We start from the raw sequence: 144,179 nt of genomic DNA on the forward strand, positions 1-144,179 counted from the left end.
TGATTGTTTCCTCGTGGTATCATTCCACTTCTGTCAACTCCTGTATTTCTTGTAATTTGAGAGTTAGACCTAGAGATCTGAATGACAGGCTCAGGTTCAATTTTAAGGTCAAGAATCCTTCCTATGAGGTGCTGTGGACTTCTTTTGGCATCGCATCATGCGGTACATAATGGTTCATTGTCCCACTGTCACAAAGGCCAGATTGATCGGTATCTACCTCGTGTGTCAGACCGATGCCTCCATTATGAAGTTTCCCGCCAACATTTCATCTAATGGTTTTGGTCTTCATCAAAGAAAGACCATTTTATGCTCAGACTATGAGGATGAGTGGGGCCAGTATTTTTGACACAGGGCAGCCTCAAGAAGTTATAAAGATGGCTATCGAAACATTCTTGGCTCAGGCATAGGCAATATCCTTTTCTCCATGGCTCCGTTCATTCTGCCTGGAGGGATGTATGCTCGTCAGAGAAGGCCACTTGCCTGTGAGCGTATAACGAAGTTATTCCAGTGTAAGGCCTCCCCACAGGTTTTATATGATTTTAAATAAGGACAATAGGGGAGTACATGTGTGTCACACTTGTGTGTGTACAGGTAAAATCAGGAAATACTATCCTTTAGCTTGAAATAGTTCTTCCACTGTTTTGAGGGCTAAATGTTCTTTATTTGATGAATTTATGTTTACTGCCAGTGATAACTGGCCAAAGACAAACTTTGCAACTTTATTCTCCTGGTCTGTAAAATCGAAAAGCCTCAGATAACAGGTTCAGATGATTCTCAGCCTAAGAGGTATATGAGAACTTCAGGGGATCACGAGCTTTCAATATTTTTCCAAGTGGAGCAGAGGCTGGGAAAGAAAAGATTGAGGAACGCTAGTTTAAGAGACAATGGAATCAGCACAGGGAACATAAACTGTAGCACATGACAAAGGTGGCCATAATAGGTAAAGTCTCCTTTTCGACCTACGGTGGTCCACTTACTTTCGGCAGCTCACTCGAAATAGTCACGATCAGATACCATCTCACACCCATTGGGATGGCAGGAATGAAAAAGAAATCGTGAGGAACGTTGGCCAAGATACAGAGAAACTGAAGCCCTCAGACAGCTGCTGGTGGGAACGCAACATGGCGCAGCCACTGCGGAAAATAGTCTGGTGGCTGCTCAAAAGGTGAACATAAAGTTACCATGTGACCCAAGGTTTCAGTTACCCAAGGTCAAGAGCGGTCTGGAAGCACACGATCGTCTCTCTGACCGAGCGCCAGGAGGTGAATACTATCCTAATGCCAGGTCACGCCTACGTCACTCACCTCTCGTCATTTTGTCACGCAAGCATTTTACCGCCTCACATCATCACAAGAAAAAGAAGGGTGAGTACAGAATAATAAGATAGTTTGAGGTGCAAGAGACATAACTTTCATGGCAGTATATTGCTATAATTGTTCTAAGCTATTATTAGTTATTAATCTCTAACTGTGCCAAATTTATAAATTAAACTTTATCATAGGTATGTGTATATAGGGAAAAAGATAGTATAGATAGTGTTTGGCATTATCCGTGGTTTCAGGTGTCCACTGGGGGTCTTGGAACGAATCTCAGGTGGGTAAGGGGGGGATGACACCCAAGAGAACTGAAAGCGTGTGTTCGCACAAAATCTTGTACACAAACGTTCAAAACAGCATTATAATAATGGCCAAAACGTTTTTCCTTTCTTAAGTGTATTTATTTTTGAGAGTGTGTGTGTGTGCGTGTGTGTGTGTGTGTGTGAGTGTGTGTGCATGTGTGAACAGGAGTGGGGACAGAGGATCCAAAGCAGGCTCTGTGCTGACAACAGAGAGCCTGACGCGGGGCTCAAACTCACAAACCGTGAGATCATGACCTGAGCTAAAGTCAGATGCTTAACCGACTGAGCCACCCAGGCACCCCATAGCCAAAAAGTTTTAACAACCCAATGTCTACCGATTGGTGAATGGGTTAATAAAATGTGGTACAAGGGAATGCTATTCAGGAATAAAAAGAAATAAAGTACTGACACATGCTATGACATGAGTGAACCTTGAAAACATTATGCTCAGTAAAAGAAGTCAGTCACAAAGGATCACATATCATATGATTCTATTTAAGTGAAACATCCAGAATAGTCAAATCCATTGAGACACAAAGTAGATTGGTGCCTAGAGCTATGTGCGTGCATGTGGCGGGGTGGGTGCTAGTGGATGGGGAATAGGGAATGATGGCTAATGTATATCGGGTTCCTTTGGGGATGAAATGTTCCAAAACTATTTAGTGATGGTTGCACAACTCTGTGCATGTGTGAAAAACCACTGAATCGTACACTTTAAGTGGGTGAATTACACAGCTTTGCAACATATTTTTATTATTATAAAAAACAAATAGTAAGGCGCCTGGTGGCTCAGTCGGTTAAGCCTCTGACTTCAGTTCATGACTTTGTCATGAACTCACGGTTCGTGGGTTCAAGCCCCGCGTCAGGCTCTGCAGTGACAGCGGAGAGCCTGAAGCCTGCTTCGGATTCTGTGTCTCCCTCCCTCTCTCTGCCCTTCCTCCACTCGTGCTCTCTAGCCCTCTTAAAAATAAATAAAGAAATTTAAAATCCATACATTAAAAAATGAAAATAAAAAACAAATAACAACCAGCTTTTTGAATAAGGGCCGCTTTGAAGACATGAAACATTCCACCCACCTCCCTTATAGAATCTTAGGGAATTAGAGAATGCCAAAGTTAGAATTGAGTTTTCACTTGTCTGGTCTTTTAATCTTGGTATTGTCTTTCCTGTCGTCTTTTCCATTTCCTAAATTTTAATTAAATTGACAGGAGTGCCCCGTTATTAACTAACAATGATGAATACCAGGTATGAATAGAGCCACCAAAAAGATCAAATCAGATGAGAAGGTTGTTTAATGAATAAAGATTTAGAATAAATGATGTTAGATCAACCCGTCTCCTGAATTAAGAATAGAGAGCATAGGGGCACCTGGGTGGTTCAGTTCGTCAGGCGTCGCCCGACCCTTGATTTCATCTCGGGTCATGGTTCTCATGGTCCTCAGATTCATCGAGCCCCGAGTCGGGCTCAGTGCTGAGCATGGAACCTGTCTGGGATTCTCTCTCCCTCTGTCTCTGCCCCTCCCCTGTTTATGTGCAGGTATGCATACGCCCCCCCCCCAAAATAAATAAATAAATAAACACTAAAACAAAAAAAGAATGGAGAACATAAAATCTCTTAGGGCATAGAACAATGAGTTAGATTTTTCATTTTATGACCAGTTTCTTTTTTTTTTTTTTTTTTTTTTTAAAGAGAAGACGAGAAGGTGAGCTGGGGACAGGAGCGGCCAGATAGACCCAGAAAAGCCTAGTGTCCGTTTTGAATCCTGGAGACACAGTGTTCCTCGGGCCCGAGAACACCCCTTAAAATATAATCAAGTCAGGGTGGAAGGAACATAAATCTGTGAAACACACCTCTCTTGAATTTTTAGTCAGAGTTAGCATATAAAGAGAGGAGACTGTCCCCCTACATGACACGATCTAGTGATTGATACCATACGACCATACGACCATAAGCATTTTAAACTACAGAAAGTGAGAATTCAAAATATGGAACGTCAAATACTAAGACCTAAGACATGGATGCCAAATGCAGAGGGATTGCATGGACAAAAACAGATCTCAGGTTATTATTCAAAACACCAGGTGATTCAGAGGGAAAGATAGGTAGAAGGTTCTGCACAGGCCCTTTCTGATTTAGGCTGAGTTAGTGTTCCTTTGACTCTCGAGTGTCATGAGGGAAGGCAGGGCAGCAGAATGAGATACAAAGTCACTCTAGAGAGAGAACAGGAGTCCTCCCAAAAGTGAACCAAATACATGGGGCACCTGGGTGGCTCAGCTGTCTAAGCATCGGACTTCGGCTCAGGTCATGATCTCATGGTTTGTGGGTTCGAGCCCCGCGTTGGACTCTGTGCTGACAGCTCGGAGCCTGGAGCCTGCTTCGGGTTCTGTCTCCTTCTCTCTCTGCCCCTCCCCCACTCGTGTTCTGTCTCTCTCTCTCTCAAAAATAAACATTAAAAAAAAAAAGTGAACCATAAACAAACAAACAAAAAGACCAGACAATGTTGGCTTTTAACTGATCTTGAATGGCTCATCACCTGGAAGGCTCACGTCCCGTTGACCCAGGATCCAGAGGCAAACAGTGCTCAGAAAATGGAGATTCCTGAAAGATGGTTGAAGCTCCAGTTATTTCAAGAAGGAGTTTCAGATGCTGCAATTTCCATTAGAGAAACACGAGGAAAAACAGGAGTGATCAAGACGGACATTCACTGGCAGTATTCATTTTTTTGTTTACAGTGTTATTACAGCAGCATTGACTATGTTCCCTGTCATAACTTTCATCCCCGTGCCTTATTCATTCCATCTCGGGAAGCCTGGACCCACCACCCCCCTGCACTCACTAGCCGTATTCTTAATTTGTGACCTTTTAAGATTATGCTCAAAAGATTTTTTTTTTTATTTTTTTTTCAACGTTTTTTATTTATTTTTGGGACAGAGAGAGACAGAGCATGAACGGGGGAGGGGCAGAGAGAGAGGGAGGCACAGAATCGGAAACAGGCTCCAGGCTCCGAGCCGTCAGCCCAGAGCCCGACGCGGGGCTCGAACTCACGGACCGTGAGATCGTGACCTGAGCTGAAGTCGGACGCTTAACCGACTGCGCCACCCAGGCGCCCCTTGCTCAAAAGATTTAAAAGCCCCATTGTGGTTTCATAAGTAAAGGCATATAATGCCTTTGTACAGGTCCTAAAGGCTTAAATGAAGTCAAATTCCGCCCCCAAATTCCCACCAGCTTTTTATGGACTCCATGAACTAATTTGTTCAAATCCCTTCCCTTGTTTTGGCCGAAGGCATGTGTTGGAGAACCTCTTCCATCTTTCCCGCAAGCAGGCAGGAGAGACCATGTTGTACAGCCTCTCGAAGGCCTCGGTCAAGTCACTGGAGACTCCATTTAAATTTCACACGCTGCGATCAATTCTGCTAAAAGATTGTGCCTGACAGTTTAAACAGTGTTATGTAAGAAGGTGGCATTCAATTTGGTGTTGTATCAATTTACAGTCGAGTTAGCGTATTTTCACATGTGCCATAAATCTTGGGGATCTGCCAGCTTTCAGCTGGATTTCTAAGCCTGTTTCCAGGCACACGCCCCCCCGACCCCCACCCCCACCCCCACCCCCAGGCTTCACCTTTCCCCAGTGCTGGAACAGCCCTCTTTAGACCCTTGCTTCAGAATCTGACGACACATCAGGGAAGAGCCGTAGTAAAGTTACAGAGCAGGAGAAGCATGAGAACCGGGCTATTTATAACCTTGCCCTTCTTAATTGTCACGTTCGGTATTAGGAGCATGGTCTTAACCCAAAGTTATTGGTCTAAATGGCCCAGTTCTGACGTGAGACTGTTCTAATTTTTAGAGTTACATTATAATTTATAAGAAGCCATTAATACTTTAGAACCCAAATACGAAAAATTTTTATATCTTTTTTGACAGGATTCACACATCATACAATCCATTCATTTAAAGCCTATGATTTGGGGCGCCTGGGTGGCTCAGTCGGTTCAGCAGCCGACTTCCGCTCAGGTCACGATCTCGCGGTCCGTGAGTTCGAGCCCCGCGTCGGGCTCTGGGCTGACCGCTCAGAGCCTGGAGCCTGTTTCGGATTCTGTGTCTCCCTCTCTCTCTGCCCCTCCCCTGCTCATGCTCTGTTTCTCTCTCTCTCAAAAATAAATAAACGTTAAAAAAAATTAAAAAAAAATAAATAAAGCCTATGATTCAATGGTTTTTTTTCGTATGTTCACTGGGTTGTTCAACCATCATCACACTCTGATTTTAGAATGTTTTTGTCCTTTCTAAAACGAAGATTGTTCTCATTAGATGTTGCTTCCTTACCCCCCAACCTCACTCCCACCCCCCCCACCAACTCAAGCCCCCAGCAACCATAAATGTACTTTCTGCCTATATACATTTGCCCATCTGTACGTTTCATAGAAATGGAATCATACAATATGTGATCTATTGTGACTGACTTCTGTCACTGAACATCATGATTTCAAGGTTCATCCACCTTGCAGCATGAATAACCATATTTCTTTTATTTTTACTGTCAAATGAATGGCATTCCATTGTGTGAATATACACATCAGATTTATCCATTCATCGTCTGGTGAACGCTCAATACAAAGAGCTTATATAAGAAAAAAACAGGGGCTCGGATATACCCATGGGAGTTTATCTCAGATGTCTGGTACACATGTTCTGCAAGAATTTCTAAATTCTAGTTGAAGTGTAATTTCCCGGGAAGGCTGGCTCTGAGTTATTGACACAGAGAATGAATTATAGAATGTGTAGCGTTTTATTCAGACCTTTCTGGATTAGGAGAGCCTTTCCTCTGACGTTTGGACACCACACTCCCAACAATCTCTGGTCCTACTTTACTATAGCGGAGGAGCATGTTCGAAAGAGCACTGCCATGGTCTTGACAAGCCTGTTAGTGATGCTTCAGCTAAGTCTGTGCGGTTTTTGCCTGGTGAGGTTTCAACCTGGATGTCCTAAATTGCCAGGAACTTCCGGACGATCCCAGACTAAACCCATTCTCTGGAGTCCGGCCATTTGCCAATTTGTGCAGAGCCGTGTAGCTTACCTGCCAATGATCATTTTCAAAAGTGATGCTCTCTCATTGCCTGAAGACGAGTACTTACAACGCTGGCTACAGCAGCAACGAGAGCAGATGAATCGCCACCATTATAACCGCCAGGTGAACGTTGTCAACCGCTGCATGAAAGAAATGGCGCCCTCGAAGCAGTTAGAGGCTGATTGGACTAATTGGAAGGACTTACAAATAAAATATAATAGCCTGGGATATGGAGGTGAGGGTGGGGGCTGCACAGCGCCGCTCAGACACAAGCAACGAATGCCCTGGAAACTCAAGCGTTCCGTTTTTATGCTTGCTCCGCTAACGACATGGTGACGCCAAGCTGTCACGTCTGTTTACTCCCCTGTAAATGCAGATGGTGTCATGATTGTCAGAATGGTGACCTGAAATAATGTATGTAAAAGTGCCTGAAATCTGGCAGCGTTCTACAAACCATTAACTGCATCTGACAAGAGCTACATCAGTCCAATTTGGCTTATGCTGAATGCCGGTACAGCTTCTCTATTTTATAGAAATGAGTTCTAGGTCCTGATGATTGCAGTGGTCTTCAACAGAAAAAAATGTCTGTACAACATCATCGTTTAGAGAGACCCGTGAATGTCACTAGATGTTGATATGTATGGAACAGCCAGTTCAACTCAGTGGCACCCTGAGGATACAGAGTAAACAGTGCAGGACACAACTCCTGTTCTCAAGAAGCTTCTGGTCTCATGGAGTCAGGGTTACCCCTACTGTGCATGAGCTCTGGGCAAATATTTCTTGCAAGTCCCTTGTCTGTATAAACAATCTGACTGAAAGAATGTACTACAAAATGTATGGACCCATCTGAGATATAGTGATTTACAATTTAGAATAATAGAGAAGAGGTATTAAAGTATTTGTTTATTGTGTGATCAGGGCATGTAAAGATTCTTCTTTTAAAAAAACATTTTTTTTAACATTTATTTCTTTTTGAGAGAGAGTGTGAGTGGGGGAGGGTCAGAGAGAGAGGGAGACACAGAATCCGAAGGAGGTTCCAGGCTCTGAGCTGTTAGCACGGAGCTCAACACGGGGCTCGAACTCATAAACCGTGAGATTATCACCTGAGCCGAAATCTGACGCTCAACCGACTGAGCCACCCAGGTGCCCCTGTAAAGATTCTTCTTGGTGTTCAAGCACCACCTCTTTTGTTCATGTCCGGGAATCATCTTTCTGTGTTCGCTATTGCCAGACGCCCCACTCTTGATTACATTTACATCTCCCGTCACAAGACGTACTCGCACTATTAACACTTGCAATATCATTCGTGGCTCTTCAGAACTTGTATGTATTGAAACAACAGAGATCTTCTCGTCTCTGCAGTTCCCCACCCTGTTTATTTCACACCAATGGCATTCTTATTCATGATGCTGTATCATTTGCTGGGTTGCCTGTGAACGCTAGCTTCTGATGACTCAACGTTACTGTGCTTTGTGGGCAGTGACCACAAAGGCAAGCCTTACGTGGAATATGCAGGAAAATGGGAACAATAATTTGTTCTCTGGTCAGGTAAGCTCTTCTATTTGGACTGTTATGACTTCATCACACATCATCCAAATATGTCTTCTCTTTCTTCTTTAGACTCTAATCCCTACATTGTTAAAATGGGACCTCTGTGGTCTGCACCCCTCCCTTCCAGACACTGCCACCAGCAGGGATGCTGGAGGGGCATGGGTAGGAAGAGAAGAGAGGTCCAATTTGTATAAGGAATGTCAGTCCTTTACCTGGCAAAACGGGCCACATATTGATTGGAAACAGGAGAGGACATTGAACAGAAGGGTCCATTGCATTGGAAGGGCCCATTGGCATTGTGGAGTAATGGTTCTGAAAGCCCATGGCGAAGATAGGCACAGCCACTTCTAGAGGGGGGACTTGTGACATGTGTCAGGCAGAAGCCTATGGAGAAGATGGGATGACTGCCCTGAGCGACAACCTGGGTGAGGAGGGTGGGGAGGCACACTGGGTGATGGATGCCTGTACCACCCCCGTGGCCCTCAGGTCCTATTTTTTTTAATGTTTATTTATTTTTGAGAGAGAGAGAGAGTGAGCTGGGGAGGGGCAGAGAGAGGGGGTCACAGAATCCGAAGAAAGCTCCAGGCTCTGAGCGGTCAGCACAGAGCCCCACGCGGGGCTCGAACTCACGGACCGCGAGATCATGACCTGAGCTGAAGTCGGACGCTCAACCGAGCCACCCAGCGCCCCCGTCAGGCGCTATTGATGGCAGTTGGCACCACACTGGGAAACAGGCAAGTGAAAGCCGGGACTGGATTCCTGAGCTTGTGAGTTGATTTCATATAAATGAAACCACATGACAAGCGGTCTTTCATGACTGGCTTCTGTCATGTAGAGTGAGTGGGTTAATTTTCTTCTGTTTCTATCTTAAAATTCTTTTTTTTTTTTCCTGTGTAATTATCTTAAAATTCTTGCTAATTTTATCTGTGGGCATGGCTGCATGGCTCAGTCACTGGCTGAGCATCTGACTTTTGATTTTAGCTCAGGTCACGATCTCACGGTTCATGGGATGGAGCCCTGTGTCCGGCTCTGCTCTGAGCATGGAGTCTGCTTGGGATTCTCTTCTCCTCACTCTCTGCCCCTCCTGGGCTCGTGTGCATGCTTCCCCCCCCAAAAAAAATAAATAAATAAGATTAATAATAATAATAAATAATAATAATTTTGTCTATGAATTTACGTTTTGTAAGTGAAGTCCTATGGAACAACGGAGTATGCATGCGAGCAGCAGAAATACGCCAGGGCCAGCCACTGACTATTGGCTTGATGGCCAGGCACACGTGTGTGTAGGAATGCCTTGAGGACAGTTGGGGCACCATGAGGGTCTCTGAGGGGGCCAGGCCAGGCCCTGGGCCCCGATCGGTGGTGATGACAGCTGCAGTCACAGGAGAAAAGTGGCTCCATGGTGGGGAGGGGGTGTGTGCCAGGACCCGGGTGGGAGGCAGCTTGACCCTCCATCTCCAGAGCCCGTCCCTGCAATGTCTGCACAAATATTAACTCTCCAGCCTGAGCACCAGGACAGGAACCTCAGGTGCCCAGGCAGTAAAGTATGTCGGTAAACTACTACAAAAGAAAAGCATAAACATGGGAATTGCCATAAAGCATATCAGGAAGTTATTAGAATTCACAGAGAGTTTCCGATCTCCAGTTTTTTAGACTGCTGAAACACTGCAAAGCAAAGCAAATATCCACGGGCTTGGAAATTAAATTTAAAGGTCATTGCTCTCAACTGAAAAGAACACTGCTTTCATAAGAAGCTTCAAATGAACCAATTATTAATGAGGAAGAAAATTTTTAAATTAAATTTTCCTTGTAATTGAAGATACGATTATAGAATGCATAAATAAGTGTTTTAAGTTGTGTAAAAATCATGAAGCCAATTTCAAACACCTCCACGAGTTAGAGGACGTGCCAGAGAAAAACCTTTAAATGCCAGTGTGTAAATTTAATATTTAAAATAGAATTCAGATTTGTACGAGATTGATTTGTAGGAAGAGTTAAGTCTTTTTTAGAAAAAAAATACTCTGTGAGAATCACCTCTAGATGTGCTAAACTTTACATTTCAAAGTAATTTAGCAGAAATTGATCCCAACATCGTCACAGGCCAGAAATGCTCTTAAAGGAACTCCAGAAGTAGTTCAACCTTCTCAAAATTGTTTGTGATCTTGCATTTGCCAAGAGGGGCTGATACTGCTTTTGATTATATCGATCGAAAATGAAATTGCTGTAAGTATAACTTCTGGTGGTCTAATCAGTGGATATACAGAAAAGGAAGCGAGAAAAATCTTACGTTAAGTCAAGAGTTAGCGTACCATGTAAAATTATGTCAGACAATGGGATGTTATTCAGCACTGAAAATAAATGAGCCATTAAGCCATGAAAAGACGTAGAGGAAACTTACATGCATATTTACAAAGTGGAAGAGGCTGATCTGAAAGGCTGTATATATCCTGTGAGTCTGAAACTGCCTAAAAAATAAAGTCTCTTTAAAAAAAGAGGGGCGGGGGGCGCCTGGGTGGCTCAGTCGGTTAAGCGGCCGACTTCAGCTCAGGTCACGATCTCGCGGTCCGTGGGTTCGAGCCGCGCGTCGGGCTCTGGGCTGATGGCTCAGAGCCTGGAGCCTGCTTCCGATTCTGTGTCTCCCTCTCTCTCTGCCCCTCCTCCGTCCATGCTCTGTCTCTCTCTGTCTCAAAAATAAGTAAAAACTTAAAAAAAAATTTTTTTTAAAAAGAGGGGCGGGGCACCTGGGTAGCTCAGTCGTTGAGCTTCTGACTTTGGCTTAGGTCATGACCTCACTGCTTGTGAGTTCAAGCCCTGCATTGGATTCACTGCGGTCAATGCAGAGCCTACTTCAGATTCTTTGTCTCCCTCTCTCCCTGCCCCTCCCCCACTCATGCTCCGTCTCTGTCTCTCTCTCAAAATAAATAAACATTAAAAAAAAAAAAAAAGAGTTGGACGCTTAACTGACTGAGCCACCCAGGCGCCCCTGGGACAGTCTGTCTTTAAGGGACTGAAACAAATAGTTAAAAAGCCAAAATGATCTCTTAGTAGCTTTAATTAATTTTGTTTCATTAGTTCTGCACTCCTCATGCTCCTTCCTGTCGCATAATTATTTGTAAATTATAGTCATAACTGCTTCTTAATTTGTAGTAATTTTATCACTCAGAGGGTAATTGTTAATTATTTTCCCTATGATTATCATGGAAGAAAAACAAGACTTCTAAAAACTGTGAAATTAAATCGGAAGAGAATTTCAAACAGGCACAATCCCCTTTGCTCTGACATCCCAGATGGTGTCTGTGGTTTATATGCATAGTTATGCAAAATGACAGATGTCAGGAGCAAATATTTTCAGCATATTAATAAGAGCCATGCACCGGCCCCTTCTGTATTAGCAGGTATGACACTGATAAACGCTGGGAACTCTCAGATACAGCAGGGAAAAAAGGCTCATGCACTGTCTTCAATTTGTTTAGGATCTGGATCTGTAAATGGACAATCAAAAAATTGAAGCAGTGCCCTCTCCTTCCCCAGAGACTTCCTGTGTGACTCTGGCTACGTTCCTTTTGGAATGAGTGAGGGTTTGAATTAATAAGTGCGCTCTTGAGTCTGATAATAGTAACAGCTTGTGCATTCGGCATAATAATCAGGGAATGAGATGGTACACACAATTTTCCAAGTATCTCAAGTATTTCTTCAAGCTCTGAAATGTTGATTGTATCAATTTGTAAGGAAATCCTGGGAAGCCTTATGGTGCAGATAAAGTCTGAAGGCGGTTTGCTGGATAATTCTCTCTTACCTGGAAGGAAGAGGGATGATCTTTTTGTTCTGTCTGGGGCTTCAACTGATTGGATGAGGCCCACCCACATTGTGGAGGGCAATCTGCTTTACTCTAATGTTACTCTCTAATGAGAGTAATAGAACAATATTCTGGAACGTTGGGTGTTCCAGAAACACCCAGAATAATGTTTGACCAAATATCTGGGTACCCCATGGCCCAGTCCAGTTGACACATAAAATTAACCATCACAAAAATATATGAAACAGATGGAACGAATAGAAAAGTAGATTTAAACCCAAATACATCGGTAATTACATTACCCATATATGGACTATGTATTGTAGTGAAAGGAGATCCACAGTGGCCCAGAACTCCCTTCCTAACTTGACCACTTCCAAGGAGGCCTCCATCTGTTGGAGGAGCATCCATTCATGCTAGAGAAGCCTCCAGCCCCACTTCTCTCCCATAGGGGTGAGATTACGTATGAATCTTGCTCCTTAAAGTCCCTTCTGGAATGTGCTGCTGGATGAGATAGGCTTTCTCAACACATGAAAGCAATGCTTCAGCTCCAGCACCTTTTTTTTTTTTTTGAGAGAGAGAGAGAAAGAAGCAAGGGTGAGTGGGGGAGGAGCAGAGGGAGAGGGAGAGAGAGAGAATCCCAAGCAGACTCCACACTGTCAGCGAGACGCCCGATGTGGGGCTCGAACTCACGAACCATGAGATCATAACCTGAGCCGAAATCAAGTCGGATGCTTGACCGACTGAGCCGCCCAGGTGCCCCCTCCAGCACCTTGTTTTAACTAGTGTGACTGTGCCCTGTTCCCTGTTTCTAATGGGAGGGAAAACTAACAGGACTGGTTTTCAAATATGTTGTGCCTTGGAAGCATCAGACAATAGCAGCGACCTCTGTTCATTCATTTGAGCTCCCTCTACTGTTCCAGCAACATAGATCATTAAAAAAAAACCCAAAACAACAACAACAACAACAACAACAACAACAACAAAAGAAACCCACAATAACAAAAAAATCATACCACACACACACACACACACACACACACACACATGTAAAACCTAAGAACTCTTACGAAGAGGAGAGGGACAGAAAATGATTTGGGGATTGCTATGGTCTGAATGTGCCTTCCCCTCACATTCAGATGTTTAGATCCTAACCCCCAAGGTGATGATGTGTGGAGTGAGCAGGTCATGCTGGCAGGTGAACTGTGTCCTCACGATGGGATTAGCGCCTTTATAAAAAAGGCCCAAGAGAGACCCTTCACCCTTTCCACCATGTGAAGACATAGAGGCTTTCTCTGTCACCAGACACCCAGTCTGCCAGGACCATGATCTTGGACTTCCAGACTCCAGAACTATGAGAAGTAAATATCTGTTGTCTATAAGCCCCTCAGCCTATGGTATTTTTTTTTTTTTATATATAGCCATCTGGACAGAGAAGGAATGGTAAGGAATATCCCTTAGATTTAGATTTTTTTTTAAATTTTTTTTTAATGTTTATTTATTTTTGAGACAGAGAGAGACAGAGCATGAACGGGGGAGGGTCAGAGAGAGGGAGACACAGAATCTGAAACAGGCTCCAGGCTCTGAGCCGTCAGCACAGAGCCCGACGCGGGGCTCGAACTCACGGACCTCGAGGTCATGACCGGAGCCGAAGTCGGCCGCTTAACCGACCGAGCCACCCAGGCGCCCCTAGACTTAGATTTTAAAAAGAAGCAATCTTCATGTGAAAGACTAAACAAGAAGTACGGGATGTGCTTTTTAAAAATAGCTACTTTTGGGGCGCCTGGGTGGCGCAGTCGGTTAAGCGTCCGACTTCAGCCAGGTCACGATCTCGCGGTCCGTGAGTTCGAGCCCCGCGTCAGGCTCTGGGCCGATGGCTCGGAGCCTGGAGCCTGTTTCCGATTCTGTGTCTCCCTCTCTCTCTGCCCCTCCCCCGTTCATGCTCTGTCTCTCTCTGTCCCAAAAATAAAAATTAAAAACGTTGAAAAAAAAAAAAAATTTAAAAATAGCTACTTTTTTCTTCCACTATTTCTTCCTTCTCATCATAACCAAACATCATGTGAGCAGCAATCAATATTTTCAATGCGATCATCGTAATTCATGGCTTGGGGTTATTTATTCTTCAACAAATATTACTGGAATTCCCATCATGCACGTGGTGCTGGCTGCTGAGGCTACAGCAGTGAGGAAGAGAGTTGTTTTTATAATGGCCTTTTATCTTATAAATCTTCAAGTCTTTGTTCTTAATACCTCCCACTGTCATACCCATTCCCTGCCTAATATAGAAAATCATTAATGAATATTAATGTCATTTGCTCTGGGTTTCGCTTTAAAAATAAGGCCCTCTAAAAGTCTTGTCTCCATGTGATCTTCAAACCCATCGTTATGGCCAGTAGTGAGAGCAGCTTAAGAGCACGGATTTGGGCAGAGGGCTTGAACTTTATGTGCCTCAGTTTCCCCACAGTATCATTGCGATGATGATAAGAATATCACTACTTCAAATAGGACTGTTGGAAATAATAAGTGAGTTCATACATGTGAAGTGCTTAGGAATAGTGCCTGACATATAGAAAACACAAAATAGATGCGAGCCATTAGTTTCGTTTGTAGACGAAGTAACTGAGCACCTACCATGGGTTTGCTCTCCCTCTAAGCAAACAGAGAAACAAAGATTTTATACTTTGCTCATACCTTGTTGTTTCCATACCGTAGGAGTGCTAACAATACTGACTCCATCTTTGGCCCGCCATCTTGTTCATGTCTGTGAGATGATGTCCCCCATTAATGCGTGCCCTGACGGGAATTCGGGAATTTGAGGATGTGGGAAGGCTTGTTCCGAACTTCCCTGAAGTTGTTTAGATAATAACTTTAGATCACTTGAGAGTAGAAATAACTAGTAGAGATAACTCTACTTTAGAGTAGAGATAACAGTTTCTTCCCACTCCCTCTGGTGCATAGATGGCGCCATGAGGTCTGTTAAGTATTAGACCCTTTGTCCTCCCGCAGTGACCTCTGCTCATCCCCTCGCTCTATAAAATCTGTGGACTAAGGTCCAGACTTTGCAGACAAAGGCTGTGCAGTTCTGGATTGTCGCACACCTGATCCCTGCCCCACTCGCCATCAGTAAATTACCCTGAATAAAACTGTGTAAACTGTATGAAGTCACCTGCTTCATTTTTTTGGTCTCAAAGTGCCTTTTCAGTTTGGGCGATACTTTACTGCTGCCTCCCTTCTACCTTAAAACACTCTACCCCTTTCTCATTCTTTTCACCAGCAAACTGTTTGAAAGACAAGCCTTCCCATCGCTGCTGTCTCTGTTTCCTCACTGTTGGCCACCCCCGAATTCTCTGCCCTGTGGATCCTGACTCTGGTTCTCTTCAGGACTTGTATTTCTGAGTCACTAATATCCCCAACGTTCAGTACAAAGTTCCCATGGAGCTTCTCCTTCTTGAAGTCTTGGAGGCATTTGGCCCTTGATGTGTATTGATTGTTCTTGCTTTTCTGACCCTGTGTTTCGGAGTTCTCCAATCTTTTTGGCCTTTTCCCTGTTTCTCTTGCTCTTTGTTGACTTCCAAGTACAAAGATCTGTACCCAACTTCAAAGTTCTGTACCCAACTAACTTCTCTTTTTCTTTCTCTGCAAGGCATGGGGGCGGGGAACCCAGAGTTTCTGGGCCGCCTTGGATGCACCACCCTCCCAGCACCAACTAGGAAGTGTAGCAAGTCTTGTTATTTAGGAGTTTTTCTAGAGCTTCATCCCTAGCCTCCCTTCCCCTCCCAGAGGCTGGCAGGTGGGGCCAAAAGTTCCAGCTCTCTAATGGCTTGGTCCTTCTGGTGATCAGCCCCACCTGAGCCTGTGTAGGGGCTCTACCCTAAGTCCCCTCAGTAGCACAAGCTCAGATGTGGTCAAAAGGGGCCCATCATGAGTCAAAAAAGACATCCCTGTCACTCAGGAAATTCCAAGGGTTTCAGGAGCTCTGTGCCAGGAACCAGGGACAAAGGCCAAATATATTTCCTATTACACCACATCTATAGGGCCAGACTGCCTGGATTGAACCCAGGCAGGGTCATTTGTGAGCCGTGTGATTTGGATGCATTAAGTAATCTCCATGTACTCCTGTTTCTTTGTCTGTTCGATGGTAATAATAATAAAAGAACCTACCTAATAGGTTTGTTGTGAGGTTTAAATGAATTAACAAAAGCACTTAGAATGGTAGCTGATGCCCAGTAAGCAATCTGAAAATATTTAACCACTATTCACTCCCAGGCTCACCCGATGGTAACTCTTCTGTTATCTGCAGATTAAATTTCAAACAGCATTCAAGGCTACCTCTTTTGTAAAAACATCAAATCTGTATTATTCACAGTACATAGTTTTAATAAGTGTTAGACGGCGGTGAGTTTGGTTAGATGTGTCTTTTATTCTAAATGGGGACCTTGGGGAGTGTTGGCTGTGTGTGTGTGTGTGTGTGTGTGTGTGTGTGTACAAGTGCATGAGTGACATTTCGAGAACTCTACTCCCTGGAGTGCAAATATTTAGAAAAAGAACATTTAGGTTTTGAGTTATAACTATTGGATAAGTTTCAAACCGCTGCCCTTGATAAGAATGAAGACAAAAAAATCACTCCAAATCAGAAGTTGAGGAGTAATTTTTTGGTTAAGATATTTTTTTAAATTATTGAGCACCTGGGTGGCTCAGTCGGGTAAGCATCTGACTTCAGCTCAGGTCATGATCTCACCGTTTGTGAGTTTGAGCCCTGTGTCGGGCTCTGTGCTCACAGCTCAGAGCCTGAAGCCTGCTTTGGATACTGTGTCTTCCTCTCTCTCGGCCCCTTTCCCACTCATGCTCTGTCTCGCAATAATAACTAACTGTTAAAAAAATTAAAATTATGGCAGAATGTCAGTTATTTCCATTATAATATGTTAATTCAAATCCAGATACTATAGGGTAGGGTTCACTGTGTGGCCCTATAACCTTTGAATTCAAGGATGCATGTGCCCTGATTCCTCTCAGGGTATTACACAATTTTCGTTGAAACAGGGATGAGGGGCGCCTGGGTGGCTCGGTCTGTTAGGCGTCCGACTTCGGCTCAGGTCATGATCTCACAGTCTGTGAGTTCGAGCCCCGCGTCGGGCTCTGTGCTGACAGCTCAGAGCCTGGAGCCTGTTTCAGATTCTGTGTCTCCTTTTCTCTCTCTGACCCTCCCCTGTTCATGCTCTGTCTCTCTCTGTCTCAAAAATAAATAAACGTTAAAAAAAAAAATTAAAAAAAAAAAAAAAAGAAACAGGGATGAAATTGGTTGATTCACTACATGGATCATGAAATGAGAGCATGTAATAAATTCACAGACAAATCCATATAGGAAAAGTCGGTTTGCAAATCCAACTCATACACCCAAGTATTTTTCCTTTGCAGCTATTTTTGGGTGTATCTAAGAAGGCTCATAGAATCTTTATTTTTTTTAAGTTTATTTATATATTTTGAGAGAGAGAGAGAGAGAGCACAAGTGGGGTAGGGGCAGAGAGAGAGAGAGAGAGAGAGAGAGAGAGAGAATCTCAATCAGGCTCTGCACTGTCAGCACAGAGCCCGATGTGGGGCTCGAACCCACAAAACCATGAGATCATAACCTGAGCCGAAACTAAGAGTTGTACATTCAACCGACTGAGCCACCCAGGTGCCCCGAGGACTCATAGAATCTTTAAAAATCTGCTTGGAATTCACTCCTTCGGCCGAAAGAGTCTTATGCTCCCCCCAGGACACACTTTAAGTCACACCTACGATGCATCTTGTCCAAAAACTTTAGTTAGCACTACCCCACTATTCCTACTGGCTTGTCATCATAATCACCCAATGACTTTTGGGGGGAGCAGACATCTCAGGCCATATTTGTTGAAATTCCCATTAGGCAGATTTGGGGTAGGATCCCGCAAACTACAATTGTGTAAGTTTCCTCGGGATTATGCTTATCAGACAAAATTAGAAGCCAGTGGTCTATCTCAGTGACCTGTTACTTGATATAAGCGCAGTAGATGAGGTTTGGAAATATCCAGGCTCCCTGAGACCCGCCCCCCAGCATTCCCTTTTCTGAGAGCTTTCCCGCTATCCACAAGGGGTGGGTCCTGACAGGGCCCGACTTTCTCCCATGCCACCGTGATTTGATCAAGGGAAGTCATCTGGCATCAACTGGGCCAGATTTTTTTTTTTTCTCCGCCTTATTTCAATTGAGAGACACGGTCTGGCACAGAGGAGCTGCAGGACACAGAGGAGCGTCATACCGAAGGTCCACATGCCGGCCGCCAGGTCCCTGGGGCTACCCTAGTTCCCCCCTTTCCTCGGGCCCACTGTGTCCATTCAACTTGTTGAATTCTGCAGGACTCTCTGTTGGTTTCCTAGGACTGCCGTGATGAACGACTGCCCAACGGGGGGCTTCGAACGATGCGAATCTATTCTCTGGCAGTTCTGCCATCCAGAAGTGGAAAATCAGGTGTCAGTCAGGTTCGTGCCTTCTGCCGGCTCTGAGGGAGAAACCATCCCTGCGTCTCCTCACTCCTGGTGGCTGCTGGTAGGCGATCCTTGGTGTTTCCTCGTGTGTCCGTGCGTCCCTCCAAGGTCTGCCTCTTCTCTGTGTCTCTGTGTCCTCTTCTCTTCCTTTTCGGACACCGGTTACTGGATGTAGGGCCCACCCTAAATCCAGGAGGATTGCATCTCAAGATTTTTAACCAATGTTACCTGCAAAGACCCTATTTCCAATTAAGGTTGCATGCTGAGGTTGTGGGTGCACATGAAGCTGGGGGGCGGGGGACGCTCTTCGACTCACAACACACACATTTGCTAAGAAACCAAAGACAAAATGCTCACAGTCACAAAGAAGAGAAGACCTCTCTTCCTCAGAGCTGACATCAGGGCCACAGAGAAGGTCCGGAGTCAGTTTAGGTCACATGACCTCTCCTGGACCAGTCACTGGGGCAAGGGAGGTGGGTGTTCTGATTGGCCAGCCCGGGCCACTCACTTGCCTGCACTGGAGAAAAGGGATCCATGTGACTGATAGCCTCTCACTCCAGTGCAGTCCAGGCGCTCAGAACGGAAGGAAAGGTCCCAACAGGGGGTCCATCTGCTGTGTTCCTCCAGCAACTCAGCATCACTGCTGTTCTTTCTGGCTCCACATCTGAAACAAAAATAAACACTGAAATCAACACTTCCAGAGTTCATAAAATCGATCGCCGGGGATCTGCCAATGCCATCTCTGTACAGGGCGTTAGCAAGTGTTAGAGTCCCCACTGCCTGTGAGTTAAAGATTAAAATGATCAGGTAGGTGACCTTAGTTCTCCAATTTCAGTATTATTTTGTTCCTAGAAACAGCTGTCTCTGTCCAAAGAAATGATAGTTATTCACGTTTACGTGGCCCTTGGCACATTTATGTATATTATCAAAATTAAGCACAGTAACTCTGGGAGGGAGGCGTGGATTATTATCTCCATCTTAAAGATCTGGAAAACTGAGGGAGAGAACACTGAAGCGATTTGCCTGAGGTCACGTGATCAGTTAGCAGCAGCATCAGAATTAGAATCCGGGTGCACGTGATTCCTGATCTAGGGGTTTCTGCACTTGTTGTAACGGCCCATTTCGGGTATTCCCCCTTAACGCTAGGACAGCACTGGGACGAACCTCACACCTTCCCTTCAACCAGCCTCTCCAGGACACATAATTACTTTTCTGCCGGGACGCTCTCTATTGCAAACATCTGAGCTCACAAATAAATTTTTTCTTCCCCAGAGGCATAGATTTTCATGCGAAAGAAATGTAAAACTCAGAGGTTTTGGAGAGATCAACCTGCGCTCTCTCCTGGGAAAGTGGAAAAATGGCGAGCTTTGATATTTTCTTTTCTCCTTGTGATAAGAACAACAACAAAATGAAGAATGGCCCTTCCTCCTCTGGAAGTTTGAGAACCAAGGCTTGAGGGTGACGGGCTTCAATCATGACAGGAGGGATCTGTCAGGAATCCGAACAGCATCTGCGTGTAGACTGGGCACATTCATGGTGTATGGCATCAGGTAATAATGTCAAATTTTTCACAACATGATCACTTCCCGGTGTTCGTTCTTTTTTTTGTTTTTAATTTTTTTTTAACGTTTATTTATTATTGAGAGACAGAGAGACACAGAGCGTGAGCAGGGGAGGGGTAGACAGAAGGGAAGACACAGAATCTGAAGTAGGTTCCAGGCTCCGAGCTGTCAGCAAAGAGCCCGACGTGGGGCTCGAACTCACGAAACATGAGATCATGACCTGAGCCGAAGTCAGTCGCCTAACCAACTGAGCCACCCAGGCACCCCCCCAGTGTTCGTTCTAATGCAGGTTTTCCTCAGACCCAGGCGACAGTGACAGAAACCAAATGGCATTTCTTCACTGCCTTTGAAACAGCCGGAAATCCAGCCCTCCCCATCATCCCAGACCTCCTGACCAGTTGAGGGAGAACCCAGGAGAAAGGTGTGTATGAGGGTTAGTTTTATGTGTCACCTTGGCTAGGCCATGGTATCCAGATATTCGTTTAAACACCAGTCTAGATGGTGCTGTGTGGGTATTTTTAGATCGTATCAACATTTAATTCAGTAGATTTTGAGTAAAGGACATTAATCTCCATGATGTGGTGGGCCTTGTCCAATCAGTTGAAGGCTCTAAGAGTAAACAGACTGAGGTCCTGTGAAGAAGAAGGAATTCTGCCAGCCGACTACCTCTGGACTTGAACTGCAACATCAACTCTACTCTGGGTCTCCAGACTGCTAGCCTACCCTGCAGGCTTTGGACTTGCCAGCCTCCCACAATTGGGTGGATCAATTCCTTGAAACAAATCTCTTTGTATATATCTCCATGCACATCCCATTGGTTCTGTGTCTCTGGAGAGCCTGACGAACGCAGTGAGCCCTGGGCGGCCTCGGTGTCCTACCGCAGGCATTTGCACGTGCTCTTCCGGCTGTGACGTGACAGCTACCCAACCCCGTTTCTTGTGGCTGCTTTTGTTTCCCCTGCCGTCCCATATGTGTGCAGCCTGCGGGCTGGTCCTGCGGGATGGACAGATCATTCTCACATGTGCTGCTGTTCTCTCTCGTGTCTCTCTGTCCCCTGCTCTGACACGCTCCACGCCTGGGCCCGCCTCCCTTGTCCCCAACACCATCAAGCTGTGCTGACTTACCCGGGGCTATAAGGGACATTGATGTCACAGCTCCTGCAGGATTCCCGTCTCCTCTTCCAGGGCTTTGGGACACATTTCTAAGGGAAACCATTGTGTCTAATTACTTTCAGAGGTATCGTAAAGCCCTTATTATTGGAAAAATGACTACATTTTTATGTTCAAATAAATTCTCTAAGACACAGATATAAAGGCTCCATGGTGTAAATTCTCCTCATCGAGTTATTTCCTGAACTCCTGAACAGACTTTCAGTCATGTGCCTTAGTTTTAATTTTTGACATTCTAATCCCGATGTCAAATTCAACATCATTTGCAAATTTAAGCATTGAATCCTCTATCAGCAGCCCAGGGATGTTCACATTTAATTAAAAACGACTGGGGAAGACATTTTTTTAAATAACTTATTAGTCTATTATTAGTCACTTGAACATATGGGGACTCTAGCCTTTAGGAATTAAATGACTTTTATCTTCATCTTTTCTGAAAAATCCACAAATTTTCATTAGCTCTTCTTGGTATTTGAACTACTTTTCCTTTGGGGAATGGGGGCAGGGGCAACATTCTATTCTTTTACTACTCTACTGGAAAGCTTATCCTTGACAATGACCCCAGAGACCAGTGGGAAATGCAGAAGGAGCTTCTTCCACAGACGACATAGTCACTATCGTCTTGATCTCCCCTCCCTGTGTCCTAAAATTCGATTAAAATGATACACAATATAGGCGCGCCTGTCGGTTAAGCGTCCAACTTCAGCTCAGGTCATGATCTCAGGGCTCATGGGTTCAAGCCCCGTGTTAGGCTCTGAGCTGTCAGCACAGAGAAGAGCCTGCTTCTGATTCTGTGCCTCCCTCGCTCTCTGCCCCTCCCCCGCTCCCGCTCTGTCTCTGTCTATCAAAAAGAAATAAACATAAAAAAATGATACACAATATGTTTCTTAAAAGAACAAATCCATAACTGAGCTGGAAAAGAAGAAAGGGCGTTACCCATGAATCAGAATTTTTAGGGGGGATTCTGGAATATTGAAAGCAAACAGCATCAGATTTATGAAGAAGGCAGAGGCAGGCTCCACTCAACACAGAGGGGTGAGAGGACCATTAGCGAAGAAGCCATTCTCCAGAGGGAGCCCCAGAGAAACTCCAAGTTTAGGATACACTGTAGCAAAGGCGGACATTAGCCTAAAGACTGCTTGCAGGGTAGAAAGACTGTTGGCAGACTGTCCCGCCTCCTCTTTGTCGCTTAACACATATAAGCCTCCTGCACATCACCAGGAAGAGGATAAAAATCGAGCAGAAATATATGCAAAGGATACTAATAGCCAAAAGAAATACAAATGGCCTTCAACTTCAAGTACATGAAGGGGTGCTCAAAGTCGCTGGGGGGGGTCTGGTAAATGCAGATGAGAACGACAACAACACAGCATACTTTACTCATCTAAAAGCTGACACTATTCTGCTTATGTGAGCGCATGGGTGAACGGGCTCTGAATTCTGTCGGAAGGAAGACTTTGAAGGTCTGGTTTATCAGCATCTAGCAAAATGTCCCATCACCCGTGGCCTCTGGTACAGCAACTCCTCTTCCAGGATTCTCCTACAGAAATGTTGACACACGTGGGAAGATGTACTATGAGAATATACCAGGCAGGATCACTTGAAATGTCTGATGATTAGAAACAGTCAGTAGGGGAGTGGATAGATTGTGGTTTCTTCATGCTCTGAAATACTGTGCTTACCAGAACTGACACGGAAACCCTTAAGACATATTGTTAAATAAAACATTAAAGGGGCGCCTGGGTGGCTCAGTGGAGTAAGCGTCCGACTTTGGCTCAGGCCATGATCTCGTGGGTTGTGGGATCGAGCCCCGCATTGGGCTCCACGCTGACAGTGCAGAGCCTGCTTGGGGTTCTCTCTCTCCCTCTCTCTGCCCCTGCCCTGATTGTGCTCTCTCTCTCTTTCTCAAAATAAACATTAAAAAAAAAAAAAGGCAAGCAAGCAAGCAAGCAAAAGCTTTCCACAAGTCCTCAGCTTCTATCTTTTTGCCCAGAACCGAGCTCCCCTCTGCAAACGAGTCTGGGCTACAATACAGGTCTCCACTCTAAACACCCCCAGGGTTCTGCTGGGAAGGAAGAGAGGGAAACAAACACGAGGTGAGGGGGTGCACAAACGTGTCTCCTGCGGAAAGAAAATATTAAGTGTGTCCCCAGGGAGAGTGTTATCTCTGGGGAAGGGGGTACATTTCCCTCTTATTTGACATACTTCTTTTGTTGTTGATTTTAAAATAATTCTGAACATATGGAAAACTTTCAAGAATAGTAGAAGAAACTTTCCTGAACCATTGGAGAAGAAGTTGCTGATATAATGCTCTGTCATCCCTGAATGTTTTAGTTTGTAATTCTTTTTTTTTAAAATTTTTTTTTTTTTCAACATTTTTTATTTATTTTTTGGGACAGAGAGAGACAGAGCATGAACGGGGGAGGGGCAGAGAGAGAGGGAGACACAGAATCGGAAACAGGCTCCAGGCTCCGAGCCATCAGCCCAGAGCCTGACGCGGGGCTCGAACTCACGGACCGCGAGATCGTGACCTGGCTGAAGTCGGACGCTTAACCGACTGCGCCACCCAGGCGCCCCTTAGTTTGTAATTCTTAAAAACAAGGACACTCTCCTCCCTAAGCGAAACGAGCACCATCAAAATCAGGACATTAACAATGAAATTCTTCTTACCATTTAATCCACAGATCTCAAAGGGCATTCTTTTCTTTAGGGCAATATATTGAGTTCCCGTTGATGATTTTCCTCGATGTCAGCTAGTTGGGAGTAAATATGGATTGTTTTGATTAAAACTGTGTCCCTCGAAGGGCTCGAGCACACAATGGTGAGAGTCTTTCAGCAATAGGCTGGAACTCAAGAGCAGAGGTTGAACAGGTGCACGGTGTCTGATCTCAGCACTCTGTGGACGAGCACTCGGGCCGCGGTGGCTGGGACTCATGTGGATCTAGACTCCAAGGGGACTCAAGTCCCCCACCCCCCACTCAGTTGCTTTCCCATTTTAGAGAGTAAGCATGAGAGTGGCCTTGCCAACCGGGACATAGTGTCTGCTTGGGCATCGGGCAGTCTGAGGTTTAGGTGGCAGCTGTTGAGGGAGTTAGATGCCTGGAGCGCCTGTCACCAGCACCTGTTGGCCTGGCAGGAAGTCCTATTTGGGCACAGCCCCTCCTGCTGGGAGAGGGAGGCTCTGTTCTCACTCGGAGTGTTGCCCGGCAACCTCAGTCTTCAGGGTCAGACCCTCCTGTTTGTCTTTCCACAAAGTATATAAACAAGTCATAAATAAAATACACTGAAGTAAAATTTAGATTGTTGAAGTAACAGAAAATAAGATTTTTTTTGTTGCCTCCCTCCTTTCGTCACTGCCCCCAGATATTACTGATTTGAAATAACTTTTTGATGATGTGTGTACATGGTCCCTAAATGAAAGGAAACAGGGATAAATATAGATGTCCCATAAGCTGATGCTTTGATGATGTGCCACAAATTAGGAGTCGCCTGGGTGGAGCATAGGGATTTTATAAGCTGCTATGTAAATAATGCCTAAATACAGCTATTCTTATGGTCTGAGTTGAATACCTCCACCAAATTCTTTCATTGTTAACTCACTTAGGGCTGTGTTTGATCACTTCTCCTCTAGTATATTTAAATCTATTCTCTAGACCTGTGTGTCCAATATGGTAGCCAGCAGCCACGTGTGGTTACACAAATTAAAATTACAACGAACTGATTTAAATGAAGAATTAGGTTCTCCGTCACCCTAGCCATACTTCAGGCACTCCACAGCCACACATGGCTAGTGGCTGCCTTATTGGATAAGGTGCACATAGAACATGCCCATCATTGCAGAAAGTTATATTGGACGATGCTATTGACCTTCGCCAGGAAACAAAATGTGGGATTGTCTGATGTCCAAATCTTATCAAAAGCTGGTTTAGAAGACGCAGTGTTTATTGGAGATTGGTGGAAGACTGCCCATTCCGATGGTTTCTTTGAGTTTTAGCCTTGAATCAAGCAAGACCAGCTACAGTGTTTTTGGATCACAGCATCTTGGCTGTCTATAGAACTGCTTTCATTGAGCCACATTTTGGGGTTTTGTCCAAGAACTCATTAAGAAATAACCTCGTGAATATTGCTGGGCCAGAAAATAAAGACTTGCTGGAGTCTAATGGGGATCTGTCAAAAGGATATGGGTGCCAATTTGGTGGGGTGTTTGCTGGCCAAATCTGAGAGTAATTGAGCAGCACAGTAAATAACGATAAAATGGATTACAGAATAAATCCAGCGTGGAAATGTGTCCGTGCTGATATAAGTTCATGTGTGGAGGAGAATGCCGGACCATAGAATGCCAACAAATAAATGCAGAAGGCCTGATGGCACTTGAACATCACCCCTTGGCCCTCTCCAGAGTCATAGTTGTTTCAAGCAAGAATCAACAGTAGAAACTATGGGTAAAGGCTGGATATGGAACAAAACACTTTCATAATAGGAAAGTATCTCCTTACAAAATACTTGTTGATTATAAAGGTAAAAACTAGTAACTTCACAGTGGAGGCACCAGGCAGACCCTACCTTCGTTGAGTGGTCAAAGTTGATGTCACCAGGCATGGGAAGAGTGGCTATCATGTGCCTCCTGACTGCACACGCTGAGGACACAATATTATAACTTCTGAGATACTCTTGCCGAAAAATACATGACGGGCGGGCACCTGGGTGGCTCAGTCGGTTAAGTATCTGACTCTTGATCTCGGCTCAGGTCATGATCTCACGGTTTTGGAGTTCAAGCCCCATGTCAGGCGTCGCGCTGACTGTGCAGAGCTTGCTTGGGATCCTCCCCCTCTCCCTCTCTCTTTGCCCCTCCCCCCCACGCACTGCCCCCCCCCCCCGCGCAAGAATAAATAAATAAACATTTAAAAAAAGAACAAATAAATGAAATTTTTAAAAAGTTAAAAAAAAAAACTTGACCTGAATCTAAATCATAAGGAAACACTGGACAACCTCAAATTGTGGGACGTTGTACAACTATCTGGCCCATACTGTTAAAAAATGTCAAGGTCTTGTGAGACAAAGAAAGACTACACATGTGTTCTAGATCAAAGAGCAAAGAGACATGATAACAAAGTGCAAGTGTGATTCTAGGCCGGATCCTGGAAGAGAAAAAAAAAAATTTTTTTTTTTGTTTTGTTGCTAGAAAGGACATTTGAGAAAAATGATAAAATCTGAAAGGGGATCAATACAGAAATATATTATATGCATATAGAAATGTATATGCATATGTATGTAAACATATATACATGTAAACATATAAACATATATATGTTTACATATATATACATATATATGTAAACATATAAACATATATATATGCATATGGAAATATACAATAAGAGAGAATTTTAATTTTCTCAACATAAAGTCTATTTCCCCTGAAATTTTTATATAAATCGTTCAAGCCAATTAGAGTCATTGATGATGTTTTCATGAGTATAATGTTGGAGAAGAACTGGGTCAGGCTAGAAAAAAATCGCTAGAGAGTCACAAACATGGCGACAGATGTCATGGTGGTAGAATGGGTGGTCTGAAATGTTTCCCCCTTGTTGCTGGTTGGGGAAATAGAGAATGATTCCTTAAAACCATCTATCCGTCAGGAGAGAGGCTAAGTAGAGACATGTGATGTGTGGGCCAACCATTGGTAGCTACCAATGAAAACTGAAAAAGCAGATATATTTACTAGCCCCAGGCTAGCCTACAGAGGAGGCTGTCTTCCGAGAGCAAGGATGGGTGGGCTGCCCCAATGCACCTGTTCTCTCTTCCCAGAATGCACTTTCCCCATTGCCTCTCACCAAACAAGGGCGGGTCGCCCCTCTGTCGATCTCGTAAAACCCTGGTTTTTCCCTTCATGAGATTTACTGTAAGTTGTGAAAGTACTCTCATGTAACTCTCAACAGAAGAGCCGCACAGATGTAAACAGAACTATGCTCAGAACACCCCGGACCGAGGCCGGGCACAGTCCCATAGAGGGCGACCGACACGTAAATCTTCTGGTTTGATCACTGAAAGTCCCGTGGCTCAGAAGCTCTGCTGGTGCATACAGGCGCTTGGCGCAAATTAGGAAACAGGCGCCCTTCCTTTCGACAGACTAAGCAGGAAACGGATTTCCTTCTTCTCGCTGAGGTTGTCTCAAACTTGGGCATGTAGCTTGGCAATTAGCGGGTGACACGGCTTGGAGTCTACACCTGAGGCCCTTGTGCAAGGCACAAACTCATGACCCAGGGGCCTACTCCACGGCTAGGTTTATTTGGCTCATTTAAAGACTATTTTTGGGGCGCCTGGGTGGCTCAGTCGATTAGGTGTCCGACTTAGGCTCAGATCACCACCTTGCAGGTCGTGAGTTCGAGCCCTGTCTCCGGCTCTCTGCTGTCAGCGTGGAGCCTGCTTTGGATCCTCTGCGCCCCTCTCTCTGCCCCTCCGGGCGCACACGCGCCCGCCCTCTCTCTCAAAATTAACATAGACGTTTAAAAGAAATAAATAAAAAATAAGTAACAGTATTGTTTAATTGCCAGTGTTTTAAATTCAGGGAAGCCTGCATAAAGATACGGACCTCTGGCTTTTCTTTAAAGCTAACATGCCGCCTTCCTTCCTCCATGGCAACGACAGGAGGCAGTCGGCGGCGGTGCTAACTTTGTGCTCTGCAGACCTCGCGCTCCCGGTCACCCCAATTATCCTGGACTCGGAGGCTGAGGAGAAACTTGCCCTTCCTTCATGCCCCGTGTTGTTTTTCCTAAACCCAACCCGCTTTACTCTACTGGCTTTTTGTGATCGCCTCGCGCCTGGAGGCTTTTAAGCATTCAGTCCCCGCTACAGTCTGACTCTCCTTTGACACCGCACCACGCGAAACCCAGCAGCCTGTTGGCTTTAAGCAGAAAGGCCAGAGCATCTCTCCCAGTCTTGCCGAAGCTCCCTGCCCACGACTGTCTCTTAGAAGGGCGGGCCACACCTCGCAGCCCGTGAACGCTGCATTTCTGGGCTTTGCATCTGTTTGCAAGCTCGCACTTTCCATGCCCGTGTGGTTATGGTGGGTTGCAGGAAAGACAATGGATTTCTGTTGCGTTTAGATTGGGGGGAGGGTAAGGCTTGTGGGAAGGCATGTACTTTGGGGAAGGTGGAGGAACCCCAGCAGCTGGATAGATGCTGCAGATTGAGGGGGCTGGAGGAGGGAGAACAAACAGCACACAGGGGGAGGAAGAAGGAGCCGCCTGCACTCTTTAGGACTCTCCTGGCGAGGTCTTTCTCCCCCTTTCTATAGAAGCTGATGCTATTTGTGATGTGAATCTTTGATACGCTGTCAGCCAGAAACGCTTGCTGGAAGGAAGGCCATCTGTCCTGGAGGCTGAATGCCAAGTTGTGGGGATCTCCCGAGGAATGTAAAGCCAAAAAAAAAAAAAAAAAAAAAAAAGGAACTTATTGCAGAGAAGGAAGATCTGACTTTGACAGGTAGGGGCTGTAGGGGCTTTGACACCCCTTGGCCTTCAGTGAACTTCCAGAAGCCAGGGAGGGCAGGGTTCCTCCACGGTATTCCAACGTTCCCAGCAGAGGAGAGCTGTCTAGTCAGTACAGGCCCTACTGTGTATGTTGATGTGTCTCTTCTGCAGCAAAGAAGCCACCTGCTTGTCAGCCCCGTGCAGCGAGCACCCGGTGAAGTGAGACAGTAGGTGTTCAGAGGGACCCGGTGCCACCAGTTTGTAATGCCCGGCAGACACCCCGGCCTGGGCAAGTGAGAGGCAACTTGGAGAACTAGAACCACTGCAGAGGGGGAGGCTAGGGGTTTCTACCCTCCGTGGAGAGGGACTGGGCTGGCACTTACCCAGCACTCAACAAAGCTCAGTTATTGAGGAGAAGCTGGGGTGTGCAGGTAAGGAGACAGAATGGACAGTAAGTGGAGCGGGTGGGAGGTTTTTCCTCCCGTTTGACAGGAGACACTGGAGCATGTTGGGCGGCTGAAGGGAATGATCTAGTAGATAGCAACTGATGATGCAAGAGAGCAAGGGGTAATGTCAGAGTCCTTGCGACCAGGGGAGGCAATGGGGCTCGGAGCTCAAGGGGAGAGATGGGCGGAGCCAATGGGGTTTAGAGCCCAAGGGGGGAGGTGGTTAGAGCCACTGGGGCTTAAAACAACTCCTCCTCCCATCAGTGCAGCTAGCACCCTGGCTGCAGACACATTCATGTCACTGCTTTTGCTGGATGCACTGAGTACCCTCTTCGCACCCAGGCCCACCTCTCCCCTTGGGCTCTGAGCCCCAATGGCTCTAACCACCTCTCCCCTTCAGTGCAAGTAGTATTCCTTCAGTGCAAAAGAGAGGCATTTAAGCAGAGGCATTAATATGAGTTTTCATGGCAGAGAGGGGACATGGAACTTGGGATATGACTGAGGGGCCACTGGTAAGAGGATGGGCCAGGAAGTGGCAGCTTCAGGGTTTCACGACAGCATGTGGACTCGGTGTCTGTGGAATGGGAGAGCGGAGAAAGGGAAAGGGGAACACCGGAAGAGAGCGGGTTCTTACTCTTCTGTAGTCTTACTTGGGCTGTAAAAAAAAAAAAAAAAAAAAAAAGCGTCGTGCTCCAAAGAAGACATCCAGATGGCCCACAGGTACACCAAAAGGTGCTCAACATCACTAATTATCAGGGAAATGCAAGTTAAAGCCACGAGGAGATAGCACCTCCCCTATGTTAGCATGGTTATTATCAAGAAGACGAGAGAGAAGAGTCATCAGGGACGCGGAGAAGAGTGCCCAGACCCACCTTGGGCGCTGTTGGTGAGAATGGAAATTGGTGGAGCCGCTCTGGAAAACCGTACAAGGAAACATGAAAAATGAAATATTACAACTACCACGGGATCCGGCACTCTCACCTCCGGGTATCCATCCAAAGGAAATTTTTTTTTTTTTTTTTTTTTTTTTTTAAATTTTTTTTTTTTCAACATTTTTTTTTATTTTTGGGACAGAGAGAGACAGAGCATGAACGGGGGAGGGGCAGAGAGAGAGGGAGACACAGAATCGGAAACAGGCTCCAGGCTCCGAGCCATCAGCCCAGAGCCTGACGCGGGGCTCGAACTCACGGACCGCGAGATCGTGACCTGGCTGAAGTCGGACGCTTAACCGACTGCGCCACCCAGGCGCCCCCATCCAAAGGAAATTAAAACAAGATCTCAAAAATACGATCCCTGCACTCCCATGCCTACTGTAGCCATCTTCACAATAGCCAAGCTCTGCAAACCATGTAAGCGTCTGTCGGTGGCTGAGCAGATAAGGAAAATGGTGTCATTATTCAGCCGTGGGAAGGAGGGAGGTCCTGCCATTTGCGACAACATGGATGGCTACTGAGGACATTGCGCGTAGTGAGATAAGCCAGACAGAGAAAAACAAATACTGTACGATATTATTTACATGTGGGGTCTAAAAAAAGCCAAGCTTGTAGACACGGAGAGTAGAACAGTACTTCCCAGGGGCAGCGTGGGGACGCGGGGAGATACACACAAACTTGCAACTAGAAAATGACGACGTTTTAGAAATCTTTTTTTTTTTTTTTTTTAATGTTTTTATTTATTTTTGAAGGAGAGAGAGACAGAGCATGAGCCAGGGAGGAGCAGAGAGAGAGGGAGACACAGAATGCGAAGCAGGCTCCAGGCTCTGAGCTGCCAGCACAGAGCCCGACGCGGGGCTCGAACTCATGAACTGTGAGATCGTGACCTGAGCCGAAGTCGGAAGCTCAACCGACTGAGCCACCCAGGCGCCCCTAGAAATCTAACACCCAGTACAGTGACTCAGTCAACAGTACTGCATTACATACTTCAACTGCTAAGAGACTAGATCTTACTGGTTCTCACTACAAAAAAGAAACGATCATCGTATGGCATGATGGAGGTGTTAGCAAACACTAGGGGGGTAATCATATTCCAATATATAAATATCAAATCAACACTTTATTTTTAAAAAAAATTTTAATGTTTGTTTCTTTTTGAGAGCGAAAGAGAGAGAGTGTGCACAAGCAGGGGAGGTGCAGAGGTGGGGGAGCGGGGCAGACACAGAATCTGAAAGCAGGTTCCAGGCTCTGAGCTGTCAGCGTCCCACGTGGGGCTCGAACCCACGAACCGAGAGATCACGACCTGAGCCGAAGTCTGACGCTCAACCGACTGAGCCACCCAGGCGCCCCTCAAGTCAACACTTTAAAACCTACCCACTAGGTCAATGATATCTCAGTAAAAAAATTTTAAAGCTCTAGTAATCTTTTAAAAAGAAAAAAAAAAAAAAAAAGTAGAGTACGCACCAGAGAGCAAAGTAAAGAAGCTGTTCGGGGGAGCTGCCTTGGCCTGTTGGCCTGAGGAAGAGGGGCGGGAGTCCGTGGGGCCAGATGCGGACACAGGTTCTCACACAAAGTGCTCACTTTGCAGCCCTCGGCCCATTGTCTACGTGGAGATGCCTGACAGGTCTTTCCTACGAAAACCCTGTCACTCAGCATTTCTTTCAATACTAAATAAAATCACTGAATATGGAAAAGGGGAAAATCGTGTAAGGGTTAAGTGTAGGAAGATGGAGGAAGAAATTTGAAACTGATCGTCAGTCGCTCCAGAAGGACATTCTCCTTCTGCTTGAAGAATCACAAGGTGGGGGTCAAATTGGAGTATTTTTTTTGTTTTTAAGGACTGACTCAACACAGTAGTAAGTCGAATTCCTGCCATACAGCATGGTGTGTTAGAGTGACTCACAGGGACAGCTCAGGTGCCAAAACAAACGGGTTCTGCAGCTTACATTAAAAAAAAAAAAAAAAAAAATAGGAGGTTTGAAGAAAATGCATGATTCTGCTCTAAATGAGAAGAGAACTAAAATGTTAAAGCAAAAATCCACACGCTGCCAATAAAATCTGTAGAATTCGGTCCTTGCAGTCTCTCAAAGTGAACTCTGGAGGGTTCTGTGAGATGGCTTGGGGTCAGGGATAAAGCGTCCTTGACGCTGTCTGGCTGGCCGACTTTTAGAATTCACCCCCCTCTGACTTCCCGCCATCTTTGGTCCCATCTAACGACTGTTCTGGTTAAATCCAAGATCATTTGATGGGATCCTACTGAAACCCTCACAAATGTTCGAGGCAAGTGGCAAATTAGAATTTAGAAAAGGAGTTTTCAGTTGTCTCAGAAATAGAACACACAGTACCTTTTATACCTCGGCCAAGTGCATAAACACACTGGTTCTAACAAACAAGCTGAAAATGTTTCACAGAATGCTGTCTACTCTAGAATTTATATTGTATTCGGATCTTTTTTTATTCTACTCTGTTCATTTTTTTAAAATGCTGCTAAAAGCCCACTAAATTGAACGTATATCCGCTAACAGGTTATGCACCAGTATGAACAACACAGGTTTAGGAAATGCATTTTTCTCTATTTTAGTTACTTAGAGTGGAATGACAGATAGCTAAGATTATAAACTAAAAAAAGCTAAAAAGCACCTGATGTTGACATTCAGGGACATCTGATTTAAGGAACAGAGGGGACAAGGATATTTATTTACAAAAACAGTGGGGCACCTGGGTGGCTCAGTCAGTTGAGTGTCTGACTTCGGCTCGGGTCACGAACTCCGCAGTTGGAGAGTTCGAGCCCCACATTGGGCTCGCTGCTGTCAGTGCAAAGCCCGCTTCAGATCCTCTGAGCCCCTCTCTCTGCTCCTCTCTCTCTCTTAAAAATAAATAAACGTTTGGGGCGCCTGGGTGGCGCAGTCGGTTAAGACTCCGACTTCAGCCAGGTCACGATCTCGCGGTCCGTGAGTTCGAGCCCCGCGTCAGGCTCTGGGCTGATGGCTCGGAGCCTGGAGCCTGTTTCCGATTCTGTGTCTCCCTCTCTCTCTGCCCCTCTCCCGTTCATGCTTTGTCTCTCTCTGTCCCAAAAATAAATAAAAAACGTTGAAAAAAAAAATTTAAAAAAAAAAAATAAATAAATAAACGTTAAAAAAATTAAAAAAAAAAAAACCCAACGATCCAGTAGCTACCACTTACTTCCTGCTCTGTCCCCATTGCACCATCAGGCTCTTGGAGGACACTTTCTCTCATTTTCCCAACAACCTGGTAATTCAAGGTACTATTATTCTTGTCCAGGGAAGAGCCCCGGTCTCCTTATCGCTGAAGTAGAGGCCGGGAGAGGTCATTTCCTTGCATTCACACACATGGTGCGGAAGGCTGATTCCGGGACGGGTGCTCTTGTCACAGCCTCTGACTGACCCCGGATCCTCCCTGGTGCCTTTCAGTCGGGGTGCACCCGAAGATACCGATGCTGGTCAGGGGCAAGTAAGAGTACAGGCCGCTATCCGTGCACATGGATCGTCGTGCACACAGACAGGTGTGGAAGTGGGAACGATTTCTCGAAGTGGAATTTCTGGGCCAAAGGCTTTGGTGATTGTGACAGATGTTGCTGGGTTGTCTTTCATGAAGGTTGTATTGACTTACTCAGAAAGCTTTGCAAGAGAGAACCTGTCCCTCACACCTTTGAAAATGGTGTTACCAGACTTTTCAGTCTTTGCCAACCTCATAGAAGAAAAAGAGAATCTCACTGAAGTTTTGATAGCTCTTGTTCTAAGAGTTCACATCATTTCCCCAGTCGTTGATATCTCCTTTCCTCAAACTGTCACTTTCTGGGGCACCTGGGTGGCTCAGTCAGTTGAGCATCTGACTTTGGTTCAGGTCACGACTTCATGGTTCATGAGTTCAAGCCCCACATAGGGCTCACTGTTGTTTCAGCACAGAGCTCGATTTCAGATCCTCTGTCTCCCTCTGTCTCTGCCCCTCTCCCACTTCCACTTTCTCTCTCTCTCTCAAAAATGAAAATAAACATTAAAAAACCTGTCACAGGGGCGCCTGGGTTGAGCGTCTGACTTCGGCTCAGGTCAGGATCTCCCAGTTTGTGAGTTCGAGCCCTGCGTTGGGCTCTCTGATGACAGCTCGGAACCTGGAGCCTGTTTCGGATTCTGTGTCTCCCTCTCTCTCTGCCCTCCCCCACTTGTACTCTCTCTAAACAAAACAAAACAAAACAAAAAACAACAACAAAAAAAACCTGTCACATTCTTTGCTTCTTTTTCTATTATGTTTCTTCTTGATAACTTCTAAGAACTTTAGATACACATATATGCATATTGAAAGCAATTTTTCTTTCAAAAATAAATGTTTCTTTCAAAAGAAAGATAAAGCCAGTTATCTTCCTTATGGGAATTTTTCTATGTAGAATGTTTTCACTTTTACTTAGCATTTTCTTATGGCTTTAGATTTTTGTGTCTTATTTACAAAAGGCCATCTCATCCTGAAATGATGCATTTAAGAATCTTCAACCTGTTCTTTTTTCTTGATGTATCTAGAAGTTACTGAGATGTGAAATGTGAGATAGAAATGCTTTTCCCGGGGCATCTGGGTGGCTCAATCGGTTGGGTGTCCAACTTTGGCTCAGGTCATGATCTCACAGCTCATGAGTTCGAGCCCCACATCGGGCTTTGTGCTGACAGCTCGGAGCCTAGAGCCTGCTTCAGATTCTGTGTCTCCCTCTCTCTCTCTCTGTCCCTCCCCTGCTTGTGCTCTATCAAAGATAAATAAACATTAAAAAAAATTTTTTTTAAATGCTTTTCCCATGGGGCGCCTGGGTGGCTCAGTCAGTTAAGCGTCCGACTTCAGCTCAGGTCACGATCTCACGGTCCGTAGGTTCGAGCCTCCCATCGGGCTGTGTGCCGACAGCTCAGAGCCTGGAGCCTGCTTCAGAGTCTGTGTCTCCCTCTCTCTCTGCCTCTCCCCTGCTCATGCTCTGTCTCTCTCCCTCTCTCTCTCTTTCAAAAGTAAATACACACGTAAAAAAAGAAGAAGAAGAAGAAGGAGAAGGAGAAGAGATGCTTTTCCCTTTCTTCCCCGTAGGTGGCTGTCTAGTTGTCCTAATGCCATCTATTGGAGAAATCGTATTTTCTACAGACCTATCATACATTCAGTTCTTCTATGTGTGTAGGTCTATTTCTGGAGTCTGCTTCATGTCACTGACAGGAGCAGATGCCGCCTCCTTACTGATTTATTTCCTGTTGCTTGAAAGATGCTTAACTGGTAGAACCCTTCTTTTTCAATGTACCTTCTGGCCATTCTTGTACACTTGGCTTTCCGCAAGGACCTCAAAATAAGTTTGTTTCTTTCCTTAAGAAAGTCCAGTTGCAATATCACTGGGATCACCTGAAATTTATAGAATAATTTTAAAAGCATTAATATCTCTATCAGTTTTATTGATCGATGGGTTGATTGCACTTGCGCAGCTCAAAAACTTAGAGGGGTCATTTTTGATGCACGTCTGTCTCTCCCACAGCCTCCATCCCATCCAACGGCAAATCCTGGCAGTGGTTCCTTCAATATATATCCAGGAACTGACCACTGCTCACACACTTCCTGCCAGTTCATGCTGTCACCATTTTCCACCCACACTTCCGCCATAGTTTCCGAACCGGTCTTCCTGCCTTCCTTCCATCTCTTTTCTTTTTTTTTTTTTTTCGCTTTTTTTTAAATTTATTTTTGGGACAGAGAGAGACAGAGCATGAACGGGGGAGGGGCAGAGAGAGAGGGAGACACAGAATCGGAAACAGGCTCCAGGCTCCGAGCCGTCGGCCCAGAGCCCGACGCAGGGCTCGAACTCACGGACCGCAAGATCGTGACCTGGCTGAAGTCGGACGCTTCACCGACTGCGCCACCCAGGCGCCCCCTTCCATCTCTTTTCAACCCAGAAGCCAGAACAAACCATTCAAACCTAAGTCAGATCGCCCCACTCCTCTGTTCAAAACTCTCTGTGCAGCGGTGGAATACTACTTACCCACGAAAAAGGAAATCCTGTCATTTGTGACAACATGGATTGACCCGGACGGAGGACGTTCCATGAAGTGGGAGAAGTCAGACAGAGAAAAGCAAGGAGTGTGTGATCTCACTTGGAGGTGGAACCTAAAAGAGCCGACCTCACAGAAACAGAAAGTAGACTGGTGGTTACGGGGGTGGGGGTGGGGATGTGGGGGTGCTGGTCAGAGGGTACAAACTTCCAGCTAGAAGATGAGCAGGTTCCGGGGACCTGATGTCCAGCATGGTGACTGTGGTTAACGATACCGTATTAAATACTTGAAAGTTGCTGAGAGCGTAGATCCTGAATGTTCTTACCCCACACACAAAGATAATTATGTGTGTTGGTGGGGGTGTTGACTGGTCGTACTGTGGTTATCATTTTGCACCAGGTTAAGTGTATTAAATCATCATGTTGTACATTTAAAACTTCCACAATGTTACATGTCAATTATATCTCAATAAAGCTGGGGGTAAGACCCCTCTGGAAGCTTTTTGCCTCATTCAAAGCAAAAAAACAAACAAAAAAACAAAAACAAAACCAGACTTGCAGCACAGATCTGCAGGTGAATGAGTTCACCACGTGATTATTTGAGGGAAACAGTCCCAGGCACAGCCAAGAGCCGGAGCAAAGGCCCTAAGGCAGGAACGTGATGGAGAGTCTTGGAGCTGAGGTTATACAACAGCAGCAGATCACGGACCAGGGTCTTGTGGGCCAGTTTAAGTCACAAATTATTGAAAGCAGGTACTTACGTGGGGTGGGAACTGGGGTTGCGGGGGTGTGGCAGGGAAAGTTGACTTTTACATTAAACGCCTTGTGGAACAATTTGACTTCTCAAAATATACGTGTGACATTGATAAAAATAAAAAAAAATTAATAAAGGATTTTAAAACACTGACATACAACAGAAAAATATAGAAACGAAGGGAAAATCTTAACAGATGGCATTTGCCAGCACGTGGTGGGAGTTGAGCTTTTCTGTTAGCAGATGGATGGACATTCTTGTAGCCAAACTCCACAATTTCTCAGTCATCCTGATTTTAAATAACACCCATCGATTTACATTTTTATCTTTGAGCAGCCCCTGCAAGGTAAGGAATATTTAGTTAGTGTATTCAGCACTTAGCAAGTGACATGTCAAACCGACAAATTCTCTAGATTTTGTGATCTTCAGAGATACAGAAACAAAGGAGAGAAAGGTTTCAACCGTTTTTAATTTCTTTCACTTTCGTGTTAAAAAAATCATATTATTGGGTAGAGTTTGAAACAGGTGTGATTTCTTAAAAATGTTTTTAACGTTTATTTTTGAGAGACAGAGACAGAGTGTGAGTGGGGGAGGGTCAGAGAGAGAGAGAGAGAGAGAGAGAGAGAGAGACACAGAATCTGAAGAGGATCCAGGCTCTGAGCCGTCAGCACAGAGCCTGACGCGGGGCTCGAACTCACGGACCGCGAGATCGTGACCTGAGCCGAAGTCAGACACTTAACTGACTGAGCCACCCAGGCGTCCCAAAAGTCCCAGGTATGATTTTTAAGGGTACAAAACAGATGGTGAAAAGAACGTAGGAGCTGATAAAGTGACACCTGAGGGACTGACATTTCCCAGGGTCTGGGGTCCAAACCTAGTGTGTTCCTTCACAAACAAGGTGGGTAGTAAGTGACTCAGGACACCCATTGCCCTGTGGAAAAGCCCGGAGCCTCACCTCGCACCCCGGGCAGGAGACATGCAGTGCGGGAGCTCACGGGAGTGCGTGGTCAGACTTTTCCTGCAATTGCACAAGTTAAATCTCCTCACCTTTCTGTACTCCAAAAACTGTCATCATATGAGAATTTTCAAGGTTAGTTTCTAGCTGCTCAATAAGAAAAAAAAAATGTTTTCATTTGTGTTTTTTTCCTTGTGAAGTTTCCGTTATATATACATATATGTATGTTTTAATTAAAATATTTTTATTTATTTATTTTTTTAAATTTTTTTTTCAACGTTTTTTATTTATTTTTGGGACAGAGAGAGACAGAGCATGAACGGGGGAGGGGCAGAGAGAGAGGGAGACACAGAATCGGAAGCAGGCTCCAGGCTCTGAGCCATCAGCCCAGAGCCTGACGCGGGGCTCGAACTCACGGACCGCGAGATCGTGACCTGGCTGAAGTCGCACGCTTAACCGACTGCGCCACCCAGGCGCCCCTAATTAAAATATTTTTAATGTTTTATTTATTTTTGAGAGAGAGAGAGGGAGAGAGAGAGAGAGAAAGCGAGCACACAAGTCAGGGAGGGACCGAGAGAGAGAGGCAGAATCTGAAGCAGGTTCTAGATCATGGCACGGGGCTTGAACCCACGAACTGTGGGATCATGACCTGAGCTGAAGTTAGACGCTTAACTGACTGAGCCACCCAGGTGCCCCTATATGTAGATATTTTAAGCTTTACTTATTTATTTTGAGAGACAGGGAGGGAGTGGGGGAGGGGCAGAGAGAGAGAATCCCAGGCAGGCTCTGGGCTGTCAGAACAGAGCCGGACGCGGCACTTGAACTCACCAACTGTGACTTCATGACCTGAGCGGAAACCAAGAGTCAGACGCTTAACTGACTGAGGCCCCCAGGCACCCCAGAAGTTTCCTTTTATAAATTGCATTCTCCTTAATTAGCAAAAGGACAAAACTAGATACAGAGATTGCTTGTTACTTAAAATACCAAGAATAGTGTCCCAACAGGCCAAATCTTTGTGGAAGCCACAGAAAATGATAGCTCCAGAAGGCCGCAGAGAGGTACACAAGGTTACTTAGAACTTCTCAAGTGCCAGCAGCAACAACAGGGGAAAATGGGCGCTGGGGGTGGTGGGGAGGGGGATGTTTCCTGTCTGTGTTATCACCACCATCAGCCTATTACAACAATTTATTTTATTTTAAAAAATTTTTTTAATGTTTATTTATTTATTTTTGAGACAGAAAGAGAGAGATGGGGCGCCTGGGTGGCTCAGTCGGTTAAGTATCCGACTTCAGCTCAGGTCAAGATCTCATAGTCCGTGAGTTTGACCCCCACGTCGGGCTCTATGCAGACAGCTCGGAGCCTGAAGCCTGCATTGGGTTCTGTGTCTCCCTCTCTCTCTGCCCCTCCCCTACTCACGCTCTGTCTCTGTCTCTCAAAAAATGACTAAACGTTAAAACAAAAAGATTTTAAAAAAGAAAAAAAAAAAAAGAAAGAGAGAGAGAGGCAGAGAGAGAGGGAGACAGAGAATCCCAAGCAGGCTCTGCACTGTCAGCACAGAACCGGATGTAGGGCTCGAACTCACAAACCATGAGATCATGACCTGAGCCAAAACTAAGAGTTGGACACTCAACTGGCTGAGCCACCCAGGCGCCCCTACAACAATTTGTTTTAGAGACTAGATTTAGATGGGAAACCCAGGAAGAAAATGATTATTCCTCTAGAAATGGTGGGAAACATAGAACTAATTTCCTTATGTTTGGTTCTTATCAGTGAGAAATGAAAGCCGTTATTTACCCCCGATTCGGGCACTCGCTCTTACAGGTGCTCTTCAGCTCCTCATGCAAGTTCTTCAGCTCAAAAGTTGTCATGTCACCATCGCGCTGAGCCAGCTTCGCGGACAGTGTGGAATTACTAGGCGGTACCTCTGAAAATAACGCCACATTGCGTGTCAGCTAGACTCGAGTTTAAAAAACAAGTATTGAAAAGTTTTCAACAAGATTTCTGAATGAGAAAGAAAGAAAGAAAGAAAGAAAGAAAGAAAGAAAGAAGAAAGAAAGAAAAGAAAGAAAGAAAGAGAAAGAAAGAAAGAAAAGAAAAGAAAGAAAGAAAGAAAGAAAAGAAAGAAAAGAAAGAAAAGAAAGAAAAGGAAGAAAGAAAGAAAGAAAGAAAGAAAGAAAGAAAGAAAGAAAGAAAGAAAAGAAAGAAAGAAAAGAAAAGAAAAGAAAAGAAAGAAAGAAAGAAAGAAAGAAAGAAAGAAAGAAAGAAAGAAAGAAAGAAAGAAAGATGGAAGCATTAAGCCTATAAAAGACCAGGCCCTAGAACTCCCGACAGGGCAGCTCCTGGAATGGTCCCAGGGCTGGAGGGACTGGTGTGCACCACAGTAAATGTATTTTTGAATCTGAAACTGATTTTAGGTTTTTAAAAAATTTGCTAACATTATAGGCAAGTCCTGCATACTTCTCCCCCAGTTTGCTGTATGGTTAGCATCTTACTTTATTACCTGCTTACTTAATTATAAATCTTCATATAAAATCTGTCCCATGTTTTGTATGCGCTGATCAGTGACTTTCATACTTTTTTTTGCCATGACTCACTTTAAGAAATACATTTTACCTGGTACTCACACATATACACCCCAAACCCAAACAACTGTCACATGCACTCAAATACCCTTGTGTGTGTGTATATACATATATGTATATAGAAATATACATACATGTACATATATGTGGAATAGAAGAGAATGCGACAGAAAATACCAGTGTGTGTGTGTACATATATACATACATGTGTATGTACACACACACACTGGTATTTTCTGTCGCATTCTCTTCTATTCCATTAGGAAAATGGCGGGTAAAGACCCTCAATCAGTTTCTTCAGTAAATGGATTGCAAACTGCAGTCTGAAAAATACCTTAGGTCACAAAATTCCTTACTATTTTGTCACCTGACTGGAAACACTGAAATTTAGAGTTATGCATTACCAAGTAATCCCTACCGGATAATGCCTCTTTTCTGTTTGTACTCTGTGGAATATCTGATGACAAAACAAATCTGTTTTTACACAGCTTGATTTTTACATTTATTATTGTTGTTGTTGTTGTCGTTGTTGTTAATTTTTAAGCAGGCGTCGTGCCCAGCCCAGAGCTTAATGTGGGGCTCGAACTCATGACCCCAAGCTCAAGACCTGAGCGGATATCAAGAGTCAGATGCTTAACCGACTGAGCCACCCAGGCACCCCTAAATTTATTATTTTTAAAGCTATCGCTAATAGCCCTCTGGATACCCACTGACCAATTCCTTGTCAGAAGGACGAGGTCTTCTGAAACAAGATCCAGGGAGGCACAGGCGCGGTGTCAAGCTTCTGGAAAGCTCCAATCACCCAGCTAACCTAAAATGGGGCAGGGGAGGGGCTGTGAAGAAATGATGTGGAGACAGATTCTAATGTTGCGATCAAAACGAGACAAAACCCTTGGGGCGCCTGGGTGGCGCAGTCGGTTAAGCGTCCGACTTCAGCCAGGTCACGATCTCGCGGTCCGTGAGTTCGAGCCCCGCGTCAGGCTCTGGGCTGATGGCTCGGAGCCTGGAGCCTGCTTCCGATTCTGTGTCTCCCTCTCTCTCTGCCCCTCCCCCGTTCATGCTCTGTCTCTCTCTGTCCCAAAAATAAATAAAAAAAAAAAAAAAAACAAAAAAAAAACGAGACAAAACCCAACAACGCAACTGAGTACCGCTTTCGTTCCAAAGGATATTTATACTTCACATTTGCCGAAGCGCACTTTGCAAGCAGTACTAGTCTTCATCTGTAACTTTAATTCTGTTTTCACTTTTCGAGAAGCTCTATTTGGCTCTTTTTCAAATCTGTTTGACGAGCCTTAATAGTTTCTCAATCCTGATTTAATTCCTCTTAACATGTAAGAGTCTCTGTCTGATCAATACGTCCTCGAAGTCCTCATTCCCTCAAATTCCCTGCTGTCACAACATCCTGTTTCCGGGTACTGTGGCTTTTGACTACGCCTGTACATACTCTAGGTGTGCAGCTTCTTCAGAGGTCTCTGGACGGTGGGTTCTTTCAGGGCCGATCTGTGGTCATTTCTACCAGTTGCCCAGAGGCTCTACCCCATTGGTAACACTTTTTCCTTTTATTTCTAATGTTTATTTATTTTTGAAAGAGAGCGAGCGAGTGGGGGAGGGACAGAGAGACAGGGAAACACAGAATCCGAAGCAGGCCCCAGGCTCCCAGCTGTCAGCACAGAGCCCGACGCGGGGCTCGAACCCACGTACCCCAAGATCATGACCTGAACCGAAGTCGGACGCCTAACCAACTGAGGCACCCAGGCACCACTAATTCTGCTTTAAGATTTTATTTTTTTAAGCAATCGCTTCACCCAACGTGGGGCTCAAACTCACAACCTCAAGACCAAGAGTCACATGGTCTACTGACTAAGCCAGCTAGGCACCCCAGTTGATACCACTTCAAAATCCTGGGTTGAGGGATTTTTTTTTAGATTGCTCATACGGGGAAGAAGTTGGGCTGAAATCCAGGTGTGAGGTAACGTGTAAGTCATTAGGAGGGTACACGTTTACATTTCACCCTTCCACCTAGAAAGAACCAAATTTCAAGACGGGAACTTTCCCTCAGGGTCCCCACCTCAGGCATGCTGTGCATACGTGCGTGTGCCCCTTTTTACCCTGAGTTGACCGCAGACTTCATGTGTCTTCTGGGCCCCCCGACTCTGTAAAAACCAAAGCTGTTCTTAACCTCAAGCTTCCAATCTTCATTTATTGGACTCTGGGTACTCCCTACCTTCTTGTCAGCTCATTACAAAATGTCTTCTTAACCCAGCATTTTAAACAGTATCTGGTAGGAGGGCACATCTTACACCCTAAGTCTGTGCAAATCTGTAAAATCAACAATTCTCTCGCAATTGATCTGAAATAAAACACATAGAAAAATGAGCGTGTAGTTCAGGTTTTATTGCTTATCAATCATGTCATTCCATACAGTTTCAGGTGAACAGACTTTGAGAAAATATACTGGGGTGTCAAACAGATGATGGCAATACAGATGAGAAAGTTCAAGTGTTTCACAGAAGGTAGTTAGAGGCACCACTGCCACCATCCCCCCCCAAATTTGTACAGTTCATATAAAAAGAGTAAAAATAGTTCATTGGCATTTAACTAGCATTATTCTTTGTCATCTAGGAGCCACAATGTGAGCCTGAACGATGTCACGGTCTTCAGAGCAAAACACAGTTCGTCCCACTGGCGGATATAGCTGTTTCAGTTTCTTTAAAAACAAGCCAACAAATCATCTCAACCAAAACCACGCACGCAAGCCCCCCCCCCCCAAAAGATGGCATGTTCCAGTGGTCTTGCCAGTGGTCTCGAATTTTACTGTTTCCATTACGTAACTTCAAGATATGAAATGTGATTCAGCTTTTGAAAATCAGATTACACTCCTTCACCATGATTGCACAGTATTTACTTTGCAATTCAAACGATTGAACAGAGCCTAATATTAACCCGGGGAAAGCCGGGGATACAACTCAAACTGCTCTTATGCTGAAGACACATCTTTAAAAGTTAATTATTCGTTAAAAACTCAGACCCAAGCTGCCCGGGTATAACTTGAGGAACCGACAGTCTACCATTCCAGACAATACAGCAGCAGTTCTTAGGGTTTTAAAGCCGGGGAGCAAATGCAGTCACTGGAAATCACACACACACGCACACACGCGCGCACACACACACACGCACACACACACACACATCAGTAACTTCCTGCTTACGCTATACTAATAGTTTCCCTATTCGGGGTTTTGAAAACAATCAAGCATGAACTATGATACAGCATTTGAAAGACTTCTATGTCTCTTATGATAAAGTTGCTCAGGCCGAGAATTCCATGTAGATACTTGAAGGGAAACAAGACTTGAAATGTGGCTTTAAGACCACTTCGAAGACCTCAGTTACCAGACAACTAGAAACACACAGTCTCAGATAAATAGGAATTTATTAAAACCATGGTCTCCGACAATACAAAAATTAACTAGTAAGGCATTTTTACTTCCGTCCTGGCATATGCAGCAAAGAGAGACGTTTTAAATGGGCACCAGCACTTCTAGTCAAATGCTTTCGAGTGTATTTGGCAGATTTATTTTTATATTCTCCTATTCCACACACCACTGAGAACTCTCACGGTCAAACATCAGGACCCAAACCGAGAGAAAAGCGTAAGACAGATGCTCATTTACTAAAAGGAAGCAGTGCACCCTTGAAAACAAAGAAGAAACTACCAAGAATATTATGTGTAACGTTCAAATGCTAGTATTTCGGTTTCCCTGAAGCCATTTGTGCTTCAGTAACTAAGAGAAAGAAGAGATAAAGACACTGTTCAGACGAGAAGTCTACTGGTAAGGACCATGCTGGAGAAACACCGTGGACTCGGCATTCTGCCCCACTGGGCTGAGAGTTTCCAAGGGGCTGCCGCCTCCTCTAAAAAATATCACAGCCACTAGAATAAGATCATATAAATTCACCTTGATTGCTTATTTCCCATTTTGTCCGTTTACGAAGCTCAGCCACCTTTATAAGGTATACTAAACGGTAACATTTCACCTTTTATTAAGGCAAGTTTGTGAAAATAATTTCATACGACCAGATCTCTTCACGAACTTTCAGGTTAAAACATTTCTTCACGTAAGAAACATACAAAAAAAAAAAAAATTCCGTTTTTATAAAAAGCCACCTCAATACCAGAAAAGAGTAACGAACGATTTTGAACCCGAACCCAGTTTACTTTTTAAAGGACGCTCTTCCTTTGCCTCCAATTCCAAGCACTATTCATCATCTTTAGAGCCAGTTTTGCTTAACTGTAAAACAAGGTAAAAGACATAGTCAACAAGGTGAAGCTATCATGTTATCTGATTGTTCATTACTTCCACTTAACATCAGAAATACATATTTATAGTTGATAGAACACCACGCAACAAGATTCACGTAACTTACACCATCTACAGCTTTCACTGTTTAACTAGTTTTCATCTTAAGGCTCAGCTACTTTACACAGGATTCATTAAAAATATAACCTCAACAGATCAAGGGCGGCGGGGGTGGGGGTGGGGGGGGAATCCCTCAAAGTTTTCCAAGAAATAAATTGGAACCACAACAGGTGCCATTTACAAAATGAATATTCTCCTATTTTTGCTTTCTATCACAAAAAATAAGCTTTAAAAATTTTTAAAACTGCGGCAAAAAAAACCCAACAAAACCCACATAAATTAAGTACAGTTTTAAAAAAGTGATACAGGGGCGCCTGGGTGGCGCAGTCGGTTAAGCGTCCGACTTCAGCCAGGTCACGATCTCGCGGTCCGTGAGTTCGAGCCCCGCGTCGGGCTCTGGGCCGATGGCTCGGAGCCTGGAGCCCGTTTCCAATTCTGTGTCTCCCTCTCTCTCTGCCCCTCCCCCGTTCATGCTCTGTCTCTCTCTGTCCCAAAAATAAATTAAAAAAAAACGTTGAAAAAAAAATTAAAAAAAAAAAAAAAAAAAAAAGTGATACAAATCTTAAATTGCAAGTCTTTTCTATAACAATCCAAGGAAGTTAGCAAGCCGGGGGGTGGGGAGGGAGGGGGGATGTCCCCAAAGATTGGCACACACACAATTCTGACCAGAATAAAGACCCAGCCACCAAGAAATCCCCACTGAACTCAAAGCCCGAGGACCCCAGAGAATGTGAGAGGCTGTGAAAGGCAGAAACTGCTAAGAGTAGCAGTCCTCAAACATTCTGGCCCCAGCTCCTCTTTCCACTTTGAGGATCTTAAAAAGCTTGTTTTTAATGTAGGTTATACCTACTGCATTTGAAATTAAAACTGAGAAATTTAATTCATATAAAAAATAACAATCAACACATTGCATGATAACTGAATAACATTTCTTAAACGAAAAACTGCATTTTCTAAAACAAACTAATAAAACTTAATGTGAAGAATAGTGTTGTATTACATTTTTGTAAACTCCTTTATCATTGAGCCCAACAGAAGACAGCTGGGTTTTTGCGAAGCTGCTTCTACTGTACGGCAGGTACCATGGAAAACGGCTAACAAGAACACGGTACAAGTGTTAAGGACAAACTGACTTCATGTAAAAATGCACACACACACACACACACTTAGATTCTACACCTACTCACTACCTTAGAAAATTCTGGAAAACACAAGACTCTAAAATCGCACATTCTATTAGTGCTCTAACAGAAGAGTATTAGTGATGGCACCATCACACTCCCCGCAGCCTCCGGTAAACACCACCGTCCACTTGTGAGAGAATGCGGAAAAAGGACGAACAACACTTTAATGTTAAGATATAAATAGTTTTGACCTTGCAGACCCCCAGAGAGCCTCTATGACCTCTAGGGGTCCAAAGACCACACTTAGAAACAACTATTCTCCAGCACTTGGGCTAATGGCTTCTGAGTCCAACCCATGCCTCGGTGGGAACCTCCCTCTTAAGACGACTGGGTTATTTATATCTTCATTTCTTTTATGTTTCTTGAAATTCTAACTTATATTAATGAGGACTCTCTGAAAAACAAACAAAAAACGAAATTTCCGGAGCTAGGGAAGGAGGGGTACTATCCCCCCGTCTGGGACAATTTTGGATTAATCGGACAATTTCGTCTTCCCAGTTTCCAGGGAGATCTGCTGCCTGAAAAGAGGCACTTCTGTTCTGAGTTAGGAGACAGCTCGTTCTCAGGCATGAAGCATTCTGCAGAGGGAAACGACCGAGCTGGTGAGGTACCTACAAGCACACCTGGGACAACACGCAGTACCCAGCAGGCATCGGTGGAGGGGCCCGGGCAAGTGACAGGATGCTGGAGAAGCTGCTCCCATACAGGTGTCTTGTGTACGGTCAGTCTCTGGCCCCGGAAGGGGACAAGACACACCGCTTCTTTATTACAATGGCAGCTCATGGTTCCCTACTCCAAGGGACTATTTTTGTACTAGATTCTAGAAGCACAAAGCTTCTTTTCAACAGTTTCTATAGAAAAGGTATCCCACGGCCCAGAGGACTGACTTTCACAGAAACTTTAAGAATATACTGCTTATACATGACGTGTATTTGTAGGTGCTCACTAAAATCCTAACCTTTAACCACTCTTGAATCATATCAATTACTTCTCACAGCAGCAGTGGCACTAATTGTCATGCGAAACTCATTTCACGAAGTCCTACAGAGAGAATTAACTTACTGTGCTAAGTATCACTTTATTTAAAACTACGAATAACTCAAGAAAAACAATCAATGGAGAGAAGTTGGCAAAATACTTCAAGGTGAAAAGTGAACGATTTTAAACAAGAAAAACAGAAAATTCTTGTGGACAGTGATGGGAAACCCCATCTAGGGTTTGCTCTAAACAAACAAACAACAGACAAACCCTCCAAAACCCAAAAAACTCATTTCTATTAAGAAATCAAAGCATTCCTTTCAATGACTTGTTTCTTCAGCTTCCATACACGCTCCTGCTAGTTCAGAGCCACAGTGAGGCACATTCATTATTCAGAGGTAGTTACGTAAAGTCATACTTTAGCGTACTCATAACTTGGTTCTTCACATTTTCCATTATTTAAAAAAAGAAAATCTAAAGCTGAAGGTGTAGGAGAGAAAAGAATGCGAAGGATATTTCAAAAATACTTACATGCTGAAGTAAAAAAGGAAACAGCCATCCCAGTAAAATTCAAAGGTGGAGGGGGGAAAGAATGGAAGATATGAGTTTCATTATTTGATGGCATAATCGTAACAACTGTCTGAGGCTTAGATTATGCGCGTTACGTACCTTCACCACGTCAACCCAGTTCCATCCTCGGGGAAGCTGTCCTTTGTGATCTAGAAGAGAAAATAGGGACTTTACTTCCAAGACCAAGCAGTAATTTTTAAATTAATTACCATTTGAATAAATCAGCTTTTGCACACTATCCCATGCAACAAATTAAAATTTAAATCACATATTATGAAGTGGGAAGGCTAGTGTATCATCACTGGGAATTGGAAGCACGGCTCTGCCGGGTATACTGGCAAAGTAATTCGATGTACTCCCTTTTCACATTTACCCCATTTCATTCAAGACAAAACCTGATACTAAGGGGGAAAAAATATGGAGGTGAGCTGGAAAAGCCAGAAAGAGGAGCTAATCAATTTATTAGTTTCATGCACTTGTACGATTTTATTTGCTTTCTATAAGCTCACGGCTTATTTAAGGTAAGGAGTTGTGTTACTTTGCTGCTCCGGGCGTGTTTCACACTAGGGAGCCAGGCTCAAGACAAGAGACCTTGTAAACAAACGTTCAGCCCCAAGACTAAGAGGAGGCCCGGGCAACTTCTTTATTACCTTTTGTGGCCTGAGAAAATAGGACTTATTTCGTCTAACATTGTTTAATCTGACAGGCCTTTAATCTATTGGGAGCACTTGAAAACAAGCTCAAACTTTATGTAAGAGTTTATAGTTTACAACGCGATTTCGTTCTGGTGACGGAATATTTAAACTTGAAGAATCGTTTAATAAATACAATATAAGTGTTTTGATTTAACACGGCTTGATTTCCTGTATGCTCGATATATCTATATACATCTCATTTTATGGAATCTTCAAAATCTGCATTCAAAACCAGTACATTAATTTTACACAGGGAAGTAGACACTAACCTCATGATTCTTATAGGACAGAGGCAATATTAGTGGAGCTCAATTTTATTTTTTTTTTATTTTTTTTATTTTTTTAAATTTTTTTTTTTCAACGTTTTTTATTTATTTTTGGGACAGAGAGAGACAGAGCATGAACGGGGGAGGGGCAGAGAGAGAGGGAGACCCAGAATCGGAAACGGGCTCCAGGCTCCGAGCCATCAGCCCAGAGCCCGACGCGGGGCTCGAACTCACGGACCGCGAGATCGTGACCGGGCTGAAGTCGGACGCTTCACCGACTGCGCCACCCAGGTGCCCCGGAGCTCAATTTTAGATGCTAATACTTCTTTCCTCCTTCATGTCAGTAAGAATCTTATCCCACTGTTTACTGGTTATACGGGGCACGGGGCAGGGCACCAATGTGGGTAACTAAAACTTACCCGTAGCGCCATGACTGTCCTATTCAAGTTTTATTTAGAATCCAGGTCCCAAACTCCTATACCATAACTATAGAAAGATAATCCCTTTTAGGTGGACGTCACCAAAAAGATGGAGATAGGGAACTATTAATGAAAGGGAATGATCATAGGTCATTATGTATGAAAACAACAGGTGACGAACCGACAGAAATGCTACAGCTTAAAAGGATTAACTAAAATTCTAGAGAATAGATTACAACAGCTAACAATCCACTGCTTCGGTTGTTCATGCTTTAATTCTGCTCTGATATTAGGTATAATGGATTCCCTGATTTTTTATTTCACAAACCATTCAACTTCAAAAATGTATCTTGAGGGCCAGCACAGGGTCGTGATCTTTTCATTCTGTCACGCAGGATGTTAAACAAAGCATCAACAACCAAAAAACTGCCATCACTTTGTAAAAGAAAGGGCATTATTTTAAACTTCCTCACCAAAGTACAAGGGTCAGTTCCTCTCAATGAAGGGCGACTTGTAACCTTATATCAATAACACACACACACACACACACACACACACACACACACACAGACATATGTACACATGGACACACTTGTATGTATGTATTCAAATGGTTATATGCATCCACGGTAATGTCCTCATTGTTCTTGACCAGAAAAAAGTTTACGGACTGATACCAATTTGCAAACTTTCAGGTTAAATAAAGAGATCAAACATTATTGATGGTATGAGCTAGAATTTAGAACTCTCTTCTAAAGGTGCATACAAAATGACTCTGCTTTAGTAGACACAGGAATTCTGTTCTTAAATCTTACTGTAGTGGTAAAAAATGAATTGAGTACAGACAAAAGCATTAAACCATTTATTTGTGCAAAGACTGCATGGTATACCAAACTTCATTTCAAACGAAAGCTAGAGTTCAAAATAATCTGGAGTACTACACGTGTCTCCCATAGAGATAAGCAAATAGGAAAATCCCAACATGTGGCGAAGGGTACGAGTTGGACCCACTTTGCTATGCTATTCTGCTGTTTCTCAGTCTCAAGACTCATTTGTGGTTATTTTGCCGCTCAGCTACCTTCTCCTCACGTGGTGATGTCTGGTGGTGAATTAGTGGTAAATATTTTCAATATATATCCGTGACCCAAGACAGTGTCTGATCCAAATGTTCCAAGAATGAAGAGATGAGACCTTCTCTTCTAAACCTAGATATACTGATTAAACACTCATATCATATTAAAAAGCAACCTATTTATCTATGTTATTAAAAAAACAAAAACAAACACAAACCTGTTTTATCTGCCAGCTTACGTTTCTGAGCTTTTGAAAGTTGTTCTTTTTTGTCTTTTTTCTTACTTGATGGGGCTGTATTAGGAGTTTCAACGGAGATGATACTGCTTATGGGTATCTAGAAAAAAAAAATAATTCCTATACCAATGCCTTAAAACTTATCGAATTACACTAAATATGGCCACATCCACAAGTGAGTTGACAATTTTTAGATTTATGAAGTAAAAGAACCCTGTATTATAATATTCATTTATTAGGGCAGGTGTCATTAGCACATTGATGTCACTCTTCCAAAAGTTCACATAGAAGGGCTTACATAATATTAGCTCAATTATTATAACCAGGTCCCGAGAAAGAAGATCTGACACCAGTAACACACTGAAGCTCTAAAATACTAAGGTAATTTCACAATTCAATTGATTTGCTTTATTTGGAAATTTAAATAGGTCTTTAGGAAAATCGCATGTGCCTACCTAGAAAATCCTGATTCTCTGAAGAAATGAAGAAAAAGATTTCAATTTGGATTCATGCAGAGTGTGATCCACACAATTTAAAATGCTTCCTAGTTGCCAAGCATTGCTGTAAATGATGTACGTATAGTACTCATCTGATCCTTACTGAAATCTTACGAGGTAGATGCCGTTATGATCCCCGCTTTTACAAATGAATAAATCGAGCCTAGTGAGGTTAACACATCTGCCTCCTTCCTCCCACCGAGAGAAGTCACATCACATAGCAAGCGATGCAGGGAGGGTTTTCCAGGCCACGTGGTCTGGCCCGCAGGACATGAGCTTTGCTGCCCTGCCCGATGGCCTCTCTGGCTGCCCTCCGTGTTCTTCCGTGTTCTGTTAGGAAGGTGGAAGCCAGAATTGCTCATGTAGAAGACACGCAGCCTTTGCTGTCAAACAGCTTACAGTTTGGTTCACCAAACTCGACGGACCCCGACCGCTGAAATTCTTTAAGCACATGGCTTGGTGCAAAGGGGTCTAATACGTAGATGCCTAAGATCATGAAAGATGATTATTTCCTAAAATACTCTTAATGAAGTCTCTTTAAGCTTGCACCAACTTCAAAGTGAACTGTGGCAAGACTATCTACAACTAAATTTGCCTCATGAAGAAAGTAATTTCACATGTATCTTAGTGCTACATAAGAATCCTCTATAAGCTTTATGAAAACATTAAATAAATTAAAAAAAATACTTGGTTCAACAATGTCTCTCTTTTTTTTTATAACATTCCTTTTTTTTTTTTTTTTTTTTTAAGTTTATTTAGTTTTGCGAGAGACAGAGCAAGAGAGAGAATGCAGGAGGGGCAGGGGGAGAAGGAGACATAATCTCAAGCAGACTCTGCACTCTCAGGGCAGAGACTGATATGGGGCTCGAACTCACAAACCGCAAGACCATGACCTGCGCCAAAGTCAAGAGTCAGACGCTTAACCGACTGAGCCACCCGGGTGCCCCAACAGTATCTGTTTGGGCAGGCACATGAGGTATTCTAGCCTTATATGAAGGGTAAGATCTAGGGGATACAATTTCATTTTTGAAGTTAAATAAATACCAAGAAATCTAAAATTCATTATTCTTATTTAACTCAGATGTAACTCATTTTAAATCTAACACAAAATCGGGGCGCCTGGGTAGCTCAGTCGGTTAAGCAGCTGACTTTGGCACAGGTCGTGATCTCGCCGTTTGTGAGTTCGAGTCCCGTGTCGGGCCCTGTGCTGATAGCTCAGAGCCTGGAGCCTGCTTTGGGTTCTGTGTCTCCCTCCCTCTCTCTGCCCCTCCCCAGCTCGCACTGTGTCTCTGTCTGAAAAATAGATAAAACGTTTAACACAAAATTTCCTTCCAATTAAAAAAAAATAGTAACCAGTAAAGATTAATTAGTAGCAGAGTGAAACCAAAACAACAACAAAAAAACCTGACCCAAACTAATCACAAGCTCACCGTAGAATTAATGGGGTGGTGATTCTCCATGAACTGCTCTTTATTGTCCTTGGCATATTCAAACAATGTGTAGGTCATGGCGGTCCCGAGATGAATTTCCACTGCTTCCTGTAACTTGGCTAATATGCTCTGCTTTACAGCTGATGATCTACAACGCACAAGAAATATACTGCTGAGAAAAAAGTAAGGGGGAGTGTTACAAAAAAACAATGAGAACAAAACACTACTCACATGGTGTTGTTAAAAAAAGCGTTCATAGATATAATTGGAGGTGTTTGGGGATATGTTTCTGTCCAGGAAATCTCTATTAAGAAGGCTTTGGGATCGCCATTTTCACCTATCTGAAGAAAAGGGAAATCTTAGGCTTGTAAAAAGTGATACAAAGACAGAGTATTTACTATAACTTTTTAAATGATGAATTATTGCCAGTGCTCACGATCAGGTCAGAAACGTAGTATTTTGAAAAGTTCAGGAGTACGGGCTAAGACCCGTAGGAGTTGAGGGCCGTATGAATAGAGTCTGACTTTTGATGTTCACGGCCTGTCTCTCCAGGCAGCCCTTCAGCTTTTCCCAGTCCCGAGACTGTCTTACATAATTTTTGTCTCACCAAAACTTTTTGAAGGCAGACATCAACTGTGGGGGACAGGAAGGGAATGGACAAAGATAATAAACCAACCTGAAACCCTTCATCTTTGTCTGAAGTTTTCTAATTGCCAAATCATAAAAGGCATCGAGAACAAGTGAATTGCTACACATTAGCCCAATTCCAAGAGACCAGAAAATGAAATGTAAAATTTAGAGGAAAAAGGCAAAGAGATAAGGTTTAGGAATGCCTTAGGCTAGATGAGAACTTTCAAGATCTACTCTCTTACCAACCTTCAAATATATAACACAATACTATGAACTAGAGTCACCATGCCGAACGTTACGTTTCCCTTACTTACTTTTTTCTAACTGGAAGTCTGTAGCTTTTGACCCCCTTCACCTGAATAATTTAGAGACGACTTTTTTCTTTCTTTTGCTCGCCCCTACTTTTCACTTGGAAAAATGTTAATCTCGCAGAGAAACTAGAATAAGACAACGAGCGCTCATTGACATGTACCTTATTCACCAAATACCTCTGCTTCCATCCATTTCCCTTTCTTCCTTTCCACTACAGAACCGACCCCTGGCCCCAGGCGGGTGGCTTGTTTTCCTTTGTTTTTTTTGTTGAGCTCTTTGAAAGTAAGACATGGTAAAACGTCCTGAAATATTTATTGGGTAGACTATCCTAAAAACAAGGACGTTTTCCTTTATAACCACACTACCATTATCACACCCAAGAAGTTCAACATTGATACAGAAATATCATCTAATTCGTAATCCATCTAAAAAGTTCCCCAAGCATATCTAAAGTGTCTTTAATAAACCACCTCCTCAACCCGTAAATCTGTAATCCATTAAGGATCATGGATGACATTTGGCTGCCAAATTTCAAATCCTGCTTTAATTTAGAACAGTACCCAGCCACCCTGTCTGTCTTTTAAATATCTTTCATGACAAAAATAATCGAGGGCAGTTTTCCTGTATAATGTTCCCAGATCAGGACTGATTGTTTCCTCTATGCCAAGTCTGATTAAATATTTTGGTAAGGATACTGTGCAGGTGCTGTGGTATATTCCCATAGCATCAGATAAGGAGGCACATAAGATCTTCTGGAATCGTCACTGGTGATACTAAGCTTGATCACTTGGTTAAGGTGATATTCTCCAAATCTCTTCAATGTAAAGGTATCTTTTCCATTTTGTAATTAAGAAGTAATCTGTGGGGTGACACTACAAAACCATATGAATACATTGTCTCGCAACATCTTCTCACCCAAAGGTTTTAGCATCCATTAATGATCCTTGCCCGAAACCATCATTGTGCTGGCAGCAGCAAAATGGTGATTTTTAAAAATTAATTAACTTATTTATTTGAGAAAGAAAGAGAGCGAGCGAGCGCACACGTGCACAAGTCGGGGAGAGGGGCAGAGGGAGAGAGACAGAGAGAATCCCAAGCAGGCTCCAGGTTCAGCACAGAGCCCCACACACGGCTCGATCCCACGACCCTGGGATCATGACTTGAGCTGAAATCAAGAGTTGGACACTCAACCAACTAAGCCACCTAGGTGCCCCCAAATGGTGATTTTCTAATACAACTATGGAATAACTCACAAATCAGCATCTCCTTGCGCAAAGCTACGCTAATTTCCACCGTAATAGTTCTAGTACATATGTTGGGGGGTTTTTAATATTTATTTTTAGACAATAGCAACAGATTAAAAAAAATTTCATCCCAAATTGTTATTTGATTTACCTTTACTCTCTCTGACCACTACATTTTTATTCCCCTCATCCTCAATCACAAGACACAGCAATATAAGGTGAGGCTTAGAAATTATGTCAAACTTAGGGCTCTGTTGATATTCACCTATGTAAGTTGATTACATACTTGGTTTATGCTTGTGTTTCAAATGCAGAGATGATAAAAAAAAGTGATGAAAATTACTTGCTTTATGCACTGAGTCCTTTTTCAAGGTGCGTGTAAACAACGTGCCACATGGCTCTTGCAGTGCTAGGTATGGAAGATGCAGAGATAGAGACAAGACCATGCCTGTCTTCAAGGGGGGCAGATGTTTAGGTAATACACCAAACTGCATCATGATTCAACGTTCAAGGGGATGGAACAAAGTGTGAAGACACGGGGGATGGCCAGTTCGGCTTTAAAGTCAACGGCTAGGAGACATGGCCCAAATACATCACAGAGGAGCCTGAGATAGGGATTAAAGGAGAAGAAGGCTGGATGAGGGATGTGAGGTGAGGGGCAGAGCAAATGATGTGTCCATGGGCACGGTATTAAAAATGCAGGAGGAGCACCTGGGTGGCTCAGTCGGTTAAGCGTCCGACTTCAGCTCAGGTCACGATCTCATGATTCATGAGTTCCAGTCCCGCGTTGGGCTGTGTGCTGACAGCTCAGAGCCTGGAGCTTGCTTCGGATTCTGTGTGTGTCTCTCTCTCTGCCCCTCCCTCGCTCGCACTCTGTTTCTCTCTCTTTCTCAAGAATAAATAAACATTAAAAAATTTTTTTTTAATGCAGAGAAATGTTCCACAGGCTACTATGGCTAATGGACAGTGGTGGCTGGGAAAATCTGGAGAGGCAGTGTGGGGCAAACAGAAGGGACTTGAGTGTCAAGCTAAGGCATTTAATCCTTATTCTATAGGCAGGAGAAACCTTTTTATTTTTTTTATTTTTTTTTTTTTCAACGTTTTTTATTTATTTTTGGGACAGAGAGAGACAGAGCATGAACGGGGGAGGGGCAGAGAGAGAGGGAGACACAGAATCGGAAACAGGCTCCAGGCTCCGAGCCATCGGCCCAGAGCCTGACGCGGGGCTCGAACTCACGGACCGCGAGATCGTGACCTGGCTGAAGTCGGACGCTCAACCGACTGCGCCACCCAGGCGCCCCAGGAGAAACCTTTTTAAAAGAAGGGCTGGGGTAACTAATTACATGTCTCAGAGAGCTGACTAGTAGCCTGAGAAGGACTAGTGGGGAGGTGCTGAGGGAAGCTGAGGACAGAACCAGAAGGGAAGAACTGCTCAGCAGGCTACTAAACCAGTCTGCACAGGAACTGAGTGAGGGGTCTGACTATAACCCGGCCAGGACCGTGCCCTTGTCCTCCGACTGTCACAACAGACAAGGTTTCTGAACCTCACTTTTTATTCCCTTTAAATCCATCCTGTAGGACACACGCACGTCCTACTACATTCCGTACACTGTGCTCAACGAGTAGCTGCTGTTGTTAATACGGATATTTAGGAAAGGATGGGGCAATTCTCGGTCTCCCATTTGCTAAGGGGAGAGTGGCAGTTATTGGGGAAGTCTGGGCAGGCAGGTGGATTCAAACTGAAGGTCTAGGACTTAACTCCATTGTTAACCTTGGCTATTCAAAGTCTTTCGTCTTCCTATCCATGGAGTGGCCTAAGAATTACTGAGCTTGAAAGGGAATCAAGAGGAGTGGAGCAGAGGGGAGAATATCTAAAGAAAGTAATTGTAGATAATCTATTTCCTGTGATGTCTATAATTACGTATGTATCGTCTAACTTACTTTAGATGATGACATAAATAACCGTAAATCTTTTACAAAAAAAACTTTCTCATATTACTACCACTTATAATCATCTGGATAAGTGGTTTTTACATTATTTATTTACAAAATAAGATACTGGCACTGTTTCATGTTGAAAACAGTTATAAGCAAACTCCCTTTTAGAGAAAAATTGACGTAACACATAACGTAAAAAATATTCGCACATATTGATTATATGGAATTAGGAAAATATCAACTTTTCTTGACTATAACATAAGGTAGTAAAAATAATTCTAGATTTGGATTAGAGACCTCGATTTTAAATCTAGTATTTATCAGGATCAGCTTGGAAAGCTTAGGAAGCTATGACTGAGAAAAATTATCTTTAAGATTAGAAGGCAAAATTATATAATTTCCAAGGTTTCTTCCATTTCTAACATTTGATGATTCTGTCACAATAAAAACAAATTTATCTTGATTTTTAAAAGTTTCTGAATTGGGGCACCTGGTTCGCACAGTTGGTTAAGCCTCCAACTCTAGATTTTGGCTCAGGTCATGACCTCAGATTCGTGGATTTGAGCCCCTTGTGGGGCTCTGCGCTGACAGCATGGAGCTTGCTTGGGATTCTCTCTCTCTCTCTCTCTCTCTCTCTCTCTCTCTCTCTCTCTCTCTCTCTCTGCCCTCTCCCACTCATTCTCTCTCTCTCTCAAAATAAATAAACTTGAAAAAATAAAAAAATTTCAAAAATTCAGAAAAAGTTTCTGAATTGTTTCCAAAAGTTAGAAATAACTGATGTCATGGTGTAAAGCTTTCATTCAAATGCTTTGGAAAACCCAAAGATGTAATAAATTTAAACCACTAAATTCAAAATACAAAATCATTAAAAAAAAAAACCACACAGCATTTTTAGCAAGCTTCAATCTTTTATAAAAAAAAATTTTTTTTTTAATGTTTATTTATTTTTGAGAGACAAAGAGACAGAGTGTGAGCAGGGGAGGGGCAGAGAGAGAGGGAGACACAGAATCCGAAACAGGCTCCGGGCTCCGAGCTGCCAGCAGAGAGCCCGACGCGGGGCTGGAACTCACGAACTGCAAGATCATGACCTGAGCTGACGTGGGAAGCTTAACTGACTGAGACACCCAGGTGCCCTTAGCTTCATCCTTTTCTGGAACAGTCGCAAGGGCTCCTGTCTGTGCCGCGTCTTACCCTGTACTGGAACGAAACTGGACTCAATTCCCGGAAGCTTTCGTCTCCCTCATAAATAGAACGTAATGCTTCCAGTTCCATCTGAAAAAAAATGAATCAAGTGAGTTTTGCTTAATGGTGTAAATGGATCAGTTTCCATGCAAGACCACTCCACTGTGTAAAACTTAGCTACCTTTTTCGCCTTCCATGTTTATAACATTTGTATACAATGTATATAGTCCATGTGCAACATAGTAACACAGTATTAATGCTAATAGTTACTTTAATCCTTCCCCCAGAATGCCAAACTTGAAAAAACATTCATGGACAACAGAAAGAACTTAAAAAAAAAAAAGATGGTTAGAAACAGGTTGACAAGGATCTACCCAAGACGCAAAAGGGACTGCAAGAGAAAATGTCACTAATAATCCTTGCCTGGAAATATTTCTGAGAGCACTGTGGGCTGACGGATGAGGACTCCATCACACTTGTGATGACTGATGAACGCCCGAGAAGAGAAGCAAGGAAAGACATCACTTGGGTATGTATTTTACGTTTCAAAAAGATGCGGGTCATGAATTCTACAGACTAAGACAGACAAATCTGAGAACAGATTATTAAAGAAACGGTTCTTGGGGTCCCAGGGGAATAAAGAGTAGAAGTCCCTGAGCATTGGCAAGCGGACGAACAGCAAGATAAATGGAAGCACCCTTTCCTAGAGAGGGTGACTTGGCTGGCACATCAGGGAAAGGCCCACATGAGTTTCGGCAAGGCACCTCTTGCTACCTTCACAGGAAAACAAATACAGGAGTTCAAACTGGATTCAAGGGCAACTGAGATTAGATCAGAAACAACAACCTTATTTCAGATCTAGTACTCCTCCTCCTGCCCTTAATCCTTTCACATATTTTAACTAAGGAGTAGGACGGGAACAAAAATTGAAGGCAGGCTTAGCAAGTTTATGAATGACAATTTGGTGGGATAGTGAATCGCGCTGGTAGCCCAAGAATTCAGAATACCCTTGCAAAACCATCTAACCACATGAAATTTTACAGGGTGGGTGGAAGAATGTATCTCAGATACCTAAACAAACGAAAGGAGGATAAAAAACTAATTGCTTTGTACACGGCACTTAAAGGGTTGTAGTTGACAGGAACTACCCGTAGAAAACAGGACACAAATAAACGTAATCTGTGCACAGACACGATTCCAGGAGAGCGAAAGAACAAAAAGAATGGACATATGGAGAAAAGCTAAAAGGAACCACTGCGTATGAGGACAGGACATCGGAAAAACTGGGCAGAAAACTGTCTTCAAAGATGTGAAAGTCAGTCATGTGGAAGAAGCATGGAATTCTATTATTAAAATAGAGATCTCTGGGCTCCCCAGGAATTCCAGGTCGGTAAATTCCAGGCAAAGTACAGGCTTCCGTTTGTCTAACAACCACCCCAAAGGTTCTAAGCCTTGCTCCCTGGGCCAGACTTGGAGAAACATTACATTTTATGCTCCATGGTTCACAGTACCAACTTGTTCATGCCTCCGCTTAGAAACTCACCAGGCAAGAACGGTTTCGAAGGGATTCACATATCAATTAGCTTGTTGGACACTGGGGTCCTTTACAGGTAACTTCCAGTCCAGAGAGACTACCACATCTATCATGGAAAGTGCCACCTTTCAAGAAATATATTCTAAATGAAGAGTGAGTTACGTACCTGGGAGACTCGGATTCCAGTCCTGAGTCTACCCACAAGCTCACTGCGCAGCCCTGGGGCGTTCACTTTGCCCCCGCCAACTCTTTTCCATCTGTACACACGACACCGCTAGAGAAGGTTCCCCTTAGAGATGACCTGTGTTACTCCCTGATCATATGATTCAAAGTCAACGTGGCATTTCACGAGAGAATATCTGAGCACAAACCATACGATTCAGGTGGCACGTGTGTGCTCAAAATAGACTTCGTTTCCACTGGACAACCACCAGATGGATAAATGATGCCACCAAACAATAAGGCCAGAAACCAGTGTCATTATCTTCCTCCACCAGAAATTTAACTAACTCAGGGAAGCCTCTCCCCACCGGCCAATAGACTTGAAAGTTTAAAAGTGATCAGATGCCAAACAATGTAACTCAGTACACAAGCGCTACAACAAGAACCTTGAGAACTGAAGGTGAGCCGAGAGCACTGGGTCGCCAACCAAGGACACTCATCCTTGTTATTAAGGAGGCGTGGGGCCACCCCCCGGGCTTGCAAAACTGAGATGGGGTGGGGGGAGCGGAGGCAGAAGCTAACCCTTCCCCTTCCCGCGCGCCTGCACCCTCCCAACCCCCCCCCCACCAGGACACCGGTCAACTTGGGGCACCCCAGCCAGGCTCTGTGCGCTGCAGAGGGGCGAAGGCACGTGCGGGGGCGCTCGTCCCGGAACCGGGTCGCAGCCGGGCCTCGCGAGGTCAGTCGCCCTCCCTCGGAGCCGAGGCACCGCGCCAGCGCGGGGGAAAGGGGAACCCGGCCAGGGGGACTCACCTCCTGGTCCTCGTTGGCGCTCATCGCGCCGGTCACGGGACGCCTCCCGGGAGGACGTGCGCGACGACGAGAAAGCGAGAGCAGCGGCTCCCAGCCCCGGGCGTCCTCCCGCTTCCGCGCCCTGGGCTGCGGGAGGCACACCCCTCGCACTGCGGACGAGAGTCACGCGCGCCCCCGGCCTTCGGGCAGCGTGAAGCCGCCTGTGGGGGGGGGGGGGGGGGTGGGGGTCTGTGGGCGGGGAGCCCGAGGCCGCCGAGGGTGGGGCGCCGGGGAGACTGGGGAGCTGCTGCAGGGCGGTAGCGGCAGAAGCCCCGCCTCCTCCCCTCCTCGCTTCTCCTATTGGCTCCTTCTCTCCCCGCCCCTATTTCCTGCTCCCGTAGGAAAGGGAGCGTCTTCCTACGTTTCGTGGAGCAGCGTGAAGTTTCCGGACCGCCGTTGGTGTACGGCGCTGTCGCTCAGGTCCGGAAAGTGCTTCCTGTGCCTGCGAAGGCAGTACCGGGAAGTCTCGCTCGCGGGGACAGGCTCTGGGGCGGTGGCGGTAGGGACGGGCCCCGGCGTTCCGTGACACCCGGCCTGCTTCCCCTCGTCCACCCCCGGCCGGCGGCGACCGGCCACAGCTGCGGCGGGCCCGGGGCGTGCGGCCTGGGTGAGTCCGGCCCGGGAGACCTGCGGGGCCAGGCGAGACCGTCCAGGGAGAGAGCTAGCTCTTCACAATGCTAGTTGTGGGGGGCCTGCGTTTTCCTTCGGCGTCTGCGGGTGCAATCCTGGCATGTCCCTTCTAGCCCCTGAAGACCAGACGCACCTGTTCCTAGGGCCTCCAGGTTTAAAGGGGAGGGGGAGGAGACGGGGAAGACAGCCTCTGCCGTGAGGGCTGCAGCGTTATTTCTCCGCCTATCCTCTGGGTCTGCTGGGGCAGAATACTGAGAGCCTTGGGGATGGGAGCTTCTTAAGTCGGGTTGTTGCTTCACGTTTTCCACATCTGCCCCCGCCCCATCCTGGCCCCCAATTGTTATTCCTTTTAGGATCGTTTCGTAACTGGACTTCTCCGAATCTCGTCCTTACTAACCTTATGCACTACACCCCGAACCTCCGTAAATTAAAAAATAGTGACCACCTTGGGATATTTTTGTTTTGTTTTGTTTTACCTGCCACTTTGCTGAGGTCGCCTTTCTTTGCAGTATATCATCCTTTTCAAGGCTCTTCCTTATTATTTTCCACGCCAGCTTCCAGATTATTTCCCCTTGCGTTACATGGTCTCCCATCCAGAGTGTTCACATTATGACTTTTGCATCTCCTTCCATGTCACAGTTTATTAGTTGCTTCATTGGCTTCTTCCAGGAGATCTGGAAATTTCTACAAGCTGTCACTGAGATCCAGACAACCTCTGCACCTGCCCTTTGCCAGTGTTGTTCCCAGTCCCATCCCTGTGCTGTAGAATAAGCAGTACTGTCTCAAGTGCCAAAGGCTTTTAAGGTAGCAGGTGGCAAGAATTTCTGGCACGGTTTCCATACGGTAGTTTTTTTGGGACAGAATTACAACAACATAAGCTGGGCTGTCCATTATGATAGCCAGTAGCCATATGTGGCTTCTGAGCATTTGAAATAGGCTAGCCTGAACTCAGATGTGCTGTGAGTGTACAATACATTTCAGATAATGAAGACTTAGTTCAAAAAAGTGAAATACCTCATTAGCAATTTACATTAATGTTGAGGTGATAATATTTTGGACATATTGTTTAAATAGAATATTATTAAAATTAATTCCACCTGTTTCTTTTTGTTTTTTAATATGAGTAGAAAACTTAAAATTATTTATGTGGTTCATGTTCTATTTCTCTTGGACCCACACTGTGATTTAGAGCTTTCTAACTCATTTCTAGTTCCCCTTAATGCTCCATATTCAAAGACCACAGCCAATTCTCTTGAGCCTCTGGGGATGTTAAAGGAAATGGCCCTTTTAGGGTTCTAATCTAGATTGTTTGGTGTTAAAGCAAAGGCCTCCATATCTCCAGATAGTGTGTTTTGGCCGTCTCTTTATTTTTCACCTCCAAATTCCCTAGAACTAGTTTTTCTTTCTCTGAACTTGGCCCTCATCACTTAAATCCTATCTGGAAAATGTCTGTTTAAATAATTCTAAAACCTCTATCTCTTGTAGACATTTATCATTTTTGGTAACCTTTCCAAATCATCTATTCAATACCCCTTCTTCCTTCAGTACCTAAATTTGAGAAGCCTCATGATTTTTTTTTTTTAATTAACTTTTCAGTTAAAATTATTTGGTTATCAGGTGGTGACGGCTTCTCACTTTCCACAAAAATTGTGTTTGAGTTCTGTATGCTATACAGGTGAAGATTACCTCTTAAACTTTAGATACGTGATTTTGGAAATGAGAAATTATCTTTAAAATATAATGGCAATTTTGTTTGGAGTAAACGTGGTTTTTATATATTGGTTTTCTTTTTTTTTTTCTCTAGATTTAAAATTTTTTCTTTTAAAAAAATTTTTTAAATGTTTTATTTATTTTTGAGAGAGAGAGAGAGGCAGAGTGTGAGCAGGGGAAGGGACAGAGAGAGAGGGAGACACAGAATCTGAAGCTGAGCTGTCAGCTTGGAGCTCGATACCGGGCTTGAACTCATGAACCATGATCTGAGCTGAAGTCGGTTGCTTAACCTACTGATCCACCCAGGTGCCCCTAAATTTTTCATTTTAGAGAGAGCATACACGAGCAGGGAAGAGGGACAGAGGGAGAAAGACAGAGAGAGAGAGACAGAGAGAGACAGGGAATCCTAAGCAGGATCCGTGCTCAGTACAGGGCCCAATGTGGGGCTCAATCCCACAACTCTGGGATCATGACCTGAGCTGAAATCAAGAGTCAGGTGTTTAGCCAACTGAGCCACCCAGGCGCCCCTATATAATTGCTTTTCTAAAGTTAGTGCGTATTAGGATTCATAGACTGATTCTCAGCTGAAAGATGCAGTAGAAACGTGCCCTCCTAGAGGTTTTCACTCATTGTTTTTCCCTTCTAGATATTCCTTGTGGAAGAGTGTGAAAGCATAGCTATTTATATAACTGGCATATTATTTTAATAATTTCCCAGGAATTCAGAAATTAGATGTTAGCAGTTACAGAGAAATTAGAGTTGTATTTATCGTATATGTAAGTCAGCGGTTATTTTTCTTCATGTCAAAAATTGCTCATGAAACTGATTTTAATTTGATCACCTTCCTGCTTTCTTTGCTCATCCCAAAGTTCTGTGTGCATTTTGAGATGTTACTGAAAACACCATTTGTCATGAGTTGACTGCAACCTTTGTAATAGGAAAGATTTTCTAAAAAATATGGTACCACTCGTTATTCAGGAATTGAAGTTTTCCCTTTTGTTCTCCTATTTGGTATTTGCTTGACAATTTGCAGACACTTGAAAAGACTCAAAGTCTTTGGCCTTTTTGTAACATTTTTTAAATGGTGGAGGCTCCTATATTAGATATGGGTGTGGACTTTTAAAACATTTTGAGTGTATTTACATTTGTATTTCAGATTTTTTGTGACACCTTGAACATGAGCCCCACACAGTGGGACTTCCCTGTGGAATTATGTTGTCGGCCTATGGCTTTCGTTACTCTTACGGGCCTGGATGTGGTTTATAATGCTGTCCATCGAGCTGTCTGGGACGCTTTCTGTGCCAACCGGAGGGCTGATCGGGTACCGATTTCTTTCAAGGTGCTCCCCGGTGACCATGAGTATCCCAAATGTAGACCTAAGGTAATGATGTTATGATTGAGTGAGGGCTTTCCTTCTCTCCCTCTCTTCCTCTGTGTGTGTGTGTGTGTGTGTGTGTATCTTTTTTTTGTTCCTGATGTCTGTGCTGGAAAAGCGATGGTTATAGTGATGCGTTAGGAAAACCCAAGGCTTTTTGTATGTATTACACTGTAGGTATATTTAATGATTTTTTTTTTTAACCCCAGGGGAATAATTACGTTATCATTATTAAGCTTTCTATCCTCGTTTTTTTTTTTTGTTTGTTTGTTTTGTTTTTGTTTTTACTTGCTTAAAATCACCCCTAGTCTCCATAAAGTCCTCTCTAAAAGTAAGGTCTCACATTCTCCATTTATCATTACCTGTTATCATTATAGAATCCATGGCTGTCACAGTTTGGTTCAATTTCACACACATATTTTTTGAGCACTTGCTTTGTGTTAGGTACTAGGAACTATACAATAGGCTGGTGACAGAAATTTAAATAAGACATAAAGACATACTTTCTGTCCCTGGAGACTTCTACATAAAATAAAACAATTTATGTAGTATGGAGTGAGAAAAGGCATTAAGTTCAAAACTGACTTTTAGGTTGAACATCGTAGTGGAGACTCTGATTGACCTAGAAAAATAATGGGATGATGTTAATAATAGCAGCTAATAAAAGTGCTTACAGTGTCAATTTACTTTTTAAAGAAAATCATATATATTCACCTGTTATTATAATCTTATGAGTTGGTCTGGTCTGAAAGTCAGTTAACAAGACATCAGAATAAACCACCTGTTCTGCGTGTGTGTGTGTGTGTGTGTGTGTGTTTTCCCTGCAGCAGTGTTTCTGACAGACTGGTCTATGGACCAAGTATATCATCATCACTTGGGGGTGTTGATTAAAACACGAATGTAAGACCTCCTTGATGAAACTGTGGATCTGGTCGCCAGTCGATTCTTTTGCTTATGTGTAGGAGAAGAGTGGAGACACTGTTTTACGTTCCGGGCTGTAGAAGCCGTGAGCTCTCTCTGGACTTGTGCCAGTCACAGCACCCCGGCGCTCACATGTTTGTTCTTAGTTGGTGTTTGTGTCCAGGAGGGCCAGTGCCCAGCACAGCCGTCCCCCGTTTGTCCTGGATCCATTCTCCAGGGCAGGGAGCTTTTCGTTTGCCCATTCCTTGTTCCTTCCTGAGTCCCTAAGCTTTTTGTGTTGGGTTTCCTTACTGTCCTCATCTTTCCTCACTTGAAGTGGATGTTGGATCAGCCTGGGTGGAGCAGTCTGAGTCGGCGCGGGTCCTTTGGAAGTCATTGGAGGCTTCCACGAGTTTCTTCAGGGCTAATGTTCACATCTACCACCTCTTTCCCGTGATGTGGCACTTAGCGCTGACCCCCGAGTGACTGCTATGACATTTCTGTATTTAAGAGTTGTCCTGCATTTCTTTCGTCATCACAGTAAGGCGAAATGCCATCCTGGTAATATGTCTTTGAAACAAGCAGATCCAGGGTTGAGATTCTGCCTCCCGATGCTTGTTAGCTCTTACTTTATCTCCGTAAACCGGAGCTTCCTCATCTTAAAAATGTGTCGTGTGTATGTCGAATGAGATGAAGGCACGTAAAGTGCCCGTCACTCAATAACAGGGGCTTCTGCTGCTACTTTATCAAAGAAGTCTCTTCAGCTTTTGCCCCTGTTCGCAGAGGACTTCCTACGAATGGTACATTCCCAAGGGGATCTTAAAGACGGGTTGGATGAACAAACATCTGAATCTGGTGCCGGCCCTGGTGGTCGTGTTCTATGAACTGGACTGGGACGAGCCTCAGTGGAAAGAAAAGCAGTCCGAGTGCGCCACCAGAGTGGAAATTGTCAGGTATGGGTTTCCCCGTTTCCCAGACTGACCACGTTAGCTGCCCATGTCTGTTATTTACCAGCACTTACCGAAGGCAGCCGAGAGCTGTTCAGGCTGCGCTGCCCTCCAGTGAAACTCGTCCGGTTCCTAACGGGCAGCTTCACGTTAACTTGTACAAGGCTAAGCTGTGTGAAGAAATTTAGAAGACACATTAGTCCGAATTTCCAAATGCTTTCCTCTTGCATGTATAATATTTTGGGGAGAGAAAACCTAATTTGCTATTTAGTCTCACAAGACACTTGTCTTATCACCACTGCTGTTTTAAAATACTTCTTTTGGATGACCAGTCTATGATGTATCGCTATAAAGAGAGAAGTTGTGTTATGACTTTTACACGAAAGTGTTTATTCCGCTTTGCTTTTGAAGCAGATTTTTGTTAGGATTAGAAGCTCGATACAAGAGTATACTTTTAAAACCTCAATCATTGTAGCATAGAGGTTTCTTTGTGTGCAGGAAAAGATTTCCTCTAATCTTGGGTGTTTTTAGTTGAAATTTATCTTCCTTCACCTGAATCATCAAGCTTGTACTTTATGTAAAGTCTGGAATACATTGTTTAAAAGTTAAAAGTTATGTTTAGTTAACTTTATTATTTTCCCATTGCAGGCAAAGTTTACAAGGGAGAAACACAAAAGTTGCAGTGGTTCTGATTCAGAAGAAAACTCCATTGCCCCCAGGTAACAAAAGATTAATTAATAACGAATTGAATTAATTGCTTTATGTTTCCCATCCATGTTATCAGGAGGTGTAGTTTTTGATGTTAAAATCTTTCATGCGTTCAGTTACGGGAAAGATGGTGTGTTCACTTTAAAAGGTACAAATAATGCATGAATAAATGCTTATTGTAAAAAGAATTAAAATATATTAAAATGTTTTTAAAAATTAATGTTAAAATGTTAAATATTAAAATATTCTCCCCCGGCCCCAGTTCACTTACCTCACCATGTAGGCATATATCTATCAACTGATGAAACAAGTTATTCACTTGATCTTTTAAAAAAGAATGTTATCTGAGGTCTGTTTGAAGTTATATTCTTTATGTAATTTTTTTTCTTAACATGCAATGGGACAAAGAAAAATGCCATAGGATTTCTAATTTCTTATAGGAAAATGTCTTAGTTTCAAATGCTTATTTCTTCTACCTTCTAAGACTTTGAGAGGCCAGAATGTTTTTTGTTTCTCTTTTGAAACTTGTGGCATTTTGGAAACCACTTTCCTGGATTATTGCTTCCATTTTTAGTTACGGTTTTTGAAATAGTTATGTGGCATCTCTGTTGGCATAACTTGGCCTGTCTATCTTGGCTCTGTAGAAAATTCCACAGGGTTTTCCTAACAGATATGTACTGTGTAACTTCTGAGGACCCCAGAGAGCCCTCAAGGATCCCAGGAGACCACCTGGCATGGTGAAAGGGGGTTTGAGTTTTTCTTCCTAATTCTGTTGTTTAGATTTGGGGAGCCGTTCATTTAGAAAAATGCACCAATCATTTTATTTCTCTATCTTTATGGGATTTGTTAACAGGAGAAGATGTCACGGCGTCAGAAAGGGCTGCGGCTTTATGTAATGCGTGTGAACTCTCAGGAAAATCTCTGTTTGTGCTGCCCCACACTGACCACCTGGTGGGTTATATTATAAGGTAAATCAAGATCTTAAAATGTTTCTTCTTTAGATTGTTCATGAAGCATTGAAAAATTGGTGGTGTAGATTCATTTAATTAACAAAAACACGTGATCATGGGAAAAAATATAAACGGTGCACAAGCTATATATATATAAGGTGAAAAGAAAAGTCCCCATTATTAACGTTTTCCAGTTCCTTAATATAACCACTACAACAGCTTCTTAAGTTTCTGTCCAAACATGGCTTTTAATATGAAAATAGATGTAATTGTACAACACATGCTGAACTGCCACTTAACGTTACCTCATTGACACCATATATACATCTAGGTCAACTGCAGTTTTTTGTTTTAATTTTTTTTAATGTTTTATTTATTCTTGAGAGAGAGAGAGTGTGTGAGCAGGGGAGGGGCAGAGAGAGAGGGGGAGACACTGAATCTGAAGCAGGCTCCAGACTTTGAGCTGTCAGCACAGAGCCCGACGCGGGGCTCGAACTCACAGACCGCGAGATCATGACCTGAGCCAAAGTCAGACGCTTAACCGACTGAGCCACCCAGGCGCCCCTCTTAAATATTCTTTATAAATCCCTTGTATCTAAAAGGCATATGACTTGGGGACACAGCAATATCTCACAGAATATGTGACCATTATCTGTTGTTTTCTAGCTTTCGGTGTTGCAGAGAAGTTTTATAATATTACATTTTTGGCCAGGTTGTATTTTAGACTTGAACCTTTTCACTGATTTTGACCATAAGATGGTTTGCCTTTTCATTCTGTGTAAGTGCCCCTCTTAAACTCAGGAACAGTGTAGTCAGTCTTTGATTATTAGTTCCCTTCCATTTGTTCCTGTGTCTCAGAAGCAAACTTCTGGAAGTGATGTCCTATAGGAAGTAATAGGTCATTCCCGTTGGTGTGTAAATGACACAACTTTAGGAAAGAGAAGTATTAATTCCACAGTAGAGAGCTTGAAAAGGCAACAAACGAAAGGATGAACTGCGAGAAAACTTAGATGCAGTCAGCAGGTAGAATCTCCGCATGGAAAGTGATAAACAGTAGGTGGTGTGGATACTCAGTCAGATCGGTGGTGCTGAGGCTGAAATTGCCATGATTGCCCAGAACGCGGAAGGAGAGGGCGGTGCGTTTTGTGTTTCCAACTGTGAGCATTGACCTCTGGGGAACAGAGAGGGGGCAGATACCTAGGAAACTGGTAGCACACCCGTACTGCTTTTCCTCCACCAGGGCCCATCCCAGCCCCCCAGCTGGTCTCGGACTTCCTCTCCAGGCTTTTGACAGTTCCTGCCTGTACGGTGCAGCATTTCGCCGTTCACGGCGCTGTTTCCCGTCACCGTGCTTTTGTAGGACTCCTGCCTTCCAGCTCCCCTTCCTGGGCTCTGTTACTCCACTTCTGTGGCTGAGTTCGCATGCAGCCTCCTTAAGAAAGCCATTGTCCTCCATCCATCCTGCACCTTCATCCACTGATTCTTCACTGTGGGGATTTTGGCCTCCAGGGAACATTTGGGAATGCCTGGGGACATGTATCAGGGCCCCTACTGAGGCTTCCTAATACTGGCATCTAGTGGGTAGAGTTCAGGGGTGCTGCTCTGCACCCTTCCGTGCACAGGAAAGCCCACAACAAAGAATTACCTGGTCCAGAACACCAGTGGTGTTGAGGTTGAGAAACCCCGCCTTCACGCCCTCCTCAGCTTTCAAATTGAGTGCTATCGTGGGTGCAAGAGAAACAGAAACTGTGGCTTCTGCCCTTAACCGCTGTGGTCTTACTGGGGATAATGCCACATTTGAGTAAGGAGGGCTGTGTCGAAATTACTGATATAAAAAGCAAGTGCTCTGGATCCGTCCACTGGACGTGAGGGAAGACATTATTACACCTTTCCTCATATGGATAGTTCATCTTAAGAGAGAGGGTAATGCTGAATATCGGTAAATCTTCACATTCAGTGTCTGATCCGGGAGGGAGTTAGCAGAGTTCCCGGTGGCATCCTCACTCATTTGTGTGCTTTCAGAACATTTTGATGTACATATTAAGTATATAGACTACAAGGTTAAGTGATTCAGTTAAGTTTTTTTAAATATTCATTTATTTACTTATTTTTTAAAAATGTTTATTTTTGAGAGAGACAGAGAGAGAGAGAGAGAGAGAGACAGTATGAGCAGGGGAAGGGCAGAGAGAGAGGGAGACACAGAATCTGAAGCAGAATCCAAGCTCCGAGCTGTTAGCACAGAGCCCGACGCGGGGCTTGAACCCTTGAACTCTGAGATCGTGACCTGAGCTGATGTCGGATGCTCAACCGACTGAACCACCCAGGCCCCCCTGGTTAATGTGTTTTTTTTAATGTCAAAGAAACAGAATGTGTGTAAAACTCCTGTGATGTGTTGAGTGATCAGGAGACTCTTGTGCTTCAGAGGTTCACTGATCATTTCAAGTGAAAATACTTAAAAAAATTGTCAAGCTTCTCATGAGTTAAGCATTTTTCTTTTATAAAAATGTGTTCTAAGTCCAAAGGCCTTCGTCTTAGGACAGTAGACTATCAGTGTCATGCTAACCAGCAGATTTTTTTTTTTTAATCGTATTTTGTCTTTCAAAACAAAGGTTACCCATTTATAAGACTTTATAGTTCAGCTTAGGTTCGTATGTTCTTTCAAAGTTAGAACCTAACTTTAGTTATTTTCGTATTTTAACATTTTAAAAAGTGTAGTTTTAAAAATAGAAAATCTTGCCTTAAAATAGCAAATTTTTAAAGTTTAGGCTTAGCCATTTTTTTTCTTAGCATATTTTCCTCAGATGTACCTAAACTCTTTGAATACAGCTTCAAAATTGTGTTTTATTCCGAGGAGGAAAAGCCTTGAAGTCCAGCCTTTATCTGACTGTGAATTTAGCTTTCTTTCATGCTGTAGGCAGATACTTTTGATACATACTTATTTTCACAAAAGGAGCTTTGAGTTGTTTATCTGTCTGTGGTCGAATTTTCTTTGTTCTTATGTTATCCCAAAGTTAGGGAACAAAGTGGGATTTGAATCCTGTAAATGCTACTGTTCTGTCAATTGCCAGTTCTCATTTTTGGTCCTTTTTTCCATCAGTTTTCTTATCCTTTAACCTTAAATATTAAAATCAGAAAAAATAGTCAAATTGAATGAATATTGTATATCTGTTTCTTTCACACTTCCTATAAAATTATAAAATAAAAGAGTGGATTATAAATAACTAAATGGTTTTGGGGGTCTTTACATTTTTTATTTAGAAATTAAGGATATTTTGCTTTTTATCTTTATCATGAAGTAAGCTACAGACATTATCTCTGTCATGATTTTACTTTTAGGTCTTACAAATATGACTCTTGAGAATAGTTTGGTTTAAAATAACTTTAGTGTTTGAATGTTGATTTTTTTTTAAACAGATTAGAAAATGCCTTTTATGAACATGCACAGACTTATTACTACACTGAGATCAGAAGAGTGAAATCTCATAAAGAATTTTTGAATAAGACAACACACCAGGTACATTATTTTTCCTAAAGAAGGAAATAATAGAAGCATTCATCGTTGATTATTTTAGAGGAGTTTTTTAAATGTCTGTAATACTTTGATGTTTTTAAATAGCTTCTATGCTTTTAAATTTTTTTAAAAGCTTTTAAAAACTAATTTCTCTTTCTACTTTTTGCCCTTAAAGTTCTTAGAGATTTTTATAGCTTCCTTAACTATACTTGCTTGTTGGAGTAATTCTTGATCTTTAATTTTGAATACTTTTGTGTTTCCTCTTAATAAACATTATTGTAATTTTTACATTATAAGAGAGTATGTGTAATGATATTTTTTCTATTCTTTTTTTTCAGCTTTTATTTGTTAGACATCAGTTCAAAATAGCTTTCTTCAGTGAATTGAAACAAGATACACAGAATGCCCTGAAGTAAGTTTTTAATGGTTGTCAAACTAAATTTTTCTTATCTTTATGTTAACAGTAACGTATTAATGGCAGTGTCTGAATCTCAACAAAAGTTTAATTAATTTTAAAATGTTTATGTTGGTTAGGTTTGTGTATGTAGTATTTGATTTGTTTAGAGATGAATGGAATATAATATTTTGAGATTTTAAAAGAATTTCCGTTTTATTATCAGAAGTAAATTTCATACTCTCATAAAGCTTTCTGGTCTAATTTGATTACGTTTTGTGATCTAAAGAAACATTAAAATTCTTCCCATCCTGTTGACTACTTATTTGTATAATCGGTAAAATCTTTGTGTTGACTGACTTCCACCGCTAAATATATGTTAAACATTCCTTATCTAATACGATGAATTTCTGAAGATGTATAGTGCATTTAGTTAGTTAATCTATGATTTTACTTATTTAAAAAATTTTTTTTTTGGTTTATGTATTTATTTTGAGAGAGAAAGCAAGCAGGGGAGGGGCAAAGAGAAAGGGAGAGAGAGAGAATCCCAAGCAGGTTCCATGCTGTCAGTAATGAGCCTGATCTGGGACTTGAACCCACAAACCGAGACCGTGACCTGAGCTGCCCAAACTAGGAGATCGTGACCTGAGCTGAAACCAAGAGTCAGACGCTTAACCAACTGAGCCACCCAGGGGCCCCCATGATTTTGTTTTTAATTAAATTTTTGTTAAAGTTTATACATCTCAGCATCATTTTTCATTCGAAGGCTCTGCTTAGAGCTTTGACGAGTAGTTGTGTATGTGTTGGTAGTGGTTACGCATTTTATTCCTTTGCTTTTACTAAGCACAATTTAGTAAAACATTTTTTTCTAACTTTAACTCAGTTTTTAAAGGTTGATGGCAGTGTAACATAGGAATAAAAACTGAAGAGAGGCTAAGTGTGCAGGGCAGAAGAATAAGAGAAACAAAAGTCAATCTACTATTCAGAGGAATATTGCAGAAACATCTTTTTTGTTATTATTGAGGTGGGGAACACCAGATTGTGTTGTGTAAATGTCAGCAACTCCATGGGATGGTAACTGGCTTCAACGTAGTTCACTTTGTACCCATGGTACCACTTCTAAGTCTTCTCAAAGGTAATTCTGGAGAGACAAATTTTACCAGGGGAAGTTAGGAGCAAAGAGTTGTCTTTGGAGAAGCCTGGAGATTTTCTCATCCCCTTCCATCCTCAGGGGAGGCATTCTTCTAGCAGGCTCTCCTGTCTCAGCCCACTCCCCCTTCTCCAGCCAGTGCCCGAGATCGGCAGTGGCCACTGAACTTGTAGACATACTTGGGTTTAAAAGCTGTTGACCTGTGCCCTGTCTCGATTAGCACCTTCTGTGCTATTACAATTTCTGTTCATTGGAGAAGCTCACAATGGTGCTTTTAAAAAAAAGCTTATTTCTTTTTAACAGAATGCTGACTTTTTATTGTAATTCTGGACAGTTGTCTACTTTCGTTTTCAACTTACTTTCTATCAGTTATTGACAGACGTTAATGACAGAACAATGCACTTGCAATGGTTCTGTTCTTAGTGAAAAGTCATTGATTCCTCCCACATACTATTAATCAACATCATTTTTCAGATGGATATGTATAAGTTATTCCTAAACTGTTCAGTGCTAAGAAGTGTTTCCTTTTTCTAATAATTTGTTCTTGGGAATCTTTTCTTAAGATTTACTTATATCATAATTAACCATGTTCCCCATGTTTGCATTAGGAATTATAGGACCGCCTACAATCTTGTGCATGAATTGAGAGCCCATGAAACTAATATTCTGGAAATTAAGACAATGGCAGGATTTATAAACTACAAGGTAATGGTTCTACTTCCAAATGAAGAAAACATGTCTTTAAATATTAGATTATCTTTTTGAAATTTGAAAATCCGTATTAGTTACTTGCTTTGAAAGTGAGTATTTGATTAATTAGGCTCTCCTCTTGCGATGGTTCTGTAGCAGAACCGGCTGTAATGCTTGCTTTCGAGTTTATGGGTCCCAGAGTTCTCCCTTAGGGCAGTTTTATTTTTGTAAGACTCCTTTAGGAGGGGTTTTTGTTTTTGTTTTTGTTTTTGTTTTTAAGTTTATTTATTTGTTTTGAGAGAGACAGAGCGCAAATGGGGGAGGGACAGAGAGAGAGGGGAGAGAGAAAGAATCCTAAGCAGGCTCCACGCTGTCAGCACAGAGCCCGATTTGGGGCTCAAACTCACAAACCGTGAGATCATGACCTGAGCTGAAACAGAAGTCAGACGCTTAACTGACTGAGCCACCCAGGGGCCTCGAGGGGCTTCTGTTTTTCAGTGGGAATAGGAGGGAGAGAGAGAGAAGAAAGCTGCCTATATTCGTGAATTTTTAAAGATGCAACACATTCAAACTATGTAAGCCTCCCTTGGTTTAATGGCACAGCCATAGAAAAGGCGTATCTGTTCACCTCGGAGGAAACTTTTATACCTATTATTTGAGCATTTTCAGATTGTATGTGGTAGAAATAGATGCCTGCAGAAGGCAAGCGAGGGGTTTTTGTTTTGCTTTTAATCTTTCCACATTCATGTTTTTTTTTTTTTTAATTTTTTTTTTTTTTCAACATTTTTTATTTTTATTTTTGGGACAGAGAGAGACAGAGCATGAACGGGGGAGGTGCAGAGAGAGAGGGAGACACAGAATCGGAAACAGGCTCCAGGCTCCGAGCCGTCAGCCCAGAGCCTGACGCGGGGCTCGAACTCACGGACCGCGAGATCGTGACCTGGCTGAAGTCGGACGCTTAACCGACTGCGCCACCCAGGCGCCCCTCCACATTCATGTTTTAAAGACGGCTAACACCGGGATGGTGACGTGAGGGCGGATAGACACTTTGACTCCTTGTGTAAATGTAAACTGGTACAACATCTATAGAGAAGGTTTTCGCAGTAACTATATGCATTGAAAGGGGGTGTTTCCTTTAACCTAGCAATTCCATGTCAGGAAATTTATCTAATGTATGTGCTAGTAATAAGACTTGTAAGTCACGCATGTGAGGATATTTATTGCACCTTGTGTAGGAGGAGATTGGGAGCAACCCAGCAATAAGTGACTGGTTAATGTAACTTATAACTCCAGACAAGGGAATATTCTATAACTATTAAGAATGAGACAGCTCCACTTATTGATATGGAATATTAGGTAAAAAAAAAAAAAAAAAAAAAGTGAATCACTAAACATATTGTGAAACTATTTATTAAAAATGATAAGTTATATATAAATGACCACACACTTATCTGTGCAGAGACTATATTCTGAAACATACTGGGAGCTGGCTGCCTCTGGAACAGGAAATTGGATGGCTGAGGGGCAGGGATGGATGAGAGACTTAACTTTTCATGTATTCCTCGTACCTTACAAATAAAACTGATGATAAGCATATGGAAATAAATTTAGGCCGTGTTTCTTCTGTTTTTCCTTTTACCTTATGTCGATGTAGATTATTACTGTTTTGAAATAGCATTCCAAATAAAAAGCTTTCAAGAATTTCTGTAATCCTTATTTGATAAGGAGGCCATTGTGCTGTAATTGTGGTACAGAAAAATCTTTAGCTTTCTGACAGTTATAGTCTGTGCTTGGGGAGGTGGTATTTAATTTTCACCAATCTTTGTGTTCTTCATTGAGTATAATTTTTGTGTATTCTACACTTTTTTTGTTTTTAATGTTTATTTATTTTGAGAGAGAGAGAGAGTTAGGGCGTGAGCAGGGAGGAGCAGAGAGAGAGGGAGACACAGAATCTGAAGCAGGCTCCAGGCTCTGAGCTGTCAGCACAGAGCCCGACGCGGATCTCGAACCCACAAACTGCGAGATCATGACCTGAGTCAAGTCGGATGCTTAACTGACTGAGCCACCCAGGCGCCCCTATTCTATACTTTTAAGAAGGTTTTCTAAGGTATACGGTGCAAATATGGAATAATTTTATTTCATCAAGGAGACATAACCTCTGGTTTTAGCATAACGATTCTAATAGAGAAAATCAATTCCGTTGCCAAGAACCTGAGAGGAAATTTCATAGTCTTTTAAAGTGCGTCTCACGTTTTACATATTTTTAAATGAATATACCTTTTGACCTTATTTTCTTCTTTATTTTGGGGTTGATTCCACATTTTGCAGATCTGCAGGCTGTGTTTTCAGCACAACACCCCACTGGACGCAATCGCTCAGTTCCGAAAGCACATAGACTTGTGTAAGAAAAAAATCGGAAGCGCAGAGTTGTCCTTTGAGCACGCTGCATGGATGTCTAAACAGTATGTTTTAAATTGTACTTTTGGAATTTTTTTTTTTTCTTTCAATACTTGGGATTTGGAGGGATGGAATTAGCATGGACTCTAAGTTCTACATGGAGCTAAGCTTTTTGTCAGTGAGTGGGCTTTTAGAGATCTAGCATAAGTATGTTTCCAGTAATGGTAGATATTGATTCATAGAATTCCTTAATGGAAATCACTTAATTCATGGTACCGTCTCTCTCATTCAACGTGTATTTACGGAGTTTCTGCCACATGTCTAGGTACTGAGCCTATAGCAGGGAATAAAACAAAAGCCTTGCTGGCCTGGAACTTGCTATTTGAGAATGATGTTTAACAATCCCAAAGTGAAATTGTTCCCAGAAACATGGATGTTTCTGACTGGTGGGAACTATGTTGACATAACACTTTGATGGTATATTTGTCAAGGTTTGCCAGTACAGAAGAGTTGACTTAAACGCAGAATTTATCTATAGCCTATAATTAGTGTGTGTTCGTATTTACAAAGAAACCCCCAAAATTTGCAGTTCCTCATTAGCATTATTTTAACACAGTCTGCTGAGGTTATGGTTTGAGAATGAATAATTATTAGAAGTAAGCTTCTTTTTCTTTCCTTTTTCTTTTTCATCTTTTTTTTTCTTGATTTTTTTTTTCTTTAAGATTCCAGGCCTTTGGAGATTTATTTGATGAAGCTATTAAGTTAGGGTTGACAGCTATTCAAACTCAGAATCCTGGTTTCTATTACCAGCAGGCAGCATACTATGCCCAGGAGCGGAAGCAACTTGCAAAAACCCTCTGTAACCATGAGGTAAGTTACCAACTCCTGGCTTACGTGGCATTTAGGAAGTGGATTAACCTTCTCTTGAAGGAAGATAAGACTGATTAATGTTGATCATTTTTTTCCAAGCCTTTGAATATCATCCGTTTTTATCTTTAATAGTTTTAGGGATTATGATTATTTTCAGTTTTAGCCTGAAAATAATTTTCACCTGTGGATTAAGCAGAAGTTTTTCTGTGAAGAACCAGTTTATGATTGACAATAAGTTAGTGATTTAGACAGGAGCAAATTACTTTCAAATAAAAGTCACAGTTAAAAAAAAAAAAAAGTCACAGTTTAGTCTGTGCCGTAACATAACTCCATTGTGTTGTTTCCACTGATCACGGCTGTAGGAGTTTGAAGGACTTTGGAGGAATGTGCTTTATTTTGACCCACCAGAGAGGATGACGTTGGACTTCTTTCTCTTCCTGGGGTTTTTCTCTGTGGAAAACTCTTAAGAATCTGTGGCAGAATTTTAATTGCAGTTTCTTAACATTTCATTTTGCCTTTCTTGTGGGTGATTATAGTTAGATACCAGTTTCCCCAGAAGCACTTTTAAAATAACGTGGCGCGTACATGTATAAATACATCTACGTTTGTATAGTTGTATCAGTTTTTGTCCTTTAAAATCTGCAGTTTTCTTCTCTGAAGATAGATGAATATTATCAACAGTACTACTTAAAAAACTGGTCCAAAAACAGAGTTTGCATATTAGTACTTAAAAGGTTGGTTTTTTTTTTTTTCCTTAAACCATGATATAACCAGACTATTTTCTACCATATTATTTGCATATGATTTTCATTTTCAGGAAGTCTAAGGCAGATAAAGGATCCTAAGAGATAAATACTAAGATTTAATTATAAAGTTCTTCAGACAGATTTATTAATTATAATGTAAAATATAAATAACAAAATGAACAATAGGGAATTTGTTAAAATGTAACAGCAGGCAGCCATGAAAAATAATGTTTTAGAAGGATAATGATGTGAAATTTACAGAATGTATTTAAAGGAAAAAAGCAGGTTGAAAAATTGTTCCAGTTAATAACAAATAAATGTTTGTGTACAAAATCTGGAAGACTAATGTATACATTGTCAACAGTGGTAATAGGTTTATAAGTAATTTAAATTTTTATTCATTTCCTTTTGGATGTTTTCTATATTTTTCAACAATGTACTTGCATTATATCTCTGTGCCGTTTCAGAGGGAAAAAATTATAAAAAAGAAAAAAGTATAAATTTGCAAATTCTGGTGCCAAAAATATCCCTCCCCAGACAATACCAGGATTGAATACACAAGTGATAAGGAAGGAAAATAGTGTCTTCTTTTTAAAACTCCTTGTCACTTTACTGTATTTTCATTTGCACAAAAGCACTTGTATGTGTGGAATAAACATCAAGCATAATTTGTAACATATTTTTATTGGTTTATTTTAGCAAAGATGAAAAGGAAATGTAGAAGAGTTAGCTACTATGAAATCGTTTGTCACAATCAGACTGATTTATTCAATTTAATTTTTATGATACTGCCTAAATATTAAGTGAAACATTTATTTCAATTTTTGTGAAAATATAGTGTATGTTGAAGTATTCACAACTATGATATCTGAACATGTATTTGGTATTTGTATTTTTGGAAATGTTTTTATTCTGTCAAAGACTGAAGAGAGTTGGTTTGTGAGAGGCTACATAAACTCTTATTTAGGGTTGTGTTTTACTTTACAGGCTTCTGTGATGTATCCCAATCCTGATCCGTTAGAAACACAAACAGGTGTTCTTGACTTTTATGGACAAAGATCATGGCGACAAGGAGTACTAAGTAAATAATTTCTCCCTCCTTTCTTTTCTCTCAACCTCAAAAGGCACAGATTGCTATCACAGTTTTTCCATTGGCTCTATAGGCCATAACACATTATGTTGAGGTAAAAATGTGTTTTTTAAAGCATCTTCTTAAAGATTTTCAGTTCTTTAGTTTTTAGAATGTTTTATTTATATCAGTACATCTTAGAATAACTTCTAATTAAAGATGTGAGTATGATTAAAACATTCGGGCATCTCTTAAAGTCACAATTAATAAGCCACTTTAGGCTATTTAAATATTTTAATTCCAGTTAACTTTAATGATTTATTAGATTTGATATTTTAAAACAGTATTAACTTGTATCTCCTTAAAAATTTCTCTGTATCTTTTTTGTGTTTGATAGATACTTAATTTAGCAATTTTTGTGGCAATCACACTTTAACTGTTAAGCAATTATATACTTTAACCTCCAGAAAGTGTATTCTGTATTGAGAATGATAATTGATATTATTCATCAGGTGGTTGATATCGCTAGGCAAGAGAATGCTGAATTCAGTAATGTTCTCTTCAGAACAGAGATCACAGAGAAGTTCCCATGCTCATAAAGCTGTCTCTTAGGATCTTTAAAATTCTAGAATGTCTAAGAATCTTAAATACGTTATATTAAAGGATTCAAGGAGTATACACATCCAATGTGCCTATGAAGGATTTATGTTAAATGAGCTATCTAAAATGGGTTGCGTCTTATCTTACACAGGTTTTGATCTTTCTGATCCTGAAAAAGAGAAGGTGGGAATTCTTGCCATTCAGCTGAAGGAGAGAAGTGTTGTTCACTCTGTAAGTTTTTTGTTTCCCAATCTAAACTATGTTTTGGAATAGTCGAGGAAGACATGAGATTCTTTTTATTGGAATGTTTCACACTTTTCTCTCTTCTAACAGGAAATAATAATAACTCTTCTGAGCAATGCTGTTGCACAATTTAAGAAATATAAATGTCCAAGAATGAAAAGTCATCTAAGTATGTATCCATAACATGCCACAGTTTCATGCAGCTTTGAATAACTTAAAATTATGCACATACAAATCTTATTTCCTTTACAGTGGTTCAAATGGGAGAGGAATATTATTATGCAAAGGATTATACCAAAGCTTTGAAGTGAGTCCTGTTCCCTATTTATTTTTTTAAGTAATCCGGTTACCTTACAGCAAAATCAGAAGAGAAATTTGTTTTGAAGGATTGATTATTTCCATGTTTCTATTTCTATTAAACTCCATTTCTGCGGTATTTTTTTCAAGTACTATCTGTTGGTACACTCATTCTCAAAGTCTTAGGAAACCTCACGTTTAGCTAAATGTGAAAATACCTGTTAAACTATTTCAGTAAGTTTTCTGACACGTATATAACATGGGTAAGGCACGTTATTTTCTCCACGGAGTCTTTAGGCCCTTTCTTGTGACTCCGTTTCAGCATGTCTGACATTTTGCCTTCTGACAGGTTGCTGGATTACGTGATGTGCGATTATCGGAGTGAAGGGTGGTGGACCCTGCTCACGTCCATATTGACTACAGCTCTGAAGTGTTCCTACCTCATGGCCCAGTTAAAAGATTACATTACTTATTCCCTAGAACTCCTTGGAAGAGGTAACTTGGTGCTCTTACAGTAAAATTCTGATGCTTTAAAATTCTGCAGCATCTTTAAGCTTCTTCGAACCGAAAGAATAATTCTCAAATCTTTGATAGTGCTTTTACCATGTGCAGATCAGTTTGCCAAGCGAAGGGACTCTTACTTTCATGGAACTTACTGTAGTCGAGGTCTCATGATAGTTGAGAAGAACAAAATTCTTCTTCCTGTCTTTTTTTTTTTTAAACATGGCATGAAACGCTTCTTCATATGGAGTTCAAATGCAAGTACATAGAGCATTGGGGCTAACATAGAAAGCTGTGCGGTTGCACGTCGTCTGGAATGGTGCTTAGCCGTCTTAGAAGACATACTTTTTCTATGGTATTTTGATCCCTTCGGTGGGGCTAGTAGACTTACTTGCTCATCTTACAGTTGTAGCTTTTTTTCCTTCTTTCATGTTAGCTTCCACTCTGAAGGATGACCAGAAATCTCGGATAGAAAAGAACCTCATAAATGTTTTGATGGTAGGTTGGAGTTCTTTGTATAAAATATGTCCTGGGGATATGTATACCTGGATCTGTACCTGTGTATTTTCTGTAACTGGCTGAATGAATTGTGCTCTGTGTTGGTGCAGAATGAAAGCCCTGATCCTGAACCTGACTGTGATATCTTAGCAGTGAAAACGGCTCAGAAGCTGTGGGCGGACCGAGTTTCTCTGGCCGGCAGCAATGTTTTCACAATAGGAGTGCAGGACTTTGTGCCATTTGGTGGGTAGCTGGCATCTACACTGTTACCTCAGAGAGGTTATCCTTTTTGCTACGAAATGAATAGATAGAGAATAATAAATAAGAAAGTCAAAGAAAGAATGCTCAAAATACGTCATTCTATAGATAAAAATTGTGATTTCTTTTTTCCCCTCACCATTGACTTAAAAAGATGTTCAGAATTTTAAATAGTTTACGTATTAAAATCTACCTTGCCTGTTTGTACTTTAGATGTGATTTGAAATGCATTTGAAAAGACAGTTATTTAAAGAGTTTATTCTGTAATGCCTGGGCAGGTATTTTGAAATAAGTTAAAAAGAACAAAATGGTTTTTTCCCTTTAAAATTCTGTGTTCGTTACACTTCAGGAGCAACTATGTTTTTTTTTGTTTTTTGGTTTTTTTGTTTTTTTTTTTGTTTTTTTGTTTTTTTTAATGGTTATTTATTTTTGAGACAGAGAAAGAGCATGAACGAGGGAGGGTCAGAGAGAGGGAGACACAGAATCCAAAGCAGGCTCGAGGCTCTGAGCTGTCAGCACAGAGCCCGACGTGGGGCTCGATCTCCCGGAGTGTGAGATCATGACCTGAGCCGAAGTAAGATGCTTAACCGACTGAGCCACCCAGGCGCCCCAGCAACTATGTTTTTAGAATTAAAGGTAGTTTTGGAGTTGTGTTTTATTTAAATTTGTTTTGTTTTGTTTTAAGTGAACTACATCTATGTGTTGAAATGCTTCAAGCGCAGAATTCAGTAAGAATGCCAGTGTAGGGGTGCCTGGGTGGCCCAGTTACTTGAGTGTCTGACCCTTGATTTCAGCTCAGGTCATGATCCCAGGATAGTAGGATCAAGCCCTGCATCAGGCTTTGCACTGAGTATGGAGCCTGCTTGGGATTCTCCCCCTATCTCTCTCTCTTCCTCCCTCCCTCTCTCTCTCTCTCTCTTTCTTTCTTTCTCTCCCTCCCTCCCTCCCTCCCTCTCCCTCTTCCCCACTCATTCTCCTTCTCTCTCAAAGAAATAAAAAGAGGGAAAAAAATTTAAAAATTAAAGAGGCATCTGGGTGGCTCAGTTAAGCATCCGACTTTGGCTCAGGTTATGATCTCACGGTTTGTGAGTTTGAGCCCTGTGTCTGCACTGTCAGTACAAAACCCACTTGTGACTCTGTCTCTCTGCCCCTTCCTCACTTATGCTCTCTCTCTCTCAAAAAAAAAAAAAAAAAAACCACTTAAAAAAAAAGAGAAGGGTATCCCATGTAGGTGTTTCCTTTCTGAAGAGTAAGTGCGAATCAGAATAATTTGTCTAGACGGTCTTGTACTGTGTGACTCTGCTCTCTCTGTTTTATTTCTAGTTCAATGCAAAGCCAAGTTTCACGCCCCAAGTTTTCATGTTGATGTTCCTGTGCGGTGTGATGTCTATCTGAAGGCTGATTGTCCACATCCCATTAGGTTTTCCAAGCTCTGTGTCAGCTTCAATAATCAGGTAACGGTCGCTTTTAATGTATTTTTACCCTGTATCTTAAAAAAAATTTTTTTTTAATGTTTGTTTATTTTCGAGAGAGAAAGAGAGCATGAGCGGGGGAGGGGCAGAGAGAGAGGGAGACACAGAATCTGAAACAGGCTCCAGGCTCTGAGCTGTCAGCACAGAGCCCGACGCGGGGCTCGAACCCATGGCTGTGAGATGAGCTGAAGTCGGACGGTTAGCCTACTGAGCCGCCCAGGCACCCCAGCATGTGTATATCTTAATGTAGCTTATTTTAAATAAGATGAAACGAGCTTAGTGAATTTTAGGTCATAACGGTTTCATAGTAACAAATGGGCTTTGGTAAACTCTATCTGAAAATAAATATATTTATAGTTCTCACTTCTGTATCAGCCATTCAAGTTTTACTTACTCTTACACTTTTCTTTAAGTTTTGTTATTATTCCATCCTTACGAACTGTAAGAACTTTATCTTTTGTGATGCATAACTTGAATTTCAAATGAGATCTATTCAGGATGAATGTAATTTAGTTTTTAAATCACTTGTTTTGTATTCTAACAACGGTATTGGTTTTTTATTATAAAACTACTAAACGGTTGGTGTTAAAGTAAAGTGGACTGGATGGATATAAAATGAAAAGTAAGCGTGCTCTGTCCAACTCCATTGCCCAGAAGTCATTGCTAGTAACTTCTTGAACAGTCTAGACGTTTTCTGTGTGTGCACATATAAGCAGCTTTTTCTTTCTGCAGGGCCGGGATTATATATACTTGCACATTTTTGTAGTGTGTTACAGTGTGGTCAGCTACTTGATTACATTCCAAATATTCCGATTATAAGCTCACATAATAGATAATTATCTTCTGGTCCCCCAGAAAGCACATGGAGCCTTTAACCAGCAAGCGTTTAATGAGAGTTACAGTGTTCTTAGCATCGAGGTGAGCCTGCGAACGTTTAGCATATGTCAGCTCTGTTAAAATGGAAGCGTTCTGGGGGCAGGGGCCAGGACTGACTCACAGATTGCCCTAGTAGGTAACGAGGACTAAATTACGTGGCGTAAGCCAGAAATACAGTTAGAGTAGGCGTGCCAGAGAAGAAGGAGGAAGTTTCAAGAATGAAGATGAGATGAAGGGAGCTATAAAGAGATGAGAGGGGGAGCAGGCTTGGCAGTTGCAAACGCCGGGTGGAGGCAGGCGTTCCCGTTCCGGGCGTGTGGGCAGCGAGGGGCCCGTGGGAGGCAGGGCTCCGTGGCTTACAGGAACTCGAGCTCAGCGCATTTAAAGGTTTCTTTATTCATTCACTTATTCATGTTCTATTTATTGGACAGTGGTAAAGAAAGAGCTTCACCTGCTTTACTAGATTTTTCTGTCTTCACAACTGAGCAGTAACCCCGTAAGAGAATCTGTTGGCTGAACCTGGGTCACCTGCAGACCGGTGTGCTTCATTCAGTTTTGAACGATTACCCAAAGATTCCTTCTGAGTAGTTGGAGAATTTCATTTATTTGTATAGGAAAAACATTTTTTTAATGTTTGTGTTTGTGAGAGAGCATGAGCAGGAGAGGAACAGAGAGAGAGGGAGACACAGAGTCCGAAGCAGGCTCCGGGCCCTGAGCTGTCAGCACAGAGCCCGACGTGGGGCTCGAACCCACAGACCGTGAGATGTTTAACCGACTGAGCAACCAGGTGCCCCTAGTTTGAGGATTTTAAAGCAAGAGCATGAAACTTAGAATTTAAGACACTTTATGCCAGTGACAAAATAGAAAGAAAGGATCTTCTGGAAACCAACCGGAGCCTCTTTAGTGTGCTTCCCAGTACTAACGTGTGAGAACTTGGATGAAGACGCTGTCGGTGGGGATGGGAAGGAAGAAAGGGCTACGGGAGGCGTCTATGAATAGAGAAGTCTGGATTGCTGGGTGTGTGTACAGGGTAAAGAATAAAGGACAGCCCCTGCCCCCAGCCCCACCAAAAAGCGATTCATTTGTGTGTGCATTTTATAGCTAAAGTGTACCTACAAGATGATTTGAAACGCATATACTGCAGAATATGACCACAGTTACTTAACATCCATCACCTTACATGATTACCTTTGTTTTGTGGTGGGAACATTTAGGATCTACTGTCTCAGCAACTTTCAAGTATGTAATACAGCCTTATTAATTATAGTCGCCATGCTGCCCCTTAGATCCCAGAACCTGTTGTCTTGTAACTGGAAGTTTATACCCCAACCCTTCGCATCCACCATTTTACCCTGTTTCTATGAGTTACAGATTCCACATGTGATTGAGATCACACCGTAGTAGGACAGGAGTATGTGATGTTACTTCTTCTTAATTCCTTTTCATGTTTTATCCCCTTAAAAGCCTTACTTCCTCAGGGACCCCCCCCCCCCCCCCCCCCCCCCCCCCCCCCCGCCTAGCTGATTTTCCTGGCCGTAGCCCTCTGTAGTACTTACCACACCTGTGGTTTCATTTTTGTCTGTGTGATTCGTTGGTAAGTCATTGGTTTTCCTTGTTAGCATGTAAGCTCTCCCAGGTCAGATACTTTTTTTTTTTTTTTTGCTCGATGGTGACAGTTTTGGGGAGATATTCTAAATCTGGAATTAGAGGATGAATAGAGAGATTCTTATTGTACTTTTGCTGTTAATATCCTACTATTCCATTTCTTTCCCCCCTTTTCTTAAACAACAAACAGACTAATTAAAAACTAATTTAAAATGTTAAAATGTAAAGCAGTTCGTTTTTAAAGTTAGATTATATTCCGAATATGTGTCATTTGAAATTCAAGATCTGAATCAGAAGAAAAAAAAAGTAGTACTTAGGTTTCAGAAGCACAGAATAGAAATGAAAACTCAAAGGCAAGTATTAAACGTAACTAATAAGAATTTTCTGTAAGATAACTCATCTGCTGGGATAGAAGACAGCTCTTGGGAAGTTCTTGCTGTTTACTGAATGGATGAGAATGTTGATTCCATAGACGTGCACAAGAAAGAGGTCTCCCTTCAGTCCTCTCCCTTTATTCTCACCTCTGTTTATCACAGAAGGAGTGTGCTCTTCTAGGAAGGTAGATGTACATTGAGTTTGGGACATGCTAAATTTGAGTGGTAGTGGAATTAACCTCTTGACGTTTGTGGATATGAACTTTTGGTTAAGGAAATAGGACAGTGTTAGTTTTTAATGTGGGAAATATTAGCATAGAGGTACGGAACATGTAAAAATGGATAAACTCTGCAATGAAATGAACATAAAGAGAGTAGAACGGAAAGCCGAAGACTGAGCCTGTGGAGCCTCTGAATTAAGGGGACAAGAAGAAGAAAAGACCTTTGAGGGAAAAACAGGAAGTAGTCAAGAAGGATGTCACAGAAGCTGTAAAAAGAAAGCTCTTTTTATTTTTATTTTTATTTATTTTTTTTTTTTTTAAATTTTTTTTTCAACGTTTTTTATTTATTTTTGGACAGAGAGAGACAGAGCATGAACGGGGGAGGGGCAGAGAGAGAGGGAGACACAGAATCGGAAACAGGCTCCAGGCTCGGAGCCATCAGCCCAGAGCCTGACGCGGGGCTCGAACTCACGGACCGCGAGATCGTGACCTGGCTGAAGTCGGACGCTTAACCGACTGCGCCACCCAGGCGCCCCAAGAAAGCTCTTTTTAAAAAAGATAGTAGATAGTAGTGTCCAGTGAAACAAAGAATAAATCTTTGCTTCTCTGGGATTTGTAAATGTTTTCAGAAATCAGCTTGTATGTGGTGAATTGTCTCTACCTTGTGGCAGCAGTGAGTGGATACGTGTTTCCGTTTGGCATAAAATACCTCCCATTAATCACCCTTCATAATGCTTTAGTTATACTGCAGGTAAATTTACCAACCTCCGAATCATTTTTGTTTAGTGTGAGCAAAACATGTGACACTTGCTGTGTATAAACAGTGACGCTTGCTGACCTCTTTTACAGGAATATAACCAGTTCTGCGTAATCGAAGAAGCAACTAAAGCAAGTGAAGTTTTAGAAAATTTGACCCAGGGAAAGATGTGCTTAGTTCCTTCTAAAACGAGGAAGTTTTTATTTAAATTTGTTGCAAAAACTGAAGATGTGGGGAAGAAAATTGAGGTTAGTGATGAAATTTGTTTAAAACATGCTTTAAGTGACAAAAGTAATATGTGTACGTCAGAAAAAAATGTCAGTAATACACAAGTTTATTAAGTAAAAAAGGAAAATATTCCACCTGGACTTCCTAAGGGAAATCGTTCATCATGGTTTGGTAGGTTTTCTTTTTTTGAGACTATACTGTACACAATATTCTATAGTTAGCTCTTTTTACTTACTAGTATATATGAGGCATCCTTTCCGGTTAGTACATAAGACCAACCTCAGTTTTAATGGCTATGTAATCAGTTAAGGAATTTCAAACAAAATACTATATTATACACTATACCAATTATGTTTTATATAATGACATAATTCACACTAGAGATATATATCATTTTGATGTCTAAACATTTCTGAATGCTTTTTTTTTTTTAAAAAACATGTATATATTTAAAGGATTCCTTTAATGTACATAATTAAAATGACTTTAGAAATATATGATAGAAAAAAAAAACGTTGAAAAAAAAAAATTTAAAAAGGGGCGCCTGGGTGGCGCAGTCGGTTGGGCGTCCGACTTCAGCCAGGTCACGATCTCGCGGTCCGTGAGTTTGAGCCCCGCGTCAGGCTCTGGGCTGATGGCTCAGAGCCTGGAGCCTGTTTCCGATTCTGTGTCTCCCTCTCTCTCTGCCCCTCCCCCATTCATGCTATGTCTCTCTCTGTCCCAAAAATAAATAAAAAAAAAAACGTTGAAAAGAAATATATGATAGAAGTAATAATTTTATTGAGCGTAAATTCTGGAGCCAAACTTCATGGGTTTAAATTCCAGCTCTCCAGCCTACTAGTGTGGGGCTCTGGGCAATTACTTAACCTCTTTGTGTCTCAGTTTACTCATCTTGTAAAGTGGGGATAATGATGGTCCCTACCTCTTAGTGTTTTGTGAGGATTAAATCAGTTAGTTAACGTAAATTGGAATAGTGATTAGTATATGGTAAGCTTGTTTTCCATGGCTTAAATGGCGATAGTTGTTGGTTCATCTAAACTTTGAGCCATTTCTAAGATAGAAACATAAGACTGTACTACCAATATTCCCATAACAGTATCTGTGAATCTGTTGATTTTATTATTAACCAATATCCAGAGATTTTGCTTATTCACTTAAAGTTTTTTTTATGATTTTGACTAAATCCCTAATTACATATTTTTTATAAGATACTAAGGAAGCCTACCAGATGGAAATCATAATTGTTTCGAGTACATTTGTTAATGGATTTTGTTGAAAGGAATATTTGTTCAGTTAATAGTATTATACGTGTCTTTGGGGAAAAAATATGTGTGGAATTAGGAATTCGGTTATGTGTGCTAATGGTCATGAAAATATTCATGTATCTCACTCAGCGACCACTAATTGAGCATTTGTTATGTCAGGTTATTATCTCTGTTTAAAGGTGAAGCGGGTGGAACCTAGTCAGTGTCACAGCTAACAGATGTCGGGGACAGCTGTACAGCAGGTGTTCTGACTTCACCCTGGGGGGAGTCCCTCGATGAACTCCACACACCAGCAATTGCTGTGTAACTCGTCGAGAGGGGATGGTGACAAGTATGAGGTGGCATTTCTGACAACCCTCCGTCTTTCAGATTACTTCGGTCGATCTAGTTCTGGGCCACGAGTCAGGAAGATGTGTGGTTTTAAATTGGCAGGGAGGAGGAGGGGACGCTGCCTCCTCCCAAGAAGCCTTGCAGGCCTCGCGTTCTTTCAAAAGACGACCCAAGCTCCCTGACAATGAGCTTCACTGGGACAGCATAGTCATTCAGGCCAGCACGATGTAAGTCGACCTTGCTAGGCAGATTGAGGAAGGTCATCTTACTTCTTTTAAATACTTTGAAGAACTTGTTTTTTTTTTTTAATCGGTTGCTTAGCTAAGCTTTTGGGTTTTTCTCCCCCCCCCCCCCCCCCACCGAAGGATTATTTCCAGAGTTCCAAACATTTCCGTGCATCTGCGGCATGACCCTCCTGCCCTGACGAATGAAATGTATTGTTTGGTTGTGACTGTTCAGTCCCATGAAAAGACCCAAATCAGAGACGTGAAGCTCACCGCTGGTTTAAAACCTGGTAAACATTCCTTTTCCACATTTGATCAGTGTTTGTTCAACAGAAAATAAGTATCAGTGGTGTCAACCACAGGAAGTTTGTTTAAAATAGGGTCATGAGCTCAGAGCCTGGAGCCTGTTTCGGATTCTGTGTCTCCCTCTCTCTCTGCCCCTCCCCCGTTCATGCTCTGTCTCTCTCTGTCTCAAAAATAAATAAACGTTTAAAAATAAATAAATAAATAAAATATAAAATACGGTCATGAAAGAGTGCTCTCTATGCAGTAGTAATTGTTAGAATAATGTCTGAATGCCCCGTATTTTAAAACACTGATATTAACACTTTCAGGACAGGATGCCAATTTAACTCAGAAAACTCATGTGTCTCTTCATGGAACAGAACTATGCGACGAGTCCTATCCGGCTTTACTCACTGACATTCCTATCGGAGACTTACATCCAGGGGAACAGGTGAACTTGGTCACCTATGACTGGGGAGGAAATCAACTAGATTGAGGTTTTAAATATGTAGTGAGTTTTAGAGAACATTGTAACGACATATTCTGAGACTACAAATGGGATTTAGCTAATGCATGTTTTTAACACTTAAATGTGTAAGATGTTTACACATATTTAGATGCATAAGATGTTGTAAGCAGTTTTCTGCAAGGGGTTTTAGAACAAATGGCCCTGATATGGAGAATTCGTTGCCTGATAAAATAACTGAATAACATTAAGTTTGTAACTTTGTGAAATAGGCTTTCAAGCAACTTTTATTTCCAAACGAAACACAGTTCTTGGGCAGTTGGGAATGATAATAAAAAAGGTGGCATAGTACTGGTTGGTACCACATATACTGTGGCAAGAACAGCCTGTAAACAGGGTTCAAGAATTTAGTCAGCTGGCACAGTAAACTCCAAAAGGTGGGAACATTATCCTAGAGTATATACCAGGAAGAAATCTCTAAATTATTAAATTAAAATACTTTTATTTTGTCACAGCTGGAAAAAATGTTATATGTTCGCTGTGGAACAGTAGGTTCAAGAATGTTTCTCGTGTATGTTTCTTACCTGATCAATACAACTATTGAAGACAAAGAAATTGTTTGCAAGTGTCACAAGGTATTACTTCTCATGGCTACTTCGGGAAGCATCATACGTGGGGCGTTCCCTATTTTATGTTTTTTTTTTTTTTACCTGTAAAATAAGCAGCTTAGGTGCTTGTAGTCTATTACAGATTTTAATTAAACATCTTGGGTTTTTTTTTTTTTTAATTTTTTTTTCAACGTTTATTTATTTATTTTTGGGACAGAGAGAGACAGAGCATGAACGGGGGAGGGACAGAGAGAGGGAGACACAGAATCGGAAACAGGCTCCAGGCTCCGAGCCATCAGCCCAGAGCCCGACGCGGGGCTCGAACTCACGGACCGCGAGATGGTGACCTGGCTGAAGTCGGACGCTCAACCGACTGCGCCACCCAGGCGTCCCAGGGTTTTTTTTTTTTTTTTTTTAATCACTTATATTTATTATAAACGATGTACTATGGCATTCACTGGTCAAACATTAGAAAACGGGCCTCCATGGCTTTTTGTACAATCAGCAGGTTTAGGATCTCATGCAAAAAAGTTTTGAGATTCCAAACCTGTGTGTTTCTTTATAAAATCGCACATTAGGTAAAATCTGTAAGTTGATTATATGCTGAAGATTTGAGGGGCTGGAAGGTCTCCCTTTATGAGATATTTTTTCTATTAAAAAAGATTCTTGTGAAAATTGTGTCTAGTTACATGCAGATAGAAGAGGATGAGAATAGCATGGTCATAGTCAGTGCCTTGGAGGCAACTGCTGTCAGCTTTTTGGAGTGTTTTCTGTTGGTTTTCTATTTATAGTGATCTGGGGGCACCGTGTTTTTATTTAGACTTAACCATATTGTATATAATGGCTTGTACCCACTTTTAGTAATGGAACATTATGATACTGACTGTCCTCGTAGTCTTATCTGTATTGTTTCAGCCCGTTCTCAGGAATGGATTGATTCCTCAGCCAGCAGAGGAGAAGGCCAATCAGTCTGGGGATTTGTAGTTTGGTCATTGCCCAGAGTCTGGGCCGTCCGCCGTTGTATGAGTCAGTAGGAGGCAACACTCATCCTACAAGAGTTAGGAATATTTCCCAAGTGGAAGGGAGGAAGGCATACAATATATCAGAGATTTCACGTAGCCTGATGCACTACAGTGGATCATGGCTGGTGAACTAGGAGGGGGGGTGCCAATCTCAGCATGGCCTCCTAACGTGTCCACTCAGCCTAGCCACGTAACCGTTTGACCTGAGTTTCCTTATCTACAAAATAAGAACATTCAAGTTCTATACAGCTTTGGAGTCCTGTGCCTTGGAAAGGACTTCTGATAATGAAGCTTCTAGTAGACTTGGAACATTATCTTTTTAAAATGATTGTTTGCTATGTAGGAACTGTCCTGGAATCAAGCTACAACAGTGTGTAATGCTCTCTTTGCCTCAGGACACGATATTTTTGAGGTGCATGCCACTTTTTTTTTTGATCCCTTCCATCTACTTCACCCATCCCCCCCCACGCACCTCCCCTCCGGTAGCCACCGGTTCGTTCTCTGCAGTTAAGAGGCTGTTTTTTTGTTTGTCTTTTTTCCCTTTGTTCCTTTGTTTTGTTGCTTAAATCCCACATGTGAGTGAAGTCATATGGTATTTGTCTTTCTCTGACTTATTTCGCTTAGCACTGTGATGTCTAGCTCCATCCATGTGATTGCAAATGGCAAGTTTTCATTCTTTTTTATAGCTGAATAATATTTCACGGTATATATATACCCCGTCTTTTTTTTTTTTTTTTTTTTTTTTTTTTTTTTTTTTAATTTTTTTTTTCAACGTTTTTTATTTTTTTATTTTTGGGACAGAGAGAGACAGAGCATGAACGAGGGAGGGGCAGAGAGAGGGAGACACAGAATTGGAAACAGGCTCCAGGCTCCGAGCTGTCAGCACAGAGCCCGACGCGGGGCTCGAACTCACGGACCGCGAGATCGTGACCTGGCTGAAGTCGGCCGCTTAACCGACTGCGCCACCCAGGCGCCCCTACCCCGTCTTTTTTATCCATTTATCTGTTGATGGACATTTGGGCTGCTACAATTTGGTTATTGTAAATAATGCTGCAGTGAACACAGGGATGCATATATCCTTTTGAATTAGTGTTTTCATATTCTTCGGGTAAATGAATATTCAGTAATGGAATTACTATGTCATATGGTAATTCCATTTTTAATTTCTTGAGGAACCTGCAGACTGTTTTCCACAGGGGCAACGCCAGTTTGTATTCCCACCCACAGTCTACAAGGGTTTCGTTTTTGCTACATCCTTGCCAGTACTTGTTTCTTGAGTTTTGATTTTAGCCATTCTGACAGATGTGAGATGATATCTCATTGTGGTTTTGATTTGCATTTCCCTGATGATGAGTGATGTCGGGCATCATTTCTGGGTCTTTTGACCATCTGTATGTCTGTCTCCTTTGGAGAATTTCTGTCCATGTCTTTTGCCCATTTTTAAATTGGGTTATTTGGTTTTTTTGGTGTTGGGTTGTATAAGCTCTTTATATATCTTGGATACTAACCCTTTATTGGCTAGGTCATTTGCAAACATTTTCTCCTGTTTAGTAGGTTGTCTTTTAGTTATTTTAGGGAGGGATACTAATTCTGAGGGATAGAAATAGATGTTACACAAAAAAGAATGAGTCGGTCAAATTTGTTTGGAAAATATGGGTTAAGAGGTATTAAATGAATACTTTGACCTTAAGACTTAGCACAGCATTGAATTTGCTAATGTGTGTTGAGAATTTCACAAAAGGCTGGGGTGATTATCTTTCAAGATTATTGTACACAGAAGCACTTTTCTCATGGAATATCTATCTTACAGGTCCCAGTGTTACTTGTAAGACATTTTTGGAAATTTAAATGGAAATTATTTTCCCTTCACTGGATTGAATCTCATTGTTACCTGCATGTGTGGAAATTTAAAGTAGGCCACATCTGATCTAGTCATTGAGTTGTTTCTTCATTTCCTTAGATCTTTTCTGTGGGGAAATTCTGAGGCCCTGCTTTAGATTCGCAGACCCAATGCAGGCGTTTTCTACCACTAATATCCTGCTTATTACACTTTCTTAAAAAGTTAGCTTGATGGTGTTGAGAGGAAGTCATTTGAAGTATGTGATAATAATGAACATGGTTTAGGCATTTCACTAGTGCTTTATATATGTCATCTCACTTCATTGTCAACAGCCCCACGAGGATTATGAAACTGAGACTCAGCAACCATGGTTCTTCCTCAAGGTTACCTCACTAACCCCAAGGTCTGCATAGCTAATAGGAATGTGTCCTCCAGGATTAAAACCCACATCCACCTGGCATTATCACAGCCTGAGTTTTTAAATCAATGTGATTTTTAAAAAAGGGTTCTCACTAACAGGGTGGGTGGTTTGTTTCCAAAGACATAGTAAGCCCGTTGCTTCTTGAATAGACCGAGGGAGGGATGTAGCGTGTAGGTTAAGAGTACAGACCCTTACGGTCAGATCCAGGTCTCTTTCTGCCTTTGTCACTTACTAGCTATGCGGGACTACTTCATCTTAAAATAGCGAGTATAATGGCATCTGTTTCCTTGAGTTATTACAAACATTATATAATGCATTACATATATAGCGATTGTAGCGCTGTTATATTATTATTGTCATTATCATTATTATTAGTCGTCTTGACTTGAGGTGAAGTAAAGAACTTAGACAAAAAGAAAACCCAGATTCTAGGCTTGGCACCACTAGCTTTGTGGCCCAAGGCCAAGCATTGAAACTTCCTTAACTTCTGCTTCGTCCTCTCTAAAATAGTGACATTGCCTGTCGTGCCCACTTTTACTAGATCCTGAGATAAATAACGTGTTAGAAAGCACTTTGCAGTGTGAGCTGTTTTAAAGCCATAAGATAATTTATTAGAAATTGTAGTCTGGTTTCTCTCTATAGGTTTTTATAAATATTATCTGAGGGAAAGCTTCTAGCTTCTTAATATATAAATTGGGATTATTTCTTGATCAGTTACAGATTGTGTTTTGCATGTCTTCTATTTTTAAAACTATTTTTAAGTTTAGAAAAGCTACTGAATGTGCCCTTTAAATTCTTACAGGATGAAACTGTAACTATAGAAACTGTCTTTCCATTTGATGTCGCGGTTAAATTTGTCTCTACAAAGGTATGTTCCTATGAAGCATTTTGGAAATCACTTCAATTATAGAAATTAACAGAAAAAGTAAAATGAATTATTGTAGTTCCAGACAGATCTTTTGTCTTCATTTGTGACAGTTTGAGCACCTGGAAAGGGTCTATGCGGACATCCCCTTTCTATTGATGACGGACCTCTTAAGTGCCTCACCTTGGGCCCTCACTATTGTATCCAGTGAGCTACAACTTGCTCCTTCTATGACCCCAGTCGATCAGCTAGAGTCCCAAGTGGACAAAGGTGAGAATGTGGACCATCCCACTTAAGTAGAAGACCAGGGTGTGTGTGTGTGTGTGTGTAGGCTAGCAGTGTAAGAGTTAGCTTTTTGCTAATGGAGGGCACTTGAGACTGATAGAAAAGTAAATACATTTAGAATTAAAGTAGAATTAGTATCAGTTACCACTTGCTTGAGTATACCTTATTTTAAAAGATAAGAGTTTTGCTACTATAAGGAAGTTACTCAGAAAAATGTACTTGAAAATAAAATAGCATTTTTTCATATTTGGATTTTTCATAGATTGTTTTTTCTTATTGATTTTTAATTAATGTTTACCATCTCATAATTTGAAATGGTGAAAGATGGTTATTAAAGAAAGTTGGGAAAATATAGAAACATAGTAAGTTTTCTAAATCAACTAAAATAGTTTAGAGAAGAGATTTAAACCCAGGATATTACTTTTCTGGTGCATTATACCTTGGGCTTATATGCTTCTTGAGCTGTTAGAGAAAAATAAAAAAAATTAGTTTGAATGTTAACCCAAGCAAAATTGTGCTCAGCTCTATGATAAGGATAAAGATTGTACGAAAAAAATCACGATGTATTTTTTTAAGTTTATTTATTTATTTTGAGAGAGAGAGCACATGCTCGCAGGAGGGGCAGAGGGAGAGGGAGAGAGAGAGAATCCCAAGCAGACTCTGTGCTGTCAGCATAGATCCCAGTGTGGGGCTCAATCTTACAAACTGTGAGATCAAGACCTGAGCTGAAACCAAGAGTTGGACGCTTGACTGACTGAGCCACCCAGGCGCCCCTCACCCCCATGATTAAAATCAAATATAAATGAGTCATTTATTTGCTGTATCTGTTTATCGATCTACTACTTGAGTTCAGTGTCATAAGTCATATAGTTGATTTGCAATACAGATTAAAATTAGATGAGTAGTTTCAGAATTCCAGTATTTTTTTTGTATCCGGCCTGTGAATAAGTTTCAGTATCTACCAATAAATAACAACAGGTATTTATCAAGTTCACTGTCTGGCCCCATGCTAGGTTCTCAAGAAAACGCCAAGAAGAGTTTGTCTCTACAAGAGACATGGTCTTCATAGTCACTTCTGTGCATTTTAGGAAAGTCATCATAAAGGAGGAAAGATAAAATAGGTTAAAAAGCCTCTTTATTTAAATGCTACAAATAGGTCCTACGTCCTGTAAAGTAATAATAATACTAGAAAACAATTTTGCTTTCAGAATGCCTTGATAAGTTTTGTTTTTATCTTTTGAAACTTGGCTTTCTCTCATGGTTTTGGAAATCACTGTCTGTGGTTCTGCTTTGTTTCTCTGTCCACACTTCTTCCTTTTCTCCTCCCTGGCTAACGTGGAATGATCACGAGCTGTGGAGTCACGCTGAACTAGATTCCATTCTCCGACCTTCTGCCTGCTCTTAGGTTACGCTGGATGGTTCACTTTGTTTCATCCCTTGTCAGAGTTAAAGAAGATAACACACGTGAAATAGCGTGTATGAGGTAGTCTGTATGAAGTATCTCAGCCCGGTGTTTGTCTCCTCACAGCTCAACACAGGCTGGCTATCTGTCCATTCTTTGCTGATTCCTTTTCTTACTCCTTAAATGTGGGTCGCTTCCAAGATCCTGACTTTGGCTCCTTTTACTTTTTCTACAAGTCTTCACCTGCCATGCAACCTCAGCCTCCCCGCAGTCCCCAGTCCAGAGAGAGGAGTCAGTGTATACTTGGCCCCAGGTAGAAACCACAGAAACAGACCAGACTCCCTCTTACGTGCGCATCCATCCTGGCGCCACGTTCTCCCTTCTGCACGTCTCTCGAATCCAGCTTCTGCCCATTCTCACCGTCTCTCATCTGGCCTTCAGAAACACCTTCTTAACCGCTTTCCTCTTTGCCGTTCTCTCCCCTGGTCTGCCTTTCATATTGCTGCCAGAGATTGATTTCGCAGAAAGCAATTTTGAACTTGTTTTTCCTTCTTAGAAAACCTCACGACCTACCAGACCTTCCCCTGGGAAGCTTCCCTTTCTAGCTTCTTCCGTACCAGGCTCCCTACTTCCCCTTCCTCTTTCCCAGACTTTGACCAAGCCCGGATTTGTACATTCAGCAAACACTGCCTCCATCTGGTTTTGAACATGTTAGTACGTCTGTCCAAAACCCTTTCCTTTCTCTTTCCACCTGTTCAACTCTTGTTTGCTCTTTCGGTCTCATGTAAGCTTTGACTTTTTGATCTTCCTAAGCGGGACTAGGTAATCTTCTTTCTTTGCTCCCAGAGTTTCTTTACATCTGTTATGACACTTATCCACTTATATTGTAATAGTTTACTTACTCTTACGGCTCCCCTGCTACACTATGTGCTCCTTTAGAGCAGGAGCCATGACTTACCCCTTTTTGTATTGGCAGCCTCAGCTGCATAGTAGTTGCTTAATAAATGTTTGTTAAATGAATGAAGAAATACCTACCTTGAATTTCCCATTACTCGTTTCCTATTGCTGCTGTAACACATTATCACAAAGTTAGTGCTTAAAACAACACAGATTTACTATCCTAACGTTCTAGAGGTCAGAAGTCCTAAAATCAAAGTGTTGGTGATGCATCCCTTCTAGCTCTGGGGAACACCCTTTTCCTGCCCTTTTCAGCGTTCAGAGGCCATCTGGATTCCTTGGCTCATGGTTCCTTCCTCCGCCTTCCAAACCAGCAGTGTAGCATCTTCAGATGTTTCTTCTTCTGACCTCTGCTTCCATTGTCACATGTTTTTCCTCAGATTTCCTCCTACCTACCACTTTCCCTCAGAACCCTTGTGGTTACATTGGGCCCAATTGGATAATCCAGTATAATCTTCCTATTTTAAGATCCTTATCTTAATCACATCTGTAAAATCCTTTCTGCCGTGTAAGGTACCACATTCACAGTTCTGGGAATTATGATGTGGATATCTTTGGGGAGGGGGTGGCATGGCTTTATTCTTTCTGCCACCTCCAAGGACACCAGCACTAATGCATTACAAACTTTGTATTTGACACATTAAAGATAACAACTTTCCTAGGTCATAAAGTTGACCCCAATGTTAATTGTTAATAAACGTTGTGATCATTTTTGTTAACTTCTTAGAATTAAGGAAGGCTTGAGCTGGGGAGAAGCAATATGAATGTCCTAGGTTTTTAAAAAAGGTATGTTGGGGCGCCTGAGTGGCTCAGTCAGTTAAGCATCTGACTCTTGGCTTTGGCTCAGGTCTTGATCTCTCGGTTCGCAGGATCAAGCCCCATGTTGGGCTCTGTGTTGACAGTGTGGAGACTGCTTAGGATTCTCTCTTCTCTCTTTCTCTGCCTTTCCCCCGTTCTCTATCTCTCTCTCTCTCAAATAAACTTTAAAAAAATGAAAAGAAAACGGGGCAAGGATCCTGAATTTAAAAAAAAAAAAAAAAAAGGTATCTTAAGAGGTTTAAATTGGTGTATGTTTTACTAACTGGGCTACAGTATCATTTCCTAGTCCTTAAAAATTACTTAAAAGTGGTTAGAGATTGGCCCAGCATTTTCCCCTTTGACTTCTAGTATCTGCTCACAGTCGTAACTAGTAATTTATCACAACCTTCTTCATTAGAGAACCATGAAAACAACTAGTTAATGTTTAGAGACCTTGTTATTACTGTTTGAAAGTTTCACCCACAGATTTGCCCAGGTCAGCCTCAGATGGGCACTGTTGCCAGCTTGCATCGAAGGCACTGCAGGCTGGGAGGTGCTGGTGGCAGGGAGGGCTTGGTTCAGGCGAACCTTTATCTTGGCGTCAGGAGTTTAGGCTACAGCTGGCAAGAGGAAAGCAGCCTTGTATGAGAGGTAAGTCACCACATTAGGCAATAATGAGGCAACGTGTAATGTATTTCCACTTGACGGTCTCGCTAATATGTGTTTGTCACAGAAAGCCAGAGTTGCCTGGAATGACACTTTGAGTACCTAAAAGGTTAACTAAAAATTTCTTTTTCCCTACTGTGAAATGTTTCCTTTAGAGACATGAAATAATTTGTAGAAAGAAAAATAATCACCAAATGGTATTATTCCAACTCCAGACTTTGCCCTGTCATTAGTTCCTATAGGATCTTGTCACAGACCTACAGCTGCTTTGCTGAGTTTTATTATAATGGAATATTGATGTATTAGAAAAAGCACTGGATAGGGACTTTGTGACCTTGAAAAAGTCATTTAACATCTCTGAGCCTTAGTTTTTAAGTCTCTACAAATAATGTATAACTGATATTCTTTTTTTGTTATATTACTTAAAGGTAAAACTCTCCTTTCATAGAGGAAATCGTTGCGTAGGATTATAAAGATTATTCCTTATAGTTGTCTTACAGACTGGAGAGAGCGCTAGTGAATGCTTTTGTCTTCGGTGCCCATCTGTTGGAAATGTTGAAGGTGGAGTAGCAACTGGTCATTATATTATCTCCTGGAAGAGGTGAGTCAGCCCTATCTCTTATTCCTTCTCTGTCCTATTCTACTGCCTTTATTATTTGTCATTGTCATTTAATATTTGAAAGCTTCTGTCAGTCCTGGAGAGAAGACTAGAAGTCACATGCTATCACTAAATGTTTGTCAAGAACACAAAGATTAAAAAGGATAATTAAACTTTTATTTGTATTTGTCACAATTTGTGACCTGTAGACTGATGAAATTTTAACCAAGCGAATTCTCATGACAGGACCGTTAAAAACATTAAGAGAAACTGTTCTTATTTGCAGTCAATAGGATTGTCTACATAGAAAACCCAAGGGAATCAACAAATAACTTCCATTATAGGAGTTCCAGCAAGGTTGCTGGATATAACATCAATATACAGAAATCAGTTGGCTTTCTATATATCGGTAATAAACCTCCAGGCAATATACTTGTAAAACAGGTATCATTTAGATGATAACAAGAATTATAAGGTAAGTAAGAATATATCAAATAGAAAATGAGTGTTGCCATTATGGAGAAAATTATAAAACTTTAAAACATTAAAGGAAGTCCCTACATGGGACATACACAAAATTGTCTTGGGTAGGATTTGGATAAGATCTGATATTGTTTGTTCTGTAAGTCACTGCAATTTGCTTCAGGATCTCAATAGCTTGTTTTAGTTTGTTTTTGTGGAGCTTGACACTGTTGATTTTAAAGCTTATATGGAAAGGCAAAAACTCAGAAATAGTCGAGATACTTCAGAAGAAAAACTAATAAACAAGGGTACTTGGCTCTTCTAAATTCCCAGACTTAAGGTAAAGCTACAGCAGTCATTGCTGTGGTATTGGAATGGGAATATGTGAATAGGCCAGTGGAACAGAAGAGAGAGTCTAGAAATATATCCACACATATGAAAATTATGTTTTAGGGAGGTAGCATTGCAAATCAGTGGAGATCTGGTAATTGGTGGTAAACAATTGGGTATCCTCATATCTCTACACTGTGTATAAAAATTAATTCCAGGCATATTAAAATTCTAATTGTGAAAAGCAAAACATTATTACTTTTAGTAGAAAATAAGAGAATTGTTTTATGACTTTGGAATAGGGAAGAATTTCTTTAAATAAGACATAAAAAGTGTAAGTCTCTAAACTTGATGAATTTGATTTGTTAAAATTAAGTTTCTTAGTTCATTAAAAAATACCTATAAAAATACAAATTGGGAAAAGCTATTTACAACATGGAAAACTGAGAAAGCATTAGAATTCATTTCAAGAACTTATACGAATCGTAAGAAAACCAAGTCTCCTAACAGAAAGTTGAGCAAAATCTTGAGTATGCGGCGTTAAGAGAAACAGAAGAGGCCAGATGGCCAGGAAACATAGGGAGAGAAAGTCAACCTTACTAGGAATCTGAGATTCAAATGTGCTCCCACTAATTTGGAAAAATAAAAGGGGTTAACAATGCAAAATTTGTCAAAAAAGGTAGAGTATAAAATAGAACAGTTACTTTGGAAATCCATTGAGCAGGGCTAGGTGAAACTGAAGATATCTATATCCCTCATAGAAAAGGTCTCAAACAAGTACACAAAGATATATGAAAGAATGTTCATAGCACCTCTGACTATAGTAGTAAAAAGTTACAAACTAAATATCCATCAACAGGAAAATGGACAAACTATGGCATGGTCATAGAACGGAATGCTATGTATCAGTGAAAATCGATGAACCAGAGCTGCTCCTGTTAACCATTAGTATTAAGGGAACAAAGCAACTGCAAATGTTGAAAATATGAACAAATTGCATGTATGTAATATTGGGAAACATGTAAAACACTGCACATTTCTTAGGGCTACCTTCATAATTTGGAAAAGTATAAAGAAATACGTAGCAATGATGACTCCCAAGTCAGTACTCCTAGGGCACAGGTGCAAGCAGGAAGGGGCACGTGGGGAGGTTCAACTATATTGTGATGTTTTCTTAGGCTGGGAGGTAGATATGTGATATTTCATGTGTGAATTTCTTGGCTCAATTTTTTCATAAATTTAAAAACTGCGAATGAGACATATGAAAAATGAGAAAGGAAAAATCATGGGCTTATTTTTTTTAAAAAGCTAAGATCTTTCTTTCTCCCACTTCTGAATTTGCCACATCGAAGTTTAGTTTAATTTATGTTTACAGGAATTAAAATTGGAATTTGAAGGCACTGCTTAATCATCCCATCACATTACTGTAATACCCTAAAGACCTACTAACGAAGAGGGGTTAGATGTTTTCGCCTGGGGCTTTTGTGGTGTAATACTTTGCACCCAGTGTCCGCTGTTCCACATCTTGATCCCGACTCTCCCCAAGGCCAGTTCTCGGGAGTCAGCCAGCCGCCCTGTGGTTCCCGTCCTAACTGTGACACAGGGGAAGATATTTGACAGTTTCATAATGTTACTCACTTTCTCTCCGTGATGTCAGAATGCTGCGTTTTTATTGGTAGTAAAATACTTTTTGTTCTTTGGTTTCGACTCTGTACTTTGGGTGTAGCTAGGACGGTACACTTGGAAGTGGTCTGGTGCTCGGCCTCGAACTGGCCACAGGGGGAGAAGGTCTGTGTCATAAGGTCAGTCCGCGCGCTCCCACCCACGCTGAGCCCTCTGCTACCACGCCCTGTGTTAAATGGTGGGTTCCATGGTATGGCTGATTCTCATTCTGGCCCCTGGACCAAACGGCAGCCTTGGGTTATACCATCGATTCACTGGAAACATTCAGAACCCAAACGGGATTCTAAAAGCCTTTTCTTCACTAAACTACTTCCAGGAATAAAGTTTTAGGAGATGTCTAAGCCCTTTCTGTTTCCTTTGAAACAAGTTGGTGAGTATACACGTGGCCTGTTTTTGATTCCACGTTTCACGTAAAATGCAGATTTGAAAGATTCCCTTTTCTGTCACAGGACCTCCGCCATGGGAAACGTCCCTGTCATCAGTACTGCCATCACTCTGCCACACGTGATCGTAGAAAACATTCCCCTCCATGTGAATGCAGGTAACGGCACCAACTTGTACTTGGTAAAAAGAATCCAGTGAGAATACTTATTTTAGCTTCTAAGATTTAAAACTACTTTTATTACAAAAAATGCCCAACGTTTACAAAAGTAGATTATGATCAGTCTTGTTTCATCTGTACCTCAGGCTCCTCCTCCTGCCTTATTTTAAAGCAAATCCCAGATATTATTTCGTCTATCAGTATTTCTGTATTAGTGGCTATTTTTCTAAACATCATCACAATTCTATTGTCATCACCTTAAAAATTAGCAATAATTCCTTAATATTAATTGCCAAATTCCAGTGTCGCAGTTTCCCTAGTTGACTCTGAATGTTCTTTAGATTGTCTTAAGGTCTCATCACTGCAGCTGGTGGATGTCTCATACTTTTGAAATCTCTGGGCGGGCAGACTCCCTCTCCACTCCCTCACCTCCTTTACCCCCCCGACCTCTTCCTTGCTATTTATTGAAGAAATGGAGTTAGTTTTCCTGTAGAGCGTCCCACAGTCTGGGTTTTGCTGATTGCATTGTATCATTTTTAAGTGTCCCTGTAAGTTGGTGGTTACATCTGTCGTCTTGATCAGATTCAGGTTCAAGTTTTTGGCAAGAATACTTCATGGTTAATGGTATGTGCTCTCATCAAGGAGGCACACGATGCCTGTTATTCTTCTTGAACCATGATGGATAGTTAGGGACATGTTTTATAGATTCAAAAAATTATTCCTAAAGTATAATTCAGTTCCTGATAGCCAAGACCCTTTCTAAGTCATGCAGCTTTAGAAGGAGACTTGATTCTGTTTAGCCTGTTTTATCACAGTCCCATGGCTGTTGTCCAGTCCAAGAATGTGCTTCTTTAGCAAGAGTGCAGTATTAGCACTAATTTAAATAACCTCATGTCTACAGAATGAGATTCATTTACAAGAAGAACTCATAAATGGTACACCGTTTTCTTTCACCAAGAGAAACGTGTCGTCTTTCTCTGCAGATCTGCCATCGTTTGGGCGTGTCAGAGAATCCTTACCTGTCAAGTATCACCTACAGAACAAGACTAACTTAGTTCAAGACGTGGAGATTTCTGTGGAGCCCAGTGATGCCTTCATGTTCTCTGGACTTAAACAGGTATAGGGCCTATCGCATTGGGCTGCTTGTGTAGACACAGACGTGTGGCCAGGAAATGGAGAGCTATATACTTAGTTTTTACAAACGAACTGATAAGGCTGATTATGGTCCCTGTTATTTTGATAATAGGAAATTTTTCGTCACCTTTAAATATTAAGTACAATTTGTGTAGCAGCGGATTAAGTGGACAACCCTTTTCACACGGAGATCATACATACAAGTTATTTCTTTCTGTAAAACAAGAATGCACAAATCCTCAGAGTATAATAGACTTTCTGAAAATTTTAGATTTCCCTTTTATTACTACTGTGTGTGTGTCTGTGTGTCTGTGTGTGTCTTTTAACTTGAGGCCTAGAAACCTGACTACCCATATTAAAAGCCTGATTCTCTGGGGCGCCTGGCAGGCTCAGTTTGTAAAGCATGTGATACTTAATCTTGGGGTCATGAGTTCAAGCCCACACTGGGCATGGGTCCTATTAAAATTAAAATTAAAAAAAAAAATTTTTTTTAAAAAGCCTGATTCTCTTCTGAACTATCAGTGAAATTTTTTAGAGATTTTTAACCTTGCATAGAATTTACTTATCTTTGGCGCATTAGACATAATTTTATATTTACGCATAAAAATAAATTATTCAGGTGTTTTGATTCACCCATTCAAATCAGAGGTGGATTCCACATTTTTTGAGTGGAATATACACTTTCAGGCAAAACCAATTTTCATGAGAATACTGTTTTCTGTCAAAGTTGATAATAGACGCCCCTCAAGAGTCAGTAAATACTTTTTGTTAACAAGGGCATAATTAGAGGAACAAACACGTCATAATACTTAGAAGTGTCTCCCTTGACTAGTCATTTTTGCTGTGCATATTCTGGGTGCTAGGTTTGTTGTGAAATGTAAAATAGAATTCTTGGGGTGCCTGGGTGGCTCAGTCGGTTAAGCGTCTGACTTTGGCTCAGGTCGTGATCTCATGGTCCTTCCTTGAGTTCGAGCCCTGCCTCGGGCTCTGTGCTGAAGGCTCAGAGCCTGGAGTCTGCTTCAGATTCTGTGTCTTCCTCTCTCTGCCCCTACCCCGCTCGTGCTCTGTCTCTCTCTGTCTCTCAAAAAGAAATAAAAACATTAAAAAAAAAATAGAATTCTATACGAAGTAGAGTGTAAGTCCATACACTAATTTAAGTTTATAACATATAGTACATGTCGTATTAGCTGTTCTATGTTGGTACACACACGTTATCTTTGACACGTACATAACGTATGTACTCATTTGCAAATGCGTAAGCTTTTCTTGAGTGTCCTGATCCTTTTCACATACTGACTTACGAATAAATAATGCACGATACCAAAATCTTACCTTTGTGTTCTTTTCTAAAGGAGCACTAAAATTTTCCAAACATCTTTTTTTCCGATAGTATTTACCTCACTGCAAAGATAAAATCCCGAAAACACCAGAAACAACTAGCTTGCCTTCTGTTGACATAGTATTTACAAAGATACTTTCCTACAAATTATCTCATGGCGTAAGTGACTATAAAATCTACATGGTCAAGACAGAAAATGTCAGTCCATCTAGCGTTCCCCTTTTTAAGCTGGTACAAGCTGCCATTTAGATCTTGGTAGAAACTGTAGAAGCTGAGATGATCACGCACGTATTTTTTGCATATTTATTATGTGTGTGGTCCTAGTCTCATCCTAATTCAGCCCTATTAGTAGCATCTGTCTGGAAAGTGGAGTAGGAGAGAGAGCACATTTCACCAGAAAGATGTGGGTGTCCAGTGGTTTCTAAATAACTAAGGGGTGATACCATGAAGATGCTGTAAGTGTATATACTGATTATCTGTCTCTACCATTTGTTATGATGTAGATTCGACTGCGTATCCTCCCCGGCACCGAACAGGAAATGTTATATAATTTCTATCCTCTAATGGCCGGATACCAACAACTGCCTTCTCTCCACGTCAACCTGCTTAGATTTCCTCACTTCACACATCAGCTGCTCAGGCGTTTTATACCTACCAGTATTTTTGTAAAGGTAAGTCTTAGGACTTTTAAATCTCCTGTCTTGAACACAGACCAAAGGTGGCTTTTCATGTAAGCTTCTCAACGATATTTTGAGACTAACTGATAGTTTTTTGTTTTTTGGGGTTTTTTTTAACGTTTATTTATTTTTGAGACAGAGAGAGACAGAGCATGAACAGGGGATGGTCAGAGAGAGAGGGAGACACAGAATCTGAAACAGGCTCGAGGCTCCGAGCTGTCAGCACAGAGCCCGACGCGGGGCTCGAACTCACGGACCACGAGATCATGACCTGAGCCGAAGTCGGGCGCTTAACCGACTGAGCCACCCAGGCGCCCCATGACTAACTGATAGTTTTGACGTGTATCGTATGAATTTGGCAGTATTGCTTTTCATTTCTGTAAAGTTGCTGTTATTTTACAGAATCTAATTTCCAAGATTTTTATTCCCTCAGGTAAAAATGATTTACCTTTACAGTATCCTTAGACAGGTTTTTTCCTTTGGCTTATAAGTAAAGCATATTTTTAAGTTGTGGTTAGTTTATAACTAATTTTTAATCAAAATGGATTAACTTTCTAAATATGACCCTTGAGCTTTCCTGACTCTCTATGTAATACTGGATTGGGGTCTTTTCTGAAAATGGTCCTGTGTTGGAAACTGTAGTCTGGTCTAATGTTTTGATTTTTTTGACGCTGGTACCATTTCCAGGTTCCTGCAGTAAAGGAATGTGTAGGATGGTCGTGGTCAGTGTGGGAAGGAGTGAATCGGGCCACACAGGTGGTTTATTTAGCACAGTGCTCACCTCCAGTGAAGCCGTTCTCGATGCCTAAACTTAAGGCTTCCCTCCAGGTGGTTGTGGTTTCCTCAGTAACTCGGATATAAAAGTTTGGAGGAACTGTCCCTTCTTTATATAATCTGGGATTGGGTACATTTTAAATTACTCTGTATTAATGTAGCCTTCATAATCTTCCCAGCTTTTATCTTTCCAGACTTACACTACTTCTTATTTACATTTGCAAAAAAATAACTTATTAATGTTTCCAAGCACCATACTTTGATTAAAAAAAAAATTTTTTTTTTTTTAATGTTTATTTATTTTGGAGAGAGAGAGAGACATACAGAGAATCTAAAGCAGGCTCCAGGCTCTGAGTTGTCAGCACAGAGCCCGACGCGGGGCTCAAACCCATGAACCGTGAGATCATGACCTGAGCTGATATTGGACGCTTAACTGACTGAGCCATCCAGGCGTGCCCTAAGCACCATACTTTTAAACTATAAAAGAAAAATCTCATAATTCTAGATCTCCTGTGTTTCAAAAAAGTAGCTTTTTAAGAGACTTTATTATTATTTTTTTTTTTTGAGCAGTTTTAAGTTCAGAGTAAAATTGAGTGGAAAGTACAGAGGTTTCCTGTTCACCCCCTGCCCTCCCCACCCCCCCAATAGCAGTGGCTTTTTTCACATCTCTCCCCATTCACATTCTGAAGCTATGTCTGTTGCTCTTCCTCCCTGTCATGTCTGAGGTCACCTCGCAGGGAAAAAAATCTCATGACGGGTGGGGAGCACTGGGGAAGTGATGGCCTCTGATGTCCTTTTAGCCGTTTGACCTTCTGAGGTCTGCTGTTCCCAAACTCAGAAGTGCAGCTTAATTAGTGTGAGACAGAGGTGTGCAAACACAGCCTGTTTGAGGTGTGAGAGTGGATTGATTTGAGGAATCAGGATTTCAGGTCCACCAGTTAATCTCCTCCTTTCCTTTCCCTGTGGGGCTCCCTACACCCCACCCAGTCCCAGCTCCTGCTGGTTCAGTCTTCTCATTTTCTTCCACAGTAAACCTCCTCTGGGTAGTGCTTTAATCTAAGGAAAGGTTCCAGAACAATAAACATTTGCAAGGTTGAACGTAACCAACGTGCCCTTTTGACCTGCCATGCTCTTTTTTCTGAATCCAAGTACTACCTTCTAGTAGCTTGACTACTGCCAAAAAAGTTGGCTGGGATCCTCAGAGCCAGCTCCTTTATCGGGGAGAGTCAGAACTACAGTTGTTTTACTTGTCACACTAAGGACAGTGACTAAGGGTTACCCTTTTCCCACCTAGCAAACAGTCTTACTCGCGCTGTATATCCCTTCACATCTTTACTAAACTTGAGCGCCATGCTGTTCCAGTATGACAGCCACTGGCCACGTGTGCCCTGTCAAGGTTTAAATTAAAATTAATTATAATTTAATTTACTTTAAAAAGTAGTTGCACCAGCCCCCCTTGAAGTGCTCAGGAAGTCAGCGTTCTGGTGGCTGCCATGTTGGACAGCACTGACACAGAGCATTTCCATCATCACAGAAAGTTCTGTTGGACGGCGCTTCCCTCCTTCGAAGCTGGATGAGTATTTTTCTTCCTTTGAAAAGTAGATTCCAGTCTTCTAATTGCATGACGTCCTTGTCTTCTGTTTCTGTTTGTAAAGCTGTGTCTCGTAAGGATTTAGCCACATCGAGCCATTATTCGTTTTCTAAAACTGAACATCCTCTGTCGGTACTAAAGATGACATGACGTATAAAAGAGCAGCACCTCTGCTTTCCTTCCTTCCGTTCCTGCCTCAGATGTCAGAGGCCTAACTTACACAAGCACACACGTACATATACGCACGCACAGGCACACATACGCACGCACATACGTGCATAAAACGCACAGCAACAAAACTGAAGGCAGGAGTGCTCCCTTCCTTACCTCAGGGAGTCCCTGGGGATCATTCTGCATAAAGCATAGTAAATGGCTTTTGGTGATGACGTTATCACACTGTTCTGTTTCATGTCTTGAATGCCATCTCTGTCGTGTGTTACCACAAAGGTCTGCTGACATACATCTGCTTGATCAAATTATTTGCAAGAATTTCATTTTGGGGGCACCTGGGTGGCTCAGTCGGTTAAGCATCTGACTCTCGATTTCGGCTCAGGTCACGATCTCACAGTTTGTGAGTTCAAGCCCCAAGTTAAGCTCTGTGCTGACAGTGTGGAGTCTGCTCATTCTCTGTCTCTCTCTCTCTCTCTCTCTCTCTCAAAACAAATAAGCATTTAAAAAAAAAAAAAGTTTCGGGGCGCCTGGGTGGCTCAGTCGGTTAAGCGGCTGACTTCGGCTCAGGTCATGATCTCGCGGTCCGTGAGTTCGAGCCCCGCGTCGGGCTCTGTGCTGACAGCTCAGAGCCTGGAGCCTGTTTCAGATTCTGTGTCTCCCTTTCTCTGACCCTACCCCGCTCATGCTCTGTCTCTCTCTGTCTCAAAAATAAATAAACGTTAAAAAAAAAAAAAAAAAAAAAATTAAAAAAAAAAAAAAGTTTCATTTTGTCAGTTACTTGATGACACCCTGAGGTGTTGCTAACCTGTCAGAAGTTTGATACCCTAAGTACAGCTACAGTACCTTTTCTTCCTGCTTAGCCTTTACTCTGCTCATGTGATGGTTTAAGTTTTTCCAGTGACCTTGAGGAAGGGGAAATTTTTGTTTTCATCTACTGCTTCTATCCTTGCACTATTCATTGTTAGACACCGTAGTTCATCGCGGATTGCTCTTTCTCAAACAGGAGACTGGGAGACCTTGAATCCCCAAGAACTTGTCTATCAGCTCAGGTTTGTCGCCTGCGTAAAGCTTGAGGTGCAGGAGGGCCCTGAGCGAGACAGAATAAAGCTACCACTTAAGCGGGAATGGTAACTAGGTTCCCTCTCACCCGCTCCCGGTGATAGAGTAGCTGCTAGAAAACAAGGTGAAGAGAAACAGTGCCTGCGGCGGATTTGGCAGGTGGACGTGTGTGGCCAGCGGGTGACGTCTGTGGTGTCAGAGGGAACGAGGGGGGAGCACCTAGGCCTGCAGTCTGCCATCCCCAGGTTCAAGTGCAGAGAGACTGGGGTGGGAGAAGGAGAAAAACAATGTGATTCTGATACTTGTACACTTCATTCTGTTTTGGGGACACCGTTCCAAGAATTTCAGAATCTTTTCAATTCATAGAGCTTTTGTTGTTACTATGTTGTAAACCTGTTTTGTTCTCCCACTTTCAAGCCACAGGGTCGACTCATGGATGATGCCTCTATTGCCGCGGCATGATGCTCAAGACTGGCCGTCGGCCGTTCTTACAGAGAAGGTGTCCAGAACTGTATGGTTTTCATTGTGAACTATATCTTTGATCATGGTAAAAGTTAATCTTTTCTATTTTTTGATGGATGTTGTACCAACTATTCGGAGGAACTCATGCTTAAAATATTAGGAAAATCTATCCTCTCTTCTAGTTTCGCTAATAAATATTTGAAATCTCTCAGTGTGACATGGAAGGATGTCAGACCATTGCTATTGTTAGAAGCCATTTTATGAATAGTAAGTTCTCCTAAAAGTAAGTGATTTGCGTGTGCAATATTGGAGGAAACGTAAGCATCCCAAATACGAGTGGCCAAGGAGAGGAAAATGCCCTAGTATCTGCCCCAGCGAAGTTCTGAATCCCCGTGAGTCACTTTTAGAGTTGACTGAACCGGACATAAGCCCATCCTCACCGACTGGATGTGTGCTGAGAATACATACATACAAACTCATGAGCAGCTGTATGACTGATCCAGAAAACTTCCAGAAAGTTTTAATCAGAGCAATTTAAAAGCTGTCTAAAAAAAAAAAAAATCTTTGCTTGGCACCAAAACATGTGAAATAGGTTGAGCTTGTAGCCTAAGTGTGGATCGGTTATGAAACAGGTTTGTGTTTGTAAGTGCGTTAACAAGATTTTTGTCTGTCAGGATCTAAACTATAAGGATGTGATTATAAGCTGAATTTCTTAAGCTAACAGTTTTTGAAAAAGATGCAAGGTCTAAATGAGAGCTTTAGTTATATTGGGCCGTTTCAAAAGGAACAATTTAAAACTCTTGGAAATTCATGTAAATAAAAATCATATTGTGGAAATTTTCTTCTGTTAAAATATCTTAATTTAAAACTTACCAGATTTCCTGGAAAATGTTATTATTTAAAAGTGCAGGAGTTGTAAAAAGGAAGTAGTGATGTAAATAAATATGTTCTCTTCTCTTTCAAGTATGCTCGTCTGTATCTTTTATTTATTTTGAGCCTGTTTGGTTTCAACTTCACAAAGCATCTTTTACTAAGAATACTGCTGCCTGGGGTCTAGGGAGAGCGTAGGATTGGAAATTAGGAGCTCTGCGTTCCCGAACTGACTCTGCTAACCTTCCAGGAGACCGGACGGTGGGATTGGTGGTCTTAGGAGGACGTGAGTTCCCTGCGGTCTTGGCTTTTCAGATAGAGGCCACGGGGAGCTCGTCTCCACGGTCAGGCTGTCCGGGGTCAGATCCTGGTTCTGCCGCTTGCTTGGGAGGCCTGTTCCAAGTTACTTACCCTCTGTGCGTTTTGGTGTTCTTATCTATAAGGCGTAGGCAGTGGTAGTACCGATCTCCTACGCTTAGGAGGAGAGTAACAATGACTGCATGAGAAGAGCTTGGAAACGGTAGCTGACGCACAGGAGTGCTCAACCAGTGACATCTCTCACATTATTATCGTTGTTGTTGTTATTGTTATTATTATTGTTATTAGAAGACTGAAGATGATATTCATGCACCTCCTGGAGGGTTCATGTTATCAGAATTTGTTGATGTTTATGTCGTTCAGTTCTACATACATGAGCATATATGTGTGTACATATATATAACATATGTAAGGGTCTAAAACCATGAGCAAAAACGCCATGGAGCAATATATTCTATATACTCTTGTATTCTATATCCTGTACTTCACGACCCACCAATGGGACATAACCTGCAGCTTGAACCACTCACAGGTTCCTTTGAATTTGAAGATGGTCTGATGCAGAGCTTATGTAATAAAGATCTCACGTGTTAACACTGCTGTCGTCAAACGCGAAGTAGGTGTTAGAACAAATGAATCACCGGCACTCCCGTAAAAACGGTTAACGTTGTTGTGAGGGTGCTGTGTGCAACTCTGTGCGCCTGCAAACGCACCAGACGCACAGCCCCGCGCCTCCCCTCATCTTCCTTGGAGCTGGCAATAGAGTAACCCTTCCCCGGCCAGGAGTTCTCCCAGACCAGGAGTGTTCCTGTTTTCTTATTTTCTACTCAAAAATACATGAGATCAGCAGCTTCCCCGGGCCCCAGAATCAAAACTGTCGCCGTGTTTCCAGAGCTGCTGATTAACTCAGGTTACCAGGGCCGAAGGGGGACCTCACGGTCTTTCCCTTCCTGCCTCCGTACCATCAGCCACAATCATCTGTGTGCGTGGAAATCTCTTACTTTCTGTTTTTTACTGGGTACCGTTTGGGTCTCAGTATTGCTCTCCACCAACTCAGGGGTATACATTTTTAATTAAAGAATTATATTTTGGGGGAGGTATCCATGGAACTTTGACTCCTTTTTTTTTTTTAATTTTTTAATGTTTATTTTTGCGACAGAGAGAGACAGAGCATGAACGGGGGAGGGGAGAGAGAAAGAGGGAGACACAGAGTCCGGAACAGGCTCCGGGCTCCGAGCCGTCAGCCCAGAGCCCGACGCGGGGCTTGAACTCACGGCCCGCGAGATCGTGACCTGAGCCGGAGTCGGACGCTCAACCGACTGAGCCACCCAGGCGCCCCTTTCAATTCTCAATTTGCCTAAACCCGTATTTTATGATCCTAAAAGTTCAGTTTGCAATTTAAACTCAGTTTTCCTCAGAAAATCTTAGGTTCCTTATCCTCAAATTCCTTAAATGATTTTATGGAGCTTGACTCTTAGAGTAGATTTTTAAAAATCTGTTTTTCATGTTACTTGAAGGAGGGATTCTTTAGTTTTAGTTCAGTCATGTCTTTCATGGCCCAGGTTATATCTCCATCCCAGATATAAAATGTCTTCCGGTCGAGATACTGTCCCTAATAATAGCTGTTAAGAATTCTGAGTTGTGATTTCTACATTGGCACTGTCATGAGAGAAGGGCCACTTGTAAGTGGAGAAGCCAGGCTCACCCTTCCGATGGTGTGGGCTCCTGCGGTCCCAGGTAATACCTTTCTGAAGCTCCCCCTCTTGAGCTAAAACCCCAGAAAAGGCACCTGAAGTGTCCCAACTCCTAGAGTAGAAACTACTTAGAGAGGAGTGGTATTACTTAATGGTACAGTGAATAAATAGTAGTGACTCTAATCTTCAAGAAGCAGGTATGTGCAACATTGGTGATCGGAGGTTGTTAAATGACTACGTGACACCAGATGGAGATGTGTGCTCGCTCCTGTTCCCCTCTCTTTTTTTCAGGCCGTAAGTCCTCTCCAACTAAAGTGTTATGAATGGATGCTAAGTAAAAAAAAAAAAAATCATTGATCCTGTGCATGAAGATCTATAAGAAAACAAGCTTACATTTTATTTCATTATCCTAGCATTTCAAATACCTTTTTTTTTTTTACACATACGGATTTGTTTGGAAATATTTTTAACAAGTGATACTCATGCTGCCCTTTGGTGAGCTCCAGAAAATATCTTCCTTTTTTACTTTAGCAGACACCGCCATTCTCAGACACACGTACTAAAGAAAGAGCTCCATAAAATCCGCTACGGGAGTACAAAATCCCGCGTTTTCAGGTTTTCTTCAAAGAGCGTATTTGTGAGAAACTTTCTCTTCCACTCAGCTTACTGTTTCTGCTTTCTCAGGCATGTTTTCCCACACAGGGAAGCGGAAGCACAGTCATAGCATCTTTTAAAAAATTCTGTCTTCTCTTCAATTACCGAAGGAACTCCTAGCAACCGTGAAGTCGATTTTTCACTACGCAGTAACAAGCCTTATTCAAAAGGCATTAGCAAAGGGTATCAGCAGGCATGGCAAACGGAAACTTGCAAATACTATCTTTATTAGGTTGGTCAAGATTTCTAAACGATGCGTGTTTCCCAAATGATGATCGCCAACATCTTTTGAGTGCTATAATGTGCCAGTGATGTTCTTACCTCAGTTAATACTCCTGACATACTGTGTAGGAAACGTTTTGGAGAAGTGGAAACTGAGGCATAGAGACCGGTGGTCTGGTTTTCTCTTCAAAACAGGCCACTGCAATAGTTAATGGGTTTTTTTTGTTTGTTTTTGTGTTTTTAAAGCCTAATTTTTGTTATTTTTTTGTTTATTTTTGAGAGAGAGAGGAGAGCGAACCCACGAGCAGGGGAGGGGCAGAGAGAGAGGGAGACACAGAATCTGAAGCAGGCTTCAGGCTCCGAGCTGTCAGTACAGAGCCCGACGCGGGGCTCGAACTCATCAACTGTGAGATCATTACCTGAGCCGAAGTGGGACACTCGACCAGGCGAGCCCCCCGGGCGCCTCTAGTGGTTTCAAACAACAGTGATTATCTATCTTTCATGGTTACAGGGGGTGAGGAATTCAGGAGGGGCGGGCTGTGCAGTTCCCACTGTAAGGCCGTCGTGGTCCCACAGTAACTGGAGTTAGAACGGCAGCGAATGGAACAGGATTCTGAAGTGGCCCAGGCCCGGCCGGGAATCTGTGCTCATTGAGTCTCGGCCTTCCCAGTGGTCTGCAGGCCACGGACGGTTTGCAGGACCGCGCGGAGCTCCAGCGCGTGTGCCCTAGGAAACCGCATCGCCTTTTGTGACCTCACCTTGGATACCACACGACATCACTTCCATTGCAGCCACCGGCCCACCCGGGTTCAAGAGGAGGGAACATAAACTCCACCTCTGGAGGGGGAAACGTGGGGGACAGAAGATTCTGCAGCCATCTTTGGAACCCACCATCTGTCGTTGCCAGTGACATCCACCGCAAGCAGCCAAGGGCAGGGATTCAAGTCCAGGCGCCCCACACGCCCACTGTCCTAAATACTGAGTGTTTGGATGAGTGTGTTTTTGATGACTGAGGCGTCGTGCATTCTGTGAGCGAAGACCTGTGTTCTGAATTCTTAAGTCTCCGGCAATAAAGCTGCTGCCCTTAATCGCACGTTCAATTCCAAGTGTTTCCTGAGCACCTACTGTGGGCCAGTTTCCGTGCCGCTGCCAAAGCCATAAAGGACCCCCTCCTCCTGAAGAGCAACAGGGGAAAATGTCATGCACACAAATTCCACTACGAGGTGAAAAATGCAGAAGTGGGGAGGAGACTGGGAAACTACTGGGATGGCTGCCATTTGTTTTAAAATGCTCCCGGGGCGGGGGGGGGGGGGGGGGAGAAAATTAAAAGAAACTGGTCTGAAAGGAATGGATAAGATTTTGAAAAGTTCTGATAATTGTTAACGGTGGGCCAAAGGGTGCCTGGGGGTTCATCTCACTCTATTTTGGGATGTGTCTGAAAATATCCACGATTAAGGAAAGAATAAAAATACAAGGTAGAAGGGAGCCACAGTGGAGGTGAGCACAGGGCAGGAATGAGGAAGCTTCGGTGAGGCAAGGGCTTCCTCCAGGAGCAACATCAGCTTTGTTTTCATATTTGCAAGAAAATCACCGTGTCTTTCTTGTATGGGAATGCATTTCCATTACCCTTGTACAGATAATGTACGAGTGGGTTTGGGAGGACCTATAAAAGTTTGTAAAATCGACAAATCCATAGAGAGCCTTCCAGGGGATGAAGGATGTGCTGGCTGGCACCCATTCCTGCCAGCATGATGGCGTGCCAGGTGCTTTTAGCATAGACTTGTTGGCTATCAGGTAAGTTAGTGCTGTTTTCCTATCCAGGGGGTTCATAGTCAGTGATAAGAGAAAGAAGGGCCACGAAACTCACTTAAAACTGAAAGAATGAAGCTTTGTCACCGTCACCACCACTGCTACTGGAGAGCGGGGCTTTTTCTGTTGAAATTCAAGGATTTGGGGATGACGCTGGTCTTTTTTTGGCTTTGTCACACTCATCAGATTGAAGACCTGTAGTTTGAGAAATGTTTGCTCTTGGATGATCATCAACAACCGTTGTCTCCGCAAAGGACTGAATCTGAAATGCCAAACTTAACTGGAAGAAATAAACAGCTCTATATTCAAGATGAAATACGGAATTATTTAAAGACAATACAGGAGGAGCTCTGTGATAGCTCATCTATCAGAGGTGTTGATGACCAGCAGGTACTCAGACCACGTGGACACTATTTTCTCCACTTCTGATGGCTATCCCTGTATTTCCTTTTTTTTTTTTTTATCGTAAGAATTTCCAAACATACACGAAAGTAGACACTGTAACACACTTCCATGCTTGTGCTCATCTTCAGCAGCTATCAGTACTTTGCCATGTACTATTTAGTCTCAGCCTCTTAATTTCACCCGTAAAAGGCCTTTTAAAAATAAAACCACAATGCATCATTACTCTAAAAAATTACCAATAATTCCCTGAGATTGTCTAATACACAACGTGTATTCAGTTTTCCCTGATTGACCAAGTAGTCTTTTTATAGCTGGTTTGGATCCTAACGAGGATTGACCGAGTAGTCTTTCCATAGTTTCACCAGTATCCTAACAAGGTCTTCCATTATATTACGTTTCTTAAGTCTTGTTTTCTTTTTTTTTTTTGTTTTTTTTTTGTTCAGTGTCATGTAACATAGAACAGCACCCCCTTTTTATCCCTTACGTCAAAGGGAGGTGTTGAAGAAATGGGGTCGGTTGGCTTAGAAAATATTTCACCTTTTGGTGTTGGCTGATTGCTTCCCCAGGGTGTCATTTAACCTGTTGCTCTATCTCCTGTATTTCCTGTGGTCTGAGGGTTAGAGTCCAAAGCTTGCCTGAGTCCCTTCCTGCCTTGCTTCCCACCCCCCTCCCTTTTTTTGTAAGAATATCTCAGATGATATGCTGCACATCCTATTGCCACCATGTCTGGTTGCCTCACTTTTGGTGATGCTGAGATTGATCAGTGGGCTTAGAGGATGACAGCCTCAAACTCTGAGTACACGCTGTCAGCGAAACATCCATCAATGGCAATTATCTGAACCAGAAGTTGCAGAAGGAAAATTTTAAATGCTATCCTACATTTTATTCCTGCTGGCTGGAATTCTGTATTTTTTCCCCACATCGACTAAGTCTTTTTAATTACCCTAAAACGTAAGAGAGAATTTTTAATAACTTAATTTTCTCTTTATAATATTCAGAGTGGTAAGTTGGTGCCTTCACAAAATCTCTAATGTTATGCAAGAGCTTTGGTTTTTGTTTTGGTTTGCCCTCCTCCTTTTGGCCCTATTCTTATGAAGTAGTCATGTAAATGAAAAGCTGGAGGACCTGGAGGACCGGAATGTCAGGCTGGTGTGATGGCTTTATGACATTTTTGGTAGCAGCTTTCACCTTCTTTAAAAGAGACCCAGCACCCTCCATCCAGCTTCATCGACTCAGAGGGATATTTGTGCCTATGTTCACCCGTGCAATGCTTCTGCTTTGAAAAATAAAGCTTGCAAGGAATCTTCAGCTGTACGGATAAAATCAATGAGATCACTTCTTCAAACTGATACTGATATCAGACTTTCACTCCTGTGAACCTTTTTCAACTATGCACTTAAAATCAGTATTATATGATGTTCTAAATTATTACCTTGGGAAAGCACATGAGCTTGACACAGAAGCAAAATGAAATTGTTTAATGAGTGTATTTTATACTAATTCTTTAAAGATGTAATCATTACGTGATGGATCTTTTACCACACACCCCCACACATGCATGCATACACCATTAGAAACCTGCTAAAAAAATTATTCAGGACACGTTAGAGACAGGCAGCCTTTCTTTATTCAAGAGGGGCTCCTACAATGGGGTTGTGTAGGGGAGAGAGGTTGGACTCAATTCTAAAAAGGACAAATGGGGATGTACAGGCAAGGCATAGGGTGGGGGGGTCAGTGGATGGAAAATCACCAAGAAGGGGATGGGGGATTCTTGCTAGACCAACTCAAAAGAATTTTTTTTTAAGTTTATTTATTTTGAGAGAGACAGAGCATGAGCAGGGGAGGAGCAGACAGAGACAGAGGGAGAGAGAATCCTAAGCAGACTGCACTGTCACACATGGGGCACGAACTCACCTACTGTGAGATCATGACTTGAGTTGAAACCGAGTGGGACCCTTAACCGATTGAGCCACCCAGATGCCCCGTCCACAGATTTTTTGCTGAAGGCAGCCCAGGGGGATCAGATACTAAGGCTGGGGGTCGGGGATCCCCCCAAACTGATTTAGCAGGATTCTTGCTCAAACAGGATTCTCCAAAGTCAGAGAGAAGCCCAAGGGCAGGCCAAGTCGGTGCATACAGGAGCCTGAAGAAAGTGTGGTCCGAGGACACTCTTGTCCATGCACACTTGCTTACAACCACTTCCCACAAAATTGTAATTTCAGGTCAATAACCACCACCACCCCCCACCCCCACCCCGTCAAGTAGTGGAGTGTTTACTGTTCTTAAAGTTCGAGCGCACTGGGAGAGCAGAACTTTTCTTCTCAAGCGTTGCTTCCCCTGCCTCGTGGAAAATTAAACCAGGGTCGCCCCTTCCGAGAGAGCTTTGCCGGGTAAAGCTCATGCGTCAATAATCCAGTGGCCGGTGGGACAACTGCCTCCAAGTTCCGCGGAGCATAAAGAAACTTCCAAAGTGGTCAGACAGGCTGGGTGACTTCAGGACAATGAACCTTTCTGTTCTAACAGACCGGCTGTGGCCAACAGAGGTTTCCACGCGCTTAGCGGACGTGAGCAGCCGACTCGCTGCAGGTGGAGGGCGTCCCAGCGCCGCGCATGCAGTCGCTCTGGTCTCGGGGTTCAGAGACCCCCCCCTCCCGCCCCGCCGCGCACGTGCACGTGTCCCCCGCCGCGCACGCGCCCATGCCCGCCGCGCACGCGCGGCCCAGGTGTGGCCATCGCAGCCCCGGGCTGCCGCGACACTCGCGTTCCCGCCGCCGGTGCACGCCTGCCTCTGTCTGAGAGACGGCGCAGCCACTGCCAACAAGCTGCACGGCCGCAGTTCCCGAAGAGGCCCCCGCTGCGTTTCTGAAGCATAACGCAAAATGCCTTCTGGGGACTTTGCAAAGGCCACCTAGGAGGTGAAGCCGTGTTGAGTCGACCTTTCCTCTCCGGGAGCAGCACGGTCCGGAAAGAGAGAGGACACGTCTGATTTATACCATCCACACCCCTACAATCCGCCCCGGGTGCTAATCCCGCCCCTCACCGCACGCCCCCTCACCCCACCTGTGTCAGAAGCCCAACTGAAGAAAAGTGAGAGCACAGCGTCCAGTATCTGAAAGGGAGGCCGGGGCGGGAGAGCCGCAAGCCGGTTGCAAGGCCTCCTGGCAGACGCAGGGCGGTGCTTCTGGGATTTGCGCTTCCAGAAGGGAGAGCGTCCGCAAGGCTGGTGCCCGGCGGTGTTACCCCCTCCCCACTCCCCCCCCCCCACCCCCCGGCTCCCCGGGCCTCCTTCCTCCCTGTCCTGTCTGTCGGGTTTGGCAGATCTGGGCGCCCACCCCAGCGCGGCCTGAGCCTGGACAGACGAATCCTTCTTTGTGACAAGGGTCCTCCTCCCTGGTGAAACCACCTGTCGTCCGGATATATCGATCTGGTCGTAGAGAAAACAGCACGTGCAATACGATCCTGTCTGAGAGGACAAAACCAACACGGCCCACACATTCCCGGGGGGTTCCAAACGACCGGAAGTATACACATCAAACTATAGTTTGGAGTTACTGGATTATAGGTGATTTTAATTGTCTTTATTTTATCATTCTGTTGTGTTTTCAGCAGATGTGGTTTTTTTTCTAACAAGAATAGATGATAAATGTTATTTTTAAAAGGAAAGTATCCCAGCCACCAGAGGGAAGAGAGTCAGTGGCCGGATCCTGGCGCGACCTTGCTCCTTTTGTGACCCGTGACAGCCACCCTGGAGGTAAGGTGTGCGAAGGCTGAGTAATATTCTAGGATGAGGATGTGATTAAGCAGTTTATATCCCCACTCACATCTCTCTCTTCCTATTTGAGAAAGTCTCCCCGGAGTAGTAGGTGGATCTTTGGCCATCTGATTTTGGGAGAAGGTGAAAGGTTCTACATGTCTAAATGTAACGCTGCAATTCCCTTTGGGTGCAAGAATTGTTAGGTGTCCGAGACGAGGAACATTCTACTCAACTCGGAGGCACAGATACATCTGCTTGTGAGCTGTGACTACAGACACCCCCCTGAGAAGCATCCTGCCCGGAGGCACAGGCCTGGCTAGAGGGGCCCCGTGGGGGAAGAGCGTGAAGGGAGGGAGACTAGCAAGGTAAAGACAAAAAGGTACATTTTTGAGGGGTCATTATTTCCTTCTTCAAGGCTAAGCCTGGAATGTTCACTCACACATTCCAGTGGCCAGAGGAAGTAAGGAAATGCCATCTCCCTGGGTGCCCAGGAAGTAGAAATGGTGTGATAGAGCATCGTCTCTGCCACAGGGACCCTTCAAGGCTCAGCTGCACCTCGCCCTCCTCCACAGCCTTCACGGTCCTTCCATCGCCCTCCAGAGCCCTCTAGCATTTCCTATACATATTGTGCATCTTGTGACTTTGGAAAGGATGCATTCTGCCTCCCGACTGGACAGAAGCTCTTTGTTTTTCACCTCTTTCTTCTCCAGTGCCTAGTATGGGGCTCCCGAGGGAGTTGGATGCAGCCATAAATGGCCAGGAGGTGAGTTAGATGCTCAGAAGTGTCACCTGTGCTGTCTTTGTACATTACTGAGAACAATTATGCAGATGAAATACCAAAGTTAACAACCAATTGCTTGTTACTCAAGTTACTGAACTGGATACAGAGGAGAGAGAGAATCCAAAACTGAGGCCAGCTGCCTTATTGATTTGGTCAGGAGGGAGAAAGTTCTCTCCACCAGCACACCCTGGAAGTCTAGCTCCCTGCCTTCAGGAACTTCATCCCGCAAAGTGATAGGTCAACACCTATGACTTTTTGAAGTTGAACAACGATTTATTTACTGATCAGACAGAATTTTTTTAATGTATATTTCCTGCTAAGAATGCAATTAAGGGAGCTAATCTTTGTAGAAATTGCTGATTCCTTTTCTGAAATCAAGATATGTAAAGATGAGTTCAGAACATTTTGTCATGCCAGAAATCAGGGAATAACCAAATATTGCTAGAGTCATGCCAAAATGACCTTGGGGCCAACAGGAAGAGGCTCCCAATGGATCTATACATTCACAATGGCACTCGAATAAAAGAAACAAACAAACTTATAGGCCATGTTGGAAGATGTTAAAGAACCACCTTATTTTGTTTTTTGTTTTTTTAAGTTTATTTGTTGAGACAGAGGGTGGGGAGGGGCAGAGAGAGAGAAAGAGAGAGAGGGAGAATCCCAAGCAGGCTCCACGTTAACACTAACGTGGGGCTCAATCCCACAAAATGTGAGATCATGACCTGAGCTGAAACCCAACAGCAGATGCTTAACTGACTGAGCCACCAGGTGCCCTGAGAACCATCTTATGTTGAAAACTGACCAAAAAAAATTTAAGTGTTTGTTTTGCCATGCCTAAATGAATTGTGCGTTAGGGTAACCACATAGTTGATAGAATAATTTTTCCTATGGGAGCATTCCAGCTAATAATGACTCTTGGTAATGATTATCAATAGCTTGTGACATCTCAAAAAAGGGAAATAACTTGACACTCTATGCCTCCTGATGGAAATACACAGTTCACTGAAGTAATTTTGCCCAAAACTTCATTCTGATTCTGATAGTGCTTCTAGATGTAACTACCAATTTTCGGAAAATATGGTGAAGTATTAAATGACACTATAACTAAGCAGCAAAATCCACACTATAGGTAGTTTGGGGGGACAACAGCTCCTCCAACAAATAGAATTTAAAGAACAGAGCAAGTGGTAGGGAAAGAAGGGACTTACACACTGAAAGATACTTGAGAAACCTCAACTGCAGTGTAGGAACCTATAAAAATGCATGTTTGAAGCAATTAGCAAAAGATGAACACTGAAGGCTAATTAGATAACGTAAAAGGAGATGTCAGCTATTTTAGACACGACAGTGACACTGTGGGTGAAATAAAATGATATGTAGATAAAATAAAATCATTTGCTTCAAAATAATCTGAGGTTCTTGGTTAGTGGTAAGTGAAATGAGATTGGCTTTGAACTAATCACTGAAGTTGGACGATGGGCGCCTAGGCACTTCAGTGTGTATTTTGATTTTTTTAATAAAATATTTTTAATATAAAAAGGCAGCTAGATTCTTAGTGATTTCTTTTTTTTTTTTTAATTTTTTAACGTTTATTCATTTTTTGAGAGAGAGAGAGTGAATGAGAGACAGAGCACGAGCAGGGGAGGGGCAGAGAGAGAGGGAGGCACAGAATCCAAAGCAGGCTCCAGGCTGTGAGCTGTCGGCACAGAGTCCAACACGGGGCTCGAACCCATGAACCATGAGATCATGACCCGAGCCGAAGTCAGATGCTTAACCGACGGAGCCACCCAGGCTCCTCCCATTTTTTCATTTTGCTACCTGTTGTCTCTGGGGGAAAAAGTGCCTCATTGAAAGAGATTGTTTTATTCCCCCTCATTGTGCTCTACCTTGTGTGAATATGGTGGGTTAACACTGGTCACAACACCGTAGGAGCACCGGGGTGGCTCAGTCGGTTGAGTGTCTCACTCTTGATTTCAGCTCAGGTCATGATCTCGCTGTCATGAGATAGAGCTCTGCATCAGGCTCTGACGGGGCGTGGGGCCTGCTTGGGATTCTCTCTCTCCCTCTCCCTCTGCCTCTCCCCCACCTCAAAAACCAAAACAAAACAAAACAAAACACTGTAGAGTGTGCTACCTAGAAGGAATTTAACCTGATGCCATGAATTGGTCAGGATTTGACTTGCCTTTTTCTATTGTAACAAGATTTGGCAGAGATCCTGGACCTTAAGAGCATTTAATGTTTAAGGGCACATTCTTGATTCAGCCAATGCTAAGAAAAGCTGTTTGGCCAATTACTAGCGGGTCCCGTCTTTTGCACAACCATTTACTGGATTCCGTTCAACCCAAGGGGCGTGGCAGCGATGAATGTCTCTGAACTGTGTGTAAGAGGGAGGATCTCCCTCTCTGTTTCGGTTCTCTGCGATTAACAGCAGTCTGGTCATTCATTTGTCTCTCAGTCCGGTGCAAATCCCGTGGGGACAGGCAGGAACTTGGTGGAGCAGGCTGGTAGGAGAATCACAAGAAACAAGTGCTCTTTGCCTAAAGGGCAACTTCCCTGGAAGTTGACATGGTACTGTATCTATTCAGGTGTTCCTTACCACCCCTTGGAAGACAACGGAGAAGAAACCTGCTGGAGATTTCTGATCATCTCAGCCTAGAGTCCTAACTGCCTGTGACTAGAGATTGTGAATATTTTTATTGCACTCTGAGTCGCCCATTCGTCCATTCAACAGATGTTTACTGAACACTAACTACGTGTCAGGGGGCTCCTTTAGGCCAGTTCAGGTACATCGGTGAATGAAATATACCAAGATTCCTGCCCTCATGGGTCTTAATAGGAGTGCAGATAATAAACTATAAACGTCATCAATAAGTAAATTATAAAGTGTTTTTAGAAGATGATAAATGCTCTAGAAAAAGAAAAAAGCAGAGTAAGTGATTGAGGAGCTAGGGTGGGGCTTCAGTTTTAAATAGGAAGTTATAGAGGGCCTCACTGAGAAAGGAACATTTAAGCAGACTTGAGGTAGAAGAGGAGGTTGGAATTGAGCTAGTTGGAGAGACAGTGTTCCAGGCACAGAGAAGAGAAGAGAAGAGAAGAGAAGAGAAGAGAAGAGAAGAGAAGAGAAGAGAAGAGAAGAGAAGAGAAGAGAAGAGAAGAGAGAAGAGGGGAGGGGAGGGGAGGGGAGGGGAAGGGAGGGGAGGGAAGAGCTAATTCCAATATTCTGCAGCAGGAGCCCACTAAAGGTTCAAAAACAAAGTCAAAATAGCGTGGGGAGCAGGGCAAACAAGGGCTTGAGTAGTAGGAGATGAGATCAGGAGTAGAAGATGTCTGATCTCGTAGAACCTTCCAGGTCATTGCACGGACTTGGCTTTTCCTCTGAACGAGACAGGAACCACTGGGGAGATGGAGCAAAAGAGTGACAAGATCTGAGAGCTTCTGCAGGATTGTTCTGGCTGCTGTGTTGATTCTAGACCATTGGGATGTGAAGATAAGACTAAGAAGCAGACGTTGCAATGGTCCCAGTGGCTGGAGAGAGTAGTAGCAATGGAACTGGCGAGAGGGGATCAGATTCTGGCTAGAATTGAAGTGACTTGCCCAAGATCACATGGCTAGTTGGCAGAGCCAGGTGAGAACCCATTTTCCCCAAATTACAATCTCATGCTTACTCACTACCCCTCCCCTAGATCCTCTTGGTCTTATTGCCGTGTAGGGATGCAGGTTTCTGCATGTGATTGTTAGTTGTCTTGGAACTATCGATGCATATTCGTATGTATCTAGCTGCCTATTCGCAGCACTATTCCCTCAGAAATGTTTTGGGTCAAGAAGGTAGTATATCAGATGTCTGCTCATTGCCAGCTACTGACATTGTGTCAGGTTTCTAGATAATTGTTACAAAATTTCTGGGGCAAATTCTGCCTTTCAAAGGAATGCCTCGGAATGCGATACCACTATGCTAACTGGAAGCCCCATGTGGATTCCATGTGGAGAGATTCTGCCCTGTGTGTGATAAACATCTGCTCCTGTCCCATGGCTACTCAAGGAAGAAGGAGATGAGCCACCACTGTAATTAAAACCATGATGCTTTTCTCTTACCCAGAAGACTTCTGAGGACTTGGTGACTCTGATCGGTTGCTTGGCAACCTACTCACTGAGTCGGTTGGTTCTCTTTCCCAATTTCCAATCCTATCTGGCCGGGGAGAATTCTCATAGCAGGCACTCTGCTGTATCTTGACTTTTAGATTGTAAGAGGCAGATCTGGATTCAGATTTCTGACCTAAGGGATGATGCCAAGGGACCTGAAGACATTCAAAGTTTTAACTAAATAGGACGTAGTAGCTTCGGCCTTGCCACACCTTCCTAAATGGGCCTTCCAGCAGGACCACTAGCATGGAAGTGCCAGAAAGGCATGTTTGATTCACTGCTCTGTCTCCGGCTCCTAGAACCATCCTTGACACATTAGAAGGGACTGGTGAATATTTATTGCATATATATAGGTAAACTATAGACTTACTCTTTGGAAATGTTTATCTCCCAGTACTTCAGATTTCTTTTTCCTGTTCTTTTTTATTTTCTTGACCTTTCTTCCTCCCCTTCTCCTCTTCCTCCTCCTCCTCCTTCTTTCTGACTTTTATACCTATACTTGAGAACGCCTCCCTCCCCCCGACCCCTGCCCTTTTATCATTTGCCTGCTATCATTCTAGTCATTCATTCAAAAATTGGCCCGTCTGAATGACAACTGAAATCACAAGCCACAACCATGTGATTCCTGGAAGCTTCCCAGTCCCAACACAACAACGTCTTGAAGCATTTAAGAGGAGAAACCAGAACCCAAATGATTCCAGCTGTGCCCTTCATTTTCATTTCCAGCTCCATAGATATTTGGTATTGACTGGAACATAGTGTAATGTGCATTAGTGATGCCAATGGTTTTTGTCAACACATGAGAATGAAAAGTCTTATCAGACACCGTAGGCAGATGGGCCTGTGAAATTTGTGTAATTCAGCCAACACAGGCCGACTGACCCTGTTTCCCTTTGCAGCAATCCTTTTGCCTCTCACCAAGTTGTGTTTCTATGTCCCGTGTCCCGTGGAGTGAAAACTCCAGACAGTGTTTTCCAACTCAAGTTGAGTGATCAAGGGATGCCGGGGTGGCTCAGTTGCCTAGGTGACCAACTCTTGATTTCGATTCAGGTCATGATCTCACGGTTTCGTGAGTTCAAGCCCTGCATCGCGCTCTGCGTGCTGACCTTGCACAAGTGCTTGGGATTCTGTCTCTCCCTCTTTCTCTACCCTTCCCCCACTCAAGTTCTGTCTCTCTCAAAATAAAGAAGTAATTTTTTTTAAATGTTTATTTTTGACAGAGATAGAGAGACAGAGCATGAGTGAGGGAGAGGGGCAGAGAGAGAGGGAGACACAGAATACGGAGAGGGGCAGAGAGAGAGAGGGAGACACAGAATCCGGAGAGGGGCAGAGAGAGAGGGAGACACAGAATACGAAGCAGGCTCCAGGCTCTGAGCTGTCAGCTCGGAGCCCTATGCGGGGCTTGAACTCACAGACCACAAGATCATGACCTGAGCCGAAGTCGGCCGCTCAACTGACTGAGCCACCCAGGCGTCCCAAGAAGTAATTTTTAAAGTCAAGTGATCCGGGGACGCCTGGGTGGCTCAGTCGGTTGGGCGTCCAATTTCGGCTCAGGTCATGATCTAACAGTTCGTAGGTTTGAGCCCCACGTCGGGCTCTGTGCTGACAGCTCAGAGCCTGGAGCCTGTTGCGGATTCTGTGTCTCCCTCTCTCTCTGCCCCTCCCTTGTTTACGCTCTGTCTCTATCTCAAGAATAAATAAACATTAAAAAAAATTGTTTTAAGTAAAAAAAAATCAAGTGATCCACATTGAAGTGTACATACATTTGCTAAAAATACTAGGGTTGACTTAGTAGGTTGTCAAAATCCAGGATGACATTCAAATCTCTGACCTCTCCTGGACTAAATGTTCAAACACTTGAGTGAATTGCTTCATTAGTCGTCCTCACACTGAAACAACTTCTCTCTCCAGCTTCTCCATTTCTATCAGTTGTATTGCACTCTTGTGGGCTCCCAAGCTCCAAACTGGGAAGAAGGGAAGTGGTGTCTCTTCCATATTGTAACTCAGGAATACCAGAACGTTGTTTTCTCTTTTCCTCGTCCTCTCCATTCAGATTCTTCCTGGTTCGCTGATGCCTGAAATTTCACAATTTACTGTTTTGGCTTAAATCCAGGAGGAGGAAAAAGATGTAAATTTCTTCTTTTCTAGTGCTGACTGTGTGTCAGATACAATCTTATTTATTCTCCATATCAATCATATGCTTTAGACCCTTTTATAAATGAGGGAAGTTAAGTGATTTTTTTCAGGGTCACAAAGCAGGTAAATAGAAGAGATTATAATTGAACCCAAGTTGGGTTGACTCTAGAATCTGATTTATCTACTACTCCAGGGTAATGTTTCTGTGAGCCTAGCACTGTATTAAATATTTGTCTTATTAGATATATATATTCTGAAAGTAAACAATTTTATCAGTGTAGTTCCTGATGAAGGTGTCCCACCCATACCTCCTTACAGTTTATGATGGTAGTGCACGCTGTGGGATTTCTGATGCCTGAGGTCTTTCTTTGGCTACAGAGCCTGTCTCCTCAGAAATGTTAGTATAGCAGACTAAAAGTACATAATCAACCCCTCACCCCAACCCCACCAATCCTCAGTCAGTGACTGATGGAAATGGTGTACTAAGATCAAAGTTCCCTTGCCCCTAAGGTGGGCTAACCCTCCACTGAGTCCCAGAACTCTCCACTGGCCTTAAGCTCCAGTTGTCCACAAAGAGATGTGCTTCGTAATACACCTTTTATTGGCTGCCATTCTTTTCGTTTCTCAGTTCCCAAGTTACCCACAGATGTTCCTGGGATCCTTTCCAAAATAAACAACTCACACTTGAATACTTTTCTCAGGATTCTCAGGGTCTGCATCTTTGGAATCCAAACTAAGGCAATCAGTAACTGTCCTTTTTTTTTTTTTTTTTTGAGTTTATTTATTTATTTTTGAGAGAGAGAGGGCATGCACATGGGGCAGAGAAAGAGGGAGATGGAGAATCTCAAGCAGGCTCTGCACTGTGAGCACACAGCCCAACATGTGGCTTGAACTTTCAAATCATGAGATCATGACCTGAGGCAAAATCAAGAGTTGGACACGTAACTGAGTCACCCAGGGCACCCCACAACTGTCCTACATATAGCTTTTCATGAGAAGAAGAATCAGCAGACTTTAAGATCATCAAACATTAGAAGGAAAAGAAGAACCTGTCAGCTCTCATTTGTTCCCAAAATAGTCTTTACTAAGTCAGCTGTTTATTCGTTATCTCATTAGCTCCAGCCAGGGAGATGAAGGCATGTATTTGTCTACGAACAAATATCATTCCAGTTCTAGGGAACAGGGATAAAGCAGGGCACTAAGTGCACTAAAATGCCCTACCCTTCTGGTGGTTGTATTCTAGTGCCTGCAAGGAGATTTTGAAAAAGAGCCAAATATGGGGCGCCTGGGTGGCGCAGTCGGTTAAGCGTCCGACTTCAGCCAGGTCACGATCTCGCGGTCCGTGAGTTCGAGCCCCGCGTCAGGCTCTGGGCTGATGGCTCGGAGCCTGGAGCCTGTTTCCGATTCTGTGTCTCCCTCTCTCTCTGCCCCTCCCCCGTTCATGCTCTGTCTCTCTCTGTCCCAAAAATAAATAAAAAACGTTGAAAAAAAAATTAAAAAAAAAAAAAAAAGAAAAAGAGCCAAATAGATCTCCTGGAATTAAATAATACATTTCTGATATAAAACATTGATTTGATACACTTAACAGCGGAAGAAAGAATCAGTGAATTTAAAGACAGATGGATAGAAATCATTCGAGCTGAAGCAAATAGAATAAAAAGACTTAAAAAACATAAACAGAGCCTCAATGATCATGGGATAATATCTAACATGGGGTCCTAGAAGAAGAGGAGAGAGAGAAAATATGGCAGAACAGTTATGTGAAAAACAATAATGGCCCCAAACTTCCAAATTTGATTAAAAAGTATTTCAACCTATAGACCCGAGAAGCTCAGCATATCCCAAGCAGGATAAATTCAAAGAAAACTATCATTGGGTAAATCATCAACAAACTGCTAAAAACCAAAAGATAAGCAGCCAAAGAAAAAAAGCACTTCACATCTAGAAGAACAATGATCAGAAACAGTGGAGGGAGAAGACAATGGAAAAACATCTTTATAGTGTTTAAGGGAGAAAAAGATTGCCAACTTAGAATTTCATGTCCAGTAAAAATATCCTAATCATCCAAAATGAAGCTGAGTGAATTATCTGGATAATTTACTCTGTGAAAACAACGGATTTGGTTGACTTAAGCTCCAAAGTGCATCATATGTGCAGTAGAGCATGATTCTGGAACCAATATGCCTGAGTCCAACTTTTTTTTTTTTTAATTTTTAAAAAATGTTTATTTACTGTAGAGAGAGAGAGAGAGAGAGGTATAGAGTGCAAGCAGGGGAGGAGCAGAGAGAGAGGGAGACACAGAATCGGAAGCAGGCTCCAGGCTCTGAGCTGTCAGCACAGAGCCCGACGCAGGGCTTGAACTCAGGGACTGTGAGTTCATGACCTGAGCCAAAGTCAAATGCTTCACCAACTGAGCCACCCGGGTACCCTGTCCAACTTCTTATTGCAACATTCACTAGCTTTCTTCACAACATGCAAACCACCTCCGCGGGTCATTGTAAAGATTAGATGAGTTGACCCTTGCAAAATGCTTAGCATGGTGTCTGCAAAATGGTAATCGCTCAACAAACCGCATGTATTGATTTCAACAACAACTGTCTAAATTGACTGAATGAACCAGGCAGAACAGGACCTTGAATGAGTTACCCAGGGCTGCCAAAACTAAGTACCACAAACTAGGTGGCTTTGAACAACAGAAGTCTCATAGCTCTGGAGACTAGAACTCAGCAATTCAGGTGCTGGCAGAGCCATTCTCTTTCCGAAAGCTCTAGGGGAGGATCCTTCCTTGCCCCTTCCAGCTCCTGGTGTCTGTTGGCACTTCTCGGTGCTCCTTGGCTCGTGGCATTATTGCAATCTCAGCCTTTGTTGTCACATGGCCCTCTTCCTTCGTGTGTCTATTCCAAGTTCTCTGTTTTTCTGAGGATAGCAGTCGTTGGATTAGGGCCCACCCAAATCCAATGGGACCTCATGTTAGCTTGATTACATCTGCAAATACACTCCTTCAAAATAAAGTCATAGTTACAGATTCTGGGTGGACAAGAATATTGGGGAGACACTATTCAACCCAGGATAGACCTCAACTGTCCACATCTCTTGACAACTTTATGTAGATAGGCAAGTTTCTATTTTTCTTCATCCCCTTCGGACAAAATATTTTCAAACTCCCTTGCTTACTTTTCCACATTTTAAGATCAGATGTACTGATTGCAATTGTGCCTTTTTTTTTTTTTTTTTTTGGTAGATTTAGGCCATCAAATGTGTGTCACAGGGTCTGTGATGAGGTTTGAAGTCTGCTGTGCTCTCTGGTAGTTGGGTTGGCACTAGAGGGTTTATCTCTTTTCTTTCCCTTTATTTGTTATTACCTGTCACTTCTTGCTGATGTTAGCGTTTGTGTGTGGGTAAATAAAGCCTCTGTCGTTTCTAATTTCTGTGAGTTAGAAAGCCAGAACTCCCAAGTTTGCTGTAACTGTAGAATTTAGCCTTAAGCAGTCTCAATAACAGGCTGAGGGGCTTCCCTTGAACAGGATAGATTATATTGAATGCAAGTGTTGTTTGCAGCACTCCCAAAAATAAGCCAGGAATCTAAAGGTTTACTAACTTGGAACTTGTTGAGAAAGCTTGAAATCAATGAGACAATATTACAGCCCATTTAGACAGGAATATAAACAGTTGTAGGTATTGATATTGCTTGCCTATTCCTTGTAATTAGGGTCAGCTGATAACATTTTGTCCTCACAGCTAAGGGCAGAGACCCTGTCCCAGCCATCCAGGGCACCTGCCCTCTTTGCATTGCCCTTGTGCCTGGCTCTTCTTTTCTGTGTTGAGTTGCCCACCCCCCCCCCCTTTTTTAATGCTTGTATCAGTAACCATGGCTCAGTGCACTTGTTCAAAGCAGTCTTGAAGCAGACAAGTTTCATTAATGGATTTCTTTAGAAAACTTTGCTTCCCTCCAAAATACTCTACAAAATGCGGGCTGCCTGCTTTGTGGTTTAGTAGGAATGGTTGCACGGTTCTCTGTCTGTTGGTCTGACTGATTGTCCCTCTGTCTCTACCCCAAGCATTGTTTTCCAATGCCTATAATCTCTACTCCATCACAAGCCCTTGTCTGCTTTCCTGGTTCCCCCTTATGCATTTGCTGTATAGTTGGGTTGTAGATGAGTGAGGTGTTACTGTATTTATTCAGTCTGATAATGTGTAGAGGCTCAAGTGATGATGGAATGCACAGTTCTTGTATCACTGGGCCTTGGATTCCCAAGTCCATTAACCTCTGGCCCCTTTCTGCGAGGATTCAACAAAGAAGTCAGAAGTTTAACTCCCGGGTAGGAGAAAATTGACTGCGTAAATGCAGATTCTTCTAAGCATTAAAACGAAGGCTCAAATACTGACCCCATTGTGTCTTGCAGTAATCTCTTCTGAGAAGAGAATCAGCAGACTGTTTTCATTGAGCGTATTTTTAGACACTCTGCATTAAATCCAATTTTGCAGGTATAGGCCTGGCTCTGGGTAAAACATGGCCACGTTTGACTTTGCTGCCTTTGCAGCTCCTGTCTGATTCCTCTGCCTGTCTGATAGCCCTTTCTCTGCCCCAGGTCCCCCACTGGAACTCGCTCCTGTAGGCAACACCCAGTGCTCCAGACCTTCTCATTTCTAAAAGCATAGGCCTGTCCTATGTTCTGTTTCCTCAGGGTTGAGCTACATAACTAATGCAATGCGGAATCCTGGAATATTCAAGCTAGAGGAACTCTAGAGGTAAATTAGATGGATTAATTTTTTTTTAATGTTTTTATTTATTTTTGAGACAGAGAGAGACAGAGCATGAGCGGGGAAGGGGCAGAGAGAGAGGGAGACACAGAATCTGAAGCAGGCTCCAGGCTCTGAGCAGTCAGCACAGAGCCCGACGCGGGGCTCGAACACACAGACTGTGAGATCGTGACCTGAGCTGAAGTCGGACGCTTAACTGACTGAGCCACCCAGGCGCCCCAGATGGATTAATTTTAGTTAAGAGCTGGACAAAGGATATATGTATATGTGTATATACATATTTATATGAGGGTGGGTAGGTGCATATGCATATATATATACATATATACACACACAGATACTATAGAAGTATAGTGTAGTACTAGGATGCTATGAGGGGAGTCCTCCCAATGATTCCACGTCAAAGATTTACTCTCTCAAAAGACCTGCCCAGGAAATGATACACAGCTGAAATGATCTTATCTCTTTGGTTCATTGAGCCACTCAAGACATAGCATTATACCAAATAGGAGATATTAGTGATCCATTATCTTCCTGGAGAATTTTTGCCATGAGAGTTCATTCTTCACTTATGAGGGCACAAGTGTCCTTGAAATCTTGGAATTCAGTAATGTTTTTAAATTAGAATTTTTATTTTGAGCTAATGAGCTGATCACGTGCAGTGCGAGAAATGTATTCAGTACTTTTAATTTAGGTAACGATTTCACAATGCCTTACATACTGTAGGCGTACTCAATGTGTAATGACTGATGGATACATTGATGAAACAACTATAATTTGTGCCTTACAAGAGGTCTCTTGAGGGAAATATGTTTGGAAGTTACTGGGCCCGGGGATAGAAAGTAAGTCTCCTGGATCATTCAGTGGCTTTGTGTTTTGTTTCTTACTCGTTTTTCACTCTTAGGGTAGTTTGATTTCATTTCCGCACATGCACTTAGTCTCACTGTGGTTTGCTATTGTTGGTGGACATGAGGAAATCTAACCTGTGAAATGCTAGTATTCTCTTCACTGAGTTGGTCGGGGGGAGAAGGAACTGAGGGGTGCAGGGGCCCGGTTGAGCCAAGAGCTGGATAGCAGCACCTTCCTGAAGGCCACGGGCATCTCTGGTTGTGCAGCTCCGAGGAACAGCCTGGCTCACAGATCTGTCTCCCACGGCGCAAAAGGAAAATCACTCCTTTTCGACCCAACTCACCCGCAGTGGATTCTATTTATCATTCTCTTCTCTGCCTCTAGAATCCTGCCAGGCAAGAATGCTGCCTCAGGGCCACCAGGCTGCAAAGTACGACAGCCTGCTCTCAGGGAACCATAAATATTTGGAATTTGAAGTGCATTGCAAACTTAAGAAAGAAAGAAAGAAAGAAAGAAAGAAAGAAAGAAAGAAAGAAAGAAAGAAAGAAACAACACCTTAGGAAACTAAAGTTTGGGAACAAGTTAGCTAAACCCTGGATTCCTTGAAATGCATTTGATAAACCTTGCCTTAAAGTTGACCTTTTTGCAAGAGTTTCTGGAAAGTGATGGTTAGTGGGTTTTTTTTTTCTTTTAATGTGATAAGAATTCACTCTGCCAGCTGAGCATGTACTTTGGGGTGAGAGCAGGTTCCTTTCTCTGTGGGAGACAGAAGCGTTCGAGTGAGGCCCTCTGGGGGAGTTCTTGATGCTGGCTACAGCTTTGATGAAGGCTTAAGCTGAAAGATACATCAAGTTTGAAATACATATTTTACAAGTGGAGGGCGTGGGGCACTGTCCTGGATTCCGTCAGGCATGCACAGAGCATCCTGTCACGCAAGGCAGAGGGCGGGTTGGGCTTACTGCTCAAGTCCCTGAGGAGACAAGGTCCCCTCACTCACCCTCAGGAGCAAAGTCACACAACTTCTTCTGAGATCTGTCTAAACTAGGAAAATGAAATTATCTAATTCTGAGGAAGGCAAAAAGCAATGCTGCACAAAGAAAGAACAAAATAAAGCAATCATTTGGCTAAATGGTTTGGCGAAGTTTTAATGCTTCCTCCTCCATAGTCCTAAATGGGAAACTCCCGGAGCCGTGGTTTACTGTGCGTAGACCAGAGTTCTCGAGGCCATGAGCACGATGGACTGTCAGGGTCAAAGGCAGGGCCTTGTATCCTAAACCGCCACATCCTTTTGGGGAGCTATCACAACTGGAAAGGGAGCGGTGGTAGGAGTCAGGGCTGGGGCTGGGATCTGGGACGTGGGGAGAGAGCAATGTCGGCAGATAGGAAATCAGACCCTTCAGACTTGTGCAGTAGGACTGTTTCCAAACCATTTCCCTCCTTCCACCCCAAGACCACTGTCACTGGCGGTGGGGCTAACCCAAATTTCAGCGTGAGGGTTAACCCCCTGTGTTATTTATCCTTCCTCTTGACGTCTCACAGAGGGAAAATCTGGTGATGGCCTACATCGAGGGGAGAGCTAAAAGGAAAGAAGGACAGAAAGCATCATCAAAGGCCCCGAGGTGTGGAAGGCAGACACTCAGCCCTGACCGCCCTCGTACCTGGGGCATGGCTGGCTCAGACCCTTTTGCCACCAACTGGAGCACCAGCTCCTTCTCCATCCTGTGCCTCTGACCCCTGCCAGCTTCACCACCCCCAGTCCTGTCACCTTAAGCCTAGTTCTGATCCCTGGTCTCCAAATCCAGAGTGGTAAATTCTAGGAATCCGAAGGAGATGTGAGAATTTGATAGAATAGCTCCAGGGATCAGTTTGGATCAGAGTCTGGTAGTAAAGAACAGTTGTTGTTTTTTTTTTAACCTTATATTAGGCAAAATGGTTCTATTTCATATTGCCTTTTGATTAGCGTTGCCAGACGTAGAAATAAAAACACAGACGCACTGACATATGCTACAACGTGAATGGACCTTGAAATCAGGCTAAGTGAAGAAGCCAGTCACAGAAGACCACATATTGCATGAGTCCATATAGGTCAAATGTCCAGAATGGTCAAATCTGCAGAGACAGAAAGTAAATTAGTGGTCGTCTAGGGCTGCAGAATAAGGGGACCCTGGGGATGGGGAGTGACTGATAATGGCTACAGGGTTTCTTTTTAGGGTGATAAAATGTTTTAAAATTAGGTTGTAATAATGGCTGCACAGCTCTGTGGTATACTAAAATCTATTGCCTTGTATAATTAAAATGGTGACATTTCATGGTACATGAATATCTTAATAAAGCTGTTTTAAAAAGTATAAAATAAGTTAAATTTGAATTTCAGATAAACTATGAAAATAAATTTAGCATAAGTATATGCTATGCAGTATTTGGGACATATTTATACTAAAAACATTTTCATTATTTATTTGAAATTCACATTTAACTGGATATCCTGTATCTTAGTTGGCAACCCTACTTAGGATTTGAATAGATGTCTCAGAAAGCACCAATCAACAGCAAAAGTAAGAAGAAATAGTTCATGGGATGTCATTTAAATGAGATTTATGGGGACCCCTACATACTTTGGGGCATCAGAATGCTTAACAATTAACCAAGGCCAAGAACTTCTCGATTTAATAATACTTATTTTTAAAAAGTCTAAATGTAGCTGCCACTGTGGAGAAATCCAGGAAGAAAAGAAATAGCCTTGAAATTCTACATTAAAAAATTTCTAAAAATTACAGAAAATGTTTAGAAGTGAGAGGAGCTGGATATTTTATAAGACCCTTCTGATCTTTACATTTAATGAATCTTACCATCAAATTAGAAACATTTTGGGGGAAGTTCATCAGTGTGGATCTTAAAAATTTTTGACTTGTTCGAGTAGATGAAAAATTATTATAACATATTTACTATACAGTGTTCTTACACGGTAAGATTTGCTATAAAGTAAATATTGTCATGCTTATGGAAGAAAATGAAGGCAGCACCTCTGAAGGTGTTACATGTATATATATCATACACACATGTATATGTATATACATGTTATATATGTGTATATCATACACATGCACGTGCACACACATGCGTATGTACATATATATATACGTGTGATACATGTATCTATATCATACACACACACACTCACGCTGGTACATACACATTCTTTGGATGTTTTGTATTTGTTTTAATGGGATGTCTCGAGTTGCAAATTCTGATAAGCAGAATTGTTTAAGTTGGCACTCGCATAATGGTCATCTCTACAGAATGACTACATCCCTGCTTTGATCCTGGAAAATCTAGCATAAAATCGCTACAGCGGTATAAATCAGTGCTGGATTGGGGCACCTGGGTGGCCGAGCCAGGTAAGCATCCGACTTCAGCTCAGGTCGTGATCTCGTGGTCCGTGGGTTCATGCCCCATGACGGGCTCTGTGCTGACAGCTTGGAGACCGGAGCCTGCTTCGGATACTGTATCTGCCTCTCTCTCTGCCCCTCCCCGGCTCATGCTCTACCTCTCTGTCTCTCAAAAATAAATAAACTTAAAAAATCAGTGCTGGATTATGTAGCAATTATTAGCAAGTTGTGCTTGCAATACTCTTATTCAGGCTCTTAGGCCAGTGGTAACAGCAGCCAGTATTATTTTTCTTATCTTACAACTGAGAAAACATAAAACTGCAATACATTTTTCTGGATTTAATAATTTTATAAGTTGAAATTCCAATATGTTGGGGTTACATGGCATGGCATATAACCAAACCTCAGATTTTTGATTACATATTTTGAATAAGTAATAGGTGTTGAGTTAATTCCTTACACTGTGAAAGCCCAACTTTCCCAGTGATATTGGTGAGATAAAGGATACCATTTTCTAAATAAAAATTAAAATTACACATTAAAAGATACTAAAATTAAATTAAATTGGCAAGTTCTACATAAGTTCAGTGGAAGAGACCAGTCTTGCCCCTTGAATAATTTCGAAGAGCCTAAGTGATGGATGTTATACGTGATCTCAACAGTGGGCGATGATTTTCAGAACACTTTTCCTCTTCCTACTTACACCTGGAGTTTTAAAAAATCACTCATTTAGGTCACATATTGAGAATTAGATCCCTAAGAGGCCATTACATAATTGTTCTCTTTTGAAAAAATTCCTTTTAAGGGCTGAGGTGTTTATATAAGAAAGAGTTTTCAAAAAGAGAGAGTGTGTATTTTTTTTTCTTTTTTAAATAAGAAGCAAAGAGTACAAAGAACATTTGGGGATTGAATCTGTTTAAAAGAAGAAAACTTCAGGCAGCTAATGTTGTTCCGTAGATTCATGAGGGTGCTTTCTGCCGAAACTTTCCAGGACTGGGGTGTTTCTGGGGACCGGAGCAGGGAGAATGCTGAGCACCCCGGAGCTGGCACTGTATCCGGGCGTCTCCCTTTTCCACCTTATCTAGTGCTGTCTCATGTGGGCTGTTGGATTCTGGCCCCAGCCATGTTAATTAAAGCCACAATACAAATGAAGACGTTCCAACTTCCCTAACATGCCAAGATAGGAAATTTGGGGTCGTAACTGGAAAGTCACAGAACTGGTGGACTCAATAGTCCCCTCAACTGGAGAGAGAGCTCGCTAGATTCAACCAAAGGGACGGATACCACAGGAGAAGGAACAGCTGGAAAGAGAGGAAGGTTTTTGTGCTTGCGTGGCTAAATGATTTAATTAGAATCTCTCATTAAAATTAACCACATCGCCCAGACTTTATTTAGCAGGCAAGAATATTTGCAGATCGCAGTGGTACACAAGGCTGGGGAAAAAAATGACCTATGATGTTCCCACCTGGGATTAGTGTAAAAAACAGAGATGAACTTCACAAGGGCTGAATCTCTTAGACGTGAATAACAAAGTAACCCATTCCTTTTCATTCATTCCTAAAGACGGAATATATTTGAAGTTGGTACTACCATTTTCCATTTTCTTTTCACCCAGTAGCAGACACTTTCTGTGCTATCTCATTAAAGTCTTAGTGTCATATCTGTGGGTCCAGGTAATCAAGTTACCAGGTTTCAGTCAGCCAAATAAGGAAAGTGTTAGAGCCACTACCTGCCGCTTGGCTAACACATTGAATCAAGAACACATTGAATCTGTGTTTCAATTTATATTATGTTAACATACATTATTATATATTTCCATAAACAAGTTCAAAAACCCAATTCAACATTGTATTCCTTCCACTATGATCCAACATGTTTACTGGGTTCACAAGCATGCCCTCAAAGTTTCTATTGATATAAAGTGGTAAAATCTTGCAGTTCTTCTGGTGTGTATGGCATAGGTCATATGCTGTACCTGTTGGGGCCTGCTGGAATTTGAATCTGGTCTAGAATGAATAAGTTCACCCTGAGGAAGGTCACCAGTCTCTTGTGTATGGCCTCAGAAGAGACCGCGTCAGGATCTTCAAGCACAAGGATGAAAACTTCCTCAGACATAGGAGAAAGAATTTCTTCTACTGGCAAAGAAGACTCGGCAGAACTTGGGGACTCAAGGTCCCTAGCTGTGTTGATTTCCTAGATCTCCCCTTCCCAGTTTTTAGGCTCCTCCTCCTTTCTAATTATTGCCTTAACTTTAGAAAAAAAGAGATCCTGTAAAGTTGGAAATTCAACTGGATTGGACTTTAGGTTTGGTTTTCAGAAACCTTGGCCCCATAGCTACAGGAAAAAGGTTTGACTTTGGGGAAAAAAGCATAGATTTCTTGTCCCTGAGTCAGAACTTGAGTTAGGAATTTAAAGCCCTGAGCGTGTCATTTCCCCCCCCCCCCCGCCCCCAAGTTCTCCAGAATGCAACTAAACAACCCCATTATATATACGAAGTTTTTTATGGAACAAACTACTTCATCACCCAAAGCTTTGTTTGCCAGAGACATTTGATTGCCAGTAATCATTAAAGTAACTTTAGCTGTGCATCTCACAGACCGCCATTACCAATTATTACTAATGATCCTGGTCATTAGTGCCTTTCAGTTGAATAAGGTCAGAGAACCAATTTCAGATAGTCTAGAACTGGTTCAGAGAACATCCTCTAACAACAGTTGCCAAGTCCAGGCTCAGTCAGAAAAGCCAGATCGCTGTAAGTGATGCAGAATAATGGGATTATTTTAGGAATCAGAGCTTACACAGTTGTGGGAGCTGCTTGGGGACTCTGTGCAAGGCTGTCGCCCCTCCGTCTGGTGATGGTCCCGAAGTCTTTATAGGTTACCTAGACCGTCTCGTGGGGAAGGAAAGCTAGATGTGAAGCGGGGCAGCAAGAGCAGATCGTGACCCATGAGAAGAAACCAGAACCCGTCTATCAGTCACTGCCTGTAACCCTGATAACACAGGGAACCTGTAGGAGGAGCTGGTGGTCTTCACCATGGAGCTGTGCGCATGCCTGGCCCAGGACTCAGAGAAGCCGAAGAAAGAGATGTGGTGGGAAGGAGAGGAGCACCAGCCTGGGGGAGCCAGCAGATCCGTGACCACGCTTGCCAGCCAGCACACTGCCGGGGCCCTGCACTGACCTTCAGAGAATAAAAATATGGCAGAGGCTTCACTTTCTGACTTCCAAGTAATCGTGCAAATTTCTCTTGTGACCAGCCCTAAGCCAAGAATACGCAGGGAAGAGAATGCTGGAAATGTAGTTTCAGTTTAGCTAAGTTGATACAGGACAATCACCGTAGCAGCAAACAACCAATATTTCCCATTGTTATGCAGTTTACATTCTAGTGTGAAAATAGACTAAGAAATAAATACACGCATATACCTATATCTATATCTATACCTATATCTGTATCTATATACACATCCTTATGGGTGTGTTTGTGCGTGTGTATTCCTTATTACAACCTTCTGATAAAAGTGCTTGTATTATCTCTATTTTACAGATGAGGAAACTAAGGCAGAAATAGCTTAAGTATTTTGCCCTACAGCTCCAAGCATTTGTCCTATAGCTCATAGGTACCGGGGCAGTTCGCAGTCAAAACCCATGGCAGTAATTGTTCCTCTGTTCTGTTTATTCTGCGTGAAGCCTTCCCCAGGCACTCAAACTGCACAGTGCTTTCAGGTGATATCACAGATTGTGGCCGTTTATTGCATTCATACTGTTTTGTCCTGTAATTTATTGTTGCATTTATTGATAATCCTCTCCAGCTGGACATAAATCTGAGCGATAATATGACTTTTATTTTTGCATGCCGGCTCAGCTGCTAATAGCGTGCATTTAGCGGGCACTGTTGCTCTTTGGTACGCTTGCTTAATGCCGTTGATGGTCGGAGCAAGGCGTGTGTACCTGTGGCCTGAGCGACACTGAATCCGAAAGAAATCTTTCCTCAATTGCTTTTGTCAGTTCTTTGAAATGTGCCGAAGAAAAGAGAAAACAGTCAGGGCTCCATCAAGGGTCCCCCTGTGTGCTGGTCTTGTGATAATCACATAATCCAGACAAGTCGGGGCAAGAGAAGAGCCGGGGAAGAATGAGGGGTCAGCGCAGAAGCTGGTCAGGCGGTGCTCCGTGCTTCCATCTTCCACGAAGAAGGATCATTCCACAGGATTATTAAATGAATTCCTGTAGTTCACTCAGCCGATGGAAGGTCTCAGAGACTTGAACCTTCAGGACCGGGCCCTGCAGTTTTGTATGTCCCCGGATGAAAAGGACCTTTGTTGACTCTCGCTTAGATTGATTTAACATTCGGCCCACAGAAAACGGAAGGTGGTGTATGACATTGAGGGGAAAGGGGCCCCCACCCAGCTCCCATCACTTTGGGCATCAGCTGTTATTGGCCTCCCATGAAAACGCTGGAAGGGAACTTGTTTTGTGGTCAGGTTTCCTTTTTAACATCATTACAGTTATATCTGCAGTATTTCCTCAAATATGTGAGGGGAAGGGAGCGGTGACTTCCTAAAGGAAAGTATTTATATTTTTAGACTGAAATATGCTTTTATAAAGCTTTTCTCAAAAAAAAGTACATTAAAAAAAGAGAGCTCTGAATAACAAGAAAATTCCTCTGAAACCATAGTTAAGGCAGTGTGGCCTGTAAAATATAGTTTAATGTAATAGGGAAAAGATGAGCAATTTTGGTTTATTTCAAAGGACGAGCAGAAAGAAAGTGCTTCTGGCTTGTGGGATATCTGCCTTGACCCCACTGTATTTTGTGTTCTCTTGCTTTAGGCCCACAGGCCAGCAGAGTCAGGAGAGCCATTCTCTTTGGGGTGATAGGGTCCAGCTCACGCTGTGAATGACGGAGGGGTGTGAGTGGGGAAGTGGGGGAAGCCTGGGAGAGACGCTGTCTTGTGAGGACACAACCCATGCTGTGTTATAAACTCCCGTGGATTATTGCTCAGGAGGGTCCTAGAGGGCATCCAGTCCAGTGTTTTGTATGTTGTTAACCATGTCTGCCGGGGGGAGGAGGGGCGCCCAGGAGTCCACATGCTTAGTGTGCAGCCCAGAGGAGCTAGTCCAGCACCCACTGGTGCGGTGACCTCATTTCAAAAATGAGCAGGCTGTGGTCTAGAGAGGTAATGGGACTCAGAACAGCAGCCAGTTTAAGACAGAACCCACTTGAGACATGTGGCTTAAAGAGGGACACTGTGTCGTGCAAGCATGGGTATAGACGGGCAGACAGAGCCTCCACGATATGCTTTATGGGGCTCTGGGAAGACAGCCTCCCTGGCCCTCCAATCGTCTCTTACTTGCTCGTGCTGAAATCCTTTAAAGAAGACACAAAATCTTGGGGCACCTGGGTGGCTCAGTCGGTTAAGCATCCGACTCTTGATTTCAGCTCAGGTCATGGTCTCATGGTTCTTGAGTTTGAGCCCCACATCAGTCTCTGTGTTGACAGCATGGAGCCTGCTTGGGCTCCTCTGTCTCCCTCTCTGCCTCTCTCTCTCTCAAAAATAAATAAATAAGCATTTTTTTAAAGACCCAAAATCTTTATGTCACAGTTAGAGTAACATATGAATGCTCTTTTAAAAAGTAACCAGAGTGTGCCCTGAATAGAGGGAAAGTCACAGGTCACAGATGGAAGACGGTTGGAAGGTAGGAATTTTGTTTCCTAAAATTTTTGTTATGAAAGTTTCAAACATTCATAAAAATTAAAAGAATAGTATAGTGATCACCCAGATACCTATCATTTATATTAAAAAATTTTAAACATATCCCCCCATATTTGTATATGTGTATCACCTATCCATGCATATACATCTGTGTGTGTGTGTGTGTGTGTGTGTGTGTGTGTGTGTGTGTGTGTGTGTGCATGTGCTCCAGGATGGGCATTTGTCTAAGAATATGGAGTGCAAGATAGAGGAAAATACCAAGATCCACCGCATAGACATTTAGAATTTACTCAGGGTCATGGAGCCAGAGGAAGGAACTAGACCCAAGATTTCTGGGATCTCAGACTCTGCTCTTTCCTCTGTGCAAAACATCCTATTATTAATCATGATGATTCATACCCAGCACTTTGATCACGTGTTAGAGCCTTCAAGTTGCTTTCGCATAATGCATATTATGTTCACTGCCACTCGACCTAGTGTTAGGGAAAGAGGAGAATGTCAGGGGAAGGGGGATGACACAGGGTGTGGGATGTCCTGAAAGCCCAGGTCTTTCCAAGGAGTTAAAGCTCAAAAGATGAGGCGCTGTGTTTTCTCTTGTTGGTTCTTTTGAAGTTTCAAGCAGGAAAAGTTGGAAAAACTAACGGGGAGCTGTCAATACGTAAGGAAGAGGCCGCACATTTCGCAGGGAGACAAATGGGGTGGTGACGCTGGGATCTTGGGGACACACACCTGCTTACACTGTGTGTCGGCACCTGTCTCTCCTCTAGCCTTCTCCCCTGAGACTGCTTCTTTCTGGGATTCCCTTCTTCCCATCTTTTCAGTTGGGTTGGGTGCCCCTCCACCCCACCCCCAGCCTCTGCCCGCCACCCCCACCCAGTGCTTAGTCCTATGCTTGCATTTTCACTCTGGGCTGCGATTTCCTGTTTATTTATTTGTTTCCCCCGCTGACCCACAGGCATCACAATGGCTGAAACTGTGTCCTCATCGCTTGTATCCAGCTCCATCCCTGCCACCGGCAGACGCACAATAACATTTGTTGAACAAATGACCAGAGACCATAAACGTGTGAAGGTTTGAACTTAAACTTGGTGTAGAGGGTTTAACTGCACGTGGAATAACGTGGAGCGAGGTTTGTTTTCATTTCATTTTATGCTTTGTTTTTCGAGAGTGAGAGGCCAGTGAAAGAGTTCAACAAGTATCTGAGGAAGAGAGGAAACAGAGTTCAATGCAGTCAGGACAGAGGCTTAAGCAGGTTGGCAGGTACCCCACGGGAATATTTGAGGCGCTAATGACTCATTCCTGGGGACAGAAAAAAGTGAAACAAAGAGTTTATTGAGTCCTGTGCTGTAGTCAGCAGGGTTGGAGGGTGCAAACCGCAGGTGGAGGAAAACACCAGGGGCAAGAGAGGGACATGGGTGTGGCCGCAGCACTGCCCCCCCGGAGCAGCCACTGCATTGCTGGGTTTTCACAAAGGGCAAAGGTGACTAGTTCAAAATAAGCTCAAACGCACCCTCAGCAGGTCTTTTCTAGTCTCCAAAGGAAGAGGCCAAAGTTTCCAGAAAAAATTTTAAATGTATATTTTCATTTAAAATATGCATAACATAGGGGTGCCTGGGTGGCTCAGTCGGTTAAGCGTCTGACTTCAGCTCAGGTCATGATCTCATGGCTCGTGAGTTCAATCCCTGCGTTGGGCTCTGTGCTGACAGCTCAGAGCCTGGAGCCTACTTTGGATTCTTCTCCCTCTCCTTCTGCCCCTCTGCTGCTCGCACTCTGTCTCTTTCTCAAAGATAAATCAACGTTAAAAATTTTAACATATACATAATATAAAATGTGTCATTTTAACTATTTGAAAAACGTTTTAAAAATTGTGGTAAAATAGGGGCGCCTGGGTGGCTCAGTCAGTTGAGTGTCCGACTTCGGCTCAGGTCATGATCTCGTGGTCTGTGGGTTCAAGCCCCGCATCGGGCTCTGTGCTGACAGCTCGGAGCCTGGAGCCTGCTTCGGGTTCTGTGTCTCCCTCTCTCTCTGCCTCTCCCCTGCTCATGCTCTGTCTCTCTCTCCTTCAAAAATAAATAAACATTAAAAAAAAATTTTAATTGTGGCAAAAGACATAACATAAATTTACCATGTTAATCATCGGAAAGCATATAATTCAGCGACATTAAGTGCTTTCACATTGTCGTGCAGCCAACAGTGCCATTTACCTCCAGAGCTTGTGTCATCTTCCGAAACTCCATACCCACAACAATAACTTCCCACTCACTCCTCTCCCCAGCCCCTGGCAACCACCATTCTACTAAATTTACCATAACTATAATTACTATCGCTGCCATATCTGTGAATTGGACTCCTCTGGGTGCACGTATGAGTAGAATCATACAGTATTTGTTCTGTTGTGATTGCCTTATTTCACTTAACCAATAATGTCTTCAAGCCTCTTCTATGTTGTAGCATGTGTCAGAATTTCCTTCCTTTTTAAGGCCAAATAATGGAATAATATTCCATTGTATGTATGGACCACATTCTGTTTATCCACTTATCTGTGGATGGATACTTGGGTTGCTTTTTGGCTTTGGTGAATAAGGCTTCTGTGAACACGGGTGCACAAATGTCTCTTCGAGAACCTGCTTTCGGTTCTTTTGGATATATATACCCAGGAGTGAAATTGATGGATTATATGGTAATTCTGGTTTTCATTTATTGAGGAACCACCATGCTTTTATAGTGGTTGCACCATTTTACATCCCACTAGCAGAGTACAAGGGTTCCAATTTTTTTTCACATCCTCACCAACCCTTCTGTTTTGTTGTTGTTTATGTTTGTTTTGTTTTTGATAATAGCCATCCGAATGGGTATGAAGTCGTATCTCACTGTGGTTTCGATTTGTATTGCCCTGATGATTAATGATGCTGAGCATCTTTTCATGTGCCTGTTGGCCATATGGGTGTCTTCTTTGGAGAAATGTCTATTCAAGTCTACTCGTTTATAAATCAGGGTTTTTTTTATTGTTATTGTTTAATTGTAGGAGTTCTTTGTGTTCTGGACATTAAATTTCCAGGAGGTTTAACCAATGTCCTCTTAGTATTGGCCACAGGTTGTTCCTGATCAGACATATTCATTTCCCCTTTTTGCCTATTGACAAGTCTAGATTCATCAGAGTGACAAATTAGGTCCTCCATGCACACTCTGGTTACACCAGCTCCCCATAGATTCACCCCACCACCTGGACCTCCTTTTCCCAGCACATCCAGCCTGCAATGTCCAACTCACTTTTCAAGATCCATCTCAAAGGCAAGTCTTCCCAATTTCCATTTAAAATTAGTAATTTCTTTTTTAATTTCTAGGGTACTTGGTCTTCAAACTTTTTGGTCAAACACCCCCTTAAAAAGATTTTGGAAGACTGCTTAGCCCTTATAATATGATCAAGTTGAGGGGTGCCTGGGTGGCTCAGTTGGTTAAGCACCCAGCTCTTGATTTTGGCTCAGGTCACAATCTCATAGTCGTGCGATGGAGCCCCACATTGGGCTCTGAGCTATCAGCGCGGACAGCTCAGAGCCAGCTGGGGATTCTCTCTCTTCCCCTCTCGCTGCCCCTCCCCTGCTTGCACTCACTCTCAAAATAAATAAGCTGAAAAAAAAGATAAAGCTGATGATACTCCCAAGTTTTTTCATTGTAAGTTTAAATAGATTTAAGCGAGATTTAATTTCCAGAGTATTATAAAACTGATAGTTTAAAATACAATTATTGTGTTTCTCTTTTAAACATATCCGGCAGCGGTACAGTATTCCCTCTGAAAGCTCTTGCTGTGCGACCAGGTCCTGGAGCATCCCGTGTGTGTGCAAACCATTTGCCCCTTTCGACATGGAGATTTCCTCTCCACCCTTACCCATTAAAAAACATACAAGAAGAGCTTTTTTCCTAGTAAGAATGGAATGAAAGTGATAGAAGGCAGTGAGAGTGTAGACGTTGGTCCGTTCCAGAAGGATGAGCCCCACATCTGCTTCTCCCATCAAGTTAGCAAAACCAGACAGGTTGTATGTCAGAGGGCAGAGAGAGTGTGTGTTCCCTGCCCTCCTCGTGCCCCAGGAAGCCACCGGATCCTGGAGAAGAGGTGACCATGGGATGAGTTAGACATCCTGCACCTCCACATGTCACAGAAACATCTGGATGATTCTCGGGGCCCCACAAGGAGCTCAGGATTCAGGGAGAGAACCCTAAAACTCAAAGAAGCAAGTGTATTGAAAGGGAACTATCTCTGTGATCACGTGTATAGACCAAATTCTAAGGGCCAGGCAACGCATGTCTAAGCAGATGCCGGTGTGGACAGATGACAGCAAGGGACTAGTTCACTCTTCTCCACTTCTGGACACCTTGGCATGACATATGACCCCCACTCCCCCCCACCCCAAAATGTAGAGACA

The 144,179-nt window shown here is 42.6% G+C and overlaps 2 protein-coding genes and 1 long non-coding RNA gene across 5 annotated transcripts; 2 read left to right on the forward strand and 1 right to left on the reverse strand.

Moving 5' to 3' along the window:
• The first annotated feature begins 18,502 nt into the window (after window positions 1–18,502).
• LOC131506392 (uncharacterized) lies at window positions 18,503–21,144 on the forward strand. The gene is made up of 3 exons (XR_009258905.1): window positions 18,503–18,589; window positions 19,925–20,078; window positions 20,380–21,144. It is a non-coding gene; the product is annotated as an uncharacterized LOC131506392 (long non-coding RNA).
• Window positions 21,145–38,368: 17,224 nt separating this feature from the next.
• On the reverse strand, window positions 38,369–60,211 carry RWDD4 (RWD domain containing 4). 2 transcript variants are annotated; one of them, XM_058719962.1, is made up of 7 exons: window positions 60,000–60,211; window positions 57,500–57,580; window positions 52,416–52,525; window positions 52,185–52,332; window positions 50,240–50,357; window positions 47,669–47,718; window positions 38,369–39,758 (listed from the first exon to the last, which is right to left on the reverse strand). In XM_058719962.1, the coding sequence occupies exons 1-7, from the start codon at window positions 60,021–60,023 to the stop codon at window positions 39,699–39,701; spliced, it is 591 nt and encodes a 196-aa protein (XP_058575945.1). In that variant the 5' UTR covers window positions 60,024–60,211; the 3' UTR covers window positions 38,369–39,698. The 2 variants fall into 2 exon arrangements, with proteins under 2 accessions (XP_058575945.1, XP_058575944.1); XM_058719961.1 differs by lacking the exon at window positions 38,369–39,758 and adding an exon at window positions 42,790–44,708 and having other exon boundaries at window positions 60,000–60,183.
• A 225-nt stretch (window positions 60,212–60,436) lies between these two features.
• On the forward strand, window positions 60,437–109,233 carry TRAPPC11 (trafficking protein particle complex subunit 11). 2 transcript variants are annotated; one of them, XM_058719951.1, is made up of 30 exons: window positions 60,437–60,458; window positions 63,535–63,759; window positions 65,437–65,606; window positions 66,249–66,319; window positions 67,162–67,276; window positions 70,673–70,772; window positions 71,108–71,181; window positions 72,922–73,018; window positions 75,332–75,465; window positions 76,123–76,270; window positions 78,004–78,097; window positions 78,837–78,916; window positions 79,019–79,097; window positions 79,181–79,235; window positions 79,575–79,720; window positions 80,163–80,224; window positions 80,335–80,467; window positions 81,806–81,936; window positions 85,880–86,035; window positions 87,650–87,837; window positions 87,976–88,124; window positions 88,449–88,570; window positions 89,101–89,220; window positions 93,279–93,344; window positions 93,455–93,611; window positions 97,939–98,050; window positions 100,972–101,063; window positions 102,047–102,180; window positions 104,040–104,207; window positions 108,226–109,233. In XM_058719951.1, the coding sequence occupies exons 2-30, from the start codon at window positions 63,556–63,558 to the stop codon at window positions 108,268–108,270; spliced, it is 3,402 nt and encodes a 1,133-aa protein (XP_058575934.1). In that variant the 5' UTR covers window positions 60,437–60,458; window positions 63,535–63,555; the 3' UTR covers window positions 108,271–109,233. The 2 variants fall into 2 exon arrangements, with proteins under 2 accessions (XP_058575934.1, XP_058575933.1); XM_058719950.1 differs by lacking the exon at window positions 60,437–60,458 and adding an exon at window positions 60,476–60,645.
• The last annotated feature ends 34,946 nt before the right edge of the window (window positions 109,234–144,179 follow it).

Source organism: Neofelis nebulosa, chromosome 3 (genome assembly GCF_028018385.1).
Source record: "Neofelis nebulosa isolate mNeoNeb1 chromosome 3, mNeoNeb1.pri, whole genome shotgun sequence".
Classification (NCBI taxonomy): domain Eukaryota; kingdom Metazoa; phylum Chordata; class Mammalia; order Carnivora; family Felidae; genus Neofelis; species Neofelis nebulosa.

What these genes read in the sequence shown, in the direction of transcription:
- RWDD4 (XM_058719962.1), bottom strand. Translation starts at nt 60,023, where the DNA reads ATGAGCGCCAACGAGGACCAGGAG. An exon ending in CAGTTTCGTTCCAGTACAGG is followed by an intron (nt 52,526 to 57,499) that starts GTAAGACGCGGC and finishes CCTTTTCTTCAG; the next exon opens with ATAGGTGAAAATGGCGATCC. An exon ending in TAAGCTGGCAGATAAAACAG is followed by an intron (nt 47,719 to 50,239) that starts GTTTGTGTTTGT and finishes TTTCTCTTCTAG; the next exon opens with ATCACAAAGGACAGCTTCCC.
- TRAPPC11 (XM_058719951.1), top strand. Translation starts at nt 63,556, where the DNA reads ATGAGCCCCACACAGTGGGACTTCCCTGTGGAATTATGTTGTCGGCCT. An exon ending in TGAATAAGACAACACACCAG is followed by an intron (nt 70,773 to 71,107) that starts GTACATTATTTT and finishes CTTTTTTTTCAG; the next exon opens with CTTTTATTTGTTAGACATCA. An exon ending in AGAGTCCCAAGTGGACAAAG is followed by an intron (nt 93,612 to 97,938) that starts GTGAGAATGTGG and finishes TATTCCTTATAG; the next exon opens with TTGTCTTACAGACTGGAGAG.